The sequence below is a fragment of the Peromyscus californicus genome, unplaced genomic scaffold (assembly GCF_007827085.1).
Source record: "Peromyscus californicus insignis strain IS unplaced genomic scaffold, ASM782708v3 Scaffold_13__1_contigs__length_99412109, whole genome shotgun sequence".
NCBI classification, from domain to species: Eukaryota; Metazoa; Chordata; class Mammalia; order Rodentia; family Cricetidae; genus Peromyscus; species Peromyscus californicus.
Window position 1 is genome coordinate 13,501,559 of NW_026294424.1, and position 144,179 is coordinate 13,645,737.

Sequence of the window (144,179 nt, forward strand, 5' to 3'; positions counted from 1 at the left end):
TTTTTTCCTGATCAAGTGATTGAAAAACTGTTGAATTAGCTCTCACTAGTGAGACAGTCAATGGTACATAAAGCCTCCTGATAGATAGCAAGCAATCACACAAGGTTCCTGGGACCAGGTTTAGAAAGTTAATCCATTAACGACTGTTCATGTAGCTCAGAATCTTCTTCCCCGTCTTCTCCCAGAGCCCATTTCTCTGATCATTAAGTTGAGTCCTATGATACCAGTTCTGGATTTGCAATTTGCAGATTGTGAGGGATGCCTCTAGCCCTAATCATCTTGAAGCTGTTCGTTTCTTACTAGCTACCTAACATTAGAAAACCAGATGAGAGTATTCCGATTTGAGCTTGATTGATTTTCTTAGCTCACTTTTCAGACCATGCTACAAGGGTCAGGGTAACGCACAGTGGAATTCTTGACAGCTAGTCCTGTTTTGCAGTTATCAGGCACTGTGGTTGGTTCCCACCTTTAGAAGTAAATATGATTAATGACACCCAGTCCTGGTTTCAAGGAGCCTTGTCCATTTATTTATTTATTTATCTATCTATTTATTTATTTATTTATTTATTTATTTATTTATTTATTTATTTATTCATTCATTCATTCATTCATTCATTCATTTAATTTGTGGGGAAGACAACCAATAGCTAGACAGTTATTCACATGCAATGGCTGTCCTGAGAGACTGAACTACACACTTGCCTTGGAAACATGGCAAGAATTCAGGAAAACTGTTGAAGCAGTGTCTTTAAAATCCTTAAAGGATGGCCAGAATTACCCTGTAAAAAAAGGAAAGGTAGCTGTGGGGAGGAAATGTATCTAAACTGCCTCACAAAGTGCTGATTTCTGACTTAACCCACTTTAAGGCATGGCCGGGTAACATGCATTAAGTCATGAATGCTTAGAGATGTGTACACAGCTAAAACACCTAAAAGGGGTAAAATAGCACACATAGAAACCCTGTGACTGTAAAAAATCTCTCGAAAAATTTGTAGCAGCTTAGCTGTGGTGTCCTTAATGGATTTGAACCATTCTGCCTATGGCTGTGTTTATCACAAAATGAAAAAAAAATCGAGAAATAATGACAAATTAGCATTATTAAAAACATGTTGGAGAGCTAATCACATTAGTGCACTTGGGTGTAGCTCTAATTATTCTACCCTCTGGGGGAGCATGTTACCACTATATAAAAGACTAATGTGATGCAAGTGAGAATATGGGAAGTGAGTTCTGAGTTGTTACAGGGTGACGTTCATATGCAATGCTTGACTCAGGGGAGGCTTCCCTAAGAGGGTTGTTGTAGCCCATTTTCAGGTTTCCTAGTGGCTTTGCCCAGTAGGTCTGCATAGAGAGGATAATTGGACCACAGGCCTGAGTGCAGGTGTCTGAGATGGTCTGCACTCGGCTGAACTGGGGGGAGGTCTTTTGCTCCACCCCTTGGCATTCCTTTAAATACTCTAGGGCAGAGACGGTTGAGGCCCATGGATTAGGATCCAGGCCCTCTCGAGGCTATCCTGTATTTTTATCTGTTTACTCTCCTATATCCTTCTAACTAATATTTCCTGCTGCTCCTACTCAAGAGTACTCTGGGGGAAATGTGGGGGTGAGAGATGGCCCACCACAGAGGGTCCCCATGACTGGTTGGCCTGGACACTCAGGAAAGCCAAAGTGTGAGAGCTTTAACTTTAAAAAGAATGCACCCATTCCCTATTTGAATATGATTCATTTACAAGAAGTTACAGAATCTCACACCGAGGCAGCTGAAAACCCAGCACCCCATCATGATTCTTTGTTTCATGTGGAGTGGAACGTGAACAACTGGAAATTTGAGCGTTTTTTTTCTCCAACATAATAATTCAAAATTATTGTTTTCTATAAAACTTACAGTTGGTTTCAATCCCTTTCTGTTACTACAATTTGCAATTGAAACATTTTGTAAATTCAGTTTAAAGAGTTTTAGCTTCCAGGTTGACATCGGCAAAGCTAAAGTTTTAGCAACATTGCTTTTAGAGCATGTATTTTATATTCATGATTCTTCAGTTTTAATCATAATTTTAAATGTGGATTCAAATTGATCTACAATTCTTTTTAATAAGTTCTGTGGATTTATCATAAATTCTAACACATTAACAAATATTCTCATCCTTTTCAAATATCTTGGTTATTACAGTTTTAACTTAGAAACATATCCCCCATTTTGCATACTATTTCACTATTTCTGGGCACTTAATTCAAAAAGAAAAATAAATCAAAAGAGGATTGAAGCTTCCAGAATTTTTTAGTAGGCCTTTCTGCCCCTATGCCTTCCCTTAAGCTAAATCTAAGTCCCTAAACATTACATGTAAAACAAACATTAAAAGTCTAAAAGTTAGAAAATAGCATTTTGCTGAGAACCTAGAAATCTCAGGAATAACACAAAGATGATCCCCCTTCAATATTCCACACCGAAACTAAAGACACCACCTACCCAGAATGCCAATGAGTGAGGAAAAATAGTCCTCACAAAAGCCTGGCCATTCCAAAACAAACAATGGAACAAAACACCACCAGTTGACATGCCATTCACGGAAAGGGGAAATTTTACAGGCTCCCACCCCTAGATAAAGAACTAGATGCAATAAGTGCCTGTTGAAATGACTAATTCCCTAATTGGTTATCCAATATCAGTGGTCAGCACTAAACACATACACAAGAGAGCAACACTAAACACTAAATGGACTCAGTAGGATATATATATATATATATATATATATATATATATATACATGTACATATATATGTATATGTATATATATAATTTGTTTATTTATAAATATCTGTATATATATTTATTTTTGTTTATAAATAGGTAAAAATAGTAACTAAAGAAGAAGCCATAAATTTGAGAATCAGCCAGGGTGGAGTAAACATGAGAGGGGGAGTGGGAAATGATGTAAATACAGCACACATATATGAAATCTTAAAATATAAAATATAAAAATAAAAAATCTAGTCTGTTTAAGCTAAGCCCCAAGGCAAACATTTATCCCACCCCAACTCATTAAAGAATGCTAGATGTATAATCTAGAACTGTATGCTGTATCACTATAGAGGTGGTGCCAGAGACTCTCAAATGGAGAGCCTGTATTTTTCTGCCTCCATGAAACAGTGACATCCCCCTCACCTCTGTCAGTGACAGTTCAGGCTTCATGAAGTTCCAGGATTTCTATGCCAATCCAACACAGACAAGGAGATCCTTCACTCCCAATGGGGTAGACTAAGAAAAAGATTGCTGGAGAATCAAGACTTTTGTCAACATCTAGCTATACTGAGGCAACACACACTACCCAAGTCAGATGATGAAACACCTAACTGTTGCTCCGAATCATGCCTGGCAGCAATGAGGAGCTCCTCTCCCTTGGGTGTGTAAGGAGTCTGAATGCCAATGCCAAATCAGGACAGTTACACAGGACATAAGCAAGTCTTTCTAGATCTCTGCAGAAAATTGCTTTTATAGCAGAAATGTCTGCAAACATTTTGAAGAGATGATAGGTGCCAGGGCTAGGCTAACAGAGGCATGTAAAGCAACACAAAGGGAAGATAACTTACCATTTGCTTCAAGAAACAGTTACTAATGAAAACATACAAAGTCACATTAAGAAATATAAAATATTGGAAAATACAGATATCATGAAGCACTGAATAGAAATTGTCTTTTATGACAGTCTGCAGAAAGAGAGGGATTAAGGATGGGTAAGTACTTAAAGAGATGATAAATATAAACTTCTTCGAGAATTCAACAACATGCTATTTATTTACAAATTTAAGTTGTTTGAGCACTAAATTTTATGAGCACAAAGAAATCCCTGCCAATAAGTAACAATCTTGTAAAAATCAAAAATATTGAAAACATTTGAAAGCAGACAGAGAAAAATGGCGTCATACTTATAATAGAAAACTGTTAGTAATGTGTTTATCATTTGAAATCCATGAAGCCATAGAGAAAGGAATAGAGGGAAAATAACTGTAAAGTAAGAGTTGTTTTACCAGGTGAAACGGATTGACAAGAAGATCAGGATGCTGTAGACACAAGATAGCTATGTATGTTCTTGTAGGCCACATGTGGCTAAAAATTTTCTAAATAAATAGAAAAATTATTTTTCTTCTGTAGAATTCAGGGAACTAGTAAGGAGCCATGAAGGATCCTATCAAGGGTAGTGAGATGGAACACAGTGATGGAGAAAATGGAGAAGGGGAATAGAGGAACTGGAAAGGTTCAACAGGATGGGGGTGTGAGGGCATGGCAGATCAGAGAGAATGGCCAGGGACTGATAATATTAAAGACCTCCTGGAAAAAAAGCCATTTAAATAATTACTACTGAAGAAGCTTTCTAAATATAAAAATGTATGCATATTTATTTATATTTTATATAATAAATTTTATATAATAAGTATAAATCAAACATTTTTATATTTTATGTGATAAAAATCTCATGCCACTGCTCTTAGGTAACCCCTTATGCTAGGTATTAAGACTCTATTGTTAAAAGCATTACATACCTGAGTAAAAAACATGGATAACTGAAGCTGGTATTGACCTGGGAGCTTCTTCCCTGCGGGTTAGATTTCATGGTGCTGGAAGGTGCAATGCACAGCAGTGGAGAGAAAAATTATTTTTCAGTGATATTCAGCTGTGAACCCTGAAAGCTTCAATAATGACCAGCCTAGCAAGAAATGGCCACTGGTTTAATAATGGCATGAACATGGTAGGAGTAAGCAGTCAGTTTCTGGTCATATTTAAGGCCCACCTGTTCCACAAGGTGATTAAATTAATTCCTCATTATTCTTGTAGTCATAGATTAGTGAATCTCTCAACCCTCTATAGAGAACCTTGTATTTACAGTAGATGGCAAGCAACACAGAGATGTATAGCTGGTCAAAGTACAGCAATGAGACTGCAGAATACTCAGACCTAGATAGGATATCTCTATTACATTCCCATCCTCCTAAGGCTCAGAAATCATTATGGAAGAAGGGGCTTAAAGACTGTAAAAGCCAGAGACAGTGGATGACTAAAATGGAACTGTTTTCTGACCTTGATGAATGCTGGAAGAGGTAGAATTAATTTTCTTTAGAGGTGTGGCCCCTCGTAGGTCAGTCATGCCCAAAGAGACGTGGTGTCAAGTGGAGGCATTGTTGCCCCATTAAAGGGTAACTTGACTTTAACCATTTTTGCATATGTATATGCATATGTATATGATGTATTTATGTGTATATGTATAAATTTTAGAAAATTTCTACAGTGGTCAGTAGGTTTCCATATGAAATTTTCATAAGGTCTTTAGAGTTATTTGTCCCTTCCAATATTCCATCCACTTTCCCAACTTCCCACCTCCTGCCCAATTTAACCCCACTTGTTCCATTAATCCCATTTAAGCTTTTATTTCATTGCTTTCTAACTCCTCTCATTGGAGCCCTCTCCCATGGTCCTTGGTAATTTCCTGAACTCTATGGTTATTGTAAATGAAACACACATGTCTGAAGATTCAAAGCTAGCATCCACAGATGAGAGAAATCGTGCAATCTTTATCTTTCTTGACCTGGGTCATCTCACTCAGATTTTTTTTTTTTACAGCTCCATCCATTTACCTACAATTTTCATAATTTTGTTTTTCTTAACATCCGAATAATATCCCATTGTGTAAGTGTACCACATTTTCATTGTCTATTCATCAACTGGTGGAAATATAGGCTGTTTCATTTTCTGGCAATTGTCAATAGAACAGAGATAAACATGGGTGAGCGGGTATCCCTATAGTAAGATCTAGAGTCTTTGGGTACATGTCCAAGATTAGAATAGCGAGAGCATATGATGGTAGATCTATTTTTATTTTGTATTTTTAGGTGAACTCCACACTGATTTCTGTAGTTCCTGTATCAATTTACACCGCCACCAGCACAGCAGCAAACAGTATCTCCCTTCTCCCACGTCCACGTGAGCATCTGTCATCTCTCCTTTTTTTTTTCTTTTGATCTTAGCCAGTCAGATATGGGAGAGATAAAGTATCAAAGTAGTTTTCATTTGCATTTTCCTGATGGCTAAGGATGTTGAAGATGTTGAACACTTTTTTAAATGATTTCATTTTTTGAGAAGTTCTTGTTCAGCTCCATGTTGTTGGTCATTTTTACTCTTTTTTGGAGGAGGGGTGCCACCCTGCTCCCCAATAAAACACTCATAGAGGCTTCTTCTTAATTAGGAAGGTCTGGCCTTGGCTTCTAGCCAGTTTTTCTTTCTTTCTTTCTTTCTTTTTTTTTTTTTTTTTTTGGTTTTTTGAGACAGGGTTTCTCTGTGTAGCTTTGTGCCTGTCCTGGATCTCGCTCTGTAGACCAGGCTGGCCTCGAACTCACAAAGATCCGCCTGCCTCTGCCTCCCAAGTGCTGGGATTAAAGGCGTGTGCCACCACCGCCCGGCTCTAGCCAGTTTTTCTTAACTTAAATTATCCTGTCTACCTTTTTCCTCTGGGATTTTCCCATTCTCTTCTGTAAATCTTATTCTTACTTCATGGCTTGCTATGTAGCTGGGTGGCTGGCCCATGGAGTCCTCCTCCTTCTCTGGCTACTTCTTTTTTCCTCCCAGACTTCTCCTTCTATTTCTTCTCTCTGCCTGGCAGTCCCACCTGTCCTTTCTCCTGCCTTGCCATTGGCCATTCAGTTCTTTATTAGACCATCAGGTGTTTAAGACAGGCACAGTAACACAGCTTCACAGAGTTAAATAAATGCAACATAAACAGAAGTAACACACCTTAAAATAATATTTTACTACAGCTCCATGTACCAATTATAAATTTTTATTATTACTTTTAATACATCTTAATTAAAATACAATTATATTACTTCCTATTTTCCTTTACCTCCCTCCAAATTATCCCATGTCCCCTTCTTCTAGACATCTTTGAACCACAAGATATCCATAAAAATGCAGTAAGTGGGACTCATGTGTTGGTGGTAAACAACAATTGCTAATTGAACTTATGGTCCACTCACAAAGAAAGAAAATGTTCCTGGTGATAGAAACCTAGCCAACTACTCAGGAATAGTGAAGTCACAGATTTTAGAAGAGAAGCTACTACCACCATTTGGCTAGACCATCATAATTCCCTTTTTAATTGGATTGTTGGCTTCTTGATATTTTAGGTTTTTTTGTATACTCTAGATGCTAGTACTCTGTGAGATATACAGCTGGGAAAGATTTTTTTCCCCATTCTGTAGGCCTGAGAGGGAATGATGACATCTATACTATATGAAAGATTTTTAGTTTCATGAGGACTATGTACTAATTCTTTGTCTAACACCTGTGCTAACTGGAATCCAGTTTGGGAGGTCTTTTCCTGTGCAGTGATCTCAAGCATTTTCCCCACTTCCTGTTCTATAAGATTTAGGATACCAAGTCTTATTTTTAGGTTTTTGATCCATTTTCAGTTGAATTTTGTACAGGGTGAGAGATGAAGGTCAGTGTCATTTATCTACATGTAGCTATGAGTTTGACCAGCATCATCTGTTGAAAGTACTGTCTTTCCTGCCATGTGTTATTTTTCACTTAAAAAAAAAATAAGGAAAGAATGTGGATGTATCTGAGGGTCCTCAAAGAAGTTTTTAATTGTTTTCTTGCTGTTTTGTAAATGTCCAAAGGTTTTCCTCCTTTGCTCTTTGGAGACTATTCTTTCTTATCTTGAGTGATTTCTCAAGTGGATCAAGTATAGGAAGGTTCTAGTCTGACATGTTACTACTAGAACACTTTCTCAGAGTTTTATCATGAATTGGTACTAGATTATAATTTTCTGCATTAATCAACTAGATATATTGATAAATTTTTAAAAGTTGATGCAGCCTTACATGTGTAGTATGTCTAACTTGATCATAAATATAATTTTAATTTTATACTGATTGGTTTAATTTGGTAATTTTCGTTGAATAATTTTTCATTTGTGTTCTGGTGAGATGTGAGTCCACAGATTTATTTTCTTGTACTGTTTTTATCTAGTTTAGATATGAGGGTAATGAAAGTCTACAAAGTCAATTAGAAGTCAATTGTTAACTTCTATTTCCTAAAAGAAATTATAGAGAGTTGGCACCTTTTTTTTTTTTTCTTCTGAGATCTGGTTAAATCCAACAAAGAAACAACCAGAAACAACCTGGGTTTTGTATTCACTTTTGTGAAAGATAATTAATTATACTTTTGTTTTCATAGATTCAAATTGCATATTTCTCCTTGTGTACACTATTTATAGTTTACTATATTTGGAGTTCTTCACAGTAATCTGTTATCCTTTATATTGATACAATAACTATTGGCCATTATTTAGGTCTAAAAGCTTTAATTGATGTTGTCTCTCTTGTTTCTTTGTTAATTTGTCTAGAGTTTTATATAATTTATTCATCTTTCCAAAGAACAAATACACATTCTTGAATCTATGTACTCTAGGTTTCTTTTGAATGGTGTTGTCAATGCATATCTTTCTCTGACCCTTTACTTTTGTTACAGCCTGAATGTTTCCCAAAATTCATACAATTTAGAGTTAACCCCACAGGGGACAGTGTGGAAATGTGTGGCCCATAGGATGAGACTTCAGAACTAGCAATCTGCATTCAAGCTTGGTTTCAGGTCAGAATCATGGCCATGTGTTTTTGTGATGAGTGTAGTTTTGTAAAAGTGATTTTAAATGCTTCCTCCTTTCTTTCTTTCTTTCTTTCATGCATGTAATCTCCCTTGCCTTTTCACCCCCCATAACGGAGTAGTGCAGGAAGAAGGCAGGCACCAAATACATGTACAGCCCTCAACCTTAGACTTTTCAGTATTTCTAACTACAATAAATAAGTCTCTGCTCCTCATAAATTACCTCCTATAAGATACTCTGTTGTAGCAATGCGAAACAGATACAGACAACTAATAGTAAGAAACAAAAGTGAGATTGTTGATGTAACAAATACCAGAAAAAAAATCTATGAACCTGTGCAGTTGGTAAAAGCCAAAAGAACCTGGAAGAGAAACCTAGAAAATCCTACATCTATCAGGTTTAGAGTAACTGGATTTATGTCGAAGTCTTTGATCCACTTGGACTTAAGTTTTGTGCACAGTGACAGATATGGATCTATTTGCAGTCTTCTACATGTTGACATCCAGTTATGCCAGCACCATTTGTTGAAGGTACAGTTTTGGCTTCTTTGTCAAAAGTCATATGTTCATAGGAGTGTGGATTAATGTCAGGGTCTTCAGTTCGGTTCCATTGGTCCACATGTCAGTTTTTATGCCAGTACCAAGCTGTTTTTATTACTGTAGCTCTACAGTAGAGCTTGAAGTGAGGGATCAAGTGATGCCTCCAGAGGTTGTTTTATTGTACAGGATTCTTTTGGCTATCCTGGGTTTTTTGTTTTTCCATATGAAATTGAGTATTGTTCTTTCCAGGTCTGTGAAGAATTGTGTTGGTATTTTGATGGGGATTGCATTGAATCTGTAGCTTTTGGTAAGATTGCCATTTTCACTATGTTAATCCTACCTATCCATGAGCATGGGAGATCCTTCCATTTTCTGATATCTTCTTCAATTTCTTTCTTCAGGGACTTAAAGTACTTTTCATACAGGTCCTTCGCTTGCTTAGTTAGAGTTACCCCAAGGTATTTTAAATTATTTGTGGCTATTGTAAAGGGTGATGCTTCTCTGATTTCTTTCTTAACCCATTTGTCATTTGTATATAGGAGGGCTACTGATTTCTTTGAGTTAATCTTGTATCCTGCTGCAATACTGAAGGTGTTTATAAGCTGTATGTGTTCCTTGGTTGAACTTTTGGTGTCACTTATGTATACTATCATGTCATCTGAAAGCTTGACTTCTTCCTTTCCAGTTTGTATCCCCTTGATCTCCTTTTGTTGTCTTATTGCTCCAGCCAGAACTTCAAGTACTATATTGAATAAGTATGAGGAGAGTGGACAGCCTCGTCTTGTTCCTGATTTTAGTGGAATGTCTTTGAGTTTCTCTCCATTTACTTTGATGTTGGCTGACTTGCCGTAAATTGCCTTTATTATGTTTAGGTATGTTCTCTGTATTCCTGATCACTCCAAGACCTTTATTATGAAGGGGTGTTGGATTTTGTCAAATGCCTTTTCAGCATCTAGTGAGATGATCATATGGATTTTTTTAAGTTTGTTTATGTGGTATTGACACACATTGACAGACTTTCATATGTTGAACCACCCTTGTGTCACTAAACCTGATAAAGGGAAAGTAGGAAGTAGTCTTGAACACATTGGCACTGGAGATCACTTCCTAAATATAACACCAGTAGCACAGACACTGAGAGAAACAATTAATAAATGGGACCTCTTGAAACTGAGAAGCTTTTGTAGGGCAAATCACACAGTCAATAAGACAAAACGACAGCCTAACAGAATGGGGAAAGACCTTCACCAACCCCACATCTGACAGAGGGCTGATATCCAGAACATATAAAGAACTCAAGAAATTAGACATCAAAATACACAACAGTCCATTTAAAAAATGGGCTACAGAGCTAAACAGAGAATTCTCAACAGAAGAAGCTCAAATGGCTGAAAGATATTTAAGGAAGTGCTCCGCATCCTTAATCATCAGGGAAATGTAAATCAAAACGACTCTGAGATACCGTCTTACACCTGTCAGAATGGCTAAGATCAAAAACACTGAAGACAGCTTATGTTGGAGAGGATGTGGAGCAAGGGGAACTCTCTTACACTGTTGGTGGGAATGCAAACTTGTACAGCCACTTTGGAAATCAATATGGCACTTTCTTAGAAAATTGTGAATCAACCTCCCTCAAGACCCAACTATACCACTCTTGGGCATATACCCAAGGAATGCTCAATCATACCACAAGGACACATGATCAACTATGTTCATAGCAGCATCATTTGTAATAGCCAGAACCTGGAAACAACCTTAGATGCCCTTCAACTGAAGAATGGATAAAGAAAATGTGGCACATATACACAATGGTGTACTACTCAGCAGAGAAAAATAATGACATCATGAAGTTTGCTGGCAAATGGATTGAACCCAGATGCAGAAAGACAAACATGGTATGTACTCACTCATAGGTGGATACTAGATGTAAAGCAAAGGATAACCAGACTGCAACTCACAACTCCAGGGAGGCTAGCTAGTAAGGAGGACCCTAAGAAAGACACAGGGATCGCCCAGCAACAGACAAATAAATGAGATCTACATGAGTAAACTGGGGGTGAACAGGGGAAATGGAGGGCAAGGGTCGGGGGGAGAGAGCTTAGGGGAGTGGGGGGTCCCAGCTGGATCAGGAACAGAATGGGAGAACAAGGAAAGAGACACTATGATGAGTGAAGCCTCCATGGGAATAGGAAGAAGCAGAGTGCTAGAGAGGTCCCCAGAAATCCACAAATATGCCTCCACTGTAGACTACTGGCAATGGTCAAGAGAGTGCCTGAGCTGACCTACTCTGGTGATCAGATGGCCAAACACCCTAACTGTCATGATAGAACTCTCATCCAGTGACTGATAGAAGCAGATGCAGAGATCCACAGCCAAGCCCCAGGTGGAGCTCCAGGAGTCCAACTGGCAAGAGAGAGGAGGAATTAGATGAGCAAGAGATATTGAGACCATGATTGGAAAAAGCACAGGGACATATAGCCAAACTAGCAGAAACACATAAACTGTGAACCAATAGCTGAGGAGCCCCCATGGAACTGGACCAGGCCCTTGGGATAATTGAGACAGTTGATGAGCCTGAACTGTTTAGGAGGACCCCAGGTAGGGGGACAGGGAACTGTCCTTGGTGCATGAGCTGACTTTTTGGAACCTAGCGCCTATGCTGAGACACTTTGCTCAGCCTTGGTTCAGGGAGGAGGGGACTGGACCTGCCTCCACTGAATCTACCAGACTAGACTAAATCCCCAGGGGAGACCTTGCCTTGGAGGAAGTGGGAATGGGGGGTGGATTTGTGGGGGAAACCTGGGGCATGGGAGGAGGGAGGACAGGGAAATCCGTGGCTGATATGTAAAATTAAATTAATTATAAAATAAAAATATTTATTTAAAAAAATCCTACATCACCACAAATAAAGATTTCAGAGAAACTCTGTTGGGCTCAGTAAAGTATAGCTAGTGGAGAGTACAAATCCTCTTAGGGATTATTTAAGACATTGTTCTAAGAATTTTGATGAAAATCAGGATGGCAAATCTATTCTCATGATGTCTCAGACAGAAGTGAGAAACAAGATATTAGAAATTGAAGAAAAGGTCATCCACGTTACACAGTTGCAGAGAACTTGACAAAATTACTTTCTTGTCCCAGGACTGCAGAAAACATAAATTAAGAATGAGCTAGAAGATACTGCATAAGAACTATCTAAACAAAGCATTTATGAGCTTCCTGGAATCTTCTTGGCATCTACGGCAAAAGAAGAGAAGGGAAAAAGACTTATAAATGGACTTTATTATCTAAAGTGATGTGAATAACTATAAAACTAAAAGGTATGATCAAACAACTATTTGTTAAATAAGTTAGTGTAGATAAAAAGAGCCATGGCCTGCTGATCAAGACCATTGAGAATGATACATTTTGGAGATCTTCAAGGCCAAATGGGACCTTAAGGGCAAATTTTCCAGAGAAACATCCACTGGATCTGAGCATTTGGTGCTCTATGTAACCTTGGAATTAAGCTCCATGAACTTTAGGTAGTGTATGTTAGCAATAGCAGACAGCTCAAGTATATCCAGACACAACTGCTCTAGAAAGTACAAGCCAACAATCTTAGAGGCATTTTTGTGATGTTAGTTCTGCACTTGAGTAGAATGAGAGCTATGGAACTACTATTGGTGGTCTCCAGTAGAATTTATGAGATATCACATGAATTGCTAAACAGTCTTGTTAATTAAAAAAACTCAAATCCAGATATTAGGGTGAAACCTGAAAGATCAGAGAAATAGAACTAGCCAGCCACGTTCTTACCTCTATGAAATCCTCAGCCTCAAGAGCATAAGTTACTGTTTCCTCACACCTTATATACCTTTCTCTGCCCAGACATCATGAGATCTCAAATGTTTGAATTAAATGTGTGTGCACCACATCTGGCTCTGTTCCCAGTGCAGCCTTGAAGTCACAGAGATTCAGATGGATCTCTGTCTCCCAAGAGATAGGATTAAGTGTGTGTGTGTGCCACCACTATCTGGCCTCTATGTCTAATCTAGTGGCTGGCTCTGTCCTCTGATCCTCAAGGCAAGCTTTATTAGGGTACACAATATATCACCACAATGAGATATATTGAAGAGCCACAAAGACTTGTTAGAAAGTAGAACTAGGGGCTGGAGAGATGGCTCAGAGGTTAAGAGCACTGCTTGCTCTTCCAAAGGTCCTGTGTTCAATTCCCAGCAACCACATGGTGGCTCACAACCATCTGTAATAAGATCTGGTGCCCTCTTCTGGCCTGCAGACAGAACACTGTATACATAATAAATAAATAAATCTTTAAAAAAAATTTAAAAAAAAAAAAAAAAAGAAAGTAGAACTACCACACAGTACAGTTGGCACAGTCCACTGATAGGTTTTCTGATAGATCCTTCAAATGAGCTGGTCTTACATGTTGATCTCGTACCTGGGTTTATGCAGGTTGATTAGGTTGGAGTTGAGTTCACTAAGGTATACCTGGAACTTAAGTCCATGTGATGGAACCTGGGATTTTCTATTCTAAATTTTGAACTTACTCTTTAAAAAACTAATTTTTATTTCACTAATGGAATTCTCTATATTTTCATTTAAAATGATATAGGGGATAGATTCCTTAATCAGATAATTTCAAAATCAGGGTCATTTTGACATTTTTCTATGTTCATTTACTTTTCCCAAGGAATGAGTCAAACTGTCTATTTCTTTGTATACCAGAAAATATCAATATGTACCCTTGATACTCTCAGTGTTATAGACAATGATGATATATTCATTTAACAGTATAGACCAGTTTACATTGGAAGACTGTCTTAGTTAAGGTTTTGTTGCTTGGAAAATACACCATGACCATGCAAATTTTATAAAGAAAATCATTTAACTGGGACTGGCTTACAGCTCATCATCATCATGGTGGAAAGCATGGTGGCATGCAGGCAGATATGGTGCTGGAGAGGTAGCTGAGAGTTCTACATCTGGATCCGCAGGCAGTAGGAAGTGACACACTGACCAGTCTGAGCTTCTGAGATCTCAAAGCCTAATCTCCCCCACAGTGATGTACTTCCCCCAATAAAGATACATATACTCCAACAAGGTCACAACTCCTAATAGCATCACTCCCTATGAACCTATGGGGCTCATTTTTATTAAAATCACCACAATCACTATTCTTGCCCAGCCATTGTTAGATGTTAGTATGAGTTTTATCTCCTTTTCTGACTTTTGGCATCCTGTGGAGGTATATTGTCTTATTAGAGTTTTTGTTGTTGTTTTTTTTTTGCTTGTTTTATTTGTTGTTTCCTTTTCCTGATTATAAAGGTGAATTTATTTCTCTGAAACAGGATCTGTTCTCAATGAACAGAGAAGACCAGAAAAGCTCTACAGGTGGCTTCCTAGTTGTGACTCCCATCCATAGCCTCCTTGCATCTGTTACTCTCCAGTGCTGGGAGGTGGGGTGCCTTTCATCTCAGAAGTGAAGACTAGATTGAGGAGGTTGACTACTGTGAAACTCAGAACCTCCATGTGTACTGTTATTTTTATTTCAACTTTTTTGGTGAGTGTTTCATTCATTGGTAAATATTCTGTTTTCTTCATGCCTGTAGTTATATGAGCCACCTAAAAGTAATTCATGTCAACTATTTCCCATAGCTGTTTCATCTTGAGGATATATTTGATTGATTTTTTTCCTTTAAGAATGTATTCCATTCTCATGATTTCTTTCCAGTGTTAAGTAATTTGGATTATATTCTGGACACCATGTATGTTAATTTGTAAGGAATTTTGAATCTACTGTTTTTATTAAATCTCTATCTCGTGTGTGTGTGTGTGTGTGTGTGTGTGTGTGTGTGTGTGTGTGTGTGAATGTGTTAGGCAAATAACTGGAAATGGCTTAGGATGATTCTGTTTACTAAGAGGCAGCTAGAGTCTCATGTCTAAATTTTTGTCTTCAGGTCTTTCTCCTAAGAGTCTGGGCTGAATATGAGCAATTCAAGAATCCACCAGTGTGTGGAGAATATATTTGTAGATTGCCTCTTGGCTCTTTCTTTCCTAAGTCCCCTCACTCTTTGATTGCTTGACTTCAGTTTGCTGGTTCTCTAGGTAGAAGAAGGACAGCAGGGTATTTCATTCCACTGAGTCTCCTTTCTCGGCTCCACATGCCAAGCCAGATGCACTTAGCTTAGGGATAAAAACTTCTAAAGTGAGAAATCTACTTTGAATGAGAATTTCCCGTCATTCAGTGTCCTCTCATCTAGTCTCCTCTCACTCACTTCATTTTTTTTAACAGTTGTTCTTTTATTTTGTCTAGAGTTTTCATTGTTTCTAAAGTGAGAGGCACTTAGAGGTGGGGAATTGTACATCCATCATTTATATTTGTCTCAAGCTAATCTTTTTAACTGGAGAAATATGTGGGAAAAATATGTGCTATAAAAATATGCATATTCACAAGCACTATTTGGTTACTTATGTGTATGCTCATCAGCCTTTGGCTACTGAAAACTACTCACCTGACCACAGCTTTGGAAATGTAGTAGTTTTCTCATCTGACCCAATAAAAACTCATTTCAAAACACTAATAAGTTAATTTTAAAAAGAAATGGATGTTTTCACTTTATGGTACTGTTTTTCAACATATATATATTAGTCCACACTCACTATGTTGTGAATTGCATATATTTTTAATATGTATCTAGTTCTTATGTCTAAAACACATTTTTGACATCCAATACTATAAATGTAAAATTGTATTTCTATAGCCTTTTACTTCCAGGCTTGTGCTGTGACTCTACATATGTCTTTTTTGTGTATTTCAACATTATTATTACTATTATTATTATTATTATTATTATTATTATTATTATTATTATATAAAACTCCCTTTTTGATACCTATTTTGCCTGGTAATTGGATCATTCATCTTTTTATTCATATTGGTTTGTACACATTTTTAAAAAACTTATATCTTATAGTTACTTCACTATAGTATCCTGTAAATAAAAAATGACATTCAAAATTAGTCTTCTTATATTTCTAAATTTTAAAGTTAAAAGTTTCCACTTGCCCAAAACCTAGCAGTAGTTTATTATGACACACAAGCTAGTCTCCAAAAGTTTAAATTATCTTATTTTATTTAGCAGATTCCTTGTGGTTACCAAACCTTTGTATGGGGAGTTCATGAACTTACTGGCTAGTTTTATATGAACCTAACACAATCATCAGAGAGGAGGGAGCCTCAATTGAGAAAATGCCCTATAAGATCAGATTGTAGGCAAGCCTGAAGGGCATTTTCTTTATTAGTGATTAATGGGTGTGGGACCAGCTCATTGTGGGTGGTACAATCCCTGGGATGGTGGTCCTGCATTCTATAATAAAGCAGGATGAACAAGCCATGAGGAGCAAGCCAGTAAGCAGCACTCCAATGTGACCTCTGTATCAGCTCCTGCTTCCAGATCCCTGTTCTATTTCATTGTCAGTCCTGAGTTCCTTTGATGATGAACTGTGATGTGGAAGCATGAGCTGAATAAACCCTTTCCTCCCTTAGTGGCTTTGGTCGTGGTGTTTCGTCACAGCAATAGTGACCCTAACTAAGACATATGTCAACCCAACCTCAGATGTTTTAGTGAACACATTTGAAACTTATGAGTATCTGTTTTGAGTATCTGTTTAGATAATTACATGGTTACAACCTCACCCAACAAATTTAACAATAATACATTTTCATTCGATATTCACTAATTGTATTTATCATCTGAAACCATAGGTTCCCCGTTGTCTCCATGTCTCTTTTTATAATTTTGCTATTTAAAATAAGCCATAAATAGGGTAAAGGAGATGGTTCAGTCAGTAAATGCCTGCACGCACCCACATGAATAGACACACACACACACACACACACACACACACACACACACACACACAAAATAAAAAAAATAAAATAAAATAGGTCCCCAATGAACCTTCCTAATGCTGCAACCATCCAGTACAGTCCCTCATGTTGTTACCCTACCATAACTATAATTGTGCTAGTTATGAATCATAATACAAATATCTGTGTTTTCAGATGTTCTTAGGTGACCCCTGTGAAAGAGTTGTTTGATCCCAAAAGGGTGGTGACCCACAGGTTAAGGCCCACTGGCTTGTTTTATCTTATAACTTTCAAATAACATGTTTTTTAGTATTATATAAACAATGGAGTGAAATTATTAATGTATTGAGTCTTTTGCTACATACCACGGGACCACAAAGTATTTTCAAAATGGCTTCCCTGTAGTTTTTATTATTGTGGTAAGAACATTTACCATGAGATTTACCCTCAGGATGTTTTAAATGCAGAAGCAGTACTCTTTAACCACAAGAACAACCTTGCACTGTTGACCTCCCAAAATGATTCATCTTACATATGCAAAGCTTTACACATGTGTAATACTTGCTTCCCCCTTCTCCCTCTCTTACAGCAACTCCTGGAAGATTTCACTCAATTCTCTGTATCTATGAAACTATATTAAATACCTCACATATATAAATAGTTATCTTTATTATCCTATGACTAGCTTCCTTCCCTCAATATGTTGTCTTCTAGGCATAATCATGTTCTCTGATGTAGCAGTATTTTTTTCACTTTTCATTCTAAACTTTGAGAAAAAATACATTATAATGTAGTTAGTTTTTTTTTCTCTTTACTCTTTTGGGGCTTACCACCCAGATCCCAAATAATCACAAGGAGACTTATTGTTTTTTGTGAATGCCTGGCCTTAGCTTGGCTTCTTTCTAGCCAGTTTTTCTTAACTTAAATTATCCCATCCATCTTTTGCCTCTGGACTTTTACCTTTCTCTATTTCTGTATATCTTTTCTTTCCTTCATATTCCATACGCCATGTCTGACAGTGTGGCTGGGTGGCTGGCCCCTGGCATCTTTTCTCACCCTTCTCTCTTTCTTCTTCTCCTCCCATTTATTCTCTCTGCCTGACAGCCCCCACTATTCTCTCTCCTGCCTTGCTATTGGACTGTCAGCTCTTTATTAGACCAATCAGGTGTTTTAGGCAGACAAAGTAACACAGCTTCACAGACTTAAACAAATGCAACATAAAAGAATGGAACACATCTTTGCATCATTAAACAAATGTTCCACACCATAAACAAATGTAACACATTTTCAACTAATATTTTACAACATTACATGTATGTGGTGTTTCTAAAAGAAAGAAAACAATCTGAAATGGTATACAGGATATGGTTTCCATTGACATTGGAGAAAAGAGAAAATTGTAAAGATGGAGAAATGCTTGGTCATTTGTGAAGGGTGAACAGGAATAGATGTAGCATGGAAGGTATCATCTTTTTAGGCTCTGAAACTACTCTTCAAAGAAGTTTATTGAGGTTTCAATACACATTTATCAAAACCCAGCAGTAGACAGTGATCCTAACTAAGACTGCAGGTTAAAATACTTTAGTGTCTGATCATCCATATTAGTGAATAGACCACAGTAAGCCAAGGTGTATTAGGATAGAAACCGTAGGCAAATTGTGGAGGAGAGAAGAACATCTGTATTTTCTGCTTAATTTATTTATAAATCTTGACTGCTCTAAGGTATTATCCAATGAAATAGAATGTGTTCTTACTCAAAGAGAAATTAAAATTTAAACTACACAAATTACATCTCTTTAATCCTTACCTACCAGCCTCATTCTAAAAAAAAATAAGTAAGGATTTGAAGAAAAAACCCTATAATTTATAACAGGAATGGAAAAGACATGTAGATACTATCTAGGGCCCTAGGGGTAATGTTTAAGCAATTAAGTATACATTTATCTTTATTCTGGAATTCATGTCTAGAAATCTGTACCAGATTGAAGGTTACTTGTGTCTAAAGATATTGTTGAGGTTAAATTTGCCATAGCAACAGGCAATAACTCATTTTTTTAGAAGTATTCATTTCTGTCCTTTCTGATGGCATCTGTTTCCACTGGATTTTTTGGCTTTAATATTCTCAAAATTGAATCCTAATGATGCAGTCCTGGGCACTTGGAAGAACTGATTTTATGCAAATCCTGCTAACAGAGCTTACCTCAGCAAATTTCTTGCAAGTTTTCATGGGTAAGGTTCCTATCATGTTGAGCTCCCGGCCACAAGGGCAAGAATCAGAAGGATGGCTATCAACAGAAATGACTCACTGTTGGAATAGATCTGTAAGCTCTTAACATCCAGGAATCATATGATAGATCACATGGAGTCAAAAGATTAAAAAGAAAAGTAAGACAGTATTAAAATTTACCACATCATTTTTTGAAGTCATTGCTTAAAAATGATCATATAATTCTCTAATTGTCTAGAACAATGAATTTGTATTTGACTTGATTACTTCAGTAGAGCAAAATAATATACTAATTTGTAGATTTCTTTGTATCAAAATAATCCCTAAGTACTATGCTATTATCATTTAATTTGTTTTGTTTTCCACCTGTGGTTTTATATTAACTAGTATTTACTCAGTCTGTTATAAATACTATATTTAGTAAATTATATTTCAAATATTATATATTTAATGGGTAAGATACATTTAGCACAAGAAATTGGCCCATGTGTTTATGGCAGCAAATACATCTTAAGATTCACAATCAGCATGCTGGAAATGCAGTACAGCCAGTGTGCCATCCTAGTCTAAGTGAAATAGCTAAGAACCAGGAGAGTGGCAGATCCAGTGCACAGCAAGTAGCTCAAGTCCTACAAAGAGGGCTTGTTTCAGTACATGTCCCCAAGCCTCAACAGACCAACACCCAGACTCAAGGAGCCAGGCAAGAGGAATTCTTTCTTTTTCAGTGTTTTTGTTCGACTCGGGTCTTCAACTGTTTGAATAAAGTCCAACTTCCTTAGGGAGAGTTTGCTGCCCTCAATTTAAAGACTCAAAGCCAGAATTATCAATGGGGAGCACTGCTGGGCATCCTGTGCTTCAATCACACTAACACACAAAATCAACTCTCAGACCAGCCATCCTTTATTTCATTGACTAATGAGCTCCAAGGGTTGGGGGAACATCATTTTAATGGATGTGTTAGTGGTAGTTCTTGAAAACTGATAGTTATAATTGGGGCATGACAGGAATCATGAGTTGGCCAATGTGCCAAGTTACTACTTCTTCCTTGATAATAAAATTGGAGTTGGCTGTATGAGTGCACAGAAGTGATTACATTTTCACACCCAGTATCGTCTGAAGTGGCTGTTTGACCAAATCATATCTAATGTAAAATTGTGCTGGCTAGTATTATGTCAACTTGACACAAGCTAGAGTTGTCTACAAGGAGGGAACCTCAGTTAAGAAAATGCCTCCAAGAGATCCAGCTGAAAAACATTTTCTTAACTAGTGATTGATGGGGAGGGCCTAGTGCATTGTGGGTGGTGCCATCCTTAGGATGGTGGTTCTGAGTTCTATAAGAAACCAGGCTGTGCAAGCCATGGGGAGCAAGCCAGTAAGCAACACCCCTCTGTAGTCTTTGCAGCTCCTGCCTCTAGGTTCCTGCCTTCTTTGAATTCCTGTCCTGATTTCTTTTAGTGATGAACAACAAGATGGAAGTGTAAGAAAAAAATAAAACAAAGCAGCAACAACAACAACAACAAAATCTTTTCTTCTCCAACTTGTATTTTGATTATGGTGCTTTGTTGTGGCAATAAAACCCTGGCTAAGACAGGAATGAAATGCTTGCTCTTACTGTCCCCCTAGGCCTTAACACACTGTATTACTCACCTCCATCTCCTTTTCCTATTCGATGAATATGTCTGTGACCTATCCTTGATGAAGAAGATGAAATTAGCCTCCCAAAAGAAAAATGTAAGTTGAGAACAAAGAACACAATATCCTGCCTACCTTGCCTGCCATTGAGCAGGAGGAAATACATATAATTATTTGCACATTAAGCTAAAAAAATATTATTTCTCTGTATTAAACTAAGCTCCTTATGGTTTTGCCTCTTCCTCATATTAGCTTAATATTTATCCTAATTCCTCCTTAGCATAATCCTTCTATTGCTTAGAAATCAATTATTACTGCATATTTCTCATTAGGTTCTTTCCTAATAGTAATTATTTTATTGCTCGTTCTCCAGTTATATCACCATCGGTCAGGGAGATGGTGGTTTGAGGATAGGAAAAATGGTCTTGATTTGTCTTACACAGGCCATCCATCCACAAGAGCTGCAAGCTGACTCAAATAAAGAGCCGCCACCAGTGGATAAGACGTGGTGCCTTGGTAAAGGGACTTCTGGGTAAGACGGCACCTAAATACAGTCTTGTGTACCTGAGAAGAGTTGGAATAAGAAAAACATACTGTACCCAAGGGGAGAAAGGAAATCTTCAGTTATTCACAGAGATCGTGATTAAAAAAAAAAATACAAAGAGGACAAGTAGTAGATGGACTCAAAGCCAAGTTCAACACAGTTCCAACCACACAACACCCCCCATGGGTGAGGGGAAGCCTAACCACATCCAGAAGTTGAGCCAGGTGACCTTGGTAAAAAGAGATTGACAGTTCTTCCCTGACCACATTCCCATAGCCTCAAAAAGAGTTATGAGCATTAGAGAGATGGCAGAGCCCCCAGAAGATGGGTCAGAAAAGATAGCATCGCCATCTTGAAAGGGAAAATATTATCTAAACTGAGCTAATGTAAGAACCTGAGAATGGAGAATAACTACATGTGAGGGAGATTGAGTGTATTCTACCAGGGCCCCAGAATGAGAGACAATCCAGGGAAGCAGTCCTGGAGAGGGGAAAGGCCAGATCCAGACAAGCCAAATGTGCTGGACGTTAAAAGGAAATTAGGTTTAGAGAGTAAAATGCATAGAGAAAGGTACACCCACAATACACACCCAAGACTGCTCACACTGATGCTAGAGTTTGCTAGCCCTGGTGCAGGCGAGTGGGTAGATCAACCTCTGGAGCCACCTACCTGTTAAGATCAGATTAGGGAAGTGTATTGTCCCCAGGAGTAAAAGATGTTATGGGAATTCTTAATGGCATAGGTGGCAGCCTGGCAGGATTTCTAAAGAACATTCAGGGCTCATGAGGTAAAGTGAGTTGTAGTGCGGTGACCCTCCCCACTAGAAGTGAAAGAGGTCCCATTGTATTGTGCTTCAGATATGTTGCCCCCAATTCTGACTCCTGGTTAGCAAGAAAGAGGAAGTAATATTTGTCTCTTGAGTTAATTTATATCAGTCACAGAAGCTGTGGGAAGCTTGGTAAACTTTCCTTTGGGGAAGTGAGGATTAAAGACTAAGGGGCAGTGTCAGCAGGGTACCTACGGGTACCTACAACTTCCTGACATCCTCTATAGGGTTAAAGGAAAGAGCTCACTGAAGGTGAACAAGGCCTGAGCAGCACCCCACCCCCCTGTCCCCAAACCTAATGCTATCATTCAGGGTTGTAGAATCTGACAATTCTGAAGCTTCAGAGGTCAGTTTGACACCAGAGCTGCCCTTTGGCAGTCTGATTGACACTCAGTGAGTCTTAAATATGCAAAGGCCGAGGCTGGAGAGACAGCTCCAGGGTTCAGAGCACTTGCTACTCTTGCAAGGGACCCGTGTTTGGTTTCTAGTGTATGTGGGGTAGCTCAGAAGTACCAGTGTCTGCACTTCCAGGGAGCTCTGATGCCTCTGGCCTCAGAGAGCACTTTCATCATAGGCATACACACACACACACACACACACACACACACACACTTAAAAATACTGTAAGTAGATCTTTAAAAGTTAGACAAAGTCAGGTCCTCTGCCGGTGCAGACAGATCACGGCTATGGTTACTTGACTCTCCCAACACACTTAGAATTCACACACCAGCTAAACCTTAGCCACACTGGGGGTAAGAGCTGTTGAGTCTCAGGATAGTGACAGAACTTGTCAGGCCCACAGACTGTAAAGCCAACTCTGCTCAGCAGAGGCCCCTGGTGTCTAAAGAAGGGAAGCTATTAAAGTGAAGAGAACTCTAAGAGTTGCAGGACACGTGTCCAGTATAGACTCAGTCACAGCACAAACCTTAGCAAAGACAAGAGTCCACAATGTCCTCCCTTGCTCTGCATATAACCAGAGCTGATTTTCAAGGAACAGGAGGCCATTCTCCAACACTTCATGGCTACAGTCCCCTCCCTCTCCATGGAACCCCTTCTCTACTTGTGTTGACTCAGAGCTTCTGTAACTCCCATTTCTTGTACAGCGGTCTCTTTAAAAATACATTGATGACTCTGTTTTAACTGACACATAGCAACTTCTTGTCCTGTTAGCGGTGATGGTGACATGTCAATACACTTGAGATATTAATTCAGGATGATCCACATTTCTGACACCTTACTTTTTATCACTTTTTTTTTTGTTTGGAACATTTGAAACACATTCAACTGGCAACTTTGAAGTGCTCAGTTCATTTTGTCAACCACAGTTTTCTACGATGCTGAAGAGAGAAAAACATGTTTGCTAAACCCTGACCCAACCGTGGGCTAAAGCTGAGTTCAGCCTGACCCCCAGGCCTGTATAATACTTACAAGAACTTTTGCTATCCTGCATTGTTCTGCTTCTGTAACCACAAGGCGTTCTGTTCCCCATCAAACAGAAAGACCTTGGTGACATAACTCTGCCTTATACTGATTAAAAGTTCATATCCTGTCACACTTGCTAACAGTTGTCATGGCTTCATTAGTGGGTGGTACCAAACTTGTGGTTTTTCCTATATAACCCCTGTGCTCTCTCAGCTCTGGGTGCCTCTAGATTTGAACTCACAAGAGTGCATGCACCCAGCTGGATCTGTGTGGTTCGATAAAAACTTCAAATTCACAAAGAACTCACCCTGAAGCTGGGAGGTGGTGGCACACTCTTTTAATCCCGGCACTCGAGAGGCAGAGGCAGGCAGATCTCTGAGTTCGAGGCCAGTCTGGCCTGCAGAGTGAGTTCCAGGACACAGCCAAGGCTACACAGAGAAACTCTGTCTCAAATAAATAAATAAATAAATAAATAAATAAATAAACAAACAAACAAATAATAAAAACAGCTTGCCCTGGTCTCCTTCTATTGGTTGAGAATAGCCTGGCTACAATAATGCCACACATACACAATAAATATATATAAAAGATGAATGTCTTGGTTATGCGTTAGACTAAAATAGAGAATCTTGTTCAGTAAGCAAGAAAAAAATATGACTAAAGATTTTCCCACTGGCAAAATTTGACAATGTGTGCATCAAAATATGTTGATAGTGATATTGGGTAAATTAACAGTGCATGACTTCACATTCCTACAGACAAGTCAAACAACACAAACGTTTAAAGGAAAAATAGATTTTGTGTAGTCTACAGCATGTACCTACTGTAACAGGGAGCAATGGAGTAAGTTGAATAAAGAAGTCTGCACAAACCTTTATCTGAGTTTTTTGCTATAAGGTTCCATGTGAGGTCACCAATTCATACATAGCACAGTAGCTGCAAAATCACAGTGAAAGTCTGCATAGCTATGAAGATGAATGTGCTGCATGAACATTACAGAATTTCATAAACTCAGTTTAATAAAGCAAATAACAAAACTATGCATGCTGGCTGACCCATTGGATTACATTTAAAAGGATTTTAAAAGAAAAAGCATAAGTAAAGATGTAAGATCGAAAGCTTTTTATGCTTTCAATCATGAAGAATAGCATGTGGATATTAATACAGATTTTAGCATCATGACAGTCTGTAGGGGAAGAAAGGAGAAAATTAACAGGGACATAAGCAGTTTTCAAATGCAGTAGTGGTATTTTATTATTCAAGTCAGGATGTGGGGATCCATTATGACAGTTAAATAATTATTTAAAAATCATTTATATGTTTGAAATATGCCAGAATATGTTTTGAGAGATTGCTCCAGTTATGAATAGATTGTTGGCAATGTGTTTGGATGAGAAAAAAGCAGCTGGGAAATTACCACCATCGTTCTGCTGGGAGGTAATCCTGGCTTCAGCTCAAGGGTTGGCAGCAGACACCAAGGAAAGTGCATGGTGAAAGTGTGTATTTTGGAAGGTAGAATCAATTGATTTTCCAGATGAAATGGTGCAAATGCTGATTAAAGAGGAAATTACAAGATGATTCCAAAGTTTTTTTTTTTTTTTTTTCCAGCCATGCTAGCCATTGGGTATCTTAACTGACTAAATTCAGTATAGAGAGACTGAAATCAAAGAGAGGACATGGAGTTCTTTCAAAAGACCAACTCTTGGTTTTGGTTGCATTTTTAAACTGTCTTTTTAGTCTCTCAACTTTTATTAGGCTTTTCCTTCTGGTAACTGTGTGAAAAATACATTCATTTCATAGTTTAGGCTTTTTTTAAATGTAGGCATTTATTGATAAAAACTATTCTTACAGATCATCTTTCATCCAGTAAGCTTGGGGATACTGTTTCCATTTTAGAGTGAATGAGTTGCAGGCTATGTCAAAGTCCAAGGCTGAAATTGAGGTTTGTGGATCCTTTACTTTTGGATGTTGTTTGCCTTTAGCACTCTGACCTTATCTGATGTCATTTTCTAGTCTGTAGCATGTCCTGTATTTTGGCCCCATCAAGACTAGCTTCTGTCCATTCACTTTGTTCCTTGAGTAACATACTTCTTTGTTCTCTATTAATTAATTGATTGATTACTTTTGCCATTAAAAAAATGTGATCATTTGGGTTAGAAATCTAGAAGTCAAATTCTCTCCATTCCATAGTTTTGATTTTTGTCTGTGTGTAAATTATTTCTCTATAGCTTGCAAGAAGAGTAGGGATTATAAATGGTAACTCAAGACAAAAGTCCATGATAGGTGATACAGAAACAATATGTTTAATGAGGTTTTGGAGAACTTTTTGATGGCGATTTCCTCTGATAGAGGTTAACGAAAAGGTTGACATAAGCAAAAGAATGCCAGATGGAGAATAAACTAAATTCCATGGAGATCCTGCCAAGGTGTTTGTTTTAATGGCCTTATCACAAAAGTATCTTCATTGTAAAATGCAGGTAGACTCTCTCCCCTCCTGCCGTTGTTCTCTCCAGCCCTGTGCCCCTACTGTAGGATGATGCAAGTATGGAATGATGCCCCATGTCCTCAGGCTTCCAGACTCTAGAACACTGAGTCTAATAAGTTGCTTTCTTTATAATTGTCTGACCTCGGATATTCTCTCTAAAGTGGCAATAAAGACTAAGACAGCTCTGCTCTCTCCACTTAAGCAACACGGTGATCTAACACACGGTATGAAAGCCTTAGAAATGTTTCCTCTTCTTTCAGTTACTACTGATAATAATTAACATCCTTGTAAAGGCATACTAAAAAATAAGCAAAAGATACAATTAAATAATTAATGTATGTTGGTATTGTAATAATGATATTACATTCTTTTACCCAAGTGTTGTTATAATTTTCACTGTAGTACATAATTTCTACCATGCATTTTACTTTTTATTCAAAGTATTTTCTCATACAATGTATTTTGATTACATTCCCCCCAACCCCTCACAGATCTTCCCCACCCCCACCTAAATCCAAACCATTTCTTACCTTCTCTCATTAGGAAGCAAAGCTCTAGTTTGTTTTTTTTTTTAAGTCAAAGTAATGTGTTGAAGTTAAGCAGTGTTTTATAGACTAAGAGGTTTATAATGCCCATAACCACAAGAAAGAAATATACGAGAGGAGAAAAGATTTGACACATTTGTCCCTGAATCTATGAGCAGAACAGAACAGTTCTTCCCAGTTGAAAAGCATTCCAACTTGGTCCTCAGAAAGCAGCAAATAAAGACAAAATAATGAACTGAAGTCAACACTAGTGAATTATTTAGGTTTACTTCAGAGAAGTTCATTTTAATGTACTGCAAGTTTAAGGAAAACTTTCTCTAAAAGACTTCATATTTCACTAGACAGCTTGAGGTCTTGAGCTTATATAGGGTAAACCATTTTCTCTTGTATAAGAGGTAATCAGAGGTAAAGAGGTAAAGGAAACATTCTCATAAAATTTTCATCACTTAAAATACTCAAGACAGCTGGGTAGTGGTGGTGCATGCCTTTAATCCCAGCACTCAGGAGGCAGAGACAGGAGGATCTCTGTGAGTTCGAGGCCAGCCTGGGTTACAGAGTGAATTTCAGGAAAGGCACAAAGCTAAACAGTGAAACTCTGTCTCAAAAAAACAAACAACTACAACAACAACAAAAAAAAACTTGAGACATAATGTCAATGTAGCAAAAAAAAAAATGTTTGGTGGGTTAGGGATTCAAACCAAGCCCCCACTCCTTTACTGTTAGGTGAAATAGACAAAGACCTACAGTCACCAGGTAACATTGATCTGCTTGAATTCAAATCAAGTAGTTCACCATCACTAAGAGTTGAGCATACCACTGGCAAACTCGTACAACACTGTCCCAGTGAATGGCAGCTTTAAAAGGTTCAACTTCATTCAAATTGAAATTCCCTGATCCAGACGACTTCATCACGAGACAATGTAGATCATTCTGGAATAGATCCCTACTAATTCATCATTATGATTCAAAATTTACTTCCTTTGATACCCTCTGCTTCTTTTCATCTCCTTGTTCATCTCCTGAAAACCATCTTCACACTTATACATGAACAATCATTTATTATGAAATAAATCCTAGAGAGCCACCAGGCAATCAAAGAAACACTTTATTTTTTTTCTCTCAAAAGTAAGGAATATTTTTTTAACACAACTTCAATCCCATTACAAGACCAAAACATAATAATTCAATTGTCTTCAATTAGTAGTAAATCTTCAGGATATAAATAAATTTATATATTTTATTTGTGTGCAGTGTAATATTCATGTGTACATTTCTGTATCCTTTCTTATTGTCCTTTGTATTATATTTATTGATGACAGCAGTCACACTTCTTGTAGAATTCTTTGTCATCAGAATTTCATATTTATACACACAACTTTGTGACTTCATGATTTGTCTGTTTTCTGTATTTTTCACCCATTTTGACTTCATGGTCTTGAAATGATTCAAGTTGATTTCTATATTCAGGAGTTTGGGGGTTCAACTGGCTTAACAATGAATAGAAATATCTATAGCATAGACATGTGTGCTGTGGATATCGCTCTGTATAAATAAAATGCTGATTGGCCAGTAGCCAGGCAGGAAGTATAGGTGGGACAAGCAGAAAATTCTCGGAAGTGGAAAGCTGAGGCATAGAGACACTGCCAGTCACCACCATGAGAAGACGTTAAGATACCAGTGAGGCACAAGCCACGTGGCAACTTATAGATGAATAGAAATGGGTTAATTTAAGCTTTAAGAACAGTTAGTTAGAAGCTGTTACAGCCGTACAGTTTATAAATAATATAAGTCTCTGTGTGTTTACTTGGTTGGGTCTGAGTGGCTGTGGGTCTGAGAGGCGAGAGAGATCTGTCCTGTGGGCCAGGCAGGACCAGAAAAACTCTAGCTACAAATGGTGCCCAGTGGGTTGGCAAGAGTTTCCACCTAAAACCTGAAAAAAAGTTTCTAAAATGGAGCTAAAAGCAGCTACTTAGTTGTCTCTCTCAAGTTAGCAGCAGCCTACAGATTTGAGCTACTATGTGGGTTCCTGGAGTGCATGTTTGACCACTAGTATGGCGAAAATGAGGCGTCTACAAGAGACACATTAGGCTGCGTAGTTGATTTAGCCTTTGCTGGGGAAAAAAAAAGAGGTTTCTGGGCTACACGCTGCTTTGATAGAAGCATAAAACCACTGTTTCTAAGAGTTGATGGCTCCCAGAGCTGGCGATAAATGTACCACTGCCATGTTGGGAAGCTGAGGTGGGTGGAGCCACCAGCCAAAGCTGCTATTTTAGCCTTGGTAATGCTGCAGTTTAAAACAATAGATTCACAATAAGACAGATTCAGATGGAACAAGACTTTAAATGCTTTACAATGTGTGTAAAAATGTACGTAGGCTGGAAGAAAGAGAAAAAGAAATAAATACAGTTATATAAAGAAATAGTTTTTAAAAATAAAGCCTTTAAAGAGACAGTAAAGGTAGTATAAAAAATAAGCCAAGTAAAGATGGATATTACACAGAGAATCTAGATTGTGTTGTCTTTGGGATTTGTAACTGCAAAAAAACATTTGATTGAAAAAGTTGTTGAGTTAAACCTATATATATATATATACACACACATACATATACAATACATATACAATATATATACATATATATATGTATATATATTAAAGATACCTTGACTTCAAAATTTGGATCTAAGGATATGTTGCTTTAGAAAGGAGGTTCTGCTTTTGTTTCCACAGAAAGCCAGAGACTATGGATTTGTTCCAGATTAAGATACATCAGGTTTGAGCAGTCAAGAACCCCTGAAAGGTCTCCGATGACACCATGGCCCAGATGACCCAACATACAGAACAATTTCAAGGCAACTGGTTCAGATGATACAGCCTCATGGACTATTCCATAATCCTAAAATTTTCTTTGTGTCCCCATAAGATACAGTGCCCCCCTCCAGCAGGAAGTAGTAAAAAAAGCTACGCCCAAATTCCCAAATATACAAAATTGGCTTTAGAGATGGAATTAGCTCACTCCTTCTCTAAACCCAAACACATTCCAAAAAAAAAAAAAATGTTGAGAGATTCTTGTGTCCCATATCAAAAGAGCCCTTTGGTGTGGGACAGAGAAAAACCAATATTTTTATTTAAATCAGGTTGATTATAAATACGATCTCTTTCTAAAGAACAAAAGGGGATATGATATAGATATAGTAGGATGAAAGGGTAGATTATTGAATCTTTTAAAGAGCAATTTGTTTAAAATGTTTTACATTGCTATGGATTTTAGTTTGTTGATATAAATTTAAAGTTAATTTTGTTATACTGTATGTGTATTTTTACTCTTGTTTAAGGTATTTTGTTTATACAACTCATTTAAATTGTAATGGAACAATTAGTCTTCTATGATAGTCAAACTTATAGTCATGTTAAGTTTTCTAGGTATACATAGATATATTTCAGATTGGTAATCTTCAAATACTTCAAAGACCTACAGAATATGGCATTTAAAATGTTTTAAAAAATTTAGAGTTTCTGGACAATGAGACATGTCTGCTCCTGGCAGCATGGATTTACTTCAGAGAGGAGGATGGGCATCAAAGACACTATATATGGAGTTTATCTTCACCTTGGCAAAAATAGCCACTTGGGCAAGAAACTGTTCTTGCCTGGACTGCTTGATCAACCCAACATGAAGGACCCATAGAAAGGTGACCAATGAACTTTTCTTGGCAAAATAGTCCTTCAGGTTCCTGTTTTGCAGAGGAAACTGCCAGACATTCTACAGGACACAGAGAGAAGTAACTGAGAGACTCTAGGCCCATGGGCTGAAGACAGATGACCAGACTTTACAAAGGAACTTTGGATGACTGTCCAGGCTGCCAGCTGTCTCTGTCTACTCTCGCAAGACTCTCGAATATTGCTTGTATGCTTCTCCCATTTCTCAGGTAATATTGTATCCTTCTGAGGTCTTTGATGTAGTTGAAGACCAGATAGTTATAATTTCCTTAGTTATGATAAAAGATAAGTTAGAAATGAAACCATAGACTCACAAATATAGGATAGATAGTATATCTTCTTTAATTTTGCCAAATACAAATAGACTAGATATTGTAACTGTAATTTTTGCTTGATAATTGTTCTGTTGTATGTAATCTTACTATGTGAAAGTTAAAAACTTCCTTTAAAAAAATAAAAGGGGAAGTGCTGTGGATATCACTCTGTATAAATAAAATGCTAATTGGCCAGTAGCCAGGCAGGAAGTATAGGCGGGACAAGCAGAGAAGAGAATTCTGTGAAATGGAAAGCTGAGGTGGAGAAGATGTTAAGATACCGGTAAGCCACAAGCCACATGGCAACTTATAGATGAATAGAAATGGGTTAATTTAAGCTTTAAGAACAGCTAGCTAGAAACCTGCCATGGCCATACAGTTTATAAATAATATAAGTCTCTGTGTGTTTATGTGGTTGGGTCTGAGTGGCTGTGGGTCTGGCAGGTGAGAGAGATCTGTCCTGACTGTGGGCCAGGCAGGACCAGAAAAACTGTAGCTATACATGAGAAAATCAGGAATGAGGATTAAATCACAGAAATAGAGCAAATATCAATTTGACATTCAGTGTGGGAGGACAGGTTCCCCAGATGGCTATAGTTTGGATTCGAAGCATCCCCTGTGTGAAGCATGGCCTGTGTGTTTGGAGGCTTGCTACCTGGTCTTGGTATTATTTTAAGAGTGTGGAACCCTAAAGATGTATGTGGGACCTAATAGATCTCCTGGGGTCTGTCCTTCAAGTGGACTTTGGTACCCTGGATGCTTCCTTTATCTTTCCCCTGGCCTACATGAGACAAAGTCTATTCTTTGACCCTGTGCTCCCATCATGAAGTGTTGTGCTACCAGAGACCCAAACCAGAACTAAGGAACTATGGAACTGCAACCTCTGAAACAGTCAGTGAAGTAATCCTCCATCCAATTTGATGTACTTGCTGTGAGTATGTACTGAGGGCACAAATCTCAGTGTGAAAACTCTGACCACCAAATGAAGATTTATATTTCAGAAATTCGCATAAATTTTGGATTGGTGCCCCCCATCTCTGGGCTTTTGGAAAGGTTAATCTTACTATTTCCCATTAACTGGGAAAAATAGAAAGCATATAGTAAAAAAAAAAAATGTTTTAGAAATGGTAAACAGATCAGCTATGAGGAGAATTGACTGCTTTTCCCGAGGACCCAGTTTAAATTCCCAACACCCACATGACAGCTCACAGCTATCTGTAACTTCGGTTCCAGGGCATTCAAGGTCCTCTACTGGCCTCCTTAGGCACTGCACACATGTGATGCACAGACATGCATTCAGGCAAAATATCTACACACATAAAACAAAAATATTTTTTTTTTTTAAAAAAGAAAGAAATGGCAAATAGATGTCACATTTCTTTCACATTTGCATTAGTGAGTGGTGTCACACCCAGGGTGGGATTTCTGCATAGGCTTATTTAAGTTCTTTCTCAGATTCATGTAATACTGCCTAGACATAGACTGATAGATTTCACAGTTCTGAATCTAAACATTTACTAATCTCATCTAATTTCTTCTGAAAATTTGCCTCAGCTTATACTTTGAAATTCATCCTGATTTTTGGAAACCCTGTTCCTTGTTCAGTTTCTAATGAGAAAAGGCTTAGTCTCCTTCACAGGGGCTCTCTCATTTTATTATTGTAATCACCCAGTGACTGAGAACGGTTATGAACAAAGTAGATTCGTAACTTCGCAGTTTCAGGTCTTGAAAGTGTTAGTTGAACACTGATCTGTCAAATTCAAATTTCCTTCCTTTGGTCACAGTCTCAGCTACTCTCTGAGGGCAAACTTCTGAGAGGTCGTTTGTAGACAGAAGCAGAACAAACAGCTTATGCTCTCAGTTCTTTAGAAGTAACAGTAGGCGCGGGTAGATTTATAACCCGCTACAGTACACAGGGACTGATAAGGTGAGAACGACCCCAACGGCCTTTATCTGACCTTCCAGTTCAAGGATTTAAACAAAGAAATAAAATTCCCTTTTATGGAACCATAAAGAGGTTCCAGGAAGCACATATTCCAACCCAGATTTGTGTGTGTGTGTGTGTGTGTGTGTGTGTGTGTGTGTGTGTGTGTGTGTGTGTCTAAGAGAGAGCATTTTAAATATTTAACATTTTATCCCCAAAGGCAACAATGTTTTCTAGTTATTTCGTAAAGTGGGTGTTGTCTGAAGGTTTTCATACATTTTCTTTTTTGTGTCTACAAACAAATAAATCACTTTTCTAGCAAGTTCAGCTTTTTATTGTAGCAAATTCAAAACCTGGCTGGCTGAGAACTGGGAAGGTTTATTTTCCTTTCCCTTTTTTGAATGAGGCCTTAAGTCTAAAATTGCCCTCAGTGATAGATTCTTTTTATCCCTAATCCCTCATAGAAAAACCTCTGTGAACTATAAATGACCAAGGCTTCAAAGAAAGAGGTGATGTCAGCTTTGTAAATAAAATCCATCCTGGAAACCAGAAGCAGCCATGGATACCTCCCCTCCAGCTGTTTTAAAATCAGGTGCAGATGTTTATCTTGTCATACTAAGTATTTCGCCATCAAGGCTTCGAATTATTTTCTTTTCATTTAAGGTGAATTTTTAAGTTATTTCTTTTATCGAATTGTTTTTGAAAATATAGAGAAAAAAGTCATTATGACTCCTAATTTTCTTCAGAATTACCCATATTGTTTATTGCCTGAAACCCATGAAATGATCAGCTCCAAAGAATTCCCCTGACAGAGACTAATAACATCCTAATCATTTGTACACTTCTATATTCAGAACTATGTGCCGCAGCGAAGCTCCCATTCACACCCAACATGAGGTTCATACGCTGGAAGTGTCACGTATCACAGTGATTAGCACAAGAGCGGGCTGGGCTCCCCCTTCGTCTTCACACTTGGCCTTTCAAAGAGGCACCGAGAAGCTACAGCATTGTTTTGCATAGCAGCCAAAGATTTTTGTTTCAACTAGATTCCTCCCCCAAAGGCAGACAGAATCATGTTTTAAAATTAGGGGGCAAACAACGAACAGACAAACTAGAAGAGGGAGAACATACACAGAGCTTTAAAAATCAAAGAACTTTGCAGCCTTGTAATTCCAGTGCTTGGTCAGGAACATCTAGAGTTCAAGGTCATTCTCCACTCCATAGCAAGGAGACTAAAAAAGATCTTATTATTTCAATGAATACATTCACATTAAAAGAGCTTTGAAATGATACACAGAGTGTTCTCTTCTATTGCCTAAGAGTAGTTGATAAATTGGACACCTGGATCAATTTTGAGGGTTGAATGGAAACTGTTTAATGAGTAAAATGTTTTTGGACTCAGGTTTGTATGAGGATTTGTGAAGATTGAAGCAAGTGGACAGCTTCTTGCCTCTTATTAAATACATTGCTTTAACTGGCTTAATTTATCAATCATTTACCCATATTTAACTCATAAATACAAACCTTATACATGTACCTTTGATCTTTAAATTTCATGGTTTATAACTGGCTTCCAATCTTTTCAGAGATATATGTCACTAATATAAAAATTTCGCATCTACAATGAGAACTTCAGTCACTGGAAAATCACAGAGAACAGTCCTATCATTCCTGAAGGGACCGCCTACTTATTAGTACTCTTAACAGGGCTTCATTTGGAATCACCCTCTGCTGCTCCACACTTCCTTTTTCTGAACTGGGAATTTGGCTTGGCTGTTCAAAGTCCACTGTAAGGTTTCCACTGGTGTGACTTTTCCCAGAGAGACCTGAAATAATGTCTATTTACTCCAGATAAGGCACCAACAACAGACAAAAAATAAAAAATAAAAGTAAATCAAATGGTTACATTCAAGTCTAACTTGGTGAAACAGATAAATAAATAAATGAGTTTATTTGTTTCCATTTTTGCTTTGTTTCGCTTTGTTTATGGGTGACTCAAAGGCAGCCTTGTCACGGAAAGTCTCATCCCAGCATAAGTGACAACTTAAGCAACAGCATTCCCTAAACTCAACTTACTGATGGCTTCACTGAAGAGTTCCCCTGCTTAATTTTTACAGAGTGCTTATAGAACCTTGGAGAGGAGCTTGGTGATCTTATGTTTCCTTAGCTTAATGACTCTATGAGCCTTCCTTCTCCTACCAGAAGGAAATACTTCAATTTGGAGGAAATAGCTGAACCATATCACCAGATAAGAGTAAAGGCAGAGGATGGGTGTGAAAGACCCCACATTATGTCCCACCCATTGTCACACAGCAAAAAGCTCTTTGCACTCAGAATCCTCGTGAGGCCGGGTTTGGAGACTGACTCTCCTCCATCCTCTTCATTATGGCTTTGAATAAACCTGTTTCCTTACACAAACTTCTGCTGTGGAAATCGTTCTGTATAAATAAAACACTGATTGGCCGGTGGCCAGTCAGGAAGTATAGGCGGGATAAGGAGAGAGGAGAATTCTGGGAAATGGAAGGCTGAGAGGGAGACACTGCCAGCCACCTCCATGACAAGCAGCATGTGAAGATGCCGATAAGCCACATGGCAAGGTATAGATTTATAGAAATGGGTTAATTTAAGATAGAAGAAGTAGATAACAAGAAGCCTGCCACGGCCATACAGTTTATAAGTAATATAAGAGTCTGAAATAATATAAGAGTCTGAATGATTATTTATACGTGGGTTGTGGGACTGCAGGGACTTGGTGGGACCTGGAAAGAAGCTCTCCAGCTACAAACTTCTGTCTCCCAGGTTGTTTTAGAGTTGTGAGAAGAATGGCCTCAAGGTTCCTCTAATGCAGACATACTCATTCCCCCATGAACAAATCACCGTCTTTAAGTTTTTTTTGTTTTCATTCTGGGAATTTCCTGTAAGGAAAACAATGCAGTGTATGATATGTGGTAATTGTCTTGACTTAGCATGTTTCCAAGTTTCTTTTACGTTGCAGCATTATGTATGAATATGTCAAGCTTCATGATCACTTGATATTATATCAAATTGAGGCACTATGTTTTATTTATCCATTAGAAATGGAAAAATACATGTGTTGTTCCCACTTCCTGGCCATTAAGAATAATGCTGTTGCTAACAGTCATGTACAATTTACTATATGCATATACATCTTCATGTCTCTATCAGTAGAGGTGCTGTGTTTAACTTTTTGAAGAATTGCCAAGTCATTTTCCATAATGGAGATCACCATACAGCCCCACTGGTAATGTAGGGTAGCTCCAGTTCTTCACATCCTATCCAATTGTTACCATCTGTCTTTTTTATTACAGCCATCCTAGCACATGAGACATGGAATCTTTCTGTAATTTTGATTTGCATTTCCCTAATGACTAATAATAGTGAGTGTCTTTTCATGTGCATATTGCCATTCACTTTTCCTCTTGAGTTAAGAGCCTATTCATGTAATTTCCTCATTTTAACCAATTTATTGAAATCGATTCACATAATATATTACTTCCCTGATTTAAGTATACAATTTAATTGGTTTGGGTAAATTCAATAATTAATTTTTAAAGATTGTGGTAAAACAGATACAATATATAATTGTAAAACAAAGAATTTGTCAATTTAGTCGTTTTTAGGTGTGCATTTCGGCGGCCATTCATTCAATTCACAATGCAATGTATCTATCAGTTTTATTTCCCAAATCCTTTCATTATCTGAAAAGTAACTCTTATAACAATTAGGAAATAACTGTCTGTTACCCTTATAACCTTTATTATGTCCTAGAATTGGTCTATGTAGTTACTTCATGTCATTGAAATTATACATTACTGACGATTGCACATCTAGCTTATTTCACTGAGCATAATGTTTTCAATGTTCTTCATCGTGTAACGTGTCAGAATTGTATTTTTTGTATGAACATATAGTGTTTTGCTTACTTCGGTCATCTGTTAAGATATGTTTGTATTGTTTCATCCTCTTAATGATTATGTTTTGTACTAATACAGTGAATATTGGAGCAAGAGGATCTGTCCAAGCCTCTGCTTTTAGTTCCTTTGATCAGGAACTAGGTACTTGCTGCTCCTATAGATGACCTGAGTGTAGAGTCTGATTTCCCCTTGTGTTAGCTGTCCCACAAGTACATGGAATTCTAGCTCTAAAGGTTTTGAAACTATTGATGCCACAAGGACCATCCTCTAGCAGCTCAGAGATTGAGGGGGATCCAATGGAGTCTCTGGACTAATTACTCAACTTGACTTTTTTATCTCAGGTAGTAAAACTTAATTATCTGGGGCCAGCAAGGGAGAGCTAAACTTAATTCGCTGGGGCTGGCAAAAAAGGGAAAAATGCACACAGAGACACACACATACACCTCCAACATGTCAGGATCTCAGCTAGGGTGCTGGTGAATGGCAAGTCTTCAGTAGGTCAGAGAAACTGAAGAGGAGATGCAGAGTAGGCAAACTACTGGACAGACAAACAGACACACGAGGGCTTTTCTGAGGGCCAAAGCTTGGTTCTTCATTTTATTATTCTTACTGTTGCTTGTTCTGCTCCACTTCTTTTCTGTTCTGTTTTTCTACCTTGGTGTTTCCCTTCTTTCTCTCTTGGTGTCGTCCTTCTAGCTAATTTTATTTTTTCTTACACCTTATATATCCCAGCAAAATCTTTCAAGCACTATAAAAATTATAATGTGGTTACATTCTATTTTGAAGTGAATGATTACAATGAATACAAGTAAAAAACAACATGTTTTCCATATCCCTACATGATTAAACATTTTGTATTACAGGTGAAACCCAAGTTGTCCCAAGAACCTACATACATTCATACCCAAGCAACTTGTTATAGATTAATAGAGTGTAAGCAAGCAAGGTATTTTTTTTCAACCAGTTCTTTTCCTGGCAGATTACATTTTGGGGTTACAAAGAAAGGATCAATCATTTTATCTCAAAAGGTAATCTTATAATAAATCTTAGAAGAATCACAAATCTAAAATTTTATATATGAAAAACAACCACTCAGTTCTATTTTAAATCCTCAGGGTGCATACCCACTCTTCAACAGTATTTTATATCAGGAAACTGAAGGCAGAAATGGGGAATTAACCATCACACTTGATCCCCAACACATCCTAGCAAGAAAGGTACATCAGCCAGCAATAGCCAGGCTGTTATTGTCCTTGTTCCCTGACCTCAAGGAGTCCCTCATTCAGCTATTAAAAGTATGCTTTTTAAACTTGTTTTTCAAGATTTGTTTTCACCTCAAAGCCCTTAACAAAAACATCTTAATCTAACCTTAAGTCACTGTTTAAAGCTTTGTTTTAGCTATGGTGCACACTGAAGCTGGGGTCCTGGGACTCAACTGTTTTTCTTAACCTAAGCCGCAGTCTACACGACTCCTCAAGAGAAACTAGTTGTATGATATATCCTTGTTTTATTTTTCTGTCCTCTGCAGCCTCTGTTTTATCAGGGTGGAGGACAACACTTTAAACATTACAGATTAAGAGGAAAAAGAAGAAATCATCTTCATAATAATCCACAGATTAAAAATGCCCAGTAGAATGGGATGTTTCCATGAGACAATCATACTACTTTAAAGGCAGTGGGGATCTCTCTACGCCCATTCACACCATGCCAGATAACAGATTAAAAATGGTAGTGGTAAACATGTGAAGACCTAGCAGTAGCAAGGGACATTCTGGGGCCGAAGCTCTTAGGGCCTTGTCTATCCAAGAATCACCCATCAGTGCCTTGCATGATGATGGGCAGATCCCCTGAAGTCAACTGCCACCTGCTGTTCATCTGACATGGCCACTAGCAAGAAACTTTTTTCTGCTCCCTAAGGACACTGGCATACACATATACATGCTCACACATACATATGTGTAATTAAAAGTAAAACAAATCTTTAAATACTTTGAGTGTACAGACAATTCTAAGCATGGATGCTGTATGAGACAGCATTTTTAGACTATGCTTTTAAAACCCAGTTTTAAATGAAAACATAATTGCATCACTCACACCTTCCCTTTCCTTTCTCTAACCCTTTCCCTGTACATTTGTTGCTCTCTCTTGAAATCATGGCCTCTTTTTCTTAAATAGTGTTACATATTATTTATGTACATATAGATTATATTACATCATGTTATTGTTACATATATGTGAGTATTCCTATCTTAGTCAGTGACCTATTGCTGGGAAGAGACACCATGACCACTGCAATTATAAGAGAAAACATTTAATTAGGGTTTCTTTATAGTTTCAGGAGTTTAGTCTATTATCCTCATAATGGGAAGCATGGGTATATACAGGCAAAAAATGATAGCTGAAAGTTCTACATCTTGATTCGAAAGTAGCAGAAAGAGAGAGAGAGGATGGGCCTAGTTTGGGCTTTGAAAACGCCAAAGCTCACCCCCAGTGACACATTTCCTAGAACAAGACCATACCCATTTTAATAAGGCCTTGACTCCTAATTTCTCTCAAGTAATACCACTCCCTAATGACCAAGCATTCAAATCTATCAGCCTTTGTGGGCCATTCTCATTCAAACAATCACATTCCACTCTCTGGTCCCTATTGACTTGTAGCCATATCATAATAAAAATTGAGTTTAGTACAACTTCAAAAGTCTTCATAGTCTATCATAGTCTCAACAGTGTTTAAAAGTCCAAAGTTCAAAGTCTCTTCTGAGACTCATGGCAATGTCTTAACTATAACCCCTTTAAAAAAAAAAAAAGCAGATCCCATGATCACATACTTTCAACATATACAATGGCACAGATTATACATGATCACTCCAAAAGGGAGAAAGGAAGCATAGTGAGGGAATACTGGACCAAAGGAGACCAAAAAACTACTAGCAAACTTCAAACTCTCTATCTCCGTGTCTGATGTCAAAGTACTCTTCAGATCTCCAACTTCCTTTCAGCTTATTGACTGCAACAAACTCTTATCTCTTGGGTTGTTTCCATACCTTGTTAGCAGCGTCCCTTGGCAGGTATCCCATGACTTCAGCATCTTCAGCATCTTGTTGTCTCTCTCACGAAATCCAGGCTTTACTTCTACAGCTTCATGCAATGGCCTTTCTGGGCCTTGATGCAGGGTCACCCCTGACACATGCCTGGTTGCAGAGGGAGTTTCAACAACCTCTTTCTTGTATGTTTGATTCTAAAGCCAGAACCACATGGCTAGAGCTGCCAAGTTGTTCCTCCATGCTGGAGCTAGAATATGACACACTTGTTCAATTACACCTGCATCAGCTTTCTGTTTTTGATGGTTTCCTTCACCGCTTAAACTTTGCTTTAGTTCCTTATTACAAGTTGAAAGCTTAGCTGGGTGGGACCTTACCCTGAGGTCACCTTTATTCCATTTAGCATCAGGCTTTCTTTAAAACTTTTTATCTCCTTGAACACTGGAGTTAGCTCTACTATACTTCCTGGTGTTTATTTTCTCCTTAAACTGTACATTTTGGTTTTCTTTTTTTCATTGCTCCCTTTCATTATAGATCTGCTTAACAATGGCCACTAAAAACCACACGACACAATCAATACTAGGCTGTTTTGAAGTCTTCTCTGCCAATGTCATTAATTCAAAACTCTGCAATTTAGCTTCAGGCAGATTTTTTTAGACAAGGGCAGAAAACAGCCACATGTTTTCCAAAATATCACATGAATAGTCTCTAGGCCACTTAACTGATATTATTCCTCTCTTAAATCTCTTGAGCCAGCCGGGCGGTGGTGGCGCACGCCTTTGATCCCAGCACTCGGGAGGCAGAGCCAGGCGGATCTCTGTGAGTTCGAGGCCAGCCTGGGCTACCAAGTGAGTTCCAGGACAGGCGCAAAGCTACACAGAGAAACCCTGTCTCGAAAAACCAAAAAAAAAAAAAAAAAAAAAAAAAAAAAAAAAATCTCTTGAGCCAGGCTATCATAATCTACATTGCTTCAGCACCACTTTCTTCCATGTTTCTACTAGTATGGCCCATTAAGCCCTGCTTAAAGCATTCAATTGCTTTTATAGTTCAAAGTACCTTATATATAAATACAACCTGCTCAGTCCATTCAGTTTTTGTGTTTGTATATATAATTTCATGGCTAACCACTTGGTACTTGATATCCAACTAGGGGTGTTCATTCCTAGGGAAGACTATTTCTCTCACAGCATTACTTAATTGCCCATAGTTCTTTGTGTATGGATGGGGTTCAATGAGATTTCTCCTTCCCACATTATCATAACTGTTGGTGTTGCACTTCTTCATGTCTTGTTTAGGTGCCATGTTGTCGAGGTACCATGTATGTAGCTTCTCTGTCATTTCTAGAAGATATAATCTCACATCAGCTTTCCAGGTCTTCAGGCTCTTAGAATTTTTTCACCTTTCTGTCCGCCATTCTCCTGAGCCTTAGTTATAGGAGTTGTGTTGCAGATATACCAACTGAGGAATGTACAACCACTTATACTCTGCATTTTGACTGGTGCTACACATACATAGTTTAAATGAAGTTATCCCACTTGGGTTGACAGTGTCACCCCCTAAGAGCCATAGGCTGTCTAACAAAAAAAAACCATAAGACCCCCATTTCAAGTTGTTTGTCAGGGGAGTCTAAGAAACTTCTATAACAATATTGGCTATTACCATTGCCCTTTGTTGCCTCCCAGAGGTGGAAAGTAAAATCCTGTTGCTAAAGACACCATGCAGTTTGGACATAAGACCTGGGGGAAGCAAGCTGAATCTGAGTTGAAAACGTCCTCTCTGTGGATTAGATTTCATAATACTGGAAATTGTTATAATAAAACCTTCCAAGGGAAAGAAGCAGCCACTTGTCTAGCTGCAATGCCTATGAACTACAAGGAAAACCAGAATGACACAATGAGGGTGCAGTAATGGCATGCACTTTGGCAGTAACCAAATGCTCTTGAATTTAACTGAACACTCAATGGGAGTAAAATCATTCATGGAACTGGAAACACAGTCTACTGCTCAGGGCTAGTGAAATCACGACTCTTGGGAGAACTTACTATTACTACCTTACTAAACCAACATAACGTGTAAATACATTCTAAATATGTATCTTTACACTCCCAGATTAGTGCCCTCTCACACCTCATCAAAGAAATTTCTCTTTGTGAAGGATAAAGAACGTTATAGAGTCAGCTTTCAGAGGAACTGTGAAATTGCTTTTAAGGTGTGTGTAACCCTTCAGGACCCAACCAGAAGTGTACCTGCTTTTTAATTTCTTCATATCCTCATCAATGTGCATTTTCCCTTTGAATTTTTATATGGTCTTGTTTGTTTGCAGTCTCACTTTATGTCAAACTAGCCTGGAGTTAAGACCTCATTCACAAAAGGGAAAGAAAAATAAACCTTTCTATTTCTCAGTCATCAGGTTTTGAATTTACTACAATGAAAAGCTGCACTTTGCTAGAAAAGTGATTTGTTTATAGACACAAAAAAATTTTTAAATGTATGAAAACTCTCAAATGACACCCATTTCAAGAAATAACTAGAGTTCCAGTTCATCTGCCTTAGCCTCAGTTCTGAGATTAGACAGATGTTACAACACCTGGTTCTGTTTTTCTATTTTTCAATGAGAATGCAGTACAGAGCACAAAACAGCACCTCACCACAGTTTTAGTGTGCACTTTCTAGTGAGCAAGGATGCTGCTCATTATCTGCAAAGGGTATTGTTCTGTGTTCTGTGCTTTCCTTCAGGTTCTGTTTTGAGCTTCATTAGAGTTCCTGTGATCTAAAACAATGGGGAGAAATATTTCCCTTCTTCCCATTTCTTTAGAAGAAGTTGAGGAAAATATTATTTGTTTACTCTCAACGTTTGGTTTAACTTACCAGTGATGGCATATAATCCCGGATTTTTATTTATTGAGTATTTTTAATGCTGATTTGATTTGATTTGTTTTTATCATTATATTTCTATAGACATTACCTACTTACTCATGGGCAGATTTACAGAGATTGTATATATCTTTAATATTCATCTAATGTGTGACTCCATCTTAAGAGGTTCTATAGTGGACAATTCTCTTACAGCACCTTTCATATTCATAGTCAGTAGTAACTAGTCTGCTTCTCACTTTAATACTTGCCGTTCTCTTTTTTTTCCTCCTAGTTTAACAAAATTTTTTTCAATTTTGTCATTTTTCAGAAAACAGACTCAGTTGTGTTGAACTTTCTCTTGCAGTATGCCCTGGTAAGTCACTCTACTGACCTGGGACTTTCTTTTCATTTTCCTCCTGATTATGTTTAGTTGGCTCACCTTTTTCTATTTTCTTGGCATTTTTATTATTGTTGTTTTGAGTTTTTGCTCGAGAATTTTTGAAAATGTGTACTTCCACAGTTTTCCTCTTAGTAATTTTCTAATGCCTGCTATGTTTTGTTATGATGCATTTTTGTTAATTGTTCTAAAATATTCTGTAATTTATATTCTGTTCCTTCTTACATGGTTGTTTTTTAAATGTGTTATTTAATTTCTATCTACTTGTAAATTTTTCAGTTTTCATTCTACTTTTCTTATTAGGAAATATATATCATCCTATATAGGAGAAGAGTCTACATAATGCCAGTCACTTTAAAAATATTATGATTTGTTTAAAATGCTGTCTACCCTGGAGAAGATTGTATTACTTTATTAAAAACATGCATTCCACTTCTGTTGGGTAGCATTTCCTCTATGCCCATTATTGTCTCATTTACAATTTATTCAAGCCCTACATTTTCTTAACGGTCTTACATCTGTCATACCCATTATTTAAATAGGATGTTGAAGATTGAACTATTATTTGACTTCTGTTTAATCATTTTTCAATTTTGTCAAATTTGCTTTATATATTTTTGGTCTCCTGTGTAAGATTGCATATGTTTATAACTCTAATCTCATCAAAATATAACTTCCTCTTGGTACATTTGGATTTTTACTATTAAAGTCTACTTCATTTAAAATGAATATAGTCAAGGTAGCTCTTTTGTTAATGCTTGAATGACATAGTTTTTACTTTTGATCTCTTAGCATATTTACATTAAATTGAATCCATTGTAGTAGGCAATCACATAGAACCTGGATTTTTAATTCAACCTGTGGTCTCTGATTCAGAGAAAAGAAATTGGTTCATTTAATTTTATTATTATTAAGAATAAAGGATTAACTTCTCCCATGCAGCATTTGCTATTTTACTCCTGAGCATATACCCAGTGAAACTCTAGACCTACAATAGAGATTTATGCAGCCTTATGCTTATTACTGCTTTATTCACCATAGCAAAGAATTGGAACCAACTCAGCTGCCCATAAACAACTGAAATGATAATGAAAACACACATACACACACACACACACACACACATACACACAACTATAGAGATCTAAAGAAACTAAAAATCTTCAGGAAAAATGAATGATGCTAGCTTGTATAACATTAAGTGAGGTCACAGGATTTCAGGAAAATGAATATTCTCCCTCATATGAGGAATCTAACCAATATTGTATGTATATATTTAAACATGTATGTGTGTGTGTGTGTGTGTGTGTGTGTGTGTGTGTGTGTGTGTGTGTATGTGTACAGGATAACATGCAGAAATATAGGAAAGGCTAAATATTAGGAAATGAGGAAGCACTTAGAGCAGATAATACACATGAGTTACAGAAGAAGACATAAAGCTAATTGTTTTACTGGTTCTAATTCTGTCATGAAATTTTTGATTTGGGTGGTACATGAATGTATAAAAATAACTTTGATTGTGAAAGTATAAAATACTTATAACTTTAGAATCACCATTTAAATTATACATGAGTTCTTTGAAACAAATAGATTTTGAATCTGATTAATTTTGGTGTGTGATTTTTTTTATTTCCATTTTTTAATAGTAAAGCCTATTTAAGGAAATCTCTTATGGTAGAGAACAATAAACAGTCTGTCACTGTAGAAGCTGTGATAATATAAATGTATATATACGTATATGTATTGATTTGTATTAACTAACAATTATTATATTTTCAGTTAACTAGGCAGCAAAAGGTTAATAATTAAGTATATAACAATATACATATCATTAAAATAATAACTAAATCACTGGGATTACTGTACAACTTTACTGTGGAGTGTTGTTCTATATGCTGTGAATGTGTGTTGCTCTGATTGGTTGATAAATAAAATGCTGATTGGTCATTAGACAAGCAGGAAGTATAGGCGGGATAAGCAGAAAAGGAGAATTCTGGGAAGAGGAAGGCTGAGTCAGGAGTTACCAGTCAGACACAGAGGAAGCAAGATGTGAAGGCAGAACTGAGAAAAGGTACCAAGCCACATGGCTAAACATAGATAAAAAATTATGGGTTAATTTAAGTGTAAGAGCTAGTCAATAATAAGCCTGAGCTAATGGCCAAGCAGTTATAATTAATATAAGCTTCTGAGTAATTATTTTATAAAAGGCTGTGGGACTGTGGGTGAGAGATTTGTCTTGACTGCAGGCCAGGCAGGTCACAGAAAAACTTCCGAGCTATACAACTCACCTGAAAGAAAGAATGAGCTTGCATGCTGTCATAGGAGCTGAGTTCGTGCCCTGTTGTATATGGATGACACTGTTTCCTTGTTCTCCTCCACACCTCTGGATCTTAAACCCTTTCTCACCCACTTCCACAATGATCCCTGAGTCTTGGGAAGAGGAGAATGTGATATAGATGTTCCATTTAGGGCTGAGAATTCTGGTTTTTCATTCTCTGCTCCTTGGCTAGTTATGGATCTCTGTGTTAATTGCCATCTACTTCATGTAAAATGTCTCTCGTGGGGGTTGAGAGATGTACTAACTTATGGGCTTAACAATATTTCATTAGGAGTCAGTAGCAGTCACTATTTTATTTTACGTTTTATTGGTCAGCTACTTCTTTCAATACCAAACACTGGGCTGAAAAAAATAGTGACATGAAATCATAATTATGATAGATGAATGATAAATTACTGTGGAAAAGCAGTGACCAGAGTTAGAGGTCATTTTAGGTTGAGAGGGTTGGAGGATTGAAGGGCTGTTATCTACACTGAGCAATCTGAGTGGGATATAACTAACCAAATTAAGGTTTATTAGTAGAATGGTAATCTTGTTCACTTTTTTATTAGAAAGATACGCAGATACAAAACATAAATATGTATAAGGCCCTCCTTTACATATATTACCAGTACAATTACAGGGAATTCTTGTAGCCCTTTTGTGTGATATCATATTTATTTTATAGTGGATAAATTAAATTTTAGGGTATTTATTAATTATTGATGATTACAGTATGAAGCAAGAATAACATCAAGTGGATTCTGTAAACATTTCAAAATATTTAACATATTTTATATAAATTTCCTGAAGCATGTATTTTAAAACTGAAGTTTTCAAAGGGGAAGGTAAAAACAATATTGAGAGGTTGAGGTTCTCCTTGGGCAAAAACTGATTTTAATTCATTAGAGACCCTGGAAACTGAGGGGATGGCTCACACCTGTGATCCCAGCACTTAGGAGGCTGAAGGAAGAGCATTGTAAAGGCTATCCTGATCTACATAGTGAGTTTTGGATAGCCCGGATTGCTGTGTGAGACCCTATGTCAAAATAAAAGAGTAGAATCACCCAACTATTTCCACATTTTTGTTTACTCTTTTTCTTGAACTTTCTGGGTCTCTACAAAGACCCAGCATCTTTGTAAAGACTCAAGGTAAAACATCAACTTCAAGTCATGAAGAGCCTAACTTTATTACTAGTATAATTAAAAACCTAACCTAGAGCCTACTGTTTGATTTATGATAATAGGACTGTCCTTTCCTAAGTTTTAAAAATAATTAAATTTAGAAGTTCAAAGATAAAATAACTTCAAATCCGTTAATTAGGTACAAATGATTGTATAATAACTGAAAAAAATTTCTGAATCAGTTACAGTGGCACATGAACGCAGGTGCAGCGAGAAACCGTGGAACACAGCCGCTCCGTGGAGAGTGGGACAGTTTATTAAACACCGGGCCACTAGGACAGTGGCGCACAGCTGTAGCTCCAAATGGTTGTTAGGTTTGTACTGGCATTTGGCATGGGGAGGCTGCCCGGGAGCTGGAACAGCCAGGTGGTTAGTGATGGGGCTTTTCAGACACACGAGGTGCTGAAAGCTGTGGCCAACAGCTCTCAGCCTGCCATTCAGGACTTCTGGAAAACACTTCAGGTTTGTTTCCTAGCAAAACCCAACTCAGGCGGGGGTTCAGTCATTGCCATCAGCACCGATACTTTAGGGCCCGCTTGATGACCTAACAGTGCATAGCATAATCTTCAGTTCCTGGCCACCATGGGCTATGTAGTAAATTATAGGCTACCCTGGACTGCATGATAAGACGCTAAATATTTTGGGAGGGGAGAAGGGGCAAGAATCTAACATCCCTACCCTAATCAAAAAAAACATTTGTAAGTATTTCAGTGCTTTGGGGCATTGAATTGTAAGTGTTTTTAAGTATGTGTTTCCTTTACTGCAGTCTGTTAAATTATTAAGTTGTTTGTTATACATTCATTTGACTACATTTCATGAACAGGTTATTTTATATGTCATCAATGAGAGACAAGGTGAAGTTTGTAAAATAAAGTAAGATCACTGCTTTCACTTATCTCATTAGGCTGAAGAGCTTCTTTGAAACCTTCTGTGAAATGCCAGAGGGCAGTAACCAGATGATGAAGGAAGGGCCTCACAAGTTAACCACATGTATGAAAAGCACAGGCTTAACATAATAATTAAAGTTCAATATTAATTGGACTGCTTTCAAACCGGAGGAAGGAAATTAATATGTCAAAACTGTTACTTCATTTAGAGAAATAAAAAAAAAAGTTAAAAAAAATGTGGAGCTTCAAGGGACCACCATCACCTCTCCAGTAGTATGAACCCTGACTTGAAACCAATAAAAAATGTTTTTCCCAAGTTTTTCATACAAGCTATGTATTTCATGGCTTCACCCCATTTTTGGGAGGGAATATCTTAGCTTCTTCATTTTCATTTAGGATTTCAATCCAATTATGCTTGAACACCCTTACCTAGATCTCAGCATGGTCCTTCCTAAAGAAGCTAGTACAGCAGTTCTTTCTGTGCACCTTCTTGTGTTGGCTTTCTCGGGTTCTTGATGTGCTAGCATTGGGCCAAAAGCTCCCATTTCAGTCCATACCCATCAGTCTCTCTCAGATAGAGAACTTTGATTTCTTTGTTTGTGTTTTTTGAGTGCCCATGACTTCCAGTAATTTAGTTTTTTATCACTCAGAAGCTCTTGTTGGACAGTGTCATTTAAGCTTTGAATCTGGGTTTGTTAAGGATGTGTTTATGTCCACAGCAGGTTTGTTGAAGTACAAACTAAAGTGTTCTCTAATACAAGACTCCTATTAATTGCAGTGACTATTATTTTAAGAGTGCAGGCTTTGTGTGTGTGTGTGTGTGTGTGTGTGTGTGTGTGTGTGTGTGTGTGTATGTGTTTTCTAACATTCCTTTTATATTTAAACCTATCTATTAGAAGAGGGAAAGGAATGGAGTGGAGAAGGGTGTGAGGAGTCATAATTTAGTGGTCTTCAATAGATACCAAGTGATGAAGCCCATAATTACCCATTGATTTAGGATGGTATCTTATAGCTGTTTGGATTTTTCTTTACACTGCCTGGGTATATGTATCTGAGCAAAATAAAAACCACTTGCCCATTTGTTGAGAAACCAAAATCACCTTTTTTACACTATTATGAGATATGTCATGCTTTACAAAATCAGGTTTTTATCATTCATTAATTCTTGTTAGTTAAACAGTTGTTGAAATGAAAAGTATCGGCTCAGGACCCTTAAGACCAAGTCCTCAGCACAAAGATTTATTTGCTCCAGAGAGATAGAGGCAGGGAAGAAGAGATAAATACAGGAGACAGAGGAAGATGGAGAAGGAGAAAGGGACAAGGGAGAGGGGGAAGGGGTATTTGTCCCCAATGGACAAAGGACTGCCTCTGGTTAGAGAGGAGACAGACTTGGCACATAGGCAAATGGCGGTATATAAAGGTAAAATGGGAAACCTCATGTACGGATGAGGTGTTTAATTTTAATTGGGCACGTTAATTAGGTGAGCCAAAGGGGGCTTTTTATTGCTGGGCTTCAATATTTTGAAAGCTGGGATAGCTGGACCTTGGTAGTCAATTCAGTAGAAGGGACTGGTCAAATAAGGAAATGGACCTTGGGGAGTAGCTTCAGGAATATAATCTAGAGGATTTTAGCGAGGCAAAGGGAATGGGAGGGAATGGGGTAAGGGGAGGGCCAGGCCTGCCAGAGCCATGTTTATCATGCTCAGGATTGGTAAAGTCCCTTCAGTTGTAGTACCAGTATTTCTGAGGTAGGGGACTTTTTTTTTCTCTTAGTTTTACTAAGATAACATGGCCTTGAACTCTCTCTGTAACAGAAGGTGTTCTTAAACACCTGACCCTTCTGCCTCTATATCACGAGTGCTCGGACTACAGATGTGCACAGTCATCCCTGGCTCTGAAGTTTTAGAAAATGATAGCCAAACGATGTTTCAGTGCTTGGAAGAAACTAAGGAAGAAAAAAAAATCAATTTATTTTAAGATAAAAAGATAATACCATTGGTCAACTGTCAGAACCTTAAAATGATGAAATTCCTTTTCTTAAAACATGTTTTCATGTTGTTATAGTATTTTTGTTGATTCCATGAAGAAGGAAAAATAGATGACATTTTGAAGCTCAGGGCTTACTGCTTTTGTGCCATCTCATTGTTTATGTTAACACGTATTTGTGGAATTGGACTGAAATAAATTTAACTGAACAGAGGGAGAAGTCAGAACAGTTCCCCAGTGGCAGCTTCTCTCAGGCTGAAAACTGAGGCACTCTTTTTTAAAAAGAAAAAATAAAAACAACAAAGCAAAACCTCTTTGATTACAAAGTGTCGGTTACAATTCTAATATTGCCTTTTTTATTTCTCTTTTAAAATTTAAAAATTCAGATTTTAGTGATGTGCTAAAAATCAAATGAATAAGAAACTCTGGCCATCAGGCTTTTAAGAAGCTCCCCAAGGTGATTTCTCACTACATGAAAATTTGAGAACAGCTTTTAAGATATTGTCTATGATGGGATAACGTACCCTGCTCCTTGACAGTAGGTATGACAATAGGAATAAGAAAAATCGAGCATTCACTGTGTATGTGTGTGTTTGAGTGTATGCCTGTGTAAAACATGTATTGTATGGTCCTAAACTGAATGCCTGTATTCAACTGTTCTAATGTCCCATAATTTTTGTAAGGTTCATCTCTCCTTTCCTGTATGCTTCTGCCTCAATCTGTGCCCATCACACCCTTTTCCCAGTGTTGATAATCTTTCCCTTAACACTAGCCATGAGTGATAAGGGAAACATTTTTGTTGTTGTTGTTGGAGAATAAGCTAAGACAGCTGTACTTTAGATTTGGAATGAGCGAGTTTATTGAGTATGCAGCAACTAACAATAAAAGAAAACATACGAAGTAGTGGATAGATCTAGATAGATGGACAAGATCAAGTCAAGTGCTGACAACGTCCACCAGAGAGGCTGAGCAAACAGGAGAGATATCTGGACAGAAGAGAAGTGATTCTCTTCATAGATTGGCTTCCAGCTTCCCATTTCCAGGTCAGGCACTGTTATGCCATGGGATAAACAACAGTAGCTTTAGTTAGAAATGATTTGTCTCCTAGCTGTTCTTAAGAGCAGTTTATTAATACCCTTAGTTGTTTTCTGCTCTCTTTCCTGTAGTCGTAAGATTTCCTGTGTCCAGGCCTGCTGGGCGGTCAGGACAAATCTCTCCCATTACATCTTCCAAGTAAACACACAGAGACTTACATTAATTATAACTGCATGGCCATGGCTCAAGCCTTTTGCTAGCTAGCTCTTATATCTTAAATTAGCCCATAACAATTAATCTATATATCGCCACATGTTCTGTGGCTTTACCTGTGTCCCATTACATGTTGTTCCTTGGGCGGCTTGCTGGCATCTCTCCCAGCCTTCTTTCTGTCTCTCTCTTTGAATTTCCCACCTGCCTCTAAGCTGCCTTCCCATAGGCCCAAACGTTATTTATCAACCAATCAGAGCAACACATATTCGAAGCATACAGAAAGACATTTCCCCATCACTTTACTTCTAGTTACAGTGTTTGGGGGCCAGACTGCTTAAGGACAAGGAGTCTTGGGGGATATGTTAGATCAGTATGCTCAAGCCTGAGACAATCGGGCCTGTATTGTTATCAGAGTCTGCTCCCAACAAGTACAAATAGCACATGTTAATTTGCCAAAAGAATTTATGTTACAAAATACTCTCCATATACTCCATTATACTCTCCAGGAAACTCCCCTGCTTTCTCCTCATAGTCAACATGTTGGATTTTAACCATCCTAATAATTGCGTAGTGTGAACACAGTGTTATATTAATTTGCAGCTCCTAATGACATGTGGTATAGAGTATCTTTACTTGTGATTATTTCTACTTATATGTACTTTTGTAAGATATCTCTTGAAGTTTGTTGATCTTTTTAAATTGGATGGTTTATGGAATAAATAATTCTTTACACAGTTTGTATACTAGATCATTATCACAGAAGATGATTCCTATACCTAAGATTATTTATTGTTACATGGTTGGTGTTTAATTTGGAATTATGGCACTTTGGTCCAAATTCTACCTAACATCCAGGTTTTAGCTGAAAAGTCACAACTTTTATATTACAGTAAGTGTTAGTGGATTTGCTTATTCAGTCTTTTTCTCTGTGGAATTTTGAGGACATCTACTATAGTTGCTGATATAATACAGCTGTGATGCTTGCATAAGTGGTTCTACCTTTAAAATGAGAAATGTTGAGGAGAATTTTCATCATTTTTCTCCTCAGAAATATTGCTTAAAATGGATTTGAATTTAGTAAACATTCAGCAAATATTTATGGAATTGTACCACAATAAGTTATTAAGCAAGTTTACATTTTGTCACAATAACCTTTAAAAATGTATTATGAGCCAGACTTTGCTGAAAAACAACCATTTATGTTGGAGATTCTGCATACTGATCAGCAGATTAGAATTCTGTAATTGTAGAGAAAAGGAATGTTGTAATCAAGAGTCAAAATTGTGCTCAGTTATCTTTAATTCCCTTTGTATCCATGTACCTATCACTTCTGCATCCTTGACTCTCAGTAAATTTGAGAAGTATATTGTTGTGGAATATTATTTTAAGATGTGTTACATTTGTTTATGCTGTGAGACATTTGTTTTAATGATGAAAAGATGTGTAGCACTCTTTTATGTTGCAATTGTTTAACTGTGTGAAGCTTTGTTACTTTGCCTGTCTAAAACACCTCATTGGTCTAAAAAAAGAGCTGAGTGTCCAATAGTGAGGCAGGAGAAAGGATAGGTGGAGTTGGCAGGCAGAGAGAATAAATAGAAGGAGAAATATGGGAAGAAAAGGAGATCAGGGAGCAAGAAAAGAAGGAGGGGAAGACATTAGGGGCCAGTCACCCAGCTACACAGCAAGCCATGAAGTAAGAAGTAAAGAAAGATATATAGAAATAGAGAAAGGTAAAAGGCCAGAGGCAAAAGGTCAACAGGATAATTTAAGTTAAGAAAAGCTATTAAGAAATAAGCCAAGCTAAGGCTAGGCATACATAAGAAAGAAGAAGCCTCTGTGTGATTTATTTGGGAGCTGGGTAGTGGGCCCACCAAAGAGTAAAGAGAAAAGAGTTTTAAAAAAAGGCAACCAACAATACTTTGGCACTCAATGTGGGGCTTAATTTCCATAGGACCTGAGAAAGCATAAAAAAGGACACTTCTCCTTTAAGAAGCCCAACCATATACCACACAGTTTTTTTCATGATAAATAGAAACAAAAGAAATAAAGTTAAAAAAAAAAGCCTGCTGCATCACAAAGGCACACACTCATGCAAGCATTGACATTCTAGAGCTTTTGGGGATTGAATGCAGTTCCTGGTCAAGCATCTCTGACCAGGCTGAAAGCTTTAGGCTTAGATTTCAGGACCCTATAGCAGGAGCAGGGAGGAGCCAGCCAGTAGAGCTAGTTGGAGAACCCAGCTGTATCATAGCAGTTTAAAGTTTCCTCACATGGTCAAACAAGGCTAAAAGATATGCAGTAAAAGAGGTCCAGACAGGAAAAAAAAAAAAAAAAAAAAAAAAAAAAAAAAAAACACCTCTAAATAGGTTCCAGGGTGTTTTAAATGTGCATACACTTAAAAAAGAAAGAAAAGGGGTATGGACAGTCACAGAAAGAAATGAATAGTTGAAAAATAATAAAGTCTTTAGAGAGAGAAAAATAGTAAGAAATGAAAAAGCCATGTTAATAGCAAATGGCCATCTATTGCCTTGGGGTTTCTATTGCTGTGATAAAACAACATGATCAAAAGAAAGAGTTTATTTTACCTTACAATTCCACATCATAGTCCATCACTGATGAAAGTCAGGGCAGGAAATCAAACAGGGCAAGAACGGGAATTCCGGCAGGAGTTGATGCAATGGCTGTGGAGGAGTGCTTCTTACTGGCTTACTCTCCTTGGCTTTCTTTGCTTTCCTATATACCACCAGTCCAGGGATGGCACCATCTACAATGGCCTGGGCCCTCCCATGTCAGTTACGAATTAAGAAAATGTCCTACATGTCTCCCTGTAGCCTGATCTTATGGAGGCATTTTCTCTACTAAGGTTCCCTCTTCTCAGCTGACTCTGGCTTCTGTAAACTTGATATAAAACTAGCCAACATAGCTATGTAGGAAAGTCTGGTTTATATTTTATTTACAAGGTTAATAAGAATATTATATTATTTCAAAATGAATGTTATATGTGATAAGTCATCTTACCAAAAGAAATCTATTTGAAAATCAATAGTGTAATTGGAGCAATTGTGTAAGTATTATTTACTTAATTTTTCTATAAATAAGGTGACCTTGAAATTGAATTAGCTAAAGTTACATCTGCCAGTGTTCTCCAGAAACTATTAGATACATTATTTTATTTCATTTAATTGACACACCAACTGGGAGAGCAATTAAAGATGAACATTAAAATATCTTAGAAAGGAGTTCCAATCAATTAAAATGCGTATTGACTATCAACAACCAACACAGAATTTTTTTTGGTTGTCCTGGAGCTTTTTCTTGTAGACCAGGCTGACCTGGAACTCACAAAGATCCACTTGACTCTGCCTCCCAAGTGCTGGGATTAATGGTGTGCACCAACATCAGACCCAACACAACAAACTCAATCACAGCAGCTGCCTCTACAGTTGTACTCTGAGAACACAAAAACAGTAGCATTCTGGACATCCATAATTGATGGTATATTTCCATTACAGGAGAGTGGGCTGACCTTATAATTAATTATCAATTCATTTCATAGCTTCTATTGAATGTATTTAAATACGAATTGATAGCCCCCTACCCATATATATTCATCCCAGTTTTTATTCAATGATAGGTCTTTTAAAAAGTAAATGGATTTTGTAAGAAGAAGGGTTCTCTCATCTAGTAATTTAGGAGAATGCTACCTTAAACAAGTTTTGTCTTTACATAGATTCTACAGCACATGTTCTATGGGAAGATAGTGAGTTGCACTTTCCATAGAAGACACCATACACACAGAGAAATGGAAAACTACAAAGATATAACATATACAAACTAATCAATATAATCTGTCCTAAGCAGTGTTCCAGTGAAGAGAACTGAATTTATGGATTATGTTTAACCAATATGCACTAAGTACCCCATTCATTTTCTCCAAGGCATTGTATACATTTTTAAAAAATAATTGCTTCACCACTGTATTTCTGTCCTACTAAAAATATCATTTTGATTATAGATTTAAATACTATTTTTAAAATTATATAAATGAGCATCTAGGTAAGGTGTTGATGGGTTCTGTTCATGATCTACAGAAAAGAAGCCTTCAAGAAGTTGAGTCTTAGAGGTTGAATGGGAATGTTCACCAAGTTCTGGAGAGCAAAAGAAGAAGCCATTTCCCAAGAGAACTTGAATGGAACTGTATTAGAGAAGTGGATAAAGAACTCTCATTTGTGTATTAGAGATCTATTTGTGTATTATGACCTATTAACTTCAATATAAAAAAAAAACAAAAGATCTAACTATTTCAAGTCAAAGCCAACCCAGGAGAAAAAAAAGAAAGAAAGAAAAATAAGATCTCAGAAACTCCTTTTTTTTCCTAAGAAAAACATCCTCAGTGTTTGTTTGGTTTTTTTTGTTTGGTTGCTTATTATGTCAGTGACCCAATGAATTCAATCAAGGTTGCTCAGAATGATCATGAATGGTGAAACATCCATCATTTAATGTACGTGGGCAAATTAAAATCAGTTATACCACTCAGCATGTGTCTTTGGGGAGTAGCTTTATCAAAAAAAAAAAAAAAAGAACAAAAAAACCTTTTTTGTACTTGTTGTTTTATTTTTAAATTAATTTGCCAAGTAGCAGAGAATTTCTTTTCTAGATAATCCTAAAAGACCACGATAACAGCACCATTGAGTCCATCTGACTCTGGCTACATGAAAAGTGGTGAAGACGGATGCTATAGCTGCCCCAGATGCTGAGAATAAGTGACAGTTGAGGGATCACTCTTAAATAAATCATTTATAATCCCTTTCTGCCTAAGGCTTAAGGAACATTGTAGAAGAGAGGGCAGGAAATATAGAAGAGCCAGATGATAGGGTGAGAGACTTGGGGATGCCGTCCTCTAGACACAGCAACCATGAACTAGCAATGATGGTTACCTGCACTGGCCCTGCAGAAGACCTGTTTCAACTATTAGTCATGGATGGGGAAGAGCTTACAGGATCCTACCCCTTACTGATGAACTATTAACTGGCTGGCGATAGATTCTAGCAGAGAGGAAACCATTGTTTTCAGTTGTGTAGCCACTGCTGAGCCTGCCGGTTTTTAAATGACAGCTCTAAACCCATATCCCACACACAGTCTAGATAAACACAGTGAGCCACAAAACAAAGTGAATAGATATGAGTGTGAGAGAAAGACTTGGAGGGAAGAAGGAAATGGATAGGGCAGGAAGGAGATCGAAGAAGATGGGGAGTGGGAACAGTCAGTACATATTATGTAGATGTGTGAAACTGTTAATGAACAAATTAAATTAAAAGTATTTTTAAATGATAGTCATTGCTTTCTTTTCCAAAAAGGGTGCAGTCTTATTCTATATATCAGTTCTATCAAAAATTCTTGTAAATTAGCAGCCTTGTATTTCACAGTCCCCAACAATTACAATAACTATTCCAATTAATCTAAAAGAAGCTGCAGGGCCTTTTCAGGGAACATTTTCTCAAGAAGTGTATAACATCTGTGAAGAATCCAGAGCACTAACTACAGGAATTCCCTCTCATTTTCTCTACTTTATGTGTCTTAATTTTCCCCTTCCCACTCTATATCATGCTTGTTTTCTTTCTCATTTTATTGTACTAATGCTCCAGGGCAATGTTGAATAAGAGTGAAGGAAGCTACCCATTTTTGTTGTAGGAATTTGGTTGGAACATATCTAGTTTCCTTATCTTTATTGGCTGTAGGTTGCTGTAGGGTGCGTAAGTAAAAAACAGACTCTTCTATTTCTAATTTCTCAATATTTTCACAAAGAGTAAGTGTTGGATATTGTCAAATAACTTTTCACACTTATTAACAGGACTGAGGCATGATAGAAAGACAGAAAAAATAATGGGACATGAGAAAGGAAAGGAGTCCTTTACCCTCATGTCTGGCCAAGTTCCTCACCAAGGGTATAGGACAAGGGTAAAAGAGGCATCCTTTAGATCAAAAGAAAACAAGCTATACTGAAGAGAACTCAGTGATCGGGGCACTAACAAGATAACCACGTATGGATTTAGTGGGTGGTGGTATCCCAGAGCAAACCTCATTTAGATAAAATGAGACAATATTATAAGCAATTGCTATCACTCAATTCCAGCTATACAAATGAAGACAATCACAACTGGTTGATATTTGGTCCTGATCAGAGACTGCTCTTGTAGGCTTAGTGGTAGTGACTACAGTCATTTCTGGTTAGACACAATCATATCATTCCATTTGCAGTTCAGCAGGACCAGCAACACAGTTTTCTGTGTGGGGACACTTTCTAGACCAGACTAGCATTGGGAACCCTCTCTCTTTCTCATCAAATAATCATGTCTTTCCTCTACACTAAGGGTGAAGAATAGCAAAATAGCTAGCAAAATTTAATCTGAAGTTCACCTGACTACAGACAGTAATTTTTTCCTACACAGATATTTCAAATAAGAATAAACAATGTCTAAAACCTAAGTATGTGTGACCTTTGAGTTGAATCTTACTCTTCTCCCAAATGTAAAGTGCTAATTTTCTGATAATCTCACCAAGAATATTACAGCAATTGTTAAAAGTCAAACATATGTCTTTTCTTCGTTGCAATCTTTACATATTAGGATTCCATTTGCCTGGGTTCCTCTGGGATCCTCAGTCTTTGTGACATCCATTGAAAGATTTCAAAAGAGACACGGGGAGTTGAAGAGAAGATCAGGGCTTCTTCAACTTTCCCATCCATGACCTTTTTTTACCTGAGAAATATTTATATTTCTTCTGTATAAACATATAAAATAAGTATATTGATCCTTTATTGGTAATAAATCACAAAATACTTTAAAACAGATCCTGTATACATCTAATTTTACCATTTATTAAAGACAAGATCAAATTTACATACTAGTGAGATGGGCATGTTCATTTTTACATAAAGAACTGAGTCTTGGCTGAATATGTAATACTTCAGGATATAGGTCATTTTCAAGTATTTTAATACTATAGTCAAATCAGTATAACATTGCTTTGAATAAATATGAAGTACAAGAAATGGCAGATATGTGCTTACAAACATTTCAGAAATTAGTAGAAATTCTTCAGCCTGAACCCCAAGCCAATTTTCATTTAGTGATTTTAAAAAAAATAAATAAAACTGGCATTGTGACTCAAAGTGAAATTTTTAAACTCAGTTAACTGCATAAAATCCAAACATATAGTAGTTAGTTACATACTAAAGAATGACAGTTGGAAAGTATTAGAAGTCTTCGTTTTCTGGTAATTAAACCATTATATTGCTATAGGAACAGAAAACACTTCATGCTCAGTAAATTCACTGCAAACCGTACCACACTAGTCTTCAGTCGTAGTGAAGGCACTTCAAGCCATATTCATTAGCATTGCTGCTGTGAAGGATTGAAAGATGAAGGGTGTATGTAATGTGTTTAGAAAAGCAGAGAAGCTGCACAATGCTACACGAGACAAACACTGCCAGAAACACCCAGTTTCATTATTTATTATTTGAATGTATATGTGTGTGTGTTGGGTATGTGTATGGGTGTAAGGGCTATGAGAATGTCACAGCACACTGTGAGTTTACAAGACAACTTTCAGGAGTCAGTTTTCTCCTTCTACCATGAGACCTGGGTATTGAATTTAGGCTGGCTGGCTTGCATGGTAAATCATTCTATCTACTGAGCCATCTCACCACCCCAGTTTTTGTCTTTTGCATGTTGTATTCAGAAAACTTTTAGTATTGTCAGGTGTGTGTGTGTGTGTGTGTGTGTGTGTGTGTGAGAGAGAGAGAGAGAGAGAGAGAGAGAGAGAGAGAGAGAGAGAGAGAGAGAGAGAGAGAGAGAGATAGGTAGATAGATAGATGGATGGATGGATGGATGGATGGATAGATAGATAGATAGACAGACAGACACACACACACAGAGTCAGATGCAGTTAAGACTCCATGGGTGTTGTAGAATATTATTTTAAGATGTGTTACTTTTGTTTATGTTGCATTTATTTAACCCTGTGAAGCTGTGTTATTGTGCCTGTCTAAAACACCTGATGGTCTAACAAAGATCTGAACGACCAATAGCAAGGCAGGAGAAAGGATAGGTGGGGCTGGCAGGCAGAGAAAATATATAGAAGGATAAATCTTGGAGGAGAGATCTAGGAATGAGAGAGAAGGAGGAGGAATTCAGAGGCCATCTACCCAGGCACCGGGCTATACAGCAAGCTACGGAGTTAAGAGTAAGATTTACAGAAGTAAAAGAGGAAAAGACAGATGGACTAATTTAAGTTAAGAAAAGCTGGCTAGAAACTAAGCCAAGGTAAAGCTGGGCGTTCGTGATTAAGAATAAGCCTCTGTGTGATTTACTAGAGAGCAAAGTGGTGGGCCCCCCAAAAGAATAAAAACAAACAACACATGGGGTCATGATCCACAGCTGAAGAAGCTGTGATGCAGATGATACGTAGAATTCATTACCGAGCAGAGCTTATGACTGATGAGTGAGAGTGGACACTGAACAAAGGGATCGTGGCATCAGAGAGCATTTTAGATTGGCTCTATGTTATTTCTATGAGGGACATTGTCCTGTCCAGATGGTCAGGACACCTATTTGTTTGACTCAGTGATGATATGTCTTGTTCTTTGGAAGAAAACTTCCTCCTGCTGCACTCTAATTTTGAAGGCGTTTAGCTCCCGGAGTTAGATAAACATAATCATATTAATGACCTTCTGAGTAGTTCAGGATATCTTATCTTCTAGAGGGGCCAGGAACCTGGCCTCAGTTCCATTCTTCTGACTATTCATTAGGACACTTCAGTTCAAGTTCTTGGTTTATAAATTTTCTTCTCTCTAGCTACCTCAGGCTTTTGGTCTTTTGGCCTGTGTCATCATCTTGTTATCCCATGGCCTTGTCCAGTGCTCCTCAGAAGCTGCCTTAGGATTTCATTTACCAAAAGAAAAGGGACATTCCTTAGAAACCCTTTGAACAAGAGAACTTTGGAGGCCACTGAAACTGTCAATGTGTGCCTGTTACAGACCTAAGCACAACTCTCTATCTGGACAAATGGGAATATATGTCTTGGGTATAGAGTATCTTTTCCCCAAGAGTCCCTGTCCCTGTCTCTATTTCTCCCTGTCCCTGTCCCAGTCCCTTTCTCTCCCTCTTTCTCTTTCTCTCTCTCTCAGATTCTTAAATTTATGATTTTTTGAAGTTTCCTCCAAAAGCCTCATCCAAGATGAATATTTTAAGACTGGTTGACTAATTAGAATTTCCTGATTATGGGTAGTTGGAATATTATAGATCAAGAACCTAAATTCACTTGGCTTTGGCTACATTTATCCCCAATGGGTGTTTTACCACTCACCTGTGTATCCGATCCAGAAGAAGTTGTCTTGCTTTCTTTGGAATGAGAACTATATTTTGCATTGATGGAGGGGGGAACCTGTTCTTAATGAATTCCATACTGACATGTCTTGACATTATTCTCTCCGGTGGAGTCTAGAATCTGATCTTCCCTGAGTAGCAGTCTCTAAAGGGACTCCACAGGCTGTTACAGCTGACAGGGTGACACTGTGCCTCTTGTTCCTTGCCTCATTGTTGTCAACGAGATCCTATTTCTTATGCAGTCTACAGACATCATGGCTCAATTTCTTCACTCTTTGACTTGAGTGTTGAACTAACTTTTTATAATTAGAATGAACACAGTTATATGTTATTACACATTTGAACCACATATGGCCTTTATCTAGTCGGGATTTGTTTCTAGTAATTAGACTCAAGAGAGTCACATCCTTGCTTCAACTTTATTGTATTTCCACTGACTTATACCTCTAAAATAACTAAACTTATAGATTGTAGATTAGTTCTTATCACATTCTCTTTTGGACCCATATTTCCCAGCACCAAGAAAATAATATTTTCTTGTGAGTAGCATTTAGTATAATTTCTCAGCCTCAATGTGGCATGTTCTCTGAATGACAGAACTGCTTCTCTTCCTCTTTCTATCTCATGAAAGAAGCTGTTCCACTGCCTACCACCAATATTTCCTTTCCTCTTCCATGTTTTGATTTCATTACAGTCTTCTATAGATTCAACTTCCAGTGCTTCTGTAACAAAGTTCTTCAAACATTGGAGAAAAAGAAAGCAAGTTTATTTGGCATTGGATAACCAATTGGTGTACTCTTCCCCAGGGAAGACTCTTTCTCCTGTTCTCAGCATTCCTCAGTTGTTTGCAGTTCTTTCTGTAGGAATGAAGCCTCAGGATATATATGTAACAATCAGTGAAACAGAGTCCATGACCTTGAAAGACATCCAGGGGGAGGCATATGGGAGGGTCTGAAGGGAGGAAAGGGAAAGGGGAAACGGTTCAATTGCATTATAATATCAGAAAATAAAAGAAAAATGTTTTTAAAGAAAGCAAGTTTACTCTCTTTAGCTTGGGAAGTAACGAGACCAACTTAGTCCTTCTGTACCAAGTTGAAGAAGAGTGCTTCTTTCCAATTATTTGTTTTATTACTTTGGTCGGTTCTTGTTACATACTTGCCTCTCCAAGATTGAATATCCTTATCTACAAGAGCTGAGTGCTGGTGATACTCTGTGTCTAGGCACATAGCTTCATAAACCCACTGCAGAGTTTCCCTGTATTTTAAGCTAAATTGGGAGGCAGAAACTGATAAAGGAAATGGACTTATAGTTTGTCCAAATATGGAGGAGAAGGAACACTAATATACTCTCCACCAAGATTCTGGACACCTTATAATTTAAGGAAAGCCATGAGAGAAAGGCTAGAATCCTTATAAATTTAACTGAAATAGGCTAAATGGTCCTTGCCTCATGGAAAGAAGACCTGAGCTCCAAGTTGTCTGTGAGTGTATTATTTTAAAGTTTCAATAACTTAAGGTTTTTTACTAATTAAATTATTATTTGTCGATGTCATAATTTATATAATACATTCTGATCACACTTACCGTACCCTGTCTTAACGCCTCCCCACCCTCATCAATCCTCCTCTCTCTACCAGTCCCTTCCCACATTCATGTCTTGCTTTTGTTTTCGTTTTGTGATCTCTTCGGTTTAAACAGGGTATTTAGCATGGGCATGGGTATGGAGCTATAGGGACTCACCAGCTGCTAAAACACAATTCCCCACAGAGGGGTGGGTACCCATGAGCCTCTCCCCACACCCCCATACGTGACTGAATATTAACAGGCCCAGACTTGTACACTCAACCACAGCTGCTGTAAGTTACAATAGCCATGTCAGATTCAGAAGAGTGTTGCACAGCCCTCCCCATCACCTGTGTCCAATATTGTTTTTGCTCCCTTTCCATGATGTCCCCTGAGCCTTGGAGAGGCTGATACAGATGTCATGTTTAGGGTTGGGCACACAGTAATCACTTATTCTCAGCATCTTGAGCTACCACGAATCTTGTGATACACTGCCATGAATTGCAAAAATAGGCTTCTCTGACCAAAATGGAGAGTGACACTTATCTAGGGTAAATAGCACATCTATTCAGCAAACAGTAGTAAGTTCGTTCACATGTGCAACCTAGGTTTTCCCTAGGCATGGGCTTTTAGGTTTATAGGATAAGGATTGAATTATTTCTGAGGAGCAGACCTCAAATTCAACCAGAAACAAGATGAAAACGTCCATAATATTTATGTTACTATTGTACCAATGGGTACATCTTCTTTGGAAGTTTCATTACAGCACACAAGATCCATGACTGAATAAGATCATTGATAACTATTTTCCCTAACCTACCTGCAGAGTACTTTCTGGAATTATAAAAGTTAGTTACCAAGGAGTTTCCAGATCAGATCAGTTTCAGGTGGATTTCTCCAGGTCCTACAACCAAGGTGTATGCTGTCTTAGCAATAGAGTTTTACGTCTAGTTCAAAAGCACTGAAAACAGTCTGTGTAGTCTGTGTTGTTTGGGGAAGATAAGGCCTTCCTGATCAACAATTTGTGTGATTACCCCTGGTTCTGTGACTTGTATTATCCATACATTCAGGGTACAACTCCCCAAGCAAGTTCTTCATATATGTACATATAGATATACATCCATGTGGCATATAGTTCTTCCAACATCATTCATTTTGGATAAATCCCTTTTACCAGTCCTTTCCCATATACCAGTGGTTCTCAACCTGTGGGTGGTGACCCCTTTGAGGATCATATATCAGATATTCTTCCTTCAGATATTTACAATTCATAACAGTACCAAAATTACAGTTATGGAGTAGCAACAAATTAATTTTATGATTGGTGATGACCACAACATGAGGGGTGCAGCATTAGAAATGTTGAGAACCACTGCTTTGTCCTCTTCCTTTTTCCCTGTTTAAACTTTACCACCCCCAGTATCCCATTCATACTCCTACTTTCTCAAATGTTGTATAGCTACATGGTCTCTTTCTATCTTCATTGTCTCTACCAAAATTCTAAGATAAGCATAGATCCAAGAATTCAAAGCTTTTATCTACATGTGTGAGAGATTATGGCATTTCTCTTTCTAGGCCTAGGTGAACTAACTCTATATTTTCTAATTCTATCCATATTCCTGCAAGTTTTGTAATTTCATTTCTCTTTACAGCTAAATAGAATTTTCTTGTTTATGTATTATATTTTTATTATACATCCATCAGTTGGTGGTTATCTAGGCTGGTTCCTTTAACTAGCCAGGCAGATCTCTGTGAGTTTGAGGCCAGCCTGGTCTACAGAGCGAGATACAGGACAGGTGCCAAAACTACACAGAGAAACTCTGTCTCGAAAAACAAAAATACAATAAGACTAGACACAAACCCTCATAGCAAGGCTGGGCAGCTCAGTTTTTAAACAGGACCTTTGCTTCCTTGATATTTAGTTTTTAGTTATTTGTATAAACCAGATACAGATCTACTACCAAATCTCTGACTGGCAAAGATTTACTCACATTCTGTGGGCCTTTTCAGTCTATTGTCTGTTTCCTTGTTGTACAGATTTTTAGTTTCATGAGATACCATTTGTTGATTATTGTCCCTATTTCCTGAGTAACCAGAGACCTGTTCATAAAGCTCTTATATATACCTATTCCTTAGCCTGAACTCCCCACTTTTCCCTCTAATACTGTCAAAATTTCCCATTTTATATTAGAGTCCTTCTTTCATTAAAATTTTTTTTAATGCAAGGAGAGAGATAACAACCTAGTATCATCTTTGCTCATGGAATTAAACTGAGAAATAGAAACAACTGCACCATTATCTCTACTCAGCAATTTGCTCTATAGGTGTATTTTGAACAAATTACTCATTTCCACTTAAGAAAACTTTTTCTTCATCTACTCTCTGATGAAGACACAAATAATATTTGAAATGTCTTGGAGATGTTTAACTTACTTAAAGACCTAAGTGTTAACTCTCCATTCACAACCCCAATCAAGCCAATTTCTGTCTTTGCTTCTCAACCTGAATTTGTTGGTTAAAGTTAGCTTGCAAGCAAATGTATCCAATCATTTTCACTTAGCAGCTTAAAATCATCTGTGTTTCAGCTGGATTACAGTTGATAAATACCAAAATCTAAAAAATGTGTTGCATTTCATAGCAAAAATCACTTGGTTATTTGGATTAGGGATATTGACCTTAAGGTAGTAGTATGCTGAGTTGTAAGTGTTCAGTCTAATCATGTGAGTCCTTCACAGCAAAGGATCTTTCCTAGCTGCAGTGTGTGAGAACAAAGAGGTCATGGTAGATGTCTTGGATGGTGTAGTTATTCTGATTCTTATCCATGCCATTGATGTCACATGCATTTTATGAAAAAGTTACAACATGATGAACAAGACTGTAGCATGAATCTTAAAAGTTCTTATTAATAAAATCAAACCCGAGGCCAGTTATTGGGGTAAATGCTGGAAGGTCAGAGTACCAGAACAAGCCACAGCTAACCTCACCTGGCCAACTTCTCAGCTGGTCTTGTTTCCTCAGACTGGAAGCCTCTGTGTCCTCATATCCGAATGGCTCTCAGCTGAACTGTGCTGCTAGAAGCCTGAAAGCTTAACCAGCCAAATGCTTAACCAGCCAAATGCTTCTAGTTTCTGGTCCTCACGCCTTATAAACCTTTCTGCTTTCTACCACCACTCCCTGGGATTAAAGGCATGAGTCACCATGCCTGGCTGTTTCTAATGCGGCCTTGAACTCACAGAGATCCAGAGGGATTTCTGTCTCTGGAATGCTAGGATTAAAGGCGTGTGCTAACATTTTCTAGCCTAAGTATCTTGTGGCTTTTCTGTTCTCTGACCCCAGATAAGTTTATTAAGGTACACAATATTTTGGGGAACACAATACCACCACACAAGACACTTAGGCTTGTCAGCTTAGCAGGATCTATAATCACCGAGGAAACAAGGTCTTGTGTATGCCTAGATTATATTAACCGAGGTGAGAAGACTCACCTTATCTATGGGCAACACTATCCCATGACTGGGCTCCTGGACTGAATAAAAGCAAAAGGTTTCTCCCAGGCATTTATAGGTTTCTCTCTGCTTTCTGACTGGATTGAATGTGACCAGCAGCCTTGTCTTCCCACTGTATATATTCTCCTCCATGATGGGTTTCCCCTCAAACTCTAAGGCAAAGGAGCTCTTTCTTAAATACTTCTTGTCATATATTTTGTTACATTAACAAGCTAAACAACTGATATATAAATTACTATGAGGAGTGGGCCTATCGATATGATAAGCCTTGTCATGTAGTCATTATGTCTTGGAAGTTGCAACTTATTTTTAATTTTATAGGAGCTCTCAGTTCAGAGACTGCCTTGAGATGCAAAAGAGATTTCAAACTTTTAAATAGTATTGGAACTGTTAAAGGTTATTAAGACATCTGAAGTCAGACAGGATACATTTTGTAATGTGAGATGGCTATGAGCCTAGAGGGACCTGAGATGGTCAGTTATGTCATAAAAATGATGTTTTGACTCAGTCACAGATTTTTCATTTTGAAATGGTAGGTAAGTGCATAAAAATATATTTGATGGTGAAAAAGAACAACTCAATAGAAAGTTCCACAGATTCAAAATGGTTATTAAGTTTATGAGAGTTCATTGAGGTGTGTAGACTTTGGGTCTGATTTATTTCAGTGAATAATGTTTTCTATTTGTAAGTTTTTATAGTGAATTTTATTTAAATCATGCTTTATGCTGTTAAGTATGGTGATATTTTATTTGTACTGAAATGTGATTTTATTTGTATGTTAATAAATAAAGTTGCCTGGGGGTCAGAGCTAATAGCAAGCCATAGCAGAAGCTGGGTGGTGGTGGTGCATGACTTTAATCCCAGCTCTTGGGAGGCAGAGCTAGGTAGATCTCTGTGTATTCAAGGATACAGCCAGCATGGAGACACATGCCTTTAATCTCAATACCAACCATAGAAGACCTGGAGGTCTGTACAGACAGGCAGTGATGAGGAGGTCATGTGGTTGGATTTACAACCAATGAGAAGGCAGAACAGAAAGTCAATAAAAAGGACAAACACACAGGAAGTAGGTCTCTTGCTGAGAGGTAGGACAGCAGCGGCTGTGAAGGGTAAGGTTTTTAGCTCCTATCTATTGCTCTGACCTCTTGGGCTATTAACTCTGCATTTGGCTCTGTGTTTCTTATTTAATAAGACTGTTCATCTACAATTAAGTGTCACATTGACAAGGGGAGAGTTGTGACCGTTAGTGTTGCTTGCTAACATGAAAATATGTAGAAGAGACTGAAGAGAGTCTTGACTGAAGGGACCAACCTCTGGGTATGCCTGTTAAAGATTATCTAGATTGTTTATTTGAGGTGAGAAGATTCACCTTAACTGTGACATCATCATTCCACAGGCTGGCTGCTGAACTGAATAAAAGGAGAAAGTGAGTTGAACATCCATTGCTTTCTCATTCCTGACTGTAGATGTCGTTCTCCTGTGCATACTTCTGTGCCATGATGGACTTCTCTTCAACCTCTTTGTTGAGCTGTTTCTTGGTATATGTTCTGTCACAACAACAAGAAACTTAACTACTATGGGGAGCCTTGATTACAAGGTCAAACCTTTTCAACCTATTGGTGTGAGTTTAAAATGCTGAGACTGAGGAAGTTTGTGATGTCATTTTCATATCTCAAGATAATTTTGTGGAAACAGAGTAACCCACTTAAAGAAAAATGAGATAATTATGAAAAAGTTCCATATCTACTCATTTACACAATATTGAACATGGGATTGGATAAATTGCCAGCACAGATAAATGCATGCATGCCTGACAAAAAAATAATCTGGAGGTAGAGAGTTTATTATGTCACTTTTAAAAGGTCTGAAATTAAATGAGACACACACTAAGTAAATTTTGTTTATTATTAATTTTATGTTTCAAAGATATTTTTATTGAGTTAGTATACAAAATAAGTTTTCAGTGTGACATGGTATGTTTGCAGATGTTTGTCAGTGCAACATGGTATGTTTGCAGATGTTTGTCAGTGTGACATGGTATGTTTGCAGATGTTTGTCATTGTACTTGGCTCCAAGTTACCTACTTCGTTACATTCCATTGTACTAATGATATAGGAGACTGCTTATTTTAAGGAAGTATAGGGATAAAGCAGTCAATTAATGTGGAAGATGTGTAGTCCAGAGATGCTTTGCCTGCAAGTCAAAGGCAATTTAATCTGACAATCTCAGGAGGCACAAGTGTTATTTAAAGGTATGGGAAATGAATTGAGCCAGAATAAATCAATCCAGATTTCTTTTACTTCAATGTAATGCTGAAGATTTTACATGTGCCCCACTGTGTTACTATTGTCCTTATCTTGCTGTGTGCTTCAAATTCTAGGAGACTGCTGAGCCCTGGAACCCACCTTAGGGCAATTACCAACATCAAGATCAGGCAAACAGTCTTCATTGGAAGACTAAAGATTTAATCAGAATTATCACATAATATAGGTCCATTCCCAAGATTTATTAGTTCCCTTATATTCAGATTGGTTAGGCTGAGATGATAGTGACCTTTGCTACCTGTTCTTATCCATCAATAATGTCTTGGTGCTTGTGCAGATTTTCAATTCTGCAATTGTGCTATATTTTAGTCTCTTTCTGAATCAGCTTCCGTTGAGTCTTCTGTGTGTACTGGCAGATTTTCCAGCAATCAATCCATTGTCTACTATGTAACTAGAAATGCCTACTCTGATTATCAATCCTGTCAATTTCCAAAGCCAAGCAACCCATGTCCCACCAAAAAGCATTAAATTTTAACAAAATAATCCAGTGATATAGGGTTTGTGTGGTGAAGATCAAAAAAGGAAAAAGCAGACAAACAGAGCTTGAGAAAGCACTGCTACTCATAATTCAGGTTTCACAACATCATCATGGTGTCAAATCTTATGATGTTACCATAGCATTTACCAAGATATGACACTTCAATATGACAGTGACATTTGAGCATTTACCAAGATATCAACATATGAAAAGATGCCAAGGTAGTGTGCATAACAGCAAATATTGGCCTTTTAGCATCAGCACAGCCATTTCAACTCCTGCCTGTCTGTTCTATTTTCATAATTGAAATGGAATTACATTGCTTTCCTCTTCCCTAGGCTCCCTGCAGCCCCTTATAGCTACCCTTCCTCAAACCCTTCCAATGCTGCCCAATTTCAAATTGATTTCTCCATTATTATTATTATTATTATTATTATTATTATTATTATTATTGTTGTTGTTATTATATGTACCCACAAGTATGTATGCATAAATGTATGTAAACAAAATTTACTGAATCTATTTTTATTGTTTATATACATACTGCTTCAAGGCTGACCATTTCTGTGTTGCACAAACAATAAATGGGCTCATCCCTGAGAGAATGATTCTCCTTTTCCCTACAGTCATTAGTTTCCCCACGAAAATGTCTCCCTTCCACACTAACACTTGTACTGATCTTGCCATTGCTCTGGTCTTGTTTATACTGCCATTTCTAGGTTTCACAGCGACTTCCTATTAGTCTAGCTCATAGAATCTTTCTCCCAGAGCCATAGACACAGGAGCCATGATGTACGTGTATCTACTGAGGCAGCGCTCCCCACTATCTGCTGATTTCTACCTTGTATCCAGTTGTGATCCGTTTGTTGTAAAGAAAGGTTTCTCATGCCTTTAATTCCAGCACTCGGGAGGCAGAGGCAGGTGGATCTCTGTGAGTTCAAGACCAGCCTGGTCTAAAGAGTGAGATCCAGGGCAGGCACCAAAGCTACACAGAGAAACCCTGTCTCAAAAAACCAAAACGAAAGAAAGAAAGAAAGAAAGAAAGAAAGAAAGAAAGAAAGAAAGAAAGAAAGAAAGAAAGAGAGAGAGAAAGAAAGAAAGAAAGAAAGAAAGAAAGAAAGAAAGAAAGAAAGAAAGAAAGAAAGAAAGAAAGAAAGAAAGAAAGAAAGAAAGAGGTTTCTTTGACTGGAGTAGAAGCAGCATTGATCTGGGGGTATAAGAATACAATTTTGAATGTAATAAAGAAGTATGATGGTCTAGCAAAGTGGTGATAATAGATTCTTTTCTAAGGTCCATGACCCCAATAGCCCCAGGAAACTGGCTAGGTTTTCAGTACCAGGCATTATATACCTTCTTTTGAGTAGGCCTTAAGTCCAATTAGATAGCTAGCTGTTGGGTGCCACTGACTTGTGAGTATCATTTCCTGTACCTTTGTGTATACCTTGCCATGTTGGTAATTACTGTGGTTTGTAGGTATTGCAGCTGGGCATGGCTGCTTGATTGTTTCCCTCATTTGGCAGCTGGCATAGAAAAGAGGCTTTCAAGTCAGATCCAGCTTAAATCATCTGAGTCCTGTTTTCTAAGTGTGTGAACTCTTCAGCAATAGGAGGCCATTCTAAACCATCGAGAAGCAACCAAGGGCTACATCCATAATCTTCATTGTTTGGGAATCACATGGACTACCCTCATCAACCATTTGAAAAGAGGTTTCTCATGCTTGGTACTGAGATTTTTGTTTCTCTGTGGTTCCTCTATGGCATATTGTCAGTCAAAATGACTTAACTTCCTTTAAGCTATCTGTCTGTCCATGTGGGGGTGTGTGTGTGTGTGTGTGTGTGTGTGTGTGTGTGTGTGTGTGTGTGTGTATAATTTTTGGTAACTATAAAATAATGATTCCTTGAGACTGTATTAAATACCCTTCTTGTTATATATCTTTCATCGCTCCTTTTCTGTATTGACTTCCCTCCTCCCCAGTTGGAGCCTCCTCCCCATTTTCTTTTCCCTACTTCGTATAACTATTTTCATTCTGTTGCTTGACAAAACAATCTCACCAAAATCACTTAGGGGAGGAAAGGGCCAATTTGGCTCATGCATCCAGGTCACATTCCATCCTTGAGGGAAGTTAGGGTAGGAACTAAAGCACAAACTGTAAAGGAATGCTACTTGTTGGTTATTTTGAAGGCTCATGCTTCCCTAGAATTCTTCTATAGCCCAGGCCCACCTTCCTAGGAGTGGTACTACCCACAGTGGGCTGGACCCTCTTACATTAAATAATAATCATGCCAAACTCCTACAGCTCTACATATGTACCCACAGGCCAATGTGGTTCAGAAGTCCCTCAACTGAGATTTCCTTCTCAGGTGACTCTAGGCAATGTCAAGTTGAAAATTTAAAGTTGACTAGAACATGCTCTCTCAGCATAACCAATGTAGTGAGCAGAGCCATCTGTCCACACACATAATGAAACCATGTTCATCATGCTTTCACATCTAGGACACCCTGCCATTGTGGACTACTCCTTATAAAGTCATTCTTGGTCCTTAAGATTCAGAATGCAAAGGGTTCCTTTTCTTGAAGAATTTTAAATTTTCTCTAATGTAAATTAGCTGTTTCCCAGCATACTGAGTACATTTGGTTTGGCCACATTTATATATTATTCCCCTAAGACAATATTCCTTTTAAGTCTTGACATTATTCTTTGATCATACTGCATCATCATATAGCTTTAGAGTTCTACAGTAAGTGAAAAAATGCAGGGTGAGGGAGGAACACTTATTGAATGTTTGAGTTAAGTAAAGGTTGAATGTGCTTGTGTTTCAGTTTTACAGTTTCCTGGGCTTCGTCTGCCTCTGAAAAAGCGTGTGTGTGTGTGTGTGTGTGTGTGTGTGTGTGTGTGTGTGTGTGTGTTTAAATTAATGGCATCCAGATTTAATTAGAACAATTGATTTTATTTTAATAATCATTAAGGTTAAGCCTCTAGTTTAATATTGACTTCACTTTTACATTTACTATAATAATTCTCTTTTGTAGTTATCAAATTGGAAATATTCATCATTTTCCCTGCAGGAGTAAATAGAAGATGATAAGAACACAGCAGATGCATTGAATTTTTGATGCTTTAGTTGTTGGGGGATGGATAATTCTGCTCTACTTTGTTGCTGTATGTGAAGTGGTACACATTACAAAATGTCATTCAAATTGTCTAAGGGGAAATGCCAGTATTAAAGACAAATTCTTATCTCTCCATCTTAAAGGTTAGCTTGATTTTGGAAGCAGCAGGTGGTGCTCTGGAGTGGCCATTTAGACACACCTACTACACTCATCATTTGTACTTTTAACCTATACACAGAGAAGGCTCCTTCTTCAATCACAGCTCTGGCTTCCAACATCTGCCCTCTCTGCTTCCTACAATGAAGGATATCTTCCTCTTCTGCACCCTAAAGTCCCTAAAGCCCTCTCTCAGAAGATATGATCTGTGGATTTCACCTTAGTTCTAGGGAAGTACTGCTTCATTTTTCAGCCATTTCTTTCTTGCCTTTTCAGTTCTTGCTTCAGTCCTCCTAGTGAAGCAGTAGAAAGAATGAGAAGGCATCTTAGTGCTGTGTGATTGTGACCCACCCCTGACTTGGAATATCTATGACTATGTGAAGATAATTGAGCAAATGAATACGTGGTATTTTGGTGAAGTGAGTTGGCCAGGACATGTGGGCACCACATAAAATTTCAGAAATTGGCACTCACAGGTGTGAAAATGTGACCAAATGAATGTCATCAGATACGTTTGCTTTCTATAGTTCTAGGGTCAGATAGGAAGGAGATGCTTACAGAAATGGCGTTTTCCTGAGACTCAAGACTTAGCAGCTATGAAGAATGGATAGCCAGCCTTTGTGGGACATAATGTTCACTTTCCTGTCTATGGCAGGAACCATTATTGCTTCAATGAATCTTGCAAACAAGTCTCCCAGCTGAAAAGAAAGTTCAATTTTAAAGGAATACCTATGTTTCTGCCCGAAAGTGTCTTTTCAGATTTGAAGAATTAGCTGGAAGTGAAATCAAAAGAAATGCATTATGGAGAGCTGGAGGGAACTCAAGACCAGTTTCAAGAGGAGCATGGATTTGAAGGACAGGCACACAAGCAAGCAGCTCATTCCCAGTGTCAATCAATGGGAAGGTTCATCCCGAGACAACAGACAACGGACAAGGAGAAGAGCCCCCACCTGAACTCTCAAAATGAGCTTTCATTTTACACACCACAATGTATATTCATGATTGGCAGGAAGAAGGCAGAGACAATCTCCGTGGAGAATACATCCTGGTGTGAAGGACACACACCTTCTGAGCAAGGTCATCTGGTTAAATGCCCTGGCTGTTTATTCCCCTTCTTTGCCACTGGTGTTCAGGAAAGCCTTTTCCATTGTCCTCAATCTAGCTGTGACCTGAAGTTCTTGACTGTGCTCACACTTGGACCAGGCTGGTAAGCAGTGAGGCTGCAGCCACCAAAGAGGGAGGCCCAAAGCGTAAACAACAGTCCAGAAGCCCCTGGATCTGGATTTTAAACTTGTCATATTTTTTTTAATTTCAAAAAGCAAGCTTTTGTGTCAAATAATTATGGATGTTGTCTTTTCTTGATTAAAAGTCCTTTATTTTTTGAAACCATAGCATTTTGAACACCCTGATTAAAATTATGTACTAAATAAAATAAATATTCTCATAAACATAAATTTTGGTATACAATTCCATGATATTCTCAGAACTGTAAACCTATTCATGAATAATAAATAAGAACCCTGCCCTGGAAGGAGAATATGAGTTATAAAAGGATGAAGAAGTAACTGCTACAATACAGAATTCAAGGATTTCAAGCACAAACAGTACATCTCATGAATTAAGCAAGAGCTCTATTCTGGAGACAAGGCTATGACCTTACCTGTCCCTGACATAGCTGAGCGTGTCTCAGGCTGCCTCCCTGCAAAGGTGTCTGGATAGGGGTTGATGTCAGCCCCATCTCCAATATATTTACACAGTACATCATGGGAGAATGTCAATACGAGAAAACTGAAGTCCTATAAGTGCTATATAGTTAATAACAGACTGAACAAAATCTCTACATAGAGGGAAGGAGAGAGAGAGAGAGGAGGAGGAGAGAGAGAAATCTACTGATTTTAAACTAAATAAAGAAAATAGAAGACTTTTAAAAATGTATTTAATATGATGGATAGAATGGTGAATTTGCCAAAAACAAAACAAACAAACAAAAACAATAAAAAAAACCAAAGTTGTTAATATTGAATGATTGAAGCTAAAATTCCTCAGGGCACAGAACTCTACCTGCTTCTCAAATAAAATACAAAGCCACAATTGAATAATTCTGTGATATCAGTGAAATAATTCACAGAGAAGTCTTGCAACTTGTTCAGAGCCTTGGAGACCTTTCTTTGCCTTGAGCTTGAAGGGGAAACAGCTTGAACAAGCTCAATTGCCTTTCTCAGGAGCCACAGGTGAAATGCTACCATACATTCCTCAGAGCCTTGTCATGATGCCATCTTCTCTGATGGCAGATATTTCACCTGCAGAAAAACCTATTTGAGGGAGTGAATGTGGCCTCTGCCTGAACTGCAGACTTGTGTAGTGACTTTATGCATACCCACTCCTCCCCCCACTAAGGCTAGATAGTAGCTCTGAGAGACCTTGAGGCCCAATGCACTTTCAAAACAAAAGCAGTAATTGACAGGGGAAGGATTATGAACAAGCAGTACACTGAGTTGTGGATAAGAAGTACACTGAGCTCTATGAACTATGTTCTTCAAGTAAAGAAAACTGCCTTGAGCCACTGGGCCATCATACCAATACAGGTATGATGGCCAAGGTAATTAAGTCACAGGATACAGACTTTCTCACTATAGGGCTACACTCTTGATTTAGTTATTGCTGCCAACTATTCAACTCAATTAAAGGATGGCAGAAAGTACATACATGCACAGACACACAGATACAGACACACACACACACACACACACACACACACACACACACACACACACACACACACATTGTGGCTTCCAGAGAAATATCTTAACTGAAGCTGAGGCTGTATGGATAGATGAGGAATGAGATTGCACACAACATCCAAGGGAGAAAGAAAGCTATGTCCTAGACAGGAGGTTGAATTTAAAAGAGAATTCATGGAAGATAATTGTGCCCAAACTTGGAGACTGTCAATGAAAACAGAAAGAGTTCAGGTCTAGAGGAAGAGAGAAACCACAGCCAAACTCAGATCTGAGGTTTGCCCTTAGGATGCAATCATGGGCCAAGTTGCAGTTACTGATGAGGCATATGCATGTCAATGGTCTCACAATGTAAACATTGTCATGTAATGCATTATACATACATGTGTCCATAAACAAACCTAAAATACAAATGTATAGTATATGCAATTACTGCACTAATAATTTTTGGAAATGAAATGATTGAGATGGTTCAATTGATGATATGTTAGTCCCACAAATATGATGGCCTCAGTTTGGATGCCCCAGCATCTACACAAAAGCCTGTAATCACAAAGTTGGACTGGTGTAGACAAGAGGATCCCCGAGGATAGCTGGGCAGCTGGCCTAGCCAAATCAGTGATCTTGAGATTCAGTGAGAGACTGTGTCTCAAAAAAATAAGGTGGAGAATGATAAAGGAAGACACCCAAAGTCAGCCTTTGACCTCCACACACAAGTGCACACACATTACAAGAATGCATACTCACCTAAAATGGCTCTTAATAATGAAGGCAATCTGTATCCTGATTTATATGCCTGCTGTACTATAATTTTGTTATTTATTTTAAATTAACTTTCTATACTTGTGAATTAAGAAGTTAACTGTAAACTACTCTTGACCAGCTTCTTGAGAGTAATATTAAAGAAATCATTACAAGGATCTTTCAGAAGGATCAGATGTGGATGAGGATGACAGTGATGTTGATGTCCTGACTCTGGATCAGAAAATATATCTCAGTTTTAAGTAAAACAAGTTCTAAAGTAAATAAATTGTTTTAACAGAGAAACTTATAGAATAATGACACATAAATAGTTTTGTACAGTGGTTTGATATGGTCATGTTTCATCTTAGAAGCTCAAAAAGTGAAAATGTGACAGTAAGCCAAGGTAAATTTACCATTAGGGAAAGATGTCCCAAAGTAGGCTCAGCACAGTTAAGTGTATTCCATTCTGAAACCTAGAGCAATTTACTGGGGTATCCTGGTCTTCATATCCTCTCAGTCTCCACTTACTTGTGATCCACACACAACCACCCCCTGTTCTGTAAGTTTAATTCAGAGTGAACACCATAGCCAGATATGTCGTTTTTCTATCTTTTATACCGTATTTTACTGGGCTTGTGTGCATTTACATATACTCAGGTGCACAAATACTTGCTGTTATGCTGTTAACATCGACAGTAATCAGTAGAATAACATGTTCACAGCCAGGTTTTCAGTATAGGGGCAATAAGCTCTATTCTACTAGGAAGCCTAGATGTATGGTAGAGTCTACCATCTTAACTAGTGTAAACAGACTTCCCCAGACTCATACAATGATAGAATCACCCAACAATTCATCTCTCACAATGAATCCCAATAGTGAACAACTCACAGCTCCAATTAATTTAGATATGACTTGTCTTGGAAGTTATCTTCAGTCTTTCCTGTGAAAGAATCCGATCCTCATTCTCTGTCTTTACTATAACCATGTTAGTTACATTCAATATTTATTATCTAAGTTTTTGCTTTCAATATTATGATAATTTTCTGTGCTAGACATTACCATTACCTGCCTATAGAATTGGTGAAAGTTTTACAACCCAGTTTTATTATCTGCGTTTCTACTACAACCAACTTTTTTGACTCTTTCAGTAAAAGCATATGGACTATCTTGGTTCCTAAGACTTTTTGAATATTTTAAAATAGATTATATTACATGATATAATAACAATTAGAGTATGAGATAAAAGCTTGTTTGTGTTCATGTATGAGTGTCCCTCAGTGAGTCTGTATGTTTGAGTTTAACTGTGAACTCACACTGGCAGAGACTCAGATGGTTCCTGGCAGGACAGAGGAGGCATTCTAATTTCTAAACAGATACACTTGTGTCCCTCTATTTTTTAAAGGTAAAGATAACCAGAGACCTAGGGGCTTTCTTCCATACAGGGGAAGACACCCTGGAAATAGACTAGATAAACACATCACAAACAACTCTACTCATCTGTTGGCCTTTCTCTAATGGGTTTCTGTAAACTTTTAGACTGCCAAAGGCACTTTGAGGAAGAGATTACATATTTACTACTACTTGGCCCAATAGTAAATTATTATTTCTTTACAAATTATTATTTTTTAATTATTTTGGAATAAAAGGACACAAAACTAGAAGTAGGCATGAACCTGAATGCTTGGTAACCCCAATGTGTGTTCCTATGTTTTCTGTCTTGTCTTTTCTAAACAGCAAATAACACACTTGAGCTATGCCCATGTCCAACTACTAAGTACTCAATACATCTTTATTCAGTAAAGGCAAGGCGATGAAAGTTGGCTCTTAACTTAGAGAATTGGAGTTTCAGAAACTATTGCTCCCAAGCAAGAAAAAAATTAGTGAATAGCTTCAGAGTGCTAATTTTGAACCTTGACAGCATGCTGGTATTTTTCTTTTTACAAGCACCTCCAGTCAGCTTTGATTATCTGACCTTCCTAATGCCCAAATGAAATCCCCACATCTTACAATTTTAAATATGCAGCAGCATCTGTCAGTTACATGAAACAAGGGATAGAAAACTGTTCCAATATATATCGCACAAAATTGTCGTTCAATAACGACATGAATAATGTAAGAAAGTACTTTTGAATAGGACCAGAAAGTGTTAAGTTGCAAACAGAAAGAATATAACTAATAAATGAGTAAATATTAAAGGATTCTTTTCTAGAAAATTAACCACATAGAAAAACTGAACTGAAAAATGATGAATTGGGAAGATACAGAATGTGAAATTTAAAAAGAATATCAAGTAATAAGTGGTGAACCAAAAAAAGAGGCTATCCAAACCTTACATTTAGGGTTGGGGTAGGGGTGGTTGGCTCGGTCAGTAAAATGTCTGCCATGATAGTAAGAGGATATGAGCTTGGATTCTCAAAGACTGCCTAAGAAGCAAAACTTTTCCTGCCCATTCTAGCATGTCTATTGGTATTATCCCTGTTCAGCACATTTGGTGAGACTTTATGGATGTATCTCTTGCCATTACTAGGAGAGACATTCTCACAAAACTCCCCAATCCTCTGGCTCTTACAATCTTTGCAACTCCTCTTCCAGTGTTTCCTGAGGCTTATGTGCAATAATGTTTTGTAGCTACGTCCCTTGGGACTGGGCTCCAAAACTCTGCATTTTGATTGATTTTGATTTCTGTATTGGTCTCTGTTGCAAAGGGAATTTTCCTATATTATAAACATGGAAATAAAACAAAAAAGCAGGGGTGACAGCATGTTCTACGACAACAATGCTAGAAGGTGGGGATATTGGACAACCACCTCAATATGTTCAGTGAGCTTCAGATTCAGCAAGAGACCCTGTCTCAGGAATGAAAGGTAGAGAGCTACTGAGGAAGGACACCTGATGTTGACTTTGGACCTTCATGTGTACCTGAACCCTCATGCAACTGCGCTGTGTACAAACACCCTGAAATGTATACATCTACACACACACACTAACCATTCTACCACACACATACCCACTACTACTGCTGCTGCTGCTGCCGTTGCCTCTGCTGCCTCTGCTGCCACTGCTGCTGCTGCTACACAACAACAACAATAACAGTAACAACAACAACAACAACAAAACAAAACTGAGTAGCTCTTCACAGCAAACCACCACTGGACACATTGCAGAAATCAGCGCTTCATGGGCTTCCCAGCCCTAACAGACACATCTATGTTATCTACATCACAGGTCTTTCATCCACGGCTCAGGGAACATCTCAGAAGAGGAGATGCAAGGACTGTCAGAGCCAGGATGCCAGGAAGTCTGTTCTGAAATGGCCTCTCCTAGAAATGCCTGTATAAACAAGACCAGAACAAAGGCAATATCAATGGATGTGTTAACACGGAAAAGGGAAAATTTCATGGGATCCCACCTGCTAGACAAAGAACTACAGGCAACTAATGGCTGTTGGGAGACGGAGAATTCATCTCTCCCATGGAAAAGACCTCTTATTGTTTCTCTAATATACAGTGCTCAGTCTTGAAACCATATACACACTAACAAGAAAAGCAGACTCAGTGGGTTTTGTTTGATACTTGTGCATACACATACACATGTAACAAATATAATCAAAGAAAAAAAGGCTACCGACTTGAGAGTGGCAGGATATGGGAGGGGCTCAAGGAGGTAGCTGGGAAGAAAGGGACCAAGGAAAGTGCTTCCATTCCATTCACTTAAAAATGCTAATAAAAAGGAAATTTTGTTCTCTTTTTAAAAAGATAAAGCTTTAAATAAAGATAATTTGATAATTAAAAGTTAAGTCAAATTCTTATTTTGTTATATTTATTCCAAAGTGCAACTCAAATTTTTTTTTTTTTTTTTGGTTTTTCAAGACAGGGTTTCTCTGTGTAGCTTTGCGCCTTTCCTGGAACTCACTTGGTAGCCCAGGCTGGCCTCGAACTCACAGAGATCTGCCTGGCTCTGCCTCCCGAGTGCTGGGATTAAAGGTGTGCACCACCACCGCCCGGCTCAAATTTTTTGAGACAGGGTTTCTCAAACCTGTGTAGCTTTGGAGCCTGTCCTGGAACTCACTCTGTAGACCAGGCTGGCCTCAAACTCACAGAGAACCCCCTGCCTCTGCCTCCTGAGTGCTGGAGTTAAAGGCATGTGCCACCACCACCCGGCAGCAACTCAAATTTTACATATTAATAAAACTATGATCAGTGGTGATGTAAAGTCTAAAGCAGAACAATTTCTATGAAAGAAAATGTGAAAGAAACTATCTCACCCAAAATAGTATTAACGAGTATGAATTCCCACTGCTACAAAATTAATTATCACTGAGAAATTCAAAATCTGTGCAATTATTTGTTGAAACAAATATAACGTTAATTGAAAACCTAAAAGCTCTACTCTACCATGATGCTCAGGTAAGGCCCATGTTTAAATACCAATGTGAAAAATGAGGCAAATAAAAGATATCAAACATAATCCAATAACAAATTTAAAATATCACAGTTAGCCAGATATACTCCAGAACTGCATGCAGCTGAGTGCGTCAGGCAAAGATTGAGAAGAAATACAACCAGACTTGGATTTCCTTGTTTTAAACACAGCAGGTTGTAGAGAAGGGCAAGTGTCAGCCCATGCTGATGACAATAAAGGGATGGAAATTAAACATTTACCTACTTTTCCTCAACTGCATGCGAAGGTAAAGCATTCCAAATCTAGAAGCAATGGGTCCATCAGAAAGAAATCCAATGATGACGTATGATAGTAGACGATGAGTAAGGAAACCTTTGAGTATGATGGACAGACACAATGGAAGGAAACACTGGAGATTAGCCAGGGAGTTGCTGAAGCTGTCCAAAGCTATTAGCAAGTGTGAATCTCCTGAGCACCACACACCAATGCTTACAGCTTAGGAGAGGCACCAATATCACCATCATTCCTCTTCTGGGAGCAGAGTTGGGCTCAGAATCATTTTCAATTAGTAAGGAAGAATCTATAAAAACAGGATCTTTAGCATCAAAATATGGCAGAGAAGGCACCTCCTTCACTTCAGTCATGTTATGCTGACCCCAAGTATCCTAATAAGAAGGTCACTTCCCCACATGTCATTGTTTCTTCTACCCCAAACACAAAGTAAAGCACATGCTACATAATACTTCAACAGCATGTTTCAGAAAATCCAAGTGTACCAAAAATAGCCACAGGATGAAAACCTGCTTCCAGTTAGAGAAATTTTAAAATGTCAGCAAGACCAATGTAATGGGCATCCTTGAATAGAGTAATGATTTTGGTGGAAACTATGGTGAGGTCTTAACAAAACAGAATCTGCCTCTTAGTTATCAGCAACAACAGTAAGCACACAGTTTTTACAAAGTAGCCGTGTTACCACCGAACATTACATGAATGTTGATGGAAGCTGTAATTCCACTTTCATTAAAGCTTGTGTGAAATTCTAAAGGAAAATTTCAAAATTAAATTAAATTAATCACACTTACTCTAAGAAACATTTCTCAGACTCAGTTATTATAGAAGAATTGCAAATTAAAGTTACAGTGAAATAGCATTAATCATCTATCAACTGTCACATGTAAAATAACAGCATGCTCTGTCAACCCAAACTGTGCAAAACAATTTATTGTATAAGTGTGAAATTATGCACTGTGTGGGAGATATACACAGCAATTCCTGAAAACATGACTTATATGTTTACATCTTATTCCTCACTCTTACCTCTAGAAAAAATTAGCATACCCATTCTCCAAGAGAAATTTTACTGTACAATAGTACCTATAATATAAGAAGTGGAAATACATGAAATGTTCAAAACAATGGAACGTTTTGGATAGAGAGATCTACACAGTTGTATAGTCTGCACCTGAAAGAAGGGATGGGATGGATCTTTGATATGAACTCATCACTAGAGGATCTTATTAAATTTTCAAAGCACAGAACTCTTCAGGTAGCATGATATCATCTGATGCTTTGCATGGAAGAGAGGATACGGGGTATGTGGGCTATATTTTCCTAAATAGAATCAAGAAAATATATGCTGGAGCAATAGTTAATCTCAGAAAGAAAAGAGTACTCGGCAAAAGAATGAAAGTCAGGGGCTGGAGAGATGGCTCAGCCGTTAAAGGCTAGGCTCACAACCAAAAATATAAGAATGAAAGTCAGATTTTGAGAAAAGTTGGCATGTGAAGGCCTTCACCTTAGTTTATGTCTTCTTGAAAGAAAAAAAATAAGCGTAGGAACAGGTAATTTAAGCAGAAGTTTATTTAGTAATGCAAAGGGATAGCACATTTCAGAGAGACAGTGAGAATTTGAAATAGGCTGACCACATAGTAAAATAGCAGCGTGCTGGCTTCTACAGTGTAGACTTTGAGAAGATTTAATGACTATTTATGTGGTGGGTAGCATATTCATGGGGCAAAAGTGACCCTTTTTATTTTCCCTAATTGCAATTGACTAGATTTCCTTTCAAGATATCTCTCCCCATGATTCTCTTTAAAACCCATAAAGAGGCTGGAAAGCATGGTACAAATAAACTTAAAATAAAACCACTGTATCTTGAGGTTATTGCTAACTCTTTGTCAAGGTACATATAGACAACTGATTGCCTGTCCATGCACCTTAATTTTTGATATAGTGAAGGAAATCTAACTGCAGCTTCATGGGTGCTTAAATAGCAGCTTCAGGGACATTTCATCACAAGGGGTATTTTTTTTGGACCATTAGGAGACTTGGCTACAAAGGTAAGTTCACATTTGTCTTGATTGTGTCATAGTTAAGTTTCTACCTATGTGGTCTCAAAACTCATCTAAATGCATATTTATGTAATATCATAAACACAAAGCTAAGGGACAACAAGAATTTGACTGTATTTGATCTAATATGGCCAAGGTTCACAAAGACATTCTAAACTTCCATTTATAGATTTATATACAGTACTAACTTACTTGAAGTGGTGTGAAAATGCTCATAATTAGTATACTATTATTGTCAGTATCCAATTCTTAAGAGAGGAATGAGAAAACAAAAACAATGAAATTAAAAAGGATGTATGCACTGGGCAGTGGTGGCGCATGACTTTAATCCCAGCACTCGGGAGGCAGAGGCAAGTGGATCTCTGTTCAAGGCCAGCCTGATCTACAGAGTGAATTCTAGGATAGGCTCCAAAGCTGCACAGAGAAACCCTGTCTCAAAAAAAAAAAAAGAAAAGAAAAGAAAAAAAGAAGAATCTATGCATATAAAATTTGAGTTAAAAAATCATTGTTTATTTTTGCTTTTCCTTGAAAGTACATAAATTCTATAAATGCATGCAGGACTATCTAAAAGCCATGACAGCCCTACAGGAAAAGCTATACACAGTGACCAGTTAATGCTTTCTAAATAGCATTTTCTGGTTAAAAGGCAACAGAGTGCTTTGGGTGAAGGCTGACTCCTTATCTGGGGCAGGAGATACATGTTGTGTACTGTGTTTACCTTGCTGTGCTTGGTAGCAAGAAAGCTTCAAAGCCCAATAAGGTCATACAAAAGCACTCCATATTCAAATAGAAGACCCAACTAAAAGGGAAAATATTAACGAGTCTCTTACAACCTTGAATATAATAATGTACAACCAATGAGGGCTATATAATATAAAAATACAATTCAATGTAAAAGAAAGGAAGTGATAAAGAAGGGAGGGGAAAGGATCAGAGAGGGAGGGAGGAAGAAGGGAAGAAGGAAGAAAAGAAGGAAGGAAGGAAGGAAGGAAGGAAGGAAGGAAGGAAGGAAGGAAGGAAAGAAGGAAGGAAGGAGGAAAGGAAGGAAGGAAGGAAGGATCAAAAAGTTACTTGGTTGTGCTGGTTACTATGTTGCTTATAAATCATGTCCTTAGATTCTTTCATGTTTCATTCAAGGTATAAGGTCTCCACTCTTCTACTCTGAGTGCTGTCTGGAGTCATTGACTGATTCCTAATGAAAAATGTAAAGCTAAGACATTTTGTGTGTAACTTGAGAGACTAAGTTACAAAAGATCCAGTTATTTCCTCTTCGCTCATTTTGTGTCCTTATTTGGATTCTTTACTCTGAATGAAGTAACTAACTGTATAGAAAAGTTCATATGGCAAGAAACTGGGGTCTCCTACCAACCTTCAGAAGGACCCCAGGACTTCAGGCACAGCCATGCTCATGGATTTTCTGGAAAGAGTATCTTTCTCACACAGTCAAGTCAACTAATGACTTTAGTTGTGATGCTTCACAGCATCACACAGCCTAATGAGTCATCCTGATGCAGAACCTTCAGTTGTACCTGAGAAACCGTGTGACACAGTAAACGTTTCATACATAAGCTCTTATGGTCTGGAGAGAGCTGCTACACAGAAACAGATAAATGCAGATATAATTAAAACAGCTTAAACCTCAGTTAAAAAATTAGACTTAAAAAGGAATGAAGATACAATGCTTCATAATTCAAATATGAACAATAATTTTCAGTAAAGACACAGTGATAAGATAAAGTATCTTTTTACAAAATCATTCCAGTTAATAATGGCATGAGGGAGAAGGAGGAAACCCATAAGCAAAACACATTTTGTGAGGCTCAAGGTAATCACTGATCTAGACAACCATCAGTAACAGATGCAGCATTAAAGTAGATAGGGAAATGTGCAATTGTGGTACTATGCTGTCATTAAAGGAACATACTATTAATCCTATCAGAATACACCACATCCAAATTACAATGTGTTCTTCATTATTTTTTTACCATCCAAAAGGAAAAGCTATTTTAAAAAAAGAGTTAATTTTGAATTTAAATATATTGTGGCACAATTTCAAGAAATAGCTAAAAATTTTATAAATTGTGAGAAAGCATTCTAGTTCCATAAGCAATGCCCATACTTTCATCACAGTAGATTAAGTGTGTCTTCATATAATGATGGATATATTGGACTTCTTTCAAAATATGGAAAGAAGAACTGGATCTACTGTATCCTGACATGGCCAACCATACATAGCCATTGCAAAACAATAATACCAGGTGTAGGAGCTGTGCCTGAAGCTCAGTGGGAAGTCTAGGCTTAACCTGTGTATTTTCCTAGATTCAATTTTGAGCAAAAGCAAAATAATAATAGTGATAATACATACACAATTATCATCAAATTTAGGACAGTCATTTTGATAGTAGAGCTTATTTGAATAAAGAAAGATTCATGGATCAGGCAACACCATGAGCAAGTAAAAGTTGGAAGTACCATCATGGGGCAGGCAGTCTTTATAGCCAGAATAAGGTTATAAGACATTGAAATTCTGTGGAAGTGACTGGCTGAACTTCAGCTATTCATCGTAAATATCATTTCAAGTTAGGCTGTAGATTATTACATAGTAGCCTAGGTTGGCTAATTAGGATCACAAAGCACTGGGGCAGCTTTATATCAAACTCAATAACTGTTATCAGTAGTACTGGGAGCCAATGAGCAGAGAAGAAAAAAGACTGTGTAGCCTTCTGTTCTGCAGCCCACATGCCATGGTCACCTACAGCTTTTTACTTATTGCCTGCTGCTCCTCTGTTTCATACACAATTCATATAAACATTAAAATTAAAATCCACATTTTTGTAAGGAAAGTAATTCAGACTGATGGTAGGGAAATTCCATCTCCCAATAGCAATGAGTCCTTATATAGTTTGATAAATAAACCAGTAGAATCACAGTATTTGAAATCTAACGAACGACGAACAAATAGCTTAAAGCCCTTCCTTCTCAGTGGTAGACTAACAGGAACTAAAGGAAACTCTTCTACATTTAATATTTTTTGCACTGTTTAGTTTTTCACTGTGCAGTGTTAACACACATTGGCTTTCTATTTAAGCACTTGTTGGGTGAAGATAGGAAGCCACCACGACAATGCAGTTAAGTTTGAAGAGTGTAACCTCACCCAGCAAATGCATTCAGACACTTCTTCCAAGTAACACTTTAGGTGCTAGAAGTTTGCACCATAGGACTCTGTTCACTTTCATGTTTGTGTACAAAATTGCCATCTCCCAGTCCACTACCATTTGCCACTAGGGCTTCCACTCTTGTCTCTAAGAAGCTTGAATATTTCTCAAATGCTAGCTCTTGTAGAAAAATGTTCATGTGCCAGACTTCTACCTGGGCCTGCTTGATTCCAAGATAGGGAGGCTCTCACCAACAAATCTCCTGTATTACTGCATTTGCCAACAGCAGCACCTCATGTGTGGGTCAATGTCCAGCTTTCACTGTGTGCTAGAGCTCGGCAGATACAGATAAGTTCACAAGGAAGCACTGCAACCTGGCCACTTGGCCATGCTTCTTAGCAAGCAGAAAATCTGAGCTAATCCCCTAGAAAGATATGTCATATACACAAAGTGTTCTGTACTATGAAAATGTTCAATTTGCTGTGTAGCAAGGACTATATACTCTTTTTTACTTTTTAATTTTTGAGATTATAACTACAACATAAATACAACTTCCCTTTCCTATCTCCAAACCCTCCTGTATAACTCTCCTGTTCTCTTTCAATCATGGTCTCTTTTGCATTGTTATTCCATGCATATATGTTTATGTATATACACATATTCCTAAGTTCTCAGGCTGTGTGTTTCTTGTGTGTATGTGTTCAGGGCTGACCATTTGGTATTGGACCAGCAGCTGGTGTGCTCAGCCCTGAGGACGACCGTTTCTCCTGCTCACAGCATTCTTCAGTAACCTGTAGCTCTTTGTACGGGTTCGAGGTCTCTTGGGCTTCCCCTGTCACTTTGTCATGTCTACTGCTGGTGAGACTTTATGGGTGTATCCCTCACTAGGAAAAAATGCTGCTTATTTTCTTTCTGTCATACAATTTCATAAAATCAATATTCTTCATTGTTTGAGATCTTGACAAAACGTCTTTATATAGAATTAGTTTTACTGAAGTATTTAAAAAGTGGTGCTGAGCAGCAAAGTATTTAAAGGAAATATTTGCATGTAACATCCTTGTGAAGCTCATTTTGTTTTAGATGTTATAGAAATAATTTCCCTTCTAGTGAAAACTCTTTACAATTATGCCGAAAATTGCATTGTTAATTTATAAATTAGCATTTAATCCAGAGTGAAGGTTGTTTACAATCTTGTCTGTCTTTGATAGCTCAAAAAGGGAAGAAAGGAAAGCTAAAGTGTTAAAGAGAAAACCTTTAAGTTTAGGCAGACTACAGGTACTCTGGCTTTTCAGGTGAGAAAGACATTGTGCTTAAAAGTTGATGGAATTTTAGACATATCCAACCACAGAGACAGTGGAGCAGAGCCCTCCTGGGCCTGGAAGCATGAAATGGATTGGCTGTAGACAGGCAGCAGGAATATGTAGAGAGAAAGAAAATATCCCAAAACAGCTTTACAGTGAAGGAAATTGATTGAATTCTACCCTAAAAGCACGTGAATTTTATGGCACACAATTAAATCTCAATAAAGCAGTTTAAATTCATAAGCTGTTTGTAAGACATTTCACATTTCAGCTCTGACACATAAACTTCTTGAAGTTGTTGTTCTTATCTCTACAAATAATAAAGGGCTGAATCATTCCTTGGGTTCATGAAACAAATGAGTGTCAGCCTCAGATCTGGAGAGGTGGGGCCTTCAAGAGAAATGAAGCCTGGCTGGCACGTTTGCTCATCAATTTGCAATCACATTACATTATGGGGTAGTAGCTATTAATTCCTATGAAGGTGAGACACCAAGGACCTCAGCATTTGGGTCACATTCTCATAGGCTTCACCAAAGACTCCAAAGTGTGTCTACCTGGGTTTCTGCAGGACAAAGAAAGAAAAATCTAATATAAATTGAACTCAGAATTCTTCATAAAAAATGGCTGAACCAGAGAAAGAAAGACTCATCCAGAACTTTGTCTCAGCTAAGGAAGAAATGTCTTTGCCGTTAGAGCTCAGAATTCAAGAATGTACATCTATAGTGCAGTAGGGTTAATAGGAGGTACAGGTACAGAAAATCATGTACTACACCCACACTCTCTCTCCCTGGCGACTAGTTTTAAGAGTCAATGGAAGCCTAGGATCACAGACAACACAAAGTTCCATGCAAATTGTTTCTATTAAGCATATGTGTTATAATTTTGTTTACTGTTGAGTCCCATTCAACCTGTTGAACAGTCCTGAAGAGGGGAGTGTGGAATTGGAAAATGATAGCTATGAAATATAGACGTAGATGAAGAAAAAGACAGAAACACAGGATAGCTTCAGTAGGATTCTGGGTCAATACCACAGACCTGAGTTTTATTACTCACAGCCTTTAAATACCCAAAGCAAAGGGGGCAAAAAGACCTCCTGCTTTGAAGGACATCATGGTTCAAAGTACAAAGTACAGTTAAGTGTAAACACCCTCTTAGTACTCAAGACATCTGGTGACTATGCCTTACAGCAAAGCATCCTGCAATTAGACCTTGAGGTAAAAGACACCTGGTAACCACGCCTTTGACCAAAACATCCTATTATGCAGGCTTGGGGTGGGGGGAAACAAGCTCGGACTCTCTGACCTTGAGTCAAGATGAAAACAAGCCACAAGTTGGGGTCTCTGTGGGCCCCCACTTTTTACAAATTAGACACAACAAGATAGATAGATGATCAAGAGACCCAGGATAGAACCAAGCATGACTGGAGGGAAAAATGCTAATGTAATGATACCTAACGATAATTTTCTATACCCATAGATTGAGGCCTAGCCCAGTTATCATCAGGGAGGTTTCATCCAGCAACTGATGGAAACAGATGCAGACCCCACAGCCATATTAGTCAGAGCTTGGGGAATCCTGCAGAAAGCTGGAGAAAGAATTGTAGGAGCCAGAGGGATAAAGGACACCACAAGAAAACCCACAGATTCAACTAACCTGGGCTCGTAGGGGTTCAAAGAGACTGAATGAACAACCAGGGAGCCAGCATGGGACTGACCCTAGGTACTCAGCATGTGTGTTACAGTTTTGTAGGTTGGTCCTCTTGTAGGAGTCCTTACGGTGGGAGCAAGCAACTGCCACTGACTCTTTTACTAGCTTTTGGGACCCTACTCTTCATACTGGGTCACCTTACATAGCCTTAATACATGGGGATGTGCTTAGTCTTATGGTAACTTTGATATGCCATGTTTTATTGGTATCCATGGGAGACCTGCCCTCTCCTGAACCAAAATGGAGGAGGAGTGTATTAGGAGTGGATAGGGCAGAGGGTGTTAGGGAAAGGGGCTTGGAGGGTAAAGTGAGGCTGAGATGGTAAAAATATAGACATGGTAAAAGATGATATCTAGTGAAGAAGTAGGACAATTAGTGCAGCATACTGTAGCTAGAGTTTTCCTGCCTGACCCACAGTCAGGATAAATCTCTGCCACCCGCCAGTCCCACAACCGCTCAGACCCGACCAAGTAAACACAGAGACTTATATTGGTTTCAAACTGTATGGCCGTGGCAGGCTTCTTGTTTACTGTTCTTACAGCCTAAATTAATCCATTTCTATTAATCTATACCTTGCCACATGGCTTGTGGATTACCAGTACTTTACATCTTCCTTGTCCTGATGGCGGCTCACAGTGTCTCTCTGACTCAGCCTTCCACTTCCCAGCTTTATTCTCCTCCTTGTCCCACCTATACTTCCTGCCTGGCCACTGACCAATCAGTGATTTATTTATTGACCAATCAGCAACACATTTGACATACAGACCATCCCACAGCACTTCCCCTTTTCTTTTCTTAAAAAGGAAGGTTTTAACCTTTACACATCTCCAAAGTCAGCTTAGTATATTTGGGAATTTGGGCGTAGCTTCTCTTACTACTTCCTGCTGGAGGGGGGCGCTGTATCTTCTGGGGAAACAAAGAAAATTTTAGGATCATGGAGTAGTCCGTGAGGCTGTATCGTCTGAGCCAGTTGCCTTGAAACCATTCTGGATGTTGGATCATCTGGGCCTTGGTGTCACCTTTCAGGGGGTCTTGGCTGGTCAAACCTGATGTGTCTTAATCTGGAACAAATCCATAGCCTCTGGCTTTCTGTGGAAACAAAAGCAGAGCCTCCTTTCCAAAGCAACATATCCTTATATCCAAATTTTGAAGTCAAGGTACCTTTCAAATATACATTTTGGCATAACTCAACAGCTTTTGTAATCAAATGTTTTTCTTCAGTTACGAATATCAAAGAGAACATAATCCAGATTCTCTGTGTGGTAGCCATCTTTACGTGGCTTATTTTTTTATATTAGCTTGAGCCTATTGCTTTAAACTGCAGCCTTCTAAGCCTGAAACGGCACTGGCGCTGTGGTTGCTGGCTCCGCCCACTTCAGCTTCCCAAAATGGCGGTGATACGTTTTCCGCCAGCTCTGGGAGCCATCAACTCTCAGAAATAGTGGGTCTATGCTTCTATCAAAGCAGCGTGTAGCCCAGAAACCTCTTTTTTTTTTTTTTTTTTGTACTAGCAAAGTCTAAATCCACCATGCAGCTTAATGTGCCACTTGCAGAGGCCTCATTCCCACCATACTGCAGGTCAAGCATGCACGCACGCTAGGAACCCGCCAGTAGCTCAAACCGGCAGCTGCCGCTCATTTGAGAGAGACAATTAGGAAGCTGTTTTTAGCTCCATTTTAGAATCTTTTTTTTTTAGTTTTTAGGTGGAAACTCTTGCCACCACGTTGGACGTCATTTGTTTTTAGCTCCGTTTTAGAATCTTTTACCTCTGTTATAACATCTTGTGTATTGTCACAATTTTGAAGTCATCATTCTTTACCATACACTTGCTTATAGACTGTTTACTTTGTTTACGTGAAGCCTTAGTCCTTAGGTTATTTTGGTAGATAAGACTTATAGATTTATAGTCACCTATGCTTGTCATCTCTATAGTTACGTTAGTTAGGTTATCCAGATTTACAGATACATAGGTCAGATGGACAGGTAATCTTCAAACACTTCATAGACCTAGAGAATATGGCATTTAAATAACTTAGGATTCTGTTGATGTGAGACATAATTGCTCCTGGCTGCACCAATTTGATCCCGAGAGAATGTTGGGCTTCTAAGACATTTCCATTTGGAAGTTTGTCTTCTTGGCACAAAATGGCCTACTGGGCAAAGAACTGCCCTTGCCTCGATGGCTGACAGTACTAATGCAATGCTATCCTTTCTGGACAAGCGGGACACAAGGAAAGCGACCACTGTACTCTGCCAAGACAGGGTAAGATGGTCTTTCAGAATTCCTGCTTCTGAAAATGGTCTGTCAGATACTTTAGGCCTGTAGCCAATTTGAATGCACCAACAATGCTGAGAAACATTAGGTGACTGTCCAGGCTGCCAGCTGTCTCGGTCTACTCTCGCAAGATTCCCGAAAGTTGCTTGCATCCATCTACCATTTCTCAGGTACCATTATATTCCTTCTCAGGTCTTTGATGGGATTGAAGACTAGCAGTTATAGTTACAACTTAGTAGATAGAACATATTAGGTATTAGATTCAGGTTCTTTAGGATAGGACACCTTTTGGAATGATCTTTGTAACATGCCATTTACCTATGCTCTATACCTCTCTGGACTTTAGTATGTGTTTCTTGCTTGATATTGTTTGCATTGGTTGTACTTCCATCTTATCTAGGTCATTATCCCTCATTATTCCTGGACAATATTTGATAACCATTCCTTTGTATATAGTCTTGTATTAGGTTAGAACTTCCTTATTTAGACAAAAAGGGGGAGATGTAGTGGGTAGCCATTCCAGATTTGATCTGGAAGTTCTAACCCCCATTGAGACTTCGGCAACTGTCACGCCTACAAGGCAGGGCCAAGGGAGGTGCCTGGGGACCTGAGATCTGGATCGGCGGGCGCTCTCTCTGTTGCGGGACCCTGGATAGTGGAGGTGGACCGAGCAGAGCTCCAGAGAACACCGCTGGACTGTGATACACCTTCCCCAGACTCCGCGACCTACCTATCCCTTAATTTGCAAGTTACGCCATTAAATAAATCTCCTTTTAACTACGTGGAGTGGCCTTAATAATTTCACCAATAGCATACTGTAATAAAGTTGGTTTTGATTCTCCTGTTTGAGGGCCGTTCACTGAAATAACAGTTACTTGAACACAAGTACTGCAGTATTGTAACAGTGATTAGATAGCCTGAAGTCACTAAGAGACTGATAGCTGGGGCATACATATGCAGGCCACATAACCTGGTTAAAACCACAGAGCAGCTACCATGGACGAGAAATATTGAGACAGTGCAAGACTGTATCTAGCTTCTCAAAAATAATACACAGTAGAAGGTATGTGGATTATTTCCTTGTCTTCTACTTCCCTCAGGTCTAGGCTAGTCACATGAATTCTAACATCACCTCTGATGTAAAACATATGATGTGCTGCACATTTTATACATAAAAATCTACAACAGAACATACTATAATCTGTAAAATGTTAAAGTATCTAGTTTTCATTCATGTGCAGTTTCTTATATAAGTGTAAATTGTGAATATGTTTTCCACTTGTATTTGCCAAAAGAGAATGTTGGATTTGTTAGTATTTATTGCACACCCATTAAGCCAACTTCACTGTCTCTGTCTTCTTTTCAAAGATTAAACATTTTTCTAATTTTACAAGCACACTAAATGTGTTAAAACCATATTTTTGTTTTATTTACAAAATGTTTTCTTAATTGTTTGCTATACACATCTCTTTATTATTACTTTATTTTATAGTATTGCATGCCTCCATCACCACTCTGATTGACAGTGAACTTATGCTTTTTGCTGAAATTTGCTAGAGAGAAATGCCACCTCTGTTGCTCTGTTCCTCCAACATCTGGTGCAGAGAAAGTATTCAAAAGTAAACTTTCATTTAATGAATTTTTAAAAAGTCTGTGCAGGTGTGTTGTGAGACTTCAGTCCCTCAAGAAATACAAACTGTGTTCATAAAAACTCAAACAAGGAAACTAGTTGGGTTTGTTGCTTATATGTTTTTTTTTCTTCTCCTTCTTTGATATGTCTTGACTTATGACAGGTAGAGGAACTCTGAAGAAGTCAACCTGTCTATTCTAGGAGAAAAAGAACAGCGGCCTAAAGTCAGAAGGATCTTGGTTCTGAGTTTGCTTGTTTGTGTGGCCTCCTAATTTCCTGTGGACCAGGATGCATGGCCACTGCAATACAGCATTTAGGATATGTCTTAGCTACCTTCCTAGTACCATGAAAAATTCAATGACAAAAACAATTTATAAAAGGAAACATTTAATTTGGGGGATAATAATTCGAGAGTGTAGTAGAGTTCATGACCATTATGGCTGGAAGCATGGCAGCAGGCAGGCATGGCACTGGAGCAGTACTTGACAGCTTGTATGTTAAGACAAAAACCAGAAGGCAGAGAGAGAAAGATAGATAACTGAATTGGTGTGTTCTCTTGAAATCTCAAAGCCTACCCCCAGTGACACATCTTTACCAATAAGACCACACTTCCTAATCCTTCCAAAACAGATCCACCAACTGGGTACCAGGTATTCAAACACATGAGCCTATGGGGGCCATTCTCATTCAAACAGAGCATCATACTTTTATCCCCCTAAACTAGAAAAAAAGAAAATATCAAGTAAATAAAGGAGATATCTGAAAAAGTTCTGCCTTTGAATTTACCAAAATTAATAATAGATATAAACACAAGTTCAAGTCTGAGATCATGAATCAATATAAACAGTCAGTACAAAGTAAAAGCACAAAGCAGGTCATATTGAACTGTAGAAAATCAATTCAGTAAGAAGATGTTGAAAGCACCTGGAGTCAGGATTGGGAAAAGCTACAAAGAGCAACAAGGGTAAGGATGACAGTGGGCTTCTCAGAATTCATGTATAAAAAAGATGGGTGTGAAATTTTTTCTTCTTTAAATTGCTTTTATTAGACAATTGAAATGTTAGTTATAAGTGACTGGTCTGTTTTCACATAAAGGTTCAGGGGGCACATTGACAAAGACATCCATTGAGCAAAAATTATTATAGGCACATAAACATTCTGGGATTTGAACATGAAACCACAGTACCAGTTATATGACTCTAGTCACTTCAAATATTCTTCAACTAACAGTCACACAGATTTCCCACTTTGAATTGTATTGAAACACTGCAACTATGTCAGGAACGAAATGCTATCATTAATGAGGGAAAAATGTGGGCACAGAAATCAACCTTTAGTTATGTCCCAGGGTTCAGTTTTAGCACCTTATAATCCTATCAGATTTCTGTTCCCATAAATAAACATATCACTTACAATTTTTTAGTGACAGATTCACTCATGCAACATCAGCATTTTATTTGGTTGGTATTTGTTGGGAAAACCCTTTAGTTTGACTCTGTACATTCATTTGTCTTGGAAAATTTCTATTATCATTAGTGAAGTGAAATGAAAGATATGGAAAACTAACATGCATGGTTTTCTACTATAGTAAATCATCATTATTATTTTCCAAGCAGTATTGCATTTTTTGCTTTCCTTGGATATTTATTGTTTCTTAAATAAAACATCATTTTTTTTTCCAAATAGGATTGCCTTGCAGAATGCCATTGGGAGATGTCTGAGATTAAGACTTTGTTTTCAACATTCTGTCTTCCTCTTAATAAGTGAGCTCTTTTTCAACAGATAACCTAGAATATGAGCTATGTATAAAAATATGGTTATAACAAAACTTAAATTGCAGTTTACATGTCTGGGTGTGAAATTTTAAGGAGTCAAAAGAAGAGAGACCATCTACCTATTCTGTATCCACAGCTACATTTCAAAAGTAAGGAAGTGAGAAAAAGTAAACACTTTATTTGCTAAAATTATGTGTGAACAACTTTAAAGTACGTTAAGATAGTTTTATCAAGCCTAAGGAAAATACTATGGGTAAGAAACTCAGCAGTACAAAGATATGATGGCGATCAAACCAAGTCCTCTGTTGAAACAACTACAAATGAAGTCTAGTTTTCTACATTAAGAAGAAGATAAAGGAGAGAAAATCATGCCCAAAGCAATCAGGGAAAATTAAATAATAACAATTAAGGTACAATTTAAAGAATATAATAAGGGCAGAGTGCAAAATGGAAGATAGGCATGTAAAAGCCAATGGTATTCCTATATAACACAAGTGAAATTAGTATTTAAACTTAAAACACAATGTATACAGAAAGGAAATAAACTGTGAAAACAGAGCAAGCTATACACAGGGAGCTAAAGCAGATGAACAATGGAAGAAGAAATGGGTAAGTTGTAGGATATTTACAGGTTGGTTATACTCAATCCTGTTAAAATGTCAATTCTTCTCATCTTGGTGATACTTTTAATGTAACAACCACAATGCCCAGCAAGTTATTTGGGGGATATCAATAGCTATTTTAAATGTACATGCTGAAACTTAGAATCTACAATAGCCTAAAAAGAGCAGAAGCAGTACCTTAGGAAGAATCCCCCACCCCACTACCTAGTCCATGGCTTATTATAAAGCTTTGGAGTTGTGGGGAATAGACAGGTAAATGAACCAGAGAAGCTCCGAAATAGGCTCCAAGTTGGGGAAATTATTTCTTCCTGTGTGTGTGTGTGTGTGTGTGTGTGTGTGTGTGTGTGTGTGTGTGTGTGTGTGTGTGTAGGGGTATGCATGTGAATATACAGGTGTATGCACAGACACCTGCATGGGGAAAAGTCAAGCAGGATTTGTTGTGTCATCCATTATCACATTCTGCCTCACTGGCTTCCAGAATGTCCTCTCTGAGAGCTCACTGTTTTGGCTAAGCTCCCTGGTTGTCAAGCTCACAGGAACCACCGCCCCCCCATCTTTACACTACAATGCTGGGATTATTGTAGCAGGAATCTTAAAAGTTCTTATTAATAAAATCAAACCCAGGCAGGTATTGGGGTCAATGCTGGTAGATCAGAGAGACAGAACAAGCCACAGCTAACCTCACCTGGCCAACTTCTCAGCTGGTCCTGTTTCCTCAGACTGGAAGCTTCTGTGTCCTCATCCCAATGGCTCTCAGCTGAACTGCTGCTAGAAGCCTGAATGCTTAACCAGCCAAATGCTTAACCAGGTAAATGCTCCTAGTTTCTGGTCCTCACGCCTTATAAACCTTTCTGCTTTCTACCACCACTCCCTGGGATTAAAGGCTGCTTTCTGGGATTAAAGGCATGAGTCACCATGCCTGGCTGTTTCCAATGCGGCCTTGAACTCACAGAGATCCAGAGGGATTTCTGTCTCTGGAGTGCTAGGATTAAAGGCGTGAGTGCCACCATTTTCTAGCCTCTGTATCTAGTGGCTGTCTGTTCTCTGACCCCATATAAGTTTATTAAGGTACACAATATTTTGGGGAACACAATACCACCACAGATTATAGGTACATGCAGCCATTCTCATGTTGGGGATTTAAACTCAGCTCACCGGGCTTAAGGGGCAAGTATTCAACTACATTGAATCATCTCATCAGATCCTCAATTTACCATTCAGAAAAGCAAAGTTCAATCAATCAACAAAATTGCAGTCTTTTCCACAATTGCTGGGAAGGTCCAACATTCAAGCAAGAAAATAAAAGGAAGAAACAAAGAAATCCTGTGGTGATATTTTATTTGTGCTTTAACAAATAAAGCTTGCCTGAAAATCAGAAGAAGGAGCTAGCCACTAGTTAACCGTGGAGGTCTGGAAGTCTGTACAGACAGACAGGAAGTGATAGAACTGGGCAGAGAGACAAGTGATAAGGTGGGGTGGAGAGAGAAGCTCGCTCTTTTTCTGTGGAGGATTACGTAGGGGTAAGAACTAGTGGCCTGCTGCTCTGCCTCTCTGATCTTTCAGCTTTTACCCAGTATCTGGTTCTGGGTTTTTTATTAATAAGACTGTTTAGCAATTTGTGTTACAAAACCCTTTCTCAAAAAAAACCAATAATAATAATAATAATAATAATAATGATGATGATGATGATAATGACTATTATTATTTATTTATTAAAATAAAGAAATAGGCCGGGTGGTGGTGGCGCACTCCTTTAATCCCAGCACTCGGGAGGCAGAGGCAGGTGGATCTCTGTGAGTTCGAGGCCAGCCTGGGCTACCAAGTGAGTCCCAGGAAAGGCGCAAAGCTACACAAAGTTTTTCGAAACCCTGTCTCGAAAAACCAAAAAAAATAAATAAATAAAATAAAATAAAGAAATAAGTAAGTAAATAAATAAATAAAAGGAGCCCAGACACACATTTTCCATCTCACATATAAAATAGCTAACACGAATCATCCTCCTAAGTATAAAAGCAGACCTCTAACTCTTGTAATAGAAAACAAGGGAGAAAGTTTATGTGACCTCAAGTGTGGCCATTGAGTGAAAACATTGAAAAGTGGGAGTTAATTAAAATTTAAAGATAGGAAAACATTAGTAACAAAAATGAATAGAAAAATCACAAATTAAGAAAAAGACTTTGTAAAATTTATACCTAATGCAAAAAAATTATTAAAAATCAAGTGGATATTAAGAAGAAAATGGCCGGGCAGTGGTGGCACATGCCTTTATTCCCAGCACTCAGGAGGCAGAGGCAGGCAGATCTCTGTGAGTTCAAGGCCAGCTTGGTCTACAAAGCGAGTTCCAGGAAAGGCACAAAGCAACACAGAGAAACCCTGTCTCGAAAAACCAAAAAAAAGAAAAAAAAAATGGGATATAAAGTGGGTAACATACCCGTTGCAGCAGAAAGAAGACACAAAATTTGACAATAGGCTTGTTGATAGTTTCTCCGGCTTATTTACTGTGAAGAAGTTAGAAATTAGCACAATGTGGTGGCAAATCTTCATTGTCAACCTAACAATATTTGGAATTATCCAGGACACTCACACTGGGTATACCTTTGAGTGAGTTTCTAGAGACTTAGTTTAACTGAGGAGAAGAGACCATGCTGAATGTAAATGACACCATCCCCTCAGGCTGGGGAGCCAGATTGAATAAAAAGAAGAACAATGAACAGCCGGGAGACCAAAGTGTCCCTTCCTGTGGACACTTTGAGACCAGTCACCGCCCACATGCACCTGCCGCTATGACTTTCTCATAACAATGGACTGCATTTATTCAACCCATAAACCTAAATATGCCTTCCTTCCTTAAGCCGCTCTGACAGGTGTTTTGTTGCAGCCTTGAGAATATTACCCAAGGTACAAAAGAAGGAGAAAAAACTACATGCCTGTTAGAATGGATAAAACCCATAAAACTGACAATTCCAATTTCTATCAAGGATATTGAGCAACAGAAACTCTCATTCAATGTTATTGAGGATGGAAAGTGGTGCAGCCTATTAGGCAGGCTGGCCTAATGTAAAAAGTCATACACTGTCTAACTACAAATCTAGCAATCAAACTTAGTAAACATGCAAAACTTATAAAGCATATTCAGTAGCATCAGGATAATGTCAAAGTAAACAAAAAATGGCTTTCTGTATACATGAGGATGTACAAACAAAGGTAGTGGTGATCCTAAAACTGTATACCACTCAGTCACACATAGGAGTCAGCTCTCTTCCCACACAGAAGAAAGGAGACTTCCTAAGAATACATTGCTAAGTGTAAGAAGGCAGTATGAAAAAGCCGCACATGGTATGGGTCCATTCACATCCATGTAGAATGCTCAAGTATAGAAATGCTGGACGTGTCAGTGGCCACAGGATGCTGTGAGTGAAGCAGTGAGCACGTTCTTATGCAGGAAGTAACTCTGTACATACTACAATGGTAGGTTCAGGACATTATAGAATTTTCAAAATCTTTTGAATTTTACCATATAAAGAGTGAATGGTTATACCATGCATAATTTAAAGAATAATTAGAAGATGTGGAAGCACTGTAGACTTTGATAAAGTAATATCATTGTATAAAAGATGTATGAACTAACCCCATAGAAGGAGGTGGGGAGAGGTGTTGAACACAGCCATTCTGGAAATGTAGAGTAAGAAAGGCTAAGGACAAAAGAGAAATTGACATGACATTGGATAATCTGGTTGATAAAATCATTTTCCACAGGCATATGGTAAATAATGCAGATAAGATACTGCCATGAATGTATAATGGTGTTGAACAATTAACTAAAGGAAAGGCAATGACTGGGGCTAGGTTTGTCATGGTTGGAGTGAGGAACAGATGGGGAGGGAGGAGGCACAATGACCATAGCAGAAGATTACATTTGAGGCATCTGATACTCATAGGTTGAAGTAGAAGCCACTGCCCCCTACAATTGTCAGCACACCAAGGACTCATATTTCAGGGTTTACTAACTATTTTCCAATTGAAGAAAATAGGACTCTTTGGCAAGAAAGTTCAAAAGTTGGAGCCAGAACAACTTACAATGTCATGGAATTAAAAAGAATCTTAAAAGCAAGACAAAGCAAAGCTAAACAGAATCCAAAGTTGCAGAGATATAGTCACATGTGAAGGAGATAGACATGGGGAAAACTGGTCCTCAGGCTCTCAGTGGTCCAAACTGGGATAATTACAACAACATAGTAGAGGCAACATTGGACCACAACAAAATAGAAAATAAACATCCATAAGTCCATGCTAAAATGAAGCAGGTATTGGACACTTAGCAAATTTCTCATGCAGAAGATTCCTAAAAGATTCTGAATGATTACTCTAGTATAGGTGTGAAATACCAGAAAAAGCCATTTCGGCAACATTCTGCAAAATGTCTGAGTGATCTTACTCAAAATTTCGACATTCATGAAATAAAGGCGGGATGAGGAGAAGAAGGAAATGCCCACAGTCAAGAGGAGCCTTGGTGAACAAAGAAATTCATGTAAAGGTTTTCTTGGTGAGAACCGGGGACATAATGTGGTATTTGATAAAAATAACAGAATATTGAATAAAGCATTGGCTTCAGTTAATGAAGTTCATTTGTGTTCATTAACATTTGATGAATGTGTCAGAACAGATGCTAATGATGGGTGGTGTTGGGTTTGACTGTAGCATACTGCCTTCTCAACTGTTTTACAGACATAAACTATTTTTAAAAAATATTTGAAGTCAATGAAAATAACTACAAAAAATATGGATATGTTTTAACACAAGTTAAAATAATAGTGAAATGTGTGTGCAAATAGCACACAATAAACAGAATAATGTACACCTAACTGGGAAAATACATTGATGAATGTGCTTACATTTGCCTTAAAATTATCAAAACAGTTACATAACTAAAAACTATTACAGATACATGGATAAACAGATACAGAGTGTTTGAAAATAAATATAATATATGACTTAAAATACTTAATAATGTACATATACATAGGTAATTTATCTTTAGATTATTGATTATAACTTTTATCATACTATCACTGTTCAGTGTTGAAAGATGTTTACTGAAGTATTGTTTACAGTAAAATAATATTGAGAGATTTTATAAGAATATTGGTCATTGTTAGGAAATCCCACTAACTGTGTATGATTGGGTTCTATACCCACACATTGCCTACAAATAAGCATTTCAGTTTGAAAAAAATAAAAAAGCTTGTCATTGAAAATGGTTGTGATCAAAGTTGCATGTATCAAATACTTCCAAGTAAAATGGTAGACAACAAACTATTATTTTAACATGGATTCTCTTGGGTTATTTGGATTGTAATTGATGGTTGTTTTCTTGTTAAATTTCTTGACTTCACCTGTCACTTATTATTCTGAAATGCGAACATGTAATGAAAATTAATGTTCTATACTTACTGAATTGAAATATAGCCATTAGCCATCTTTTATTAATAATAGATTGTATCTATAAAATTTCCAGCAGAATCATCATCCTAAAATAATGTAGCCTTCTCCGGAAAGATCAGATTCATCAGAATGTAGAATCCTTAAGGTCACCAGGACCAGAGGTCTGAAGGAGTAATTTACCTTTGGCATTTCTTTATCACCTTCCACAATCACCTATGTAACTGTAGGTTCTGTCCCAAACCTTGCACCTTACATCATCTGTGCACACATCTAGATCTTAAATGCTAAAGAACAGTGAAGGTAATGATTAATTATCATATCCTGAAATTGGAAATACATAGAAAGATCAGAAACAGGAGACTACAGCCTCATCCATAAAGGGAAAAATAGAGGTGGGAAGTTAATGTGAGATGAATTAGGTATGTAGGGTGTATTAGTTACATTTTTAAGTTACTAAAATCCTGGATATTCATTTTATATTAAACTATAAAGAGTATATTGCAATTAAATCTAAGCTGGGCACTAGAGATTATTATCAGAACTTGTTAAATGTGTGAACTTACAGGGTAGGGCTTGAACTTAAGGGTCTATGACTTAGATACTTGAAAATAGAGCATAACAACAAATAAATAGAAAAAAAACTAGGTAGAATAAATTGAAAATTTCATTACTATATGTAACTAAAATAACAAAAGATCAAGCTGAAAGGGTTTTGATTTAACAATGGACAGTGAAGATAATTGATGGGCACTTCTCCTAGAGCAATGATTGTAAACCTTCCTAATGCTGTGACACTTTAATACAGTTCCTCATGTGGTGGTGACCCCATCCATAAAATTACTTTCATTACTACTTAATAACTGTAATTGTGCCACTGTTATGAATTTTAATGTAAATATTTTTGGAGACAGAGGTTTGCTAAAGGAGCTGTGACCCACAGGTTGAGAACCACTGGTGTAATTCATTACTTTTAACCTGTTTAAAAAAATTAACCCTTTTAGCTAGCTAATATTAAAAAGTGTGTCAGAATGGCTAAGTGGGTGAGGTCCTTGCTGCCAAGCCTAACCACCCGAATTTGAACCCCTAGAGCCTACGTTAGGGGAAAGAACAAATTGACTTTTAAGAGCTGTCATTTGATCTACACACACACACACACATACACACACACACACACACACACACACACACACACACGCACACGCACATGCACATGCACATGCACATACATGTGTACACACACACACATACACATAGACACACACATACACACAAAAACACACATGCACATACACACAAAATAAATAAATAAATATTTAAAAATTAAAATTAAGGGGTGAAAGTTACTTAAGCTTTCTGATGTACAGCAATTGGATAGGTAATTTTTAATATGATGTCTAACCTCAGGAAAAGTATATAAACATGCAATTTTATTAAAATCCATCATGTAGCATTATAAACATTATTTATAGAATCTCTATAAGCAATTTTATGAATAGTATTGCAAATTGAGCAGACACATCCTATTCAAAATTCAGAGTGACTTACAGAATCAGCTGCCTTTGAGGAGGGTAGTGGAACTATAATTAACAAGCAAATATGTTAACATAGAAGTTAGGAGAAATCTTCAAGACAACTTCATTGAACCATTTTAGCTTATGTATAAGAAATCTGAGAGCCTGTGAAGTTGAGGTTTTTCAGTGAGTGGTGGAGATACACATAGCAAAAAGTATCCAATGACTAGCATGGGACAGTCTCCTTCATAAATGCTTTCCTGTAATAGGAGCTCAACACCATGATTCCAAAATCCCCCTGTTCAAGGTCACAGGTAATACTGTAGCCATTATTTTTAAGGTCATTATTGTTTGATAAATAGGTAGCTTAAAAAACATTACTTTGTTGCATTTCAGAACAGAATATAAATTTTCCTCAGAGATACTCTCAAGTATTTTAAAGGATGAAATAGCTAAAATAAACTTTGCAGTTCATTTTGACACTAAAATGAAGACGAGCTCAACTTTTTAACCATGTGGATTATTCTGGCCAGATGGAGAAGGTGCAAATCATTATGCTTAACATCATCACTTAGCTCACGAGGTACTTCATAGTTAGGAGGAGATTGAATTTCAGGGCTTCCTGGCTGTGCCTGAGGATTGATGGAACTTCTCCATGGGTATAATTATAAAATCTACAAAGTGCAGAATTTAAGCACTGGAAATCATCAAATCTAAATCCTTAAATTTTATGATTGAAAATTGTTTTTATCTCAAGATATCAACTGACTTGTATAAAGTCATCCAGTGAGGAATAACTCCCCATAATAACTGAAACAATCAAGGAGGCAATTCGTAGGCAGTTGTCTTGCTCTATAAGACATCCCATACAGAACTTCATGCTAAAGTCTCATTTTTTTTGTGGCATCTGTGCTACGTCTCACATTAGTAGCATCAGTGTATTATCAGTGATGCTGACTGGTGATGCCTATGATCAGAAACACAGGCTTTCACATGCCTTGTGCTGGGACTCACTGAAACCAAACAACTACTCAAGCTTTCTGCTTTCACCTGAGCCATGCTCCCAGTTCTGAGTCTAGAGCTTTGTAGTGTGCTTACAGCCAGAGCTGATAACCTCTGCTTTTTTTTTTTTAATCTTGGAAAATGGATTCAATTGTGTGTTCCATCTTTGAAGTCATAGAAGATAGTTACACATTTGGGATTTAATTAAATTTCACAAATGTTATTGCCTTTGAAAGCCATAGCCTGGGCCTGATACTAGTGAGAAAACCTCCTTTATCACAAATATTACACTCTATTATGGGAAAAAAAGCAAAACAGCTTATCAGTTTAATTATTTCATAAAGGCACACATGATATGTCAGAAACATGGAACACCTTAAACATGGGGGGAGTACGAACTCTATGGAGTCAATGGGGCATGGAATAGATCTTCAGGAGCACAACAGGGCTGAATGGACTCAAGCAATACAAAGAGGAAGGATTTGTAGAAAATGCTGCAAAATAAAGACCGTGAAAGCAGAGGACAGCAGGGAGAACATGGCAGTAAAATAATAAAAAGTGTATGTTTCAAGGGAGGTTAGTTAGGGGCATCACAAGAACTCAAGGGACATGAATGATGAAAGGCTTTCTCATTTGAGCATTTTTCTATTTTCATTATTATTATTAGGTAAGTTTGGCTTAGTCTAAAAACAGTAGGATCCAGACCCCATTTCCCACACCTATCACCTCAGAAAACATATAGGCTTCCAAAGAGGAGAATCCAGGCCACCATGAATAGTATAGTGAGATCCTGGCTCAAAAATAAGTAAATAGGGACTGGTATGTAGCTCACTTGTATTCTGCTTGCCTGGTTATATGCAAAACCCCAGGTTCAATTCCCCATATGACAGAAAGCAGGCATGGTGGTACTTACCTGTAATCCCATCTCTTGTGTGGTAGAGGCAGAAAGATCAGAAGTTTAAGGCCATCCCTGGCTACATAGTAAGTTTTAAAGCCTTATGGTACCTGACTTATCAATTTTTATAGGTTGTGATCAATCACATGTTCCTATGAATTTTCCAGACTTGGAATGGACTAGGAGTCTTCCAGAAGCCTGGAAATCACTCATGGTTTAGCCTGAAAGGAAGTCATTGGTTCTTGTTGGTAGTGGTGGTTTTTGTTTTTCAAAGGTTGCATTTATGTGTGGGGGTGTTTTGCCTGCATGTGTGGATAGGAACCATGAGCGTGCCTGATGCCAGAGAAGAGTGTCAGTTAATCTGGCTGAAGTTGCAGGCAGTTGAGAGCTGCCATGTGGATGCTGGGAACCTTAGTGTTCCTCTGTAAGAGGAGCAAAGTGCTCATAATTGCTGAATCATCTCAAAAAAACCCTTTTTGTAGTATTGTTAGAGACTATTCCAGTTTGCTTTTCTATTGCTGTGATAGAAAAACACCACAATGAAAAGCAACTTGGAGAGGAAAGAATTAATTCTATCATACACTTCCTTGTAACAGTCTCTCACTGAAGGAAGTCAGGGCAAAAGCTCAAGGCTGGAACCTAAAGTCAAAAACAGAAGTGTAAGTCATAAAGGAATGCTTCCTACTGGCTCTTTACTGGTTGAGTAAGCTTACATTTTTCCATTTTACTTATACATCCCAGGCCTACTTCCATAGAGATGGTACTGTCTACAGTGGACTAAGTCCTCCTCATCAATTAGCAATCAAGAAAATGCCCGCACAGTCATGTCCACAGGCCAACCTGATGGAGGCAATTCTTCAGTTGAGGTTCCTTATACAGCATGTTTTTCAAGTTGACAAGCATGATTAGCCATCACAAGAAAATTTCCTGATCCAGGTTTGCATGGTGATATGTTACCATTTTGGTCTCTTAGTCATGGCCTTTCTTTATAATAGAGAGACATAAAATCAGATAAATATCTAATTCTCAGCTAAAAGGTAACATTAACCAAAATGCCTAATTATCATAAAACTATCACTTACCAATGAATCAGAAATACCATAACTTTTACTTTTAATACTTCTTTTTACATTATCAGGATCCTAGAAAATATACTTTCTGTAGATTAGAACAGCCTTTTAAAAACAGGAGTGTACTTTGCAGCATGAAGTTAAGTTTTTGCGGATCAGTGAGGCTAAAGGGGGACAAATGTGCCAAGAAAACAATCCTCCAGTCAGAGAAAAGAATCAGAATCTGCACTCAAGCTGCAGATATGTCAGAGTCTTAAATCATACCTGCCAGGAACTCTTTCTTTCTTTTCAAATTACGTCTAACGGCAAATGTTTTACCTAGTTTTGAGATTTCCAATAAGATCCCAGACAGAATGTATAAGTAACCTGCCTACAGGTAGTAAATACTGTAAAGTTTAGTGACTATATACAAACATCTAAGAGTGGGCAGTATAGATAAGCAGGGTTTCTGCCTTCCTGGGGAAAGACACTGGTTCATTCCTAGATTTTGTTCCCTTGCATTAAATCTGCTGTTCTCCCCCTGCGCACACACACACACACACACACACACACACACACACACACACACACACACATCTATATCTTCAAGACTCATGCTGCTTTCTAGTTTTTCTTCTTTCCCCTGCTGATATTGCTCTCAGATACAATACCTGTGAAAAACAACCTGATAGAATTTCTCCCCGAGGTAAAGGAGCACAGAAGCAAATATTTGTTTCCACTCTTCATGTTTATTTGAATCTCGATTCTTATTTGAAGAAATTCCAAAGGAAGTTGTGGATAAGTAGATGACAAGTAGACAATAGATGATTGGTATATGATGAACTGTACTGGTGCTGTTATATAGATGTAGTAACATAACTTTCCAAGAGAAGTTGTAACAGACCCCAATGTCTTCAAAATGGCTGTCTTGGTTAGTTGTAGCTGTCAACTTGACAAAACCTAGAGTCACCTAGGAAAAGGGAATCCCAGCTGAGGAACGGTCTAGCTCAGATTGGCCAATGGTCATGACTGTGGGAAATCGTCCTGGATAGTGATTAATGTAAGGAGGACCCAGGCCACATTGGGTAACACCATTCCTAGACAGATGGGCATGAACTGTCTAAGAAAGCTAGCTGAGAACAAGTCAGGGAATGAGCCAGAGAGCTAACCAATAAGCAGGATTCTTCCATAAATTCTGCTTCAATTGTTGCCCTAGCACCTGTCACGGTTTCCTTCAGTGATGATTATAGCCTGAAAGTGCAAGCTGAATTAACTCTTCTCTTCTGAAGATCAGTTTATCACAACAGCACAGAAGCAAACTAGGACAATAACCAAACTGAAAGTAATTTTACTTGTATTTGGCTTTTGGCCAGGGCTGCAGAAAAGCTTCCACACAAAGCCTTCAATGAGGTTTGCTTGTTCTTGAATACAACAAAAGTCAGGAGGAAATATGTAAGGTTATCTTATGAGGATGCACAAACTCAAAGTAAATGGTTTAGTTATAACATGCCTCAGTGTATTTGAAAGTGAGAGCAGACAGAAAGACAGGTTTAATGCACTAAGAGTAGTTACATACAGATCAACATTTCTATTGTCTAAACTGTCTATAAAAATGATATGCTGATTCTGGCTATTACAAATGAAGCTGCTGTGAACAGAGTTGAGCAAGGAGTGGTAAGATTAAGCGTTCTTTGGGTACATACCCAAGAGTGGTATAGCTGGGTCTTGAGGAAGATTGATTTGCCATTTTCTGAGGAACTGCCACACTGACTTCCAAAGTGACTGTACCAGTTTTCACTCCCAGCAATGGCAGAGTGTTCCCCTTGTTCCACATCCTCTCCAGCATGAGTTGTTGCTTGTGTTTTTGATCTTAGCTATTCTGACAGGTGTAAGATGGAATCTCAGAGTCATTTTGATTTGCATTTCCCTTATGGCTAAGGATGGTGAACAAATCTTTAAGGGTTTCCCAGCCATTTGAGATTCTTCTGTTGAGAATTCTCTGTTCAGATCTGTACCCCATTTTTAAATTGGATTATTTGGTTTGTTGATGTCTAGTTTCTTGAGTTCTTTATATATTTTGGAAATCAGCCCTTTGTCAGATGTGGGGTTAGTGAAGATCTTTTCCCATTCTGTAGGCTGTCATTTTGTCATATTGATGGTGTCCTTTGCCTTATAGAAACTTTTCAATTTCATGAGGTCCCATTTATTAATTGTCAGTCTTAGTGCCTGTGCTATTGGTGTTCTGTTCAGAAAATTGTCTCCTGTGCCAATGAGTTTGAAATTATTTTACACTTTCTTTTCTATTAGGTTCAGTGTATCTGGATTTATGTTGAGGTCTTTGATCCACTTGAACTTAGTTTTGTGCAGGGCAATAGATATGGATCTATTTGCCTTCTTTTTTATGTTGACATCCAGTTATGCCAGCACCATTTGATGAAGAAGCTTTGTTTTTTCTATTGTATAATTTTGGCTTTGTAAAAAGTCAAGTGTCCACAAGTGTGTGTAGATTTGTGTTTAGATCTTCAATTTGATTCTGTTGATCCACCTATTTGTTTTTATGCCAATATCATGTAGTTTTTATGACTATAGCTCTGTAGTAGAGCTTGAAATCATGGATGGTAATACCTCTGGAAGTTCTTTTATTGTACAGAATTGTTTTAGCTATCCTGGGTCTTTGTTATTCCATATGATGTCCCTCAACCAAAAAATTGATAAAGAAAATGTAGTACATATACACAATGGAGTATTATTCAGCTGTTAAAAACAAGGACACACCATTTTGACTTTCTAAGTCTGGGTTACCTCTCTCAGGATGATCTTTTCTAGTTCTATCCATTTGCCCAGAAATTTCATGATGTCATTGTTTTTTACATCTGAGTAGTACTCCATTATGTATATGTACCACATTTTCTTTATCCATTCTTCACTAGAGGGGCATCTAGGTTGTTCTGGCCATTAAGAATAATGCTGCTAGGAACATAGTTGAGCAAAAGTGCTTGTGGTATGACTGAGCATGCCTTAAGTATATGCCCAAGAGTGGTACCATTGGGTCTTAAAGTAGATTGATTCCCAATTTTCTGAGAAGTTACCATACTGATTTCCAAAGTGGCTGTACAAGTCTACACACCCACCAACAGTGGAAGAGAGCTCCCCCTTGCTCCACATCCTCTCCAACACAAGCTGCCCCATCAGTGTCAGTAGCCATTCTGACAGGTGTAAAATAGTATCTCAGAGTCATTTTGATTTGCATTTCCCTGATGACTAAGGATCTTGAGCAAGATGTAAAGGATAACCAGACAACAACCCACAGATCCAGAGAAGCTAGCTAACAAGGAGGATGCTAAGAGGGATGCATGGATTACACAGGGAAGGGGAAATAGATGACATCTCTGGAGTAAACTGGTAGCAATGGGGGAGGGAATAGGAAGGAGGGAATGGAGGCTGAGAAGATAAGAGAACAGGATGGTCGAGCTGGGGGAGGGATGACGAAGTGGGAGAGCAATGAAAGAAATAACATGATAGAGGGAGACATTATGGGGATAGGGAGAAACCTGGTACTAGGGAAATTCCCAGGAATCCACAGGATGACTCCAGCTTATACTGCTAGTAGTAGTAGAGAGGGTGCCTAAACTCACCTACCCCGGTATTCAGATTGGTGAATACTCTGTCATCATAGAGCCTTCATACAGTAACTGATGGAAGCAGATGCAGAGATCCACAGCCAAGCACCAGACTGAGCTCTAGGAGTCCAGTCAAAGAGAGGAAAGAAGGATTCTATGAGTAAAGGATGTCAAGATCACGAGGGAGAAATCTACAGATACAACTGAAATAAGCTCATAGGAACTCATGAACTTTAAACTGACAGCTGTGGAGCCTGCATGGGACCAGACTAGGCCCTCTGCATATGGGAGACAATCGTGTAGCTTGGTCTGTTTGAGAGGTGCCTGGCAGTGGGTCAGGATCTATCCCTGATGCATGAGCTGGCTTTCTGGAGCCTATTACCTATGGTGGGATGCCTTGCTCAGCCTTGATGCAAGGTAGAAGGGCTTGGTCCTGCCTTAACCGAATGTACCAGGCTTTGCTAACTCCCCATTGGAGTCCTTATCCTTTTGGAGGAGGGGAAGGGGGTGAGTCAGGGAGGGGGAAGGGCTAGGAAGGAGCAGAAGGAGGGATAAGAGGGGGATTGTGGTGTTATTTTATTTGTGCATCCCAATAAAGCTTATCTGAAGATCAGAGGAAAAAGCCAGTCACTATATTAAACATAGAAGTCAGGCAATGGTAGCATATGCCTTTAATTCTAGCATTCAGGAGGCAGAGATCCATCTGGATCTCTGTGAGTTCAAGGCCACATTGGGAACAGAGCCAGGCATGGTGGCACATACTTTTAATCCCAATACTAACCATGGAGGTCTTCCGGTCTGTACATACAGACAGGAAGTGATATAGCTGGGTGGAGAGAGGAAGGAAGAGCACAGGGACAGAAAGGCATATAGGCATGGGTATATAGGAAGTAGGTCTCTCTTTGGCTGAGGATTTCTAGTGGTAAGAACATGGCTGGCTTCTTTCTGCTTCCCTGATCTCTCAGTTTTTACCCCCAATATCTGGCTCCAGGTCTTATAATGACCATTTAGCAATTCATCTTACCAGGGAGCTGGTGTTGGTATGTAAAATGAATAAAAAAGTTTCTTAAATAAAAAAATAAAAATAAAAAACAAGGACACCATGAAATTTGAAGGTAAATGAATGGAACTAGAAAAAATCATCCTGAGTGAGAAATACAAACATGGTATATACTAACTGATAAGTGTATATTAGCTGTAAAGAATAATCATGCTACAATCCAAGACCCAGAGAGACTAGGTAACAAGGAAGGTTCATGGGAGGATGCCCAGATCTCTCTGGGAAGGGAAAATAGAAGCAAATTTGTGAGTAAACTGAGGGTGGGTGGAGATGGGAACATGAGCAACCAGGTTGGGGGATGGCATATGGGGCAAATACTGAAAAGAGACTACTGGAAAGGAGGAGCATTTCAGGGTCAGGTAAAAACTTGGCACAAGTGAATCTCCCAGGAATCCATAAAGATGACTCCAACTAGGATTCCTAGAAATAGCAGATATATAGCCTGAACTGGCCATCTCCCATGACCATATTGGTATCTAGCTCAATTGTCATCAGAGAGGCTTCATCCAGCAACTGACTGAAACAGATGCAGACCCACAGTCAAACATTAGGCAGAGCTCAGAAAATCCTGCAGAAGGGGTTGAGAAAGGATTGTAGGAGCAAGACGGGTCAAGGACACCATAAGAAATCTCACAGAGTCAACTAACCTGGGCTCCTAGGGGGGTCACAGATGCTCAAGTGACAATCAGAGACCCTACATGGGACTGACCTAGGCACTCTGCGTATATGCTACAGTTGTGTAGCTTGGTCCTCTTGTGGGACCCTAATAGACAGGAGCTGTCTCTGACTATTTTACTGGCTCTTGAGACCCTACTCCTCATAGTGGGTCACCTTACTCAGCCTTAATACATGGGGAAGAGTTTAGTCTTACTGAAACTTGATGTGCCATGTTTTGTTGATACTCATGAGAGACCTGTACTTTCCCAAACAGAAATGGAGGGGGAGTGGAAATTGGTCTAATATTGGAGATGTGGTATCTTTTGTTAAATTGTTTAGGTGAACATATTATGCTTACATTTAACAAAAAGGAGTCTTTTCTTTAATCTGTTACTTTTATGAGATCAAGATCTTTGCCGATGCAGCTTTGTACACACCTGGTCCCCCATATCAACACACACACACACACACACACACACACACACACACACACACACACACACAAACAGAGGGACATAGGGGGCTCTGGGAGGAGAGAAGGAAGATAAAACTGAGGCCAGGATATGAAAGAAAGAAAGAAAGATAGAAAGACAGAAAGAAAGAAAGAAAGGAAGGAAGGAAGGAAGGGAGGGAGGGAGGGAGGGAGGGAGGGAGGGAGGGAGGAAGGAAGGAAGAAAGAAAGAAAGAAAGAGAAAGAAAGAAAGAAAGAAAGAAAGAAAGAAAGAAAGAAAGAAAGTTTTTTTTTTTTTTTAAAGAATGGCTTGCTGATATAAAGTGAAGCAGTTAAGCTACAAACACCACAGGACAAAAGCAACAAAACTTTTGGGGGCTTTTGAGTCACTAGATGTTGTAGCTGAAGTTTTCCTGGTCCTACCCAGCTCCTGCGGTCCCTCACTCCTGCAGCTGCTCAGACCCAAATGAACACACAGAGGCTTAATATTATTTATAACTGCTCAGCCATTAGCTCAGGCCTACCACTGACTAGCTCTTACACTTAAATTCAGCCCATTTCTGTTCATCTATATGTTGCCACATGTTCTGTGGCTTTACCTGTGTGGCATTACATGCTACTCCCTGGACACAGGCTGGCGTCTCCTCTGATTCAGCCTTCCTCTTCCCAGAATTCTCCTTGTCTGCTTACCCCGCCTATACTTCCTGCCTGGCTACTGGCCAATCAGCATTTTATTTATCAACCAATCAGAGCAACATATATTCACAGCATACAGAAAGACATCCACAGCAAGAAGTTATAGAAGGTAATTGTCAAACCATGGAGATGTTAACTAATCAAATATTGGCTTCTACTAGATATCCTTCCTGCGCCTACAACCTGTTGTTGGGACAAAAGGCATGAAGAATGTTCCATAGATTTTTAAGTTAATTCTCCTTTTCCCAGCAGTCATTACTTGCCTATTGTTCTTTGTCTAGGGGTAGGACCCCTCAAATTTTTCTGTCCTCCACACTAACATGTGTTGATCTTGCCATTATTCTGGTCTTGTTTATACAACCATTTCTAAGGCAGACTGTTTCACGGCTGACTTCTGAGAACTCTAACTCATAGAATCTTACTCTCCAAGACAGATGCAGGAGCTGTGATGTCCGTGTATCCACTGTGGCTGACTCTCTCCCCACACACACACAGTCTTTTGATCTTGGCTTTGCACCCAGCTGTGGACTGTTTTCAGTGATGAGAGAGTTCTTTGATTAGAGGTAGGAGTTGCAATTACCTGTGGTATAAAAATAAGATTTAGAATATAGTAAGGAAATATGATAGCCTAGGAAAGCAGTATTAGCAGATTATGAAGGTCCATGACCTCACTGCCCCAGGAACCTTGCTAGGTTTTCAGTACCAAGCATGATATCCCTCCTATTGATTAGGACTTAAGTCCATTTAGAATGCTGTTGGTTGCCACTGGCATGTGAGTACCACTTATCACCCCTTTATGCATATGCTGCCATGCTGGTAATTATTGGGGTTCCTCGGTATTGCAGCTGGGAAGGGCTGCTTGATTGCTTCTCTCCTTTCTTTCCCTTCCACACTAACATGTGCATTGATCCTGCCTGCTTGGGTCTTGTTTATGTGGCCATTTCTAGGAGAGACTGATTAACAGCAAACTTGCTGGTAATCTGGCTCTTACAATCTTTCCGTGATGTTTGTTGAACCATGGATGCAGGAGCAGGGCCTGGGCTTCCCACAGTTTGTTGATCTCTGTATTGTGTTCCATTGTGGTTTTGTGGGATGGTCTCCATTTGCTGTAAAGAGAGGTTTCTGTGGTGAGGGGTGGTTTGCAGGTTGTGGTGTGGTGCAGAGTGGTTGGATACATTGAAGAAGCAGAGGCAGGATGACATTTATTTCTTTAAAAAAGGGAAATGAAAATCTCTGTGTTTATCATAGCTTTTAGATTGTGTCTTGCCCTAAGAGACTCCATTTTAAAAGCAGTCTTTAAGCCGGGCAGTGGTGGCGCACGCCTTTAATCCCAGCACTCGGGAGGCAGAGCCAGGCGGATCTCTGTGAGTTCGAGGCCAGCCTGGGCTACCAAGTGAGTTCCAGGAAAGGCACAAAGCTCCACAGAGAAACCCTGTCTCGAAAAACCAAAAAAAAAAAAAAAAAAAAAAAAAAAAACAAACCAAACAAACAAACAAACAAATAAATAAATAAATAAATAAATAAATAAATAAATAAATAAATAAAAGCAGTCTTTACTCCATTTTGAGGGATAAGGATAATTTATCCCCTGAGTGAACCCAGAAACTGCACCATCTGTCAAGGAGAACTTATCTAGCACAGACTGATAAATGAGTTAGTCCTGGGAATAAAATGGGAGCTACCCTATAAGTTTATTCAGAGTAGGGAATAGCCTGATCTTAGCATATCCACCAAGCTACAAAAATCTCTCTCCACCTCAGTCTCTTTTTCTGTAAATTAAATGTCATTAAAATGCTCAGAGTTGTTATAAGGATCAACTTATTTTGGTATGTGAAACATTTAGAGTAGAAAAATAAGTCTTGAAAAATTGTTATCAGGCTGAGGATGTAGTTCAATTGGTGAAGTGTTTACATAGGAAGTGTGGTACGAGTACCAACATGACATAAATTAAGTATGATGGTAGACTCCTGCAATCCCATAATTAATTGGGTGGAAAGAAGAGGATCAAAAGTTCAAGGTCACCCTCAGCTACATAGAGAGTTGAAGACCAGCCTGGCCTACATGAAACGCTATCTCTGCTCCCCCCAAAAAATCATGATCTTTGTTCCTGATTTTGTGTAGTACTTAATGACTTCTGATATATCGATAAGGAAATCAGTTGTGTTAGCCCTGTGAGGACGGTTGTGGATAAGCTGTTTTTCCCTTACACTCACCAAAGTCACGCGTACCATGCTTTCCTTTGGAATGTTCTGACCAATCCCTGATTTCTTATACCAGTACTGCCTAGCATGCCCCTTTTTGTCTTCTTCATGCTCTTACTCACTCTTGGGTTTAGTCCTGGCATGTTTATATCTGTGATTGTACGAAACTAGTTTGATTAGGTATTTATTTATTGGATGACTAGAGAATTTAAAGTCAATAACATTGCTTGGTTCACTTTTGCGAACTTTCACTTTGTCCCTCTTTTTATCCTGGTCTTCCATGATTCTGCCTCACTCAAAACAGCCTCTACCATGGCCAAAAGGTTTCAGTGGCATTTCATTAGTCTTAAGCACAGCAAAACTCCTTTTCATAGTACTTAAAACTCACACCATGTCTAACCCAGGTACAAAAATATAAAGCTAAAAAAACACATTCATAATGAATGATCAGTCAGCCTGGTTGACCAACCATGTACATGGAAAAGAAGCTGCAGTTGGTCTTGCTATAGAATTTTGAATTTCAGAGGAAGGGGCAAAATTAACAACCATGGGCTCTCTAGACCAAGGGAGTCTTACCTTGCTACAGTAATTATCAGGAGACCAGTCAGTCTGGAGAAGTGATGTAACTCTAGAGAAATTAATTCTATATTGTAATAGAAGCTATATTTTGGGACATGATCTTGTCTGTTGAGATAAAAAAAAATTCTTAACACATTGTAAGTACGTTTGAGCAAGAGAACAGGTGGCATATTGATGAAGATTAATCTGGGAGCAGGAGAAAGCTCAAAGGAGAAAGCTGATGCAAACAGATATTTTGGAAGTCTATTGAAAAGGTCTCAAGAGATACAGAAGTGAGATAATTCATTTTCATTTAAAAACCCAAGTTTGAAGTCCTTACTATGTGAAGTGGCAAATAACTTCAAAGTGAAAACAAGTCCTTTCTAGGCTGTGAAAGTATTTCAGAAATCAGTCGATGTGGACATGTTTATGAGCTGTCCAGAATCATCATTTGGAAGATAGTGATTTTTATTTTGTCCATTCAGTGTATTGGATTAGTAGGCACTTGGTCTTTTTTCACTGAAAACTATTTCCAGTATTTTTATTAACTTTTACACACCTGTCATCTACTTTCCAACATTTTCCATAAGCAAAGGCTGCCTCTGTGTGCCTTCATAATCTGCATTTATTAGCTGTCTCTGCTGATACTTGCAGTAAATAGCCATACTCCCTAGATGACAAACCCGCCTTTCACAGTTTGGAACACACAGTTATTAAGATGCTGAGTTAAGATGATTTCTGGTGTGTAGAATATTTATTAAGATATCCCAAGTCTCTGAAAAATTTCAGCATGAAACAAATAACCTTCGTGTGGCTTAATAAAATTAATCCATCATGCTCCTGTGGCTGAGTCCCTTGCATTATTGGGTTATCTATAAAAGCATTTCCTTCACAGATATTACAGAGAGTTCTGACCTTGAATTCCCTAAGAGACAATTGGCAATGCTTCCATGTTATTGCCTGAAGCTAATTTATTCATTAAATGAAGGTAGAGCCATTTGGTCAACTACCAACTCTCCACAGATCTTTCCATGTCTTCTTTTCCAAACAAATTCTGGATATCATACTGTCTTCTGTTCATTCACATCCTTGATGTTGGCATAGAAAAGTAATGAGTGTTTAATTCTTCCATCTCTCCTGATAACTATCTCATCTAATAACTCACCACCTTTGAGTGAATTCAGTCTTCAAAATCACCTGCAAAGTTTCTATTTTCTTGTATGTCACCAGCAGATTTCTGGGGACATTTGTAATTTAACAAAAAGAATCATAGTGCAACTTATTGTATACTAACACTGCTGTCACATCCTGGCAGACCTAGACTTTCACATTTGATTTACACAGCCTCTAAGAGAATGTTAGAGTTGTACCTGTTTCACAGATGACTGAAAATGAAATTGAGAGGCAGAAAGTTAAAACAAAACAACAACAACAAAAAAAAACCCACACTGCTGGTTCACAAATTCTTGCTCCTAAGGTTGTCTCTATCCCACAAACCATTAGAGAAAATGATCTCACATATTCTTCATTTGGTTGTATGTAGAGATGTGTGGTAATGTGCTTAACTTCATTTCTTTTTAAATTTAAAAAAAAGCTGTGTGTGTGTGTGTGTGTGTGTGTGTGTGTGTGTGTGTGTGTGTGTGTGTGTGTGTGTGTAGCTCAGAGAACAACTTTTGGAAGTCTAATCTCTCCTTCCCCCATGGATTCTTGGGATCAAACTCAGGTCAAAGTACATTTACCCACTGAGTCATCTCTCTGACCCTGAATTTCATTTTTGACTGGATGCATCAGATCAACATCTTTTTACATGCAGGTAGAGCTCTTAATTCAGATTTGCTCAGATGTGCAAACTTTGCAAAATGCAAGCATCACTTAGCCCAGTCTTCTAACCATTGGATGAGTAAGGTCTGTGACAAGTCAAGGAAGATGTTTTCCTGCTTCCTCCTGCTTTGGCAACACTGTTACTCTCCTGTGTATTTGGATAGTTTTGAATAGCTCTGTTCTTGTGTCTTCACTTATACAGAACAAAGCAAATGTGTACGGGTTATATAGTGCCCCTTCATCATTTGGAAACATCACTATGGCAAATGTAGAGGAGATTTTCAGGCAAGTCCATTTAGGTCAGATGAAGAGTCCATCTACAAGCTCTGCATTCTGATGGAATGCAGTGTGTGTATCCTGGAGCTATGACTTCCAGGTACTTCTTGCATTCCCATAGGACAGCCTCATAAAAAGGCTTTTCAAGGGGAATTTATTCTGAGACTGAAGTTCACTTACTGAACTCCAAATACTGTTGTAGTAGTACATGGTTCCATGACAAATCATGGTTAGAGAAGCATATAACTGAAGGATGTGCAGGCATTCTGGAGACTGATGGTGCTTTTCCCACCCGCAGTTTTCATTTTGAGGAACACACAGAGCTCAAAAACTCTGATGGAGAAGAAACAGGCAGAACGTTAGCTGGTGAGATATTAGCATTGCTGAGAGGCAGCGACCTGAAGAGAAGAACCAGGTTCCCGATATGAAATTGAAGCCTCTGCCATCAAGATGTTACATGTCTCATCTTCCTCTTGTCTAGGAAAAAAAAATCACTGCTTCTGTTACTACCCGCCATGCTGCATCACTGACAGTGTTATTATTGCCCAGGGTCTCTTCTAGTACACATGAATCAGGATGCACAGACTTGAGGCAATATGCAGAAACTACTCTAAGTAGCTCTGCCAAACCATCTAGCTTACCGCTAAAGATATGTAACAGACATGGTTAAGCTGACCCCAAATTGTCTCACACTGTACCTTCCTCCAAATTACATGGAAGCACAATTTAAGTTCACTGTGATCTCACCTGTATCCAGATCCAGGGGCGGTCTGTATACAACTTCACTAGTTAAGAATATAAGTATAACTCAAATCATTTTTTAAAAAATTCTTATTATTTTGTATATGCAAGTGTTATACCTGTCTGTGTGTCTGTGCAGTATGTTTGCCTGGTGCCTAAGGAGGCCAGAAGAGAGTGTCAGATTCCCCTGAGAGTGGACAGACAGTTATGAGCTGCCATGTTGGCGCTGGGAACAAACCCTGTCCTCTGCAAGAGAGCCAGGGCTCTTAAATGCTGAGCCTTCTCTCCAGCCCTCAAACCGTTCTCTTAACATGCATAACACAATATTTATATTCTTTCCCATCTTGATAGAAAAATGCTACCATTTGCTCTGTATATAATACGGCTGAAGTATTATATTAGGAAGTGCAAATGGTATTATTAGTGTTAGATTTTTTTTGAAATAATTTCAATAAGTATGTTTTTGTATAGGAATGGGATATAGACTTAAATCATTTATTTATGAAAGTATAAATTTATTTTCTTCAACAAAATTTGTAAGTTAAACTGTAAATTACCATCTTGTGAGTTTGGTGATATACTCAATTTTAAATATGTCAATATCCTCCCCTTCCATATAGCAAATAATAATAATAATAATAACAATAATAATAATAATGACAGTAATTGTAATAATAATCCAAGAGAATTAGGTGGTGTTGAGGAAATGAGTAAAACCCACATTATTTTCTTTGCTTCATGGTTACTTTTATTGTGTTCAAAATGATAGAAAGAAAGGGTCACTTTCAACATTACATGCAAAGTTAAGAAGCAAGAGAGAGAATAGATTGACAGATATGTCCAAGGTAAAAGCACACAGAGCAGCCCAGGGATGTACTATACTGCACTGGATGGAGGACACCCTGTCCTTATCTTTATCTTGGCTAACACACACACACACACACACACACACACACACACACACACACACACATGCATGTGCAATTCAGAATTCCTCCTCCATCTTCTTGTTTCCACACACAATAGAGACTTCATAGAAAATGACATATTTGGAATTTTAGGTTATTTTTCGTATAAGAGTAGGGAGAAAGAAACTGAAGAGATCAGAAAAGAAACAAACATGTTGCAGTTGGCTGTTCACATTTGCCACACCTGACTACGTGCATGAGCAAAAATGGCTGTGGAGAGTGCACTAAAATTGTTCTCCCTTAACCACACCTCGTCTACATAAAGGTAAAAGTAGTTCAGAAATATCCTGTAAAGATTCCTCAAAGGTCACTGTTACAGTTGTAGAAAGAAAGGAGAGCAGAGGATGTAGCATCTATTGCTCCCATGATTATTTATTATGTGTTAGTATCACTTCAGGAAATGACAGTGTTGATCCATGTATTCAACATCTGTCACATAAGATACTAAATTTAGTTTTACTTTCTTTTCAGCTCTTAAAGTATAATCAAATTCAATATCTCAATATATTTTTAAACCTGAAACATAATTCCTGCAATGTAAATACCTCAGAGATAATTTTTAACCAGTCCACTCAGTTTTTGTTTTTAGATTTTATTTTCAACTATGTATGTGTATATACGTCTGTGTGGGGATATGTGCAAATTCCCAAGAAAACTGAAGGCAATTACAAGCAATTGTGAGCAGTCTGATGTAGATCCTGTGAACCAAACTTGTGTCCTGTGCAAGAGCAGTGTGATGATTGGTTTTCATCTGTGTGACACCAGCCTGCTGTCCAGGGAGCAGCATGTAATGGCACACAGGTAAAGCCATGGAATACATGGCAAAATATTGATTAACAGAAATGGGCTGAGTTTAAATGTAAGAGCTAATTGGTGGTAGGCCTGAGCTAATGGCCGAGCAGTTTTAATTAATATAAGCCTCTGTATGTTTACTTGGGTCTGAGCAGCTGCAGACCAGGTGGGACACCGAAAAACTTTCAGCTCCAGGAGACCCCATTGTGTTAATGAACTTCCTTTTCTCAGATTGATCCACACATTCAAAGCTATTTCTGAGAAGCTCTGGATTCTGTGGGACACACAAGCTGAATTTGAAATTACCTGGGAGAGCATGAGGCCTAGCAGAACAAAGGTTTGCTTCCAGCTGGGTCATGTGAACCTTGAGAGAAATGACCAGTCGTCTGTTGCTCCTGGTGTCTCCCAGCTTTCCACAGATTCAGTCTCCCATCTTCAGGCGGACACATACTTCACGGTGGGTACAGATGTAAATGTGCTACCTTTCAAAAAAGTGCATGTCTACTTTGCCGAAGATATAGCAGACCTCTCCAGGTACTGCTGTTACTCTCCAGTGTCCTCATCCACACTACATGGACCTGAAGCACTTTGAACTCTGACACTTAGTATTGTCAAGACCCAAGACTATGTGCCTAACCTCTATCAGGAAGTTTCTACATTCTCTGCAACATGTCTATGGAAGAGTCAAGTCTAACTGGAAGATCTAAGTTGCTTCCATAACTACAGGGATTAGTGTGACTTCCAGGAGACATCCTCCTACCTAGGGAATGGTCACTACACACCCAAGCAGAAGCTAGTCAGTTTGAAGCCAAGAAAAGGACCTATATGCTCCTGTTTTGCCAGATACATCTCTGGGTTTCAGTTTATGTCTTTAATAAATCTAATTCTGGATAGGCTTCAACATGAAAATGCTTTCTGTGTTTTCTGATCATTCAAATACTTTCCCTGAAATATATCTGATCCTACTGCCACATTCCAGTTTCATCCAATCCAAAGTGGAAAATTAGACAAAACATCAGCCTGTTTTTTCCTTCACTTCAACTGTTTTACTGAGCTATTATAGTGGGACATAGTATTGCTTTATTAATAGTTTTACTATCTCGTTACATTTTATATTGTTAATATTGAAAATATTGCTTCCATATGACATAAATTTTCTGTGTCTAATGTTGTTTAAATATATCTCTGAACTATAAGAAATCCATTTATGTGAATTATTGAGTTTTTATGATAATATTTAATGTATAGTTTAATAATAGAAGGCATAAAAAATAGAACGAAGTTTTCATAAATATGCAAGAGGTCTGCATTTATTCAAACTCTTGTTGCAAAATTAGCCTATAAATTCTTATAGAAGCCTGTGTTTCCCCCATCATTAAATTTACAAATATTATATGTCCAGAAAAAAATTGAGGCAAAACCACGAAAAAAAGAAAGAAAGAAAAAAAGCATTATAACTCCAAGAATCAAAGGATGAAATGAAAACGGCTTTAGTATCTAAATAAAATATATATTCTTGCATAGGAAGTACCTTCCAAGATATATGTGCTGTACTCAGGACAGCCAATGTCTGCAGGCAATTCCATGTGCTTTTCCGTAAAGTCTTTGTCACACTCTGTAGGGCACATAGCAGTGAGGTGCCACAGGCATCAGATAGTTCCCCAGCAGGCCAGTAGGCAAGACAGAAGCCTTAGGCAGATGAATTTTTTCATTAAGCGGCTGGGTTTCTGGGTCCTTTTCCCCAAGAACAAAAAGTCTGACCCAAATGGGCTTTTCTGCTGCTGAGATCTTTTTGGAGACACTTTTATCTACTCTTCGATGGGCTCCTTTGGTGGGAACCAATCAGCCTTCCCATCTTTTGTCCAAAGTATGCAGTCTGAAGGAAGGAGCAGAGTTCAGCCTGTAGCACAAACATAAAAACCCAGACCCTGCAGAAGAGAAAGCACTAACTCTAGATACTCTCTTCATATTAAGAGTCTCTTTCTCTGCTGCCTGATCTCCTAGATGCTAACCATAGTATTGCTGGAAATCTCAACCTCATTTAGGAAAGAAGGAAATGGAATTCCAGTGAGTAGAAGCAACATGCTTACTGGTGCCAAAGTAAATCATGAAATTCTGATGGCTTTGCCACTTTCCCAGCATAAAATATTTCTAACATTAATTACAAGTGGCATTCACTAACATTTTAAAAATCCATAGGAAACAAAATTGAGGTTAGTTAAGACAAACATAAGGTAGTAATACTAAGATTCATGCGAGTGGCCATTTATCTAGATGTCTTTTGTTATTTTGTAAATGTTTTTGTAATTATTTTTTTAAAGTTCTAAATGACTAGTAATAATATGTAGGAATATACCTGAGGCCCAGAGGATCTAAGACACCTACCTAAGGCTGCTCAGCTTCACGGCAGCAGCCAGACATCCTAGCTCCAAGTGCTGTGCTACCATGCGTATCAAGTACTGCACTGACAGAAAACATAGGGAAGCGAAGCAGCTCGGAACCCTACTGCTTTCTGTCTGTCAGCCAGTGAGATTGATCTTCAGTCTCAGGAATGCTCTGCTGAATTGGGGAAGAAGTCTGCCGGATCACCAGATTTCCCTAAACGAAATTCTGCCACAAAGCCTTAAGGATCACTGTTTAAGAGAAGCAGAGGACGTATAACAAAACAAAACAAAAAAAGTCCAAATTCAGTTTGTGGTGCTGAGGAAGAGAAGAAATTAGGGAAATGGAAGAAATGCTGGAAACAGAGTTTCTCTAAGCAGATATAGGAAGGAAGTACAGCCTGATTGATTTTGGAAAAGGAATTGGAGACACTCAAGGAGTTGTAACCATGTGTCACCAAGCAACAGAGACATTCTCCAAGAAATACATCTCAGGGCAATGTGTCAACGCCAGACTGCACTTACACAAAGCTCATGGAAAACATCTTTAAGGCTATGCTGCTCCTCAGTCAGCATATCCCATTTCACTGATAAAGTAATAGAGAGCATCGTAGAAGAGGACTGGGTGACCCAGGACTGCTCGCTGTGCAAATACACTGTCAGTGACAGTTTGTCAGTGACAAGTGCTCTCACTGTGGCCCATCACAGTAGGTCTCCATCTGTGGCCTGAAGGTCTCCATCTGTGGCCTGCAGTGTTTCCCCTTTCACAGTCTCCACGATATCCACTCTGCCACCTTGGGGGAAAATGCCCTTCTGCCTTGGCATGTAGTTTCCCTCTACATCCAACTTGTTTGGAGTTCCAAACACCCTCAGTTGCTGCAGGTCAGGGGTGCTGACTCAAACCAGAGTTTCCTCTGTGGCTGCGACTGTCATGGTTGAGAGGGATCTACTTCTGAGCTTGGTCATCAGTCTGAGTCCTAGAATTCCTCCTCTTCTGACCCAGGTCATTTTGGTGAGTGTTTAGTTCCATTGTCTTCAGTGTGGACCAGCTCTCTTGCTTTACTCTTGTTCTTCAAGATCATAGCCGTGGTGGAAACAGACACAGTAGACAGCTGAGCAACTGCCACTCATTCTTTACTTTCTCATGCTTTGCCACTTCCCATCTTGTATCCAGATCAGCCATTTGGTGTCCTACTGGCAACATTGCTCTAAGGGGTGTTTCCCAAACTTACATGCATTGGAGTTACACGGACCGATAGTGAAAGCCACCCTTCATGGGCTCCAGTCCTGGCATCCTGTTCTTCAAGTCTCAGTGAACATAGGATATTCATTTTCCCCAAGTCCTAAGTGACACAGACAGGGCTGGTCCAGCTGTACTGTGAGTGGACTGTCCGCTCAGCGTGGAGATGCTCTTTCCTCATCTGTGTATCAAGTGTGTGCAATTTTGAAAGTGTATTGTGTCAACTGATGGATGAGAAGAGCTTAACTTATAACAGCAAACAGCTCACATTTTCCAACATTATTTGGACGCAGTTTTTTTTCCAAACATGGATGTTATAATCCAATTATAAACAAGTTAAGCAGATAAAAATGTAAAGTTCAGCCGGGCGGTGGTGGCACACGCCTTTAATCCCAGCACTCGGGAGGCAGAGCCAGGCGGATCTCTGTGAGTTCGAGGCCAGCCTGGGCTACCAAGTGAGTTCCAGGACAGGCGCAAAGCTGCACAGAGAAACCCTGTCTCGAAAAACCAAAAAAAAAAAGTAAAGTTATACCTTTATTTCTCTTTTTTCAAACATTTTGCTTTTTTTCCTGTTATAACTCTGGTGCTTAAAATGTTTTGTTTCAAAGGCCCAGGCTCATAAAGCATCAATTATTTTTTAACAGTTTTAGGTGTCTGAGAAAACAAGTAAAACTATTTCAGACTGAGTGTAATGTACAGAATGAAAAAGGAAAAATACATTGAAATACATCACCCATGGAAGGCACAACACCCTGTACCATTATCATCATGCAACACAGTTTGACGAGATTTAGAACCTCAGTGGAAACCGTTGGGATATCTGTGAGGGAGTTTCTCCATTAGTTCAGTTGAGGGGCAGAGGATCTGTCCTAAATGAAGGGAGCACCTTTCAGTGGATGGAGTCCCAGGCAGAATAAAGGGAAAAAAAGGAGCTGAGCAACTGTACTCACTGCTTTTCATGATTGTGGATGCAGCACACAGCCTCAAGATTCTGTTCCCATGATTTCTGGACCATGATTGATTTGATCAGTAAACCGTGAGCCCAAATAATTCCTCCCTTCCTAAAGTTGTTTTTGGTCACAGCAAAAAGACAAGCAAGTAATATGAATAATGTGATATCATACCATGCCACAGTAAAGCTATATCATACCATATACCACCCACCCTACCCAACACTATGGTGTGTAACATCAAACCATACTGTATCAATATAAGAGTAAACTGAAAATACAAGTCAATGAGGTAACAGTTGATAGGAAATTTCTTAGTTTAGTGGAAAGGAATAGGCAAAAAGAAATCTACATTAAATATTTTACTGCTAAATGTTCAGCCATTTTTTCTTGAGATTAGGAGAGAAACATGGATGTCTGTTATCATCCTTGTATTTCAAATACTAGTCCAAATAGCAAAAACTGAAATTATAAACACTTCATAAAATGGAAAAAATTAGATAAAACATTCATTATGCATTGATGGCATGGTAATTTTAGAATTTTTATGTATGCTAAGCAAGGCCACATGGTAGAACTTCGAAATTCAAGTTTAATTGTATATACTGACAATATTTAGAAATAATTTTGTATGATATGTAAAAGCACAAATATAACTAAATTAAAGTTAAATAAACCTTTAAAAAGATGTGTGCTCAATTTTTATGGAACTAATTTATAAATTAAAGGTTAAATCCAATATTAGTATTTATGGACACTGATAAGCTAATTCTAAGTTTTAGATAGAAATCTAAAGACTAAGAAAAACCTAGACAATCTTGATGAAAACTAGAAAGAGGAACTTGATTTAGCCCATAGAACTACAATAAAGAATGTAAAATGGGGTACATGATTGACAGACATGTCAATCATGGGACACAGCGGAGTCTAGAAACAGATCTGCCTGTGTACAGACACATCAATACTAACACAGCATACAAAATAGGGGGACAAGGTTTGTAATAAATGGTGCTGGTTCTACCTGATATCAGTGTGGAAAAAAAACAATGAACAACTTCTAGATCATATCACACAAAACAATAAACTTCAGGTCCTTTGAAAATCTACATCAAAGAAGTAATTCATAATTTATAGCAATTAATAATTTACATGACAGCAAACAGATTTTGTAAAAATAACAAAGTACAATAGAAAAATACAATTACATCTTATTAAAATAGAAAATTATTTGTTCAGGATTATAAGTCACTAAGAGGGAACAATAAGTTATTTCTAATAAAAATGTCACCTACAAATTATTATGCCATTTATCTTACTTCAGAGTAAGCACCATTCAGTGGCCATTACTATTTTAAAAATATATGACTATGCACTAGGAAGCCATTTCTTACATAAGGTACACAAACATACAAATTATAACCATAAGAGAAAAGGGAAAGATACAACAATTTTAGCAAGGTTTGATAGTTTCTTCAATAATTCTACTGGGGAAAGTAAAGGTAAAGATACAAAGGAGAAAGTTATTTGCAAAAACTATGTGATAATTGCTATTATAGTAATTTCAACTCAATATATACCCAAATCTGAGAAAATACTTCAACAGTAAGATTTTTATGTCCCCATGGATGACCATATTTAGAAGGATTGCACTACAGAGGAAATGGAACAGCCTCCACTCACCATCAACCTTCAAGTAAAGTAGTGTGCTCATCTATAAATACAGTTCAGCAATTCACAACGTATTTAAACAACACTTAAAATGTGTGCAAGACAATCAATCCTCAGATATATGCTCAAAGAATATGAAAACATATCAAAGAGTATATATTATTTATAATAACCCAGAACTGAAACAGTTCAACTTGCCATTACTAAGTATTACATATATTTATACATGTATTTGCATATAAATATATGTAGCCTGTATACAGAAATGGTACCTATAAAGAACTGAGCACAATCTACACATACAGATTCAATACAATATCATCACTATGCATTTGAACACTCCTTAATTCAACATTGTTTCTCCAAGGAAATAAAGAAGCTATTGATACTCAAAGCATGGATAAATTTATAAATAATCATCCTGAAAGAAAGAAAATACAGTAAGACATATTTTAAATTCTTCTTAGGTAAAATTTTATAGGTTTTCTTTGTATATTTGTTTATTTATTTAATCTAGTGGTGTGTGTCAGCAAGCCACAACACACCTGTGTATATTGGAGAAAAACTTACGGGAGTTGGCTCTCTCTTTACAGCATGTAAAGTGGTTTCTGGAGAGTGAATTCAGGTCATCAGGCTTAGCGGTAAGAACCTTTACCCATCTTGCTAAACCTTCTTAAGTGCAATTTTAGACAATGTGAACCAATTGCATATTACCATAAAGCAGAATAGTAATTAAATTGAAGCATGATGTGATAGACATTGACCGTGAAGGACTATGAAAATAATTTTCATGATGACGAGAATATTCTGTATTCTGATGGTGGTAGAGACTTGTATATTTCATAAAACTCATTGGACTATATATGTGCTTAAAGTGGATTATTTCATTGTATGTGTAAAACACTATTACATCTTGGAATTACTGTATTATATATAAGGAAACTGGAGGAAAAGTTAAAACCAAAATAAATTTTAAAAGAAAAAAGTTTTAGACAGAAAGTAAAAGTAGTTGCTGGAGAGATGGCTCAGTATTTAAGATCACTGACTGTTCTTCCAGAGGTCCCAGGTTCAGTCCCCAGAGCCCAAATGACATCTCACAATCGAGTATAACTCGTTTCAGGGAATCTGATGCCTAACTACTTCTGGCTCCACAAGCACCAGTTACACGTGTGGTACACAGAAATGCATGCAGGCAAAACACCCATACATATAAAAAATAACTTACTTTTTTAAGAAAGTAAATATAGAGATCCTTGTGTTTTTTTATTATTAATTGACTCCCCTGCATGATATCAGCCTTGAAGCTTGCTATCTAGCCTCACAGTTATCTTGGTAGCAACCTGACTAGTAGAATAATTCATTTTCAAGAGGGCTAGCCCTCCAAAGATGTAGACATGGCTCTCACTCTCACTTTCTCCTGGGATGATGCTACCTCCATATGATGTTATGCATCTTTAAAGCTTAGGTGTTTCTTTTAACTCTTCCACTCCCTCCATATTGGATCCCCACATACTTTGTGACCCACCTGAGCTCCTGACACTGAGGACTTTATTTCACATTTGACAGCACTATGTTTTCTTTAGCACATGTCTGCTTATCTTGTCACCAGGTCATAGTTTTTGCTTTGCCCCAAGAGGAAAATGTAAAAACTGTTAGGAAAGAGTGAGTGGAAAGGAGAAAGAGACACAGAGATAGATAGAGATAGAGATAGAGATAGAGATAGAGATAGAGAGAAAGAGAGACAGAGACAGAGAGAGAGACAGACAGAGAGAGACAGAGAGAGACAGAGAGACACAGAGAGAGAAAGAGAGCAACCCACATTATGACAATTGGCAATTCACTACAAAATGGAAGTTATTCCATGAGCATTATTGCATTATTAGTACTTAGAATGTGAATTTAGAGAGTGCACTAGAGGGTCTCCTACAGATATAAAATGAATAATCCACTGAGAAGAGAGACAGAGGCTACCTTGCCCACAGAGCTCACAGAAGACTTTTGCTCTTTCTTGTTTCCATAGAAACTTATAAAACTCTGGTAAACATGATGTCAGGTCCTCTAATATAATTTTCATCACAAACTCTTTTCAAGAATCAGATTTTGTTTTTTCCTGATCAAGATATTTATCTGATGTATGGAAATAACTAGTGGCCTCAATTTCATGGACTGGTCAAGGTGTAGCTCACTGAAATGCAGACTAACTATGAAACTATCACTGTAGAAGGGTGTATTCTGACTCTCTGGATCCAGTGACGTCTGACTCACAGCTCTAACGCAGGAGCACTCAGGCTGTTAATAGCACATTTATGCAGAAACAGAAGGAGAAGGAATCGTAGCAACATTGAACACTAAAAACTAACTTTCAACATCCCAGAAAGAAGTTCTTGCTAACTACATGACAAAGAGAGTTGCCTTGAGATATGTCAATGGTTTTCTCATGCCATGCTGGGATAAAAGCAAGCCAGTCTGCCATTCTTTTTGTATTACCCTATTCTCATTCAGAAATGATGCATTCCCATAGCTGTTTTTGTAAAAACACCTACAGAAGTCTCCCTACCTGCCTTCAACCAACCAGTGTGATGTTCAGCCCTGGATGAAGTGGCAGGGATGTGTTCCGAGCGTATGCTGACTTGTGTCCTGTGTATTGTTGTGTTTGAGGAACTTGAGTCTTCTCTGTGGGTAAAGGAACATGGCATGACCCAGGTGCATAAAAATGAAAGATGAATGACATTTTACTGGAAGAGGTGAGGGCTTATCTTATCCTCAGTACCTGACCAGAGGGCACTGTAAGAGGGAATTAGCATCCTGGCATGCTCCTGAGATAGACAAATAAATACTGCTGCAAACCCCAGTACATCAAATCACCCCCTGAAACCTCAGTCTCTTTTCTCAGTTGTGAAGTGAGGGCTTTGAGTTTGATGATTTTCCTCTCCCCCACCCCTAGAATGCTTAGTATCCCATTTCCTGCAGAGACAATCAGTCAAAGGACTTCAACCCAAGAACAATCCACACTCCTCTGTCTGTGGTTCACCACTGTAACGCTTTTGGTCTTTTTGATGAATCACTCAGTTACTATTGGCTAGAAGTATTTACCCTGCTGGGAGCATTTACTAGAGAATATTTTTGCTCCTCTACCCCCGCCTAGGGAAACAGAATGGTATCCTAAAGTGCAAAGGACAGATAAAATGTAAGCTATAGAGTATGCTTTAAATGATGTCACAGAAATTGAAAGTAGAATAGAATGCAGAATAGAATAGAAAAGCAGAGTAGAATCAGTGACTGAAGAGAGTCAGAGAATGGAAAATGGGCAAAGGTTGATTTCTTAAAACAAAAAACATATTGAATTATAGCTAAGTCAGAGTAAAATCCTAGTTTGCTCATCATGGTAGTGAGGAGGATCATGAAGGACAATGCAAAGAAGGAATTTTGAAAGTTTTCATTGTGGAGAAATTTATCTGGAGAGTTACTGGCCTAGCAATTGGCAAATATATCCAATTTTATGTCTTTAAATAGAACCTAAGGACAAATTTTAGATTTACAAATAAAAGAAATATATTTCTAAAATACTGACCTTGGCAAGTAATCACTGTATGAATCAAACCTGCAAGGGTTAGACTACTTTAGACCTATTTGTAGGGTGAAATTGAAACCTAGAAAAGACTTAAAGTTGTTCTCATCCTACCTTTCTAGACATCATTTCACTCAGTGTTCTGACTCATATCAGACACCAGCAGTACAATCACAGTCCTTCAGACAACCATTCATCCCAGGAGCATTCACAACCCATAGCTTCCAACAAAGAGACTAGTACCAGTGTTTCAGGAAAATCCAAGCTTCTTGCACAGGACTCTCACCGCAACAACAAGACCTGAATTCAGAGTCCTTTCATGAGTTTGTCAAGGCCTAAGAAACAATCATCCTATAATGGAATCCTGTAGAGTGATGCAACTCCAATACCATGGAATTTTGGTCACTTGAAAGATAACCTCATCACAATCACAGGAATTTAAAAGGTAGTTGGAAGAAAGGCAATACTAGCCTCATACATAATTTTGTTTGGTCCGTTAGACTATCCAATCTACCCTGTGCTTCCCAAATCAAATTTCAGGGAGTAAGGCTAAAAGAAATGACCTGTTTAGTTATCAATGTTCCTTTTGAAAATGAGAGAAGCAAAAGGAGAAAGAAAGACAGAGAGAGACAGAGAGACAGACAGACAGAGAGAGAGAGAGAGAGAGAGAGAGAGAGAGAGAGAGAGAGAGAGAGAACACTTAACTTTGCTTCTCAAATGTTAACCCTCCTAGCTCTGAATGGGACCAGCAAGGAGATTCTTACCTAACAAACTCAAGCACACATAGCCTTGGGTTTGGGTTCAGATCATTAAATGACTTGGATGACACAGAAGTGTCAGTGAGTTCCCTAAGGCTGTTCTTCTTTTATTACAGGCATTCACAAAGGACTGCTGCTGGGGCCAGATTTCACACACAGGAAAATTGAAATTAGGATCTTTGGTCAAGGAAATCTATCAGAGTGACAGAAAGCCCTCAGTCCTCCTTCTCCTACCCCCCGGGACTTCTAACTCTTTCAACAACAGCAGTTATGAGAGTGCATTTAGGGAATGAAGTCCTCTAACTCAGAAACTTGATGCGATTGAAAGCTGGCAATTTAATATCTCCTTTTCACACCTAACAAGTGGCCTCAAGTGGTGGTGTTCTGTGTGTACGTGTATGCTGAGACTTACTTCACAAGCCATAACATTCCCTCACTGGAAATATGCAACTTACTATTTTGATGATGTATGTACAGTTGTGTTTTGTTTTAAATTAATAGAGGAGGAAATTAACAGCTACCTATATCCTGGTGTAAAGTTTCAGCTTAACAAGAAGAAAAAGCTGCAGACACCTGCCATATCTCCATACCAACATTCAACATGGCAGTGTGCTATGCCAACTGAGAAATAGTTCAAGAGTGGTACACCCAGTGTTGAGCATTCATACCATAGGATAAATATTTGGACCATTCTGCATCCTCTGCATTTCCATGCCAGTTATGCTTCAGCTTGCTTTTTTTTTTCAAAATACCACCTGGGACTTTGATATAAATTGGTTTGAATCTATAGACAAATAGGAAAAGTACTGTCATTTAAACAACACCTAGTCTCATAAAGCATAAGCATGAGATTCTTCTCTGTTTACTATTTCTTTCAGATTTTAAATTAATGTATTCTTTGGGAATGTCATGGTTGCATACAATGTATTTGATCATTCCTACCTCGCACTCTGTGGGTTTGTAGTGTACACACTTTGCACCTCTTTTATCTAATGTACTTTAAGATATCTTATTTCTATTGATGATACTGAAAATAGGAGTTTTAGATTCATTTTCAGATGGCTTATAGCTTTATTTTTAAAACTGATTTTATTTTTGATTATGTGCATGTGGGGGGAGGCTATGGACTTGTGGGTGCAGTACCAGCAGAGTCCAGAGAGGGCATTGGATCACCAGGCACTAGACTTGCATAGAGTTGTGAACAGGAGTGTAGGCACTGGAAACCAAACTCAGCTCCTGCTCAAAAACAGTAAGTAAGGTGGTATCTCTTTTTGGTGATGGGATGGCCAAACACCCTAATTGTTGTGCTAGAAACCTCATCCAACTACTGAGGGATCTGGATGCAGAGATCCATGACTAGGCCCCGGGTGGATCTCTGGGAGTCCAATTAGCGAGAATGAGGAGGGTTTATATGAGCAAGATGATGCCATAGTTAGACATCTGTGCCACCAAATGAAATCTCCAATGCCAGGAATGTGCTACATTTTGTTCAGTCATTGATCAAAGAGGTACCATGGAATGCCTCAAACTGCACAGTCTATGGCCAAGACTACTGGTTACTCACCACAATGTGAGAGTAAGGTTCTTCTGTTGAGCATAATACTTATTTGTGTCATCAAACACAGAGAAGTCGAGCTGGTGCCTACTAGAAGTTTCGCCCTCTCCTGACCCATACTCTTGGTGCTGGAAAATACTACCCATGCTGCTAGAGGAGAAAAGGTGATCATCAACATCACACAGATACAGTCTCTGTAACCTACAACAGCGACCTGCCTGTAGATAAGCTGGAGCAATAGTGGCACCAATGTTATGGGAAAAACCAACCACGTTTTTAAAAGTTGGATTAAAGACTCACTCCAGCAGCTGGAACCCACACTAGACACTCCTAAAGTGGCCAAGAACCTGAATTTAGATTGGTCATGAGCCTAGGGGAAAACCTATTTCTATTATTTTGCTAAAGGAACATAGCAACAGAATGACTCCTAATGGCACATTGCTATGCCTATAAATCAGAGCCTTTGCCAGCCCTCATCTGAGAAACTTCATCTTGTAGTAGATGGTAGTTAACACAGAGATTCACAACTGGAAAGTATGCTGAGAGTGAGAGACTTCGGAGCTCTTGGGCCTAAATGAGGTGTCTTAACTCTTCCCCTCAATGCCCAGAGATCTGTGCAGAAATTGTAAGGTTATTAATGACCATAAGAAACACCGGTGCACCTATGAACTCACAGAGACAGTGGTGGCGTGCACGGTACCTGCACAGGTTCCAGCCAAACAGGGTCCTAGCATTGCAAAGAGAAGTGAACATGGGATTCCACCCCAACCAAGAAGCTATTTTCAGCTGATACTCCTTTGCAAAGGGAAAAAATAGTTTTCTGAAATGGAGTTTTACCAGGTATTGACCACTCTTGGGGACAGCCCACATGTTCAGTAGTTGGTCAACATAAAATGAACTCTACAGTGTATTTTGTGGGCTTTGTGTTTTGTTTTGTTTGGATATTTTTCGTCTTGATTTTGTTGTAATTTGTTTATATTTTCACTTTACATGGTGGAGGGGTTTAAAGACAGAGAAAAAGAACAAAATTGAGTGGACAGAAAGGGGAGAAGGATATGGGAGGAGGTGGGAGAGAGGAAAGCCTGATCAAATTACGTTGTATAATAGCCAAGCACTGGGCTGAGCTCACAGTTTCTGGACTGACAGCTAGAGAACCTGTATGGGACTGACTTAGTTCCTCTGCATGTGTGTGACAGTTGTGTAGCTTGGCCTGTTTGTGGGGTCCTAGCAGTGGTATCAAGGCCCGTCCTTGGCTCTTGGTCTGGCTTTTAGGAATCTATTCCCCATGCTGGGTTGCAGTGCTCAGCCTTGATGCAGGGAGAAGAGCTTGGTCCTGCTTCAACCTGATGTGCCTTACTTTGTTGACTCCCATGGGAGGCCCTCCTCTTTCGGAAAGGAGATGAAGGAGGAGTGGATGAAGGTGGGGTAGAAAGGTGGTGGAGGGAGGGAATATGAGGAGAGGATGGAGGTGAAAGTGTGGTCAGTATGTAAAATAAATGAAAAAATTTAATTGAAAAATAAAATAAAATAAACAGATTTAATACATCATAAAAAATAGACAGAAGTCTTGCTTTGCCTTCGAATTCAGGCACCATAGTCATTGTACATGGTCCCTCAGGCCTTAGCCATGCTCTGGCCGCTGGCTTATTCACCTCCAGTCCAATTTCCTACCCCTTGTCCTGGGACCAGGAAGAAACTGTATCAGACCTTGGCTTCCAGTCCCTTTGTTATAGTCGTCATTCAGGCCCTGAATTCAAAGGGAGACCTCACCCCACCCCTGAATAACCCCTGTACCTCCTGGTGCACATGACACAGTGCTCCATGCAGTCTACTTATCCCCAACCCTGAGGCTTCTTGCAGCTCAGGAGCTCAGACTCTAGACTCCAACACAAGATTCTCCATTAACTGCCACACCTCAACCCATTTAATCTGGGCCCCACCCCTGAGACTCACTCAAGCCCCCTTCCCACCATCAGTTTGACTGGTATCCCTGCTCGGTGGTCTAATAATTCATATAGAAAAAGACAACCCAAATCCTAAATCCAGATTCTCAGGCCCCATTACAAAAGCACAGATACTACAATGAACCAAGACAAAGTGTCCCCTCCAGAAATCAACCCCATAGAAATAGTCTCTAAGGAGAAAAACAATTATGAAATTCAAGACACGGAATTCAAAAGAACAAATATAAACATGTTCAATGATTTCAAAGCAGTCAAACAGAACACAGATAATCATTCGGCAAATTGAAGAGGACGAGAGTGAAATTATTGAAGTCAAAAAATCACAAGCAAACTGCTGAGTGAAATAATGAGGACAATTCAGGAAATGAAATTCCAATTCAATAAAGAGATAAAACACTAAAGAAAGTACAAACTGAAGCAGGATATGAAAAACCCAGCAGATCTCATCCGAAGCTCAGTGGAAAGCCTCATAAACAGAATGGATTGGAGAGTAGACAGAATATTGGGGTCTGAACACAAGACAGAAGAACTGCATCACCGAAGGAAACACCAAAGGCAATGAATACCGAAACTTTGAAGCCCTAAACACCAAACTTATGAAACACCAAACTTATGAATTATGGCAACTGAAGAGGAATTCCAGGCCAAAGGCACAGCCGATGTTTTTAATAAAACCATAGGAAAAAACATTTCTAAATCTAGAAAAAGAGATACTTAACCAGATATAAAAGTCTCACAGAATACCACATAAATATGACCTGAAAAGAACATCCTTATGACCTCCTACAATTAAAGCATTGAATTCACAAGCTAAAGAATGGTACTGAAAACTCCAAGAGAGAAGAGCAAGTCAAATATAAGGCAGAACCATTAGGACAGCAACTAATTGGTCAACAGAAAGAAGATTGGCTAGAGAATACGTATTCCACAATTGCAAAAGTCACAACTGTCAACCCAGAAGATGATACTCAGCAAAACTGTGTATTACAATTAAAGGATAACTTTAAAAATTCTGAAATTAAAAACAGACTAAGGGAAGATATGAACACAAAGCCAGCTATACAAAGTGAGAGGCCACTGAAATGAATTCTTAGGACTAAAGAGAAGGATAAACAAATCTAAGAGGTCACAGAGAAAAAATAAACAATAATGGGAAAATTAATCAAAACAGCCTGAAAAAGAAAAATACCACAAAATAAATAGAATGACAAAAATGAATATGCATCTTTCTATAATAGATCTGGATATTAATAGTCTGAATCCACCAATAAAAAGACACAGACACCCACCTATCATCAAATATAGAGAATACCTCAAGGTAAAACGATGGGAAAAAGTATTAGATGCAAGGAAATAAGCCTTATAGCCTTATATTCTAATATCAGACAAACTAGACTTCAAACTGAATCTAGTCTGAATAGAGAAAGCAGGTATTTTCATGCTGACTATGTTTACAATTTATATATATATAGTGGTTTGAGAGAAAATGGTCTCCAAAGGGAGTGGTACTATTAGGAGGTATGGCCTTGTTAGAGGAATTGTGTCACAGTGGGGGCGGGCTTTGAGGTCTCTTATTCTCAAGCTTCCCTAAGTGTGACAGTCAATTGATTTCCTGCTGTCTTCTGGTCAAGATGTACCATGTCTGCCTGCATGCCACCATGCTCCTGTCATGATGCTAATGGACTGAACATCTGAAGCTGTAAGTGAGCCACCTTCAATTAAATGTTTTCAGTATAAGAGTAGCTGTGGTTATGGTGTCTCTTCACAGCAGTAGAAAACTCTAACCAAGATGATATATATACACCAAGCACAGGTGCACCTGATTCCCAATTTCATAAAATGTATACCACGTGATATAAAACCACAGACTAACTACAATACATTAATAGCAAGGGATTTCTATATTCTACTATAGCCAGTAGATAAGTCACACACACACACACACACACACACACACACACACATGAAAAACAGAAAAACACCAGAGTTAAATAAGATCATATATCAAATGGAACTAATATATCTATTGAACATTCCACCCAAACACTAAAGAAAACACATTCTTCTCAGAAGCTCACATATTATGCTACAAAGCAATCCTCAACAAATACAGGAGGATTGAAATAACATGCTGTACTGAATGCAATGGACTAAAGCTAGATATCAAAAGGAAGAGAAACCAAAAAGAAAAGTAAATGAATGGGGATTAAACAGTATTGAATAATGGATGGGCCACTGAAGAAATTCTGAAAGAAATTTTAAAATGCCTATATTTCAATGAAATGAAAATACAACAGGTCAAGGTCTGTGGGATACAATGAAGGAAACATGACAGGAAAATGTATAATCCTAAATGTCTTCATAGTGTTATACATGAATTTGACATATATATGAATATATTGCATATACATATATATTATACTGTATATGTAAAAAATACCTTCCAAACATTTAATGGCTTAGTAATATAATTTAAATAAGGATTGAAATGTAAGGAGTGCTACCTTAGTGTTTGAACTACTTTGGTGAAGGTGAAGACTCACACAGAAGGGGGGACTATGTAAATACCATTAAAATTCTCTCTACTTGAAAACAACCTTGACAGTAGAGAAAGATACCATGATAGAGAAAAAAATGAAGCAGAAGCACACAAAATTATCATTATGATGCTCCAAACTTTGAAAATTAGAAATGAAATTGGAAGTTCCCTAATAAAATGATGACATATCAGAACTATACTATTTGTAAAGGATTATTCTTTTAATGGGATTCATATGAAGAAAATCTAGGCCCAATGAGTGCTTCTTCAAGAACAATTGAAAGTCATAGAGAATGAGAGCTTGTAAGAGTTTGAGGAACACAATGAGTTGATAGATTAAGAAATGCAGGAGAAGTATATACTTTTAGAAATTCAAAATTAGCAAATACATTGACTATTGATTTGATATCCTCACCACTGTCTACAATCCTGGTGGAAAATAGGGAAATAGATGAATTTGTTAACTAATCACATTTAAGATCAGACAGGAAGGACTTTGCGTTAAGCTGCCTGATTGTGATGGAGAAGAGTTAGCAAAAGAAAACAGATTATTCCAGGCAGAAATTGAGGAAGAGCTTTGGAAATTCACAAATATAGGTCAGGGTACCCAACAAATTCAGAGGCAAAGACAAGTGATGTGCTGAAAAACAACAAGCCAAGATGAACACAGCTTCAACCACATGGCACTATAGTGGAGGCTGGGAAAGCAGACGCCTCATTTCATTAGCCATCCTTTCAAATACAGATGGCCCTGGTGAAGAGAGCTATACCCTCAGGACAAGCTGACCGTCATTTCAAGCTTCAAGTCCAGTTAAGTGTGTTGGTAAGACAGTTCTTGCTTCAATACTAGGATCATCAGTGGAGAGTAATCACATTTTTAAAAAAATTCCATGTGGAGAGTGCTGCCCACATGTGTGGTGAGTCTTTCTTCTTAAGTTGATTTTCTCTAAAAGTACCTTCATAGCCATCCTGAGATGTGCCCTATAGATGATGCCAAATCCATTCAAGTTGACAAAAAATTATTAGCATGACCATGTTGTTTATATTCTCAGTCTGCAAGGGTGGCTTAACATAAATCAATACATGTCATACTGCATGAATAGACTTAAAGACAGAAATTACATGATTATCACAATAGATACAAGAAAAAAACTAAACATACTTTCATGATAAAAATCCCAAAGAAACTATGAATAGAAGGAACACAGCAACACAATATAGTCTATATTAAAGAGCCTATAGTTTATATTATACTAAATGGGAAAATGGGAAGCATGTCCTTGGAAATCCAGAACCAGACAAGGCTGTCTTACCATGATAACGATAGTCGATACAATGCTTCAAGTTTTAGCTAAAACAATAAGGTGAGATGAAAAACAGACAGGTATGACTAGAAAAGGAAGATGGGAAATAGCTCAATTTCAGACAATGTAGTTGTATATGTAAAAGGACCTAACAATTCAACTAGAAAGCTCTTATTACACCTAACCTAATACCGTCAGCAAAGTAGCAGAATTCAAAGCAACATACAAAGGTCGGTAACTTTTATGTGTCAATAAACTTGTGAGAAAGAATGTTCTCATTTAGAAAGAAACCTTTACATACTCTCTGGGATTGGTGTACTTCTAGTTACATATTTTGAAAATTATCTTAGTTTACGTGGCCAAGAGATTGCAAATAATGGTAACTGAATATATAGGTTGTTTAAAATCCCTTTTTAATATTCTTAAGGAGTTGAACAGCAACTTTGAATCCATTTAAGATCTCTGAAGCTCAATCAGGTAATGTGCTGTCTGGGGGATTCATACATATTTATTGATGGACTGAGCAACTGAATGAGCAAAGAGATGAAGCACCAGAGGACACATGAACTCAGTCTGCTGGCACTGTCTGCTTTTGACTCATAACTCTTGGAAAACACAGGGAGGGATGTCAGTGTCTGCGGCACCCTGCTCACCTAGGAAGCCCACAGCTTCAGCCAGTGTGCTAGCAGCGCCCCCTTCAAGCATCATTGCTCAGGTTGCTAATTTATGGCCCACTTTCCTCCCACCAGATGTCAAGTTCCTCTTCTCATTATCTTCCCCTAGGCTCTTGGCCCTCAGTCAAGCCTATTCCATCAGAGAGAAAACTGGTTGAAAACTCACAAACAGCTACTGTGCATTCCCTTCTTCCCTTCTGCCTTCCCTCCTTTTCTCCCTTCCTTCCTCCTTTCTATTCTCCCTTCTTTTCTCCTTTCCTCTTCTTCCAAATCCTTCTCTTCCTCTCTTCCTCCTCTCTCTGTCTCCCTCCCTCCATTTGTTTCTCGTGCTCTCTCTCTCTCCCTCTATCTTCTATCTCTCACACAAATACAAATGCACATATATGTATATAAATAGAAAGATAAATGGCATGTGTGATTGCCACCTTAGCTTTGGCCATCTTTGTTCAACTGACCTAGCATTATGAGTAAACTACAGAATCTATCCTTGTCATCCCAGAAATCCTCCTAAAATTCACTGGAAACAATCAAGCACTTGTTGCTCATATTTTTTTTTCCAAAGAAGGTGTTGGGTGAAGCAGAAAGCAGTGAATGCAGCTGCTCAGTTCCTTTTCTCCACTCAGGCAACCAGCAAACTCTTCCACCACAGTGGTCAGATATTTCCACCTCAACACAATCAAGATAATCTCCCTCAGGCATGCCATAGGACCTTCTCTTCGGAGAGTCTAGATTCTCCCAAGTTAACAATTGACACTAATTTGTACAACTGGTAAAAAGGAAATCCTGAATTATATGGTAAGCAGATGAGCAAACAACTCTTCTTTCCCTGTCAATCATTTTGAGCACCTCCTGGCTTGTCCTGCAAATCATTTGGATTTTTCTGAGAATCAGGTTCATTAACTCTGTGCATTGTGTTTTGCTTGAAACATGAAATGGTAGGAAATGCAAATTAATTGCTTACATATCTTAAGATTATTCTTTTCCCAAAGTTACCTTTTTGTAAGTTAACCTGCTGCAGTGGAAGCTCATACATCCAAGAATATTTTAGGCAGGATTGGTCTCAGAGGGTTTATAAAATAAAAAGACACAAAGTTGGGAAGATGTGAGGGAGGGTGGATCTGGGAAGGGTTGGGGGGCATGAATAAATATAATCAAACACATTGGAAGAAACTAGAAACTGTCAAAAGACTAATATTTAAAATGTTTTTAAAAAGAATTTGATAAATGAACAAATATTTTAAGTATATAGATTTTTCAAATGAGAAAAAAATGATGTTTTGAAGTACAGGAGAAGATACACAACTTCTCAAATTATAAAAATATGATTGGAAAAATAAACATAGACTGTGGGCCATAAAGTCTACAGTTTTGAAAGACTGATGATAGTCTCTTAAGGTATGAAGGAGATAGTACACATACATGCTGTTGGTAAGCATTCACAAGTCTGTGAGTCTATACATTTGACTGGTTGCTCATCTCTATGTTTGTAGTAATCACCGCTTATTGAAAAAGAAGCTTTGCATCTTTGATGAGAGGGTTGAGAAGTATATGCATCTATGGGTTAAAGAAAAAGCCAACAGGAATTCAGTACTGTATTCATTTAGTAGCATAATAGTGGAAAGTTCTTCCCTATGGTCTATGATCTGTCTAGCCACAGGTTCCTGGTCCTGATAATGACAAGTATGAGTTTCATCTTGTGGAGTGGTCCCTAGAACAATCAAAGAGTGGTTAGTTACTTCCATGACTTTGTGTCATACTTGTACCAGTGGGCATATCTAGCCAGTGATTATTGTAGCTCACAGAGTTCACAGGTGGGTAAAATAGACGATTATTATTCTCCTCCAGTAGCAAACATGGCACATTCAAGCACTATGAAAGCTAGTCAGTTAAGAATGAAGCTTCCAGGCATCACCAGAATGATTTATCCATATTTGACGACTCAAGCAAGTGTGGTGTCCTCAGCAATAGTGTCTTACCATCAAATTCTGGAGGCTAACCAAGAGTAATGGTGATAATGTATAATATTTTAGGAGTCTGTGTGATCCTATTAACCAGTAACTCAGAAAGAGGTAACCTATTCCTGGAATTGGACTTTTTCCTTCTTAACTTGTAATGCCTCATAAGGGTGCTGTCATCCTTTTACATGGTAACTCCATTTAAACACATTTTATGTGTACAAATAGGCTTAGGTAGTCAAACACATGAACCTCTGGGGGACATTTTCATTCAAATAAACCCATAACTACATCCATTGACTTTCAATTTTCATAATTTTATTTTCTCAGCAGCTAAATTATATTTCATTGTATAAATGTACCACAATTTGACCATCTCTTCATAAGCTGATGGTCACTTAGTCTGTTTCTGTTTTCTGGCTATTGTGAATAGATCATCAATAAACATGGATGAGCAGTTATCTTTGTAGTAGGATATGGAGTCCTTTGGATATATGCCCAAGAGTCATACAGATGTATCCTATGGTAGATAAATTTCAAGCTTTTTGAGAAAACTCTGTAATGATTTTCATTGTGGTTACATCAGTCTGCACTCCCACCAGCAATGATAAAGTGTTCCCCACGTCCACACCAACATCTGTTGCCATTTGTTTTTTGTGATCTTTGTCATTCTGCCCGAAGTAAGATGAAATATCAAAGTAGTTTTAATTCTCATTTTCCCTGGTGGCTAAAGATGTTAATTTTTTTAAAAAATATTTCTCATCCATTTGTATTTTAGCTTTTGAGAGTTCTGTCTAGTTCTATGCCCCATTTTTAATTGTGCTATTTGTCTTCTTGACATTCAGTTTGAATTCTTTGTGTATTCTATGCACTAAGCCTTTGTCAGATGCATAGCTGATAAAGATTATTTTCCCATTCTGGAAGCTGTCTCATAACTTGCATGATGTTGTCCTTTGCTGTACAGATGTGTTTCAGTTTCACAAGGCCCCATTCATCAGTTGTTGGTCTTAATGTCTACACCACTGGAGTCCTGTTCAGAAAGTTCTTCTCTGTGTCTGTAAGTTCACCCATATTCCCTACTTTTTCTTTATCAGATTCAGGTAAGCACATCATATGCTGAGGTCCTTGTTCCATTTAGAGTGGAGGAGGGGCTGCTTCACGATGAGACTGTGAGGCTGACAAGTGAATGTATCACGTGGAGGAGGGACTGCTTCATGATGAGAGTGTGGGGCTGATGAGTACATTACATGGAGGAGAGGATCCTTCGTGATCAGAGTGAGAGGCTGACAAGTGTACATTGTGGATGAGGGGTTGTTTCATGATGACAGTGCAAGGCTGACTTTCTCATCCTCCACTCTTGGAGAGAGGAAAGGTGTCCTATAAAGATCTGTAAGAGTACAGGCCCCTTCCCAGGGTTAACACTAACCTCCATGGCAAATGCTTTGCCCATAAAATGTCAAGCCAAATGCAAATAAAACCATTCCCACTGCCAGTAATCAGAGGTATTAGACAGGAAAATACAGCTTGCAAAAAGAGAACTGAATAGCAAATGTCCTCACAGGTAAAATACAAGATACATAAAAGAATGTGACATAATGTCTTCAGATGTGGCCAGAGTCATCCACTGTAGACATACATCAGAACTGCACTGAAGAAAAGAGGCCTGGAAGCCAGGACACTGACCTGCAACCAAAGGTTTTGTCATGTGTGTCATTAAAGTACATAAGAAATGTCAGAAGCGACAAATGGACTGCTTAGAATCATCAGGTAAACTGGGAAAGAAATCAAATCGATGTTTGCTAATAAACATGTGCATATAAAAAGGACCAGAAACTCAATGCAGAGTACACATAGACAAAGAAAGAATTAGTAAAGAAATTGGTGTGAAATAAACAACAAATAATGTATGAAAACATGGCTTATTAGAAACATGAAATATGAAACATAGAATAAAAGATTAAAACCAGGTGCAGTGGCTAATGTCTGTAATCACTGCACGAGAGAGGGTAAGGCAGGAGGACCATTGTGAGTTTCAGGCTAGCCTCAACTACATAAAGAACTGCAGGCCAGCCTGTGTTATACAGAGAGCCTACTTAAGAAACATAACTAAATAATAAGAGGTTTAGCTTTATACTTGTGTGATCTTCCGGTGAAGTAAGTAAAAATACCCTAGGTTCTGGGCTTTTTTTTTTTTTTTTTGATATTGTAGCATTTGTGTTTTGTAAAAACAAAACAACAAAAAAAGAATCATGAAATTTGAAATTTAAGAAGTCTACTAAGCTCCAAGAAAGACAAACAAGAATGAATCTAGCTCTAAGCTTTTAATATTTAAAGTGTATAGTGTATAAGGTGAGATGCTATTAAAACAACTAGGAATACCATAGGACCCATAGATGATGTGCTAGAGATGGGGGTAAAAAGTAAAATATTCAGGCTTTGCCGTGTTGTGTTTGCAGGGTACAGGAAAATAAACAAGGAAACATTAAAACGTGTGTGTGTGTGTGTGTGTGTGTGTGTGTGTGTGTGTGTGCGCGCGCGCGTGCGCAAACCTAAAGGAAGATGTTTCTGAAACTGAAAGTTGAAATTAATAACATATATATTCTCTTTCAAATATGTATTATATTAGCATATAAGAATAAAAAGTTGGGGGTATTCAAAAGCTGAACTAAACAAGAATAAAACTCCCACAGAGTAGAAAATGAATTATGAGATGTTCCAAAACCAAAAGAAAAGATAAGTCACAGAGTAAGCAGGGGTCTTACAGGATGTGAAAATAGCTGCTTGCTGCTGTAAAGAACTGTGGAAGAGGAACCATCCCCATGGCAAGGCTCCCTTCCTGGTATCCCACCAGCAAAGAGGAAAGGCACCTGCCAGAGCTGCTCCTCTAAGCATGTGCACCAGGAACTCTCACACAAAGTTCTGGGGTTTCTTGAGATTACACTTTAGACAACAACTTAGTCTTAAACTCTGATGGGAAACACACATGCCTGAGAAACCAGTAATTTTACTTTTACAGAAATCTTTAAAGTTCTCCTCCATCTGCAAACACGTTTCTGATTGTACTCATTTCAGAAGAGTCTATGATGTTATAAAACAAAACCCTGAGAACCACTTGTAGATGGATGTCAAACAATCACATTCTATTAGGGACTGCAGAAATCTAACATTAAATACATTCCCAGTATACATCTGACCATGGGAGAACTGCATAATCCCCAACTTTTTAATGTATGTGATAAAGTGGAAAATCATTAATAAAATGCTTTTATTTCTATGAATTTTTAAATTAAGTTGTACTTTACAAGGAAGTAATATATTGTAGGCAGAGTTTCTCTGTGTCTTGGCAGCTGCTCCCAAACAATGGGAAAAAAATAAATACTAAGCCAATAGCTCAGGTTTGTTACTAGCTAACTCTTACTTTTTAAATCAATCCATTTATATTAATCTACATTCTGCCACATGGCATTACCTCTCTTTCATCTTGCACCTCCTGTTTCCTCACCCTGTCTCGCTTGTGACTCCTCTGACTCCATCCTTCTTTACCAGTGTCCTTAGTCTGGTTTTCTCACTTAACCTTATCTTGTTCAACTATTGGCCAGCAAGCTTCTTTATTAACCCAATCACAGCAACATATATTCACACAATGTAAAGGAATATTCCACAATATATGATCAAATACTTTAAAATTTAAAGGGATGTTAAAGCAACCACAATGTTAGTAATTTTTAAGGCATAGGAATAGCAATTATGATGGTTGTTAAAGACTTCAGTTTTCATAAGTCACCATGCCATGATAAAAGCATCCATATCTTCTTTCATATACACATTGTTTTTGGAATATGACAACAAAACACCATCTTACTGCTCAACTAACCAATGAGAGGCAAACAAGCCATTTAAACAGATTCCATAAGCATTTCATAAAATTCCACCCTTACAACTTAAAAAAAAAAGAACAGGGAGAAGTACTAGATGTAAACAACTGAATCTGAGAAAGTATGCTTCAGTCCAACTTTCCAGACAAAATATGTTTTCATTGAATTTTTTTAATGATCTTAAAGTGGTACAGAATTAAGCATCATATTGGAGTCATTGTTCTAAGCTAAAGAAACTATGTATATTCATATGTTTTAAACAGGGATTATGACCAGGAAATTTGACTGGCAATGTGAAGAAAGAGCTGCATTAAATCTTCATCTCACAGTTGAGGGAAGAAGTCAAGTTCAGGGTTTTTACAGTTCCCTTTAATGAAAACAATTATGCAACATATCCTGCTGATACATGTAGTCAAGTGCATGGGTACCGGTGTTGATGCTTGATGGGCATGCTACAGTTACACAGATTTCTCATGAAAAGTTGAAGCAGTAAGGAAATGAACTGTTTTTATTCATCTACTTAAGTCTTGTCATATTGTTAGTATGTTTAGACAGAGGTTTTGTTGTTGTTGTTTTTGTTTTTTCGAGACAGGGTTTCTCTGTGTAGTTTTGGTGCCTGTCCTGGATCTCACTCTGTATACCAGGCTGGCTTTGAACTCAGAGATCCACCTGGCTCTGCCTCCCAAGTGCTGGGATTAAAGGCGTGTACCACTGCCACCCAGCCTACAGAGTTTAATTTGATTGTTGTTTCTTTAGAGGATTAAAAACATGAGGGGAAAGGAATATTGAAATTAATGATTTTCATTCTTTATTTTTATAATGATTAAAACACTATTAAAGAAATTTAAAAGCTATCATATTACTATAAGTGAAACATGATTTGAGAATAGTATTGCATGTTATATGCACTTCACAAACTTCTGAGGTAGTACAGAGGGACAATATTAAGAGGAACAAGACTATTTACCTGGTGAAGTAGGTGATTATAGAAGGACAGATCTAAGAAAAATGTTCTTGGCTCTTCAAACAGCCTGTAGAAAAGTTAGAAATCCAGATAAGCCAGGAAAAAAAAAAAAAAAACCTGTGAAACTCTAAGTGATGTAATTTTCTAAAATCTGTGCTACAATAGCTTGAAATTATTCTAAGAATGTGAAGTAAAGAAAATGCCACAACTTGGTTTATAATATTCACAAGTGAGGGTCGGTTACAGCTGTTTCTCCTTTCTTTCTCTATTCCCCATGTCCATTTTTCTTTTATTGTTTTTCTTTTTTCAGGTATTTTTGATCTACATAATTGGAGGGGAATTTCTGAATATAGTATGAACCTAGTATAGTGAGAATATACAGACAAGGGAGTCCCAGATAATGCAGAGATCACAGGGCCAGGAGGTGGGAGGGAGGCAGGCAAGGAGGTGCGGCGGCTGGGGAGACTAAGAATGATAGCTGCTCTTTCCTGACTTTGCTCCCTGGCTTGTAGGCAGGAAAGCAATCTTTCCAGAGCAAACAGGTCCCTGGACGTCCAGGACAGCTCTGCTCTACATACTTGTTCCTGAGGATGGGCCGCATACCACCAGCTATCTCAAATACCCATCCTACATCAGCAGGGGCTTTCTTATCACTTCTCCCTTGAACTTTGCTTAATCGACTTATTTTCATTTTCTAAGCTGTGAGGGTCGCAGAAAGCTGCTCCCTTGGTCCAAGTCCTACCCCAAAGCCCCGAATTTGTCCTCTTGGGCTTTCATTCCTTTAAAAAGTTTACCGATAGCATGTGATGGGTAATGCAGGATTTAGGTGGCGGGGCCACCACAGACAAGGGAAGGTCGGAGAAGCAAGTTAAATCACTCATAAAAACTTGCGGTTGTGGTTCATTGCTTAGTGGATGTGCTGTGTTCTCACACCTGTGACGCGGTCTGACTGAGCTCAGCCAGCTGAGGAGCTCCGGGGCTTAAATGGTATTTCCATGGCCGTAGTTTCCACTGAGTACAGGATCAGAGTACCGCCTGGCTGCCTATTCTGCTCGGCAATATAAAAACCTCCTCTAAGACTTTGAAGCAAACTGCAAAGATAAAAGGGATTTCTGAATCATTAGGCAGGTCATCTTTCATTTCTTTGACAGTTTAGAAATCCATGCTTATCGTTTTCCCGGGGATACGGAAGCTCCCAGAAAGCAAAAGAGAACAGTTTTAAATGATTTCTGAGGACAAAAAGTATATTATCATTTCTCCCGTG